The sequence below is a fragment of the Canis lupus genome, chromosome 13, assembly GCF_011100685.1.
Source record: "Canis lupus familiaris isolate Mischka breed German Shepherd chromosome 13, alternate assembly UU_Cfam_GSD_1.0, whole genome shotgun sequence".
NCBI classification, from domain to species: Eukaryota; Metazoa; Chordata; class Mammalia; order Carnivora; family Canidae; genus Canis; species Canis lupus.
The window spans coordinates 48,825,272-48,956,823 of record NC_049234.1 but is presented as its reverse complement, the minus strand read 5'-3'; the positions used below and the strand labels follow the sequence as shown (position 1 = coordinate 48,956,823).

General features: G+C 36.7%; 2 protein-coding genes, 1 long non-coding RNA gene and 1 pseudogene across 10 annotated transcripts in view; 1 reads left to right on the top strand and 3 right to left on the bottom strand.

Moving 5' to 3' along the window:
* The window catches only part of LOC111098623, a 14,196-nt gene extending 3,479 nt beyond the window's left edge, over window positions 1–10,717 (top strand). Inside the window, exons 2-3 of the long non-coding RNA XR_005369033.1 lie at window positions 6,600–6,668; window positions 8,132–10,717. This is a non-coding gene — a long non-coding RNA (uncharacterized LOC111098623). The remainder of the gene's footprint in view (window positions 1–6,599; window positions 6,669–8,131) is intronic.
* Window positions 10,718–19,500: 8,783 nt separating this feature from the next.
* EXOC1 (exocyst complex component 1) lies at window positions 19,501–84,425 on the bottom strand. 7 transcript variants are annotated; one of them, XM_038556148.1, is made up of 21 exons: window positions 84,266–84,425; window positions 78,967–79,100; window positions 69,281–69,411; window positions 66,399–66,558; window positions 63,079–63,099; window positions 61,438–61,625; window positions 59,349–59,576; window positions 59,013–59,145; window positions 58,253–58,362; window positions 57,433–57,486; window positions 51,059–51,208; window positions 44,876–44,981; window positions 40,103–40,147; window positions 38,671–38,834; window positions 37,776–37,883; window positions 36,271–36,347; window positions 35,524–35,752; window positions 28,304–28,487; window positions 25,459–25,658; window positions 22,173–22,367; window positions 19,501–20,565 (listed from the first exon to the last, which is right to left on the bottom strand). In XM_038556148.1, the coding sequence occupies exons 2-21, from the start codon at window positions 79,088–79,090 to the stop codon at window positions 20,413–20,415; spliced, it is 2,760 nt and encodes a 919-aa protein (XP_038412076.1). In that variant the 5' UTR covers window positions 79,091–79,100; window positions 84,266–84,425; the 3' UTR covers window positions 19,501–20,412. The 7 variants fall into 7 exon arrangements, with proteins under 7 accessions (XP_038412076.1, XP_038412078.1, XP_038412079.1 ...); XM_038556150.1 differs by lacking the exon at window positions 40,103–40,147; XM_038556151.1 differs by lacking the exon at window positions 57,433–57,486.
* LOC102156746 lies at window positions 52,573–55,712 on the bottom strand (annotated as a pseudogene).
* A 19,807-nt stretch (window positions 84,426–104,232) lies between the features above and the next one.
* Window positions 104,233–121,376, bottom strand: EXOC1L (exocyst complex component 1 like). 2 transcript variants are annotated; one of them, XM_038556146.1, is made up of 3 exons: window positions 120,925–121,376; window positions 111,052–111,182; window positions 104,233–105,205 (listed from the first exon to the last, which is right to left on the bottom strand). In XM_038556146.1, exons 1-3 carry the CDS (start codon window positions 121,043–121,045, stop codon window positions 104,939–104,941), a joined length of 519 nt encoding a protein of 172 aa, XP_038412074.1. In that variant the 5' UTR covers window positions 121,046–121,376; the 3' UTR covers window positions 104,233–104,938. The 2 variants fall into 2 exon arrangements, with proteins under 2 accessions (XP_038412074.1, XP_038412075.1); XM_038556147.1 differs by lacking the exon at window positions 120,925–121,376 and adding an exon at window positions 120,677–120,888.
* Between the last annotated feature and the right edge of the window lie 10,176 nt (window positions 121,377–131,552).

Here is a 131,552-nt window from a genome sequence, read left to right as displayed (position 1 = left end):
TCTTTAATCCAGGTTCTTGGTGAAACTTGCTCAGGAGTCCTAACTCTGCAGAAACATGAAAGTACCTACTTGCTGACTTGGCTGCATTTGCATCTTTTCCCTAGGCTCACACTGGCTCTCTCATCCTCTCTCAGAACTTACACAAGTTCTAGAGATTCAGCCTGTGTCTTGGTCGACATGTATTTGGCTATAAGTACCAGAATGCCTGACTAATAATTGGTTAAGTAATCAAAGCATTTCGTGGTCTCACTTGACAAGATACCTGACAGTAGCAGGTTCTAGTTTGGTGTGCAGTTCAGCGATGCCATCAAGGATCTGATCACTTCTCATCCAACCACATTCTCTCTTCTCAGTGGATGGCTTTTAGCCTCAGGCCTTTTGCCTCATTGTGGAATGGCTGCCACAACTAAGAAAGAGGTCTGCAAGCAAAACACCCAAATACAAGAAGTGAGAGGAGAGGAGTAGGATTGCATGATGTGGAAAAAAAAAAAAAAAAAAAGAGATTTTTGCCTCAAAGGCCTCTTTCTCATCAGGGAGAAAAATGTCGCCCAGAGTCCGCTAATAGAGTTCCCCTGGTTGGCCAGAACCGGGTTCCATGTCCATCTCAAGAGTAAAGAAGGCCTGAATCAGTTATGATTCATTCCCAAACCAAATTAGTGTTTTATTAGTGGTGTAACGGATTGTTAAAAGTGATCCAGGAATTTTTGGAGAGCTTATGTCTTCATCTCAAATCAAGAGAGATTTCATCCTGCCAGTGAAAGCTTTTCTGACCACAAGGGAGATGTGATCCTGGCATTAGTAGCTGCTTCTAGAAGCTTTGCCTACAGTGTCTTCCTTTAGCCTTTCCAAACAATTTTTGTCAGCCTCCTATAACCTGGTTGTAAGGCCCCTTCTGTTTAAATAACCTAAAGGGATGTCTGTGGTCTAGTAACTAAACCTTAACAGGAAAGGGGCCTGTCTAGAAATGTCTACAGGAAGGAAAGTTGCAGATAGTCCCAGTAGCAGGGCAGAGGAGGAGTTTGTTAAAGTTTTGTTTACATCTGGGAACTAGATATTTTAATTACCAACCATGGAATTATTCTACTTCAGAGACACCAAAAAAGTCATGGGTTATACTGGAGTTATTTCTAGGGGCGAGAGGAAGAGCTGCATGTGAGGAAATAAAATTTATGCTTTGAGCCATTCTGAGCCAACCATATGTACCATCTAAACTTCGAACATATACTTTGGCTTCTTTTTCCTTTCTCAGGGTTAGGGAAAACCATCTGAAGAGGAAGATTCTGATACACAGACCCTGCCTCACCTCGTTCTTCCTAACTCCTTGAAATTGGATGTTAACAAACAGAAGTTTCAGACATATCCTCTACAGAGACTTAAAGGCCTCTGAAAGATGGTGCAGATGTATAAAAATGTTCAAGAAGAGTTGGAGAAATCGATGGATGCCAAATACGTAGTGGGATATTATAAGAAGCTGGTGGTATTTCAAGAAATACCCTTAATTTTCCAGTTGATGCAATGTGAAGTCAAAATCAGTCATGCTCCCCACGCTAGCACTCAGTGCATGAGGTTTCACTAGAAAGACCAAATCAGGGGCTGGATGCTCTATGAGTCTGATCCAATACAGCAATTAGTTTTGCTGTGTAGAGCTCCCATTGCACCCTATGCTTTTTTTCATAGCATTTAATATTCTGTATTGTAATTCATTTTTAAATTTATTTAGCAGGATTGTGAACTTAACTCACACCTCATCTCCAAAATACAGAGAAGTTGTAGTCCCTTTGTTAATGAATCCAGCCTTCTTCCTCCATCCTCACCTGCTGATGAGGAATAAAAACAATGAGCATTTATATCCTTCCTGATTTAAATTTAATCTGATCCAATAATTTAAACACTCCCTTTAAAAGGTGATATTAGTCTGTTTTAGAGAATAAGTTTAGTTTGTTAGATTTCTCACCCTTTAAGTTCCAAGATGCTAACTGCATCTATGCATATGGGGAGATGTAGAGTTGCCTGACCTTGTGGCTGAGGGGAAGACTGTGGTCCTTGGGAACCTCTTCTACTCTTGTCCACTTGGTTGCTCTTTGCATTGTATAGGTGACTCTAAAGTTAAATCTCATGACTTTTCTCTGCCTGGCTGTACTGGCCCTACTTGGGTTGACATGAGGCAACCTGCAATGAGGTCTTGTCTCAGAGTCTCAGACAGGGAAAGAGGGAGAAGGATCTCTTTTTGCCCTTGATGCCTGCCCCAGTTCCATACTACATACTCGGGACAGGTGTCTGACTGCTGTGTTTCTGTCTTACTCTCTTCATCCCAGAATTCTGGGGCTGAAGAGGAATGGCTTCATCCTCACTTCCTTGGTAACACACTCTCCTTCTACCACAGGGTAGTTAGAGCTCCTCAACTGGGTGTCTTCTCAAGGAAAGAAATGTAATCTGAACCAAGTCATTCAGACCTGGTTTCTAATGGATGTGGAATGAAGCTTAATAAAAGATTTTAGGCAATCCCTCCCGATTCAATAACCTATCTTTTGAGGCTATTGTTCAGCTGCACAATCTTATTTGAAGGTCAAAAGCTGAATATTAATTTGATCTTTCTCTTCGTATTATGTAAATTGTTTAAAAGAGTGCCTAGCACCCAGTAAGCAATCAGTGTTCTCATTCTATAACAAATCTCTTAAAATCCTTCTGAGATTGGTTGGTATCTTGTGTAAACCAGGAAAAATATGTGCTAGGAAAAGCAAAAGAGAAAAATCATGCTGATAATTTCTATGATATTTACCTTATTAACTAACATATACATTTTACCATATTTAAAATTATCAACCAGTATATGCTTATAGAGGAATTCAAACAATATAGTTGTGAAAAGTTCCCAACAAACTTCTAATATTTTCCTTGACCTGGCCCTTGTTTTACTCTTTTCCCTAAAGATCATGACTGTAAGCTGTCTGGTTGAATCTTTTTTACATTTTCCGTATTACACTATGGGCATTTTGAGCTTGTCTCTATAACACCAGACATCACCAGTAAATGCTTGATGAATGAATAAATAATTGAATAATGAATTATCAATAATATAGATTACATAAAATATCTTTAAGAAAAAATTTACTGTTACATAAATTTGTAAAGATGCTTAGTCATTTTTTTGAGCTTTCTTGATAGGATTACATCTAATTAAAATAGAACATAGCTTAATTTACTTACAGTGTTCTTTTAAATGCATCCTCATGCTTATTTTACTGAATAATGAAGATTGGATGATGACAAGACATTTTATCAAGGCTTTTGTGCTTTTATGTGAATATTTGATACCATAGCAATAATGTCCAAAGCTTTCATGCTTATTTTATTTTTGATGTGTCCTAGAGTATAGCCAATACAGCCTCTGCTATCTAATGTGTTAAGGTAAAATGGAATGTGCTGGTGATTAATCTATTGGAGTCATTGGTGTTTTAAAAGGCAGTGATATGATTCTTAAATTAAAAAAGAAATAATTTTGGCAGTCTGATTAAAATAGGGAAGAGACATAGCAATCTGATGAACAGATTATTTGTGCATGAATAAGAAACAAGACACAGTTTATGCTTTATTTCCAGAAATGATAATGGGGTTCTTCCCCAGGTCATTTTGGAGGATTCCAAACCAATTTCTTGGAAGACCAGTTGAGGATAGAAGCCCTTCTTCCCTGCTGTGTCCCACATGGGTAGATGGCAGACATCTATGTCCTTGCATTGTCATGGAAGCACATGTGAAGATAGATGGACCTGGGATGGAATTGTTTCATCATTTCTTAGCAGCATGGCCTTAGGAAAACTGTTTGACCTCACTAAGTGAGCTTGTTATAAGAATTAAACTAACACATTCCAACCGTAGTGTTTCACACAGTGTGCTCAAAGTTAACTACAAACTACTGGCCATCTAGAAAATAGGGCTCTCTTTCTAACCAAGATGTGTTTGGGTTGCCACTGCAAGGAGCAAACTTCCACTTTCTGCATCCACATCTATAGTTATATGAACCCGTACCTGTCTCCTCCCCATCTCAGAGTAGGAAGGCTATGTGGTAGCAGCGGTGGAAGCCGTGGATTGCTGCTGTAGTGATGTGATCTTGAAGCTGAAAGTCATTGGTGGCCCTCTGACTTCTGGCCCCCTGAACCTTCCATTGTTTATAAGCACATAATTTCATGAATTAAATTCCTTTCTTTTTGAAATACCTGGAATGTATTTTTATTTCCTGCACTGAATTCTGATGGGTATACAAACTCAAGATCACTTTAATAAAGTCCCAGCTTTGAACCAGCTGGGTTCCTATCTGGGACATTATTCTTCCTTTCTTCATAATCAAGCTTCTGCAAAGAGTAGTCCTTCTATATTGTAAACCTGTCCTTTATCTCCTATTTGTACTCAATTCTACCACAATCAGGCTTCCTCTCTGCTACTAAAGTACTGAAATGCTTTGACCAAGGTCAGCAATGACCTACCAAATGCCAAATTGAGTAGATTTTTTTTCAGTCCTTGTCTTATTAACCATCATTAGACACTACCCTATTGGACACAGTTGATCATAACTTTCTTTCTGAAAATTGTTCCTCTCTTGATTCTTGTGACACACATCTCTTGACCTTCCCTCACCACTTTGGTCAGCTTCTATTGTGAGCTCCTTTTCTTTCCTAATCCCATTAAATGTTGGTGTTTCCTAGGGTTCTGGCCTCAGGACTCTTCCCTTTTTGCTCACTACACTGGGGTTCTGTGAATTCAGCTATTATTCCCATGGTAATGACTCAAATCTCCACCTCTCCTCTGTGTATAATCCCTGCATGTTCTGGGCACTGTAGACAACCCCCTCTCCCTCTGCCTCCAGACACACTGAATTTTGAAAACACCTTGCCTGAGGCTTTCATTCTCCCATGACTTTATTATATGGCTTCCCCTCATCATTGTTATATTTTTCTTCTATTTAATTTTCCTGAAATATAAACACATTTGCTTGTTAGACAATGGTTTCTTAGATACAACACCAAAAACACAAGTAACAAAAGAAAAAAAAAGATGAATTAAATTGTATTAAAAGAAGATATTTTGTGTTATGAACAACATCACCAATGAAGTGAAAAAACAACCTGAAGAATGGGAGAAAAATTTTGCATATAATATATCTGATATGGGACTTACATTCAAGATTTGTAAAGAACCGTTATGACTTAAAAAGATAAACTAAACTAAAAATAGGCAAAAGTTTGGGATAGATATTTCTCTAAGAAGATATACAAATGGCCAGTAAGTACCTCAAAAAGATGCTCAACATCATTATTTATCAGGAATGGACAAACATCCATATGGACATATAATGAAATACAACCTCATATTCACCAGGATGGGTATAATCCAAAAGACAGATAATAAATGTTGACAGGGACATGAAAAAATTGGAACCTCATACATTGCTGGTGGGAATGTAAAACAGTTTAGTTGCTTTGGAAAACAGTTTGATAGTTCCTCAAAAGGTTACACATAGAGTATGAATCAAAATTACACTAGTGGGTATAAAAACACTAATTCAAAGGGATACATGCACTGCTATGTTTATAGCAGCATTATCTATGGAAGCAGCCCAAGTATCTACTGATAGAAGAATGGATAAAGAAAATGTGTTATATAAGTACAATGGGATATTTTTCAGCCATAAAAAAGAAAAAATCTTGCCATTTGCAATGACATGGATAGAGCTACAGAGTATAATGCTAAGCGAAATAACTCAGTCAGAGAAAGACATAAACCATATGATTTCACTTATATGTGGAATTTAAGAAACAATTCAAACAAGCAAAGGGAAAATAATAAAAGAGAGGCAAATCAAGAAACAGACTCTAAGTTGTAGATGACAAACTGATGGTTACCAGAGGGGAGACAGGCAAAGACCCTCCTCTCAGTGGGGAATGTGGGTGGGAGATAGAAAATAAATGAATAAACAAGTAAGTGAATAGTTTAACTTCAGGTTTTACAGGTAACTAAGAAAATGAGATGGGGTAATGTGACAGGGAATAATGGGCAGAGGAGAGCTGGCCGGGAAGGCCTGTCTGAGGAGTGGCATATGAGCTGAAACCTGAATGTCAAGGAAGCAGGCTTATAAAGATCTGGGGTTGGAGTGTTTTAGGGAAAAGAAAAGTTTAGTTTAAGCGGCTCATGGAACAGTAAAAAAAGTGTGACTAGAGTACAGGAAATGAGAGAGAGAGAGAGGAAGGAGACGAGTTCAGAGGGGTAGCTGGGAATCCAGACTACACAGGGCCTTATAGACCATTCAAGGAGTTTGAATTTTACTGAGAGCACAGGAGCTGTTGAAAAGTGTAGCAGATTGAATTCTCCAAAGACAGCTGCCCCAGTATAAATCTCATTCACACATTCCTCTTATAAAGTGACTGCAACTCTCCCATTGCGAGGTGGGGTTTATGTCACCTCAACTTGAGTCTAGCATGGGGTTTACCACTTTTCTGACCAATAGAGTATGATAGGAGTGAAAGCATGTAGGTTGTAAAAAATAGTTTTACTCTGTCTCTTTGTCTCTCTCTCTCTCTCTCTGGACATTTTCCCTTGGAACCTAGCTACCATACTGTGATGAAATGCAAACTCGTTTTCACAGAGAGATCACCTGGAAGGGTTCCTGTGGACAGGTACTGAGGTTCCCAGCCAATAGCACCAGCCACCCAGTCAAATGAGAGGGCGAGTCCTCAAATGATTCCAGCTCCAACCTCTGAGTGCAGCAGCTAAACTTCCAAACATCATGGAGCAGAGACAAGTCATCTCTGCTGTGCTCTGTCTGAATTCCTCACAGAATTCACGAGCATAAAAAAGTGTTTTTTCCCCAACAGTCAGGTTGTTACATAGCTATCGCAACTGGGATAAAAGGTACAAGTGAGGAAATCTGTGTGATTTGTTCACGTTTTAAAATGTAATTTAGGTTTCTGTGAGTAGAATGAATTATACAGAGTAGAAGCAAAAAAACTTATGAAGAAAGACTCCCTAAATGTATCCCAGCTAGAATCAGTTACTTCGTCTCCACCTACTTCTAGCATGTCACCTATGCATGTATTTTATTCATTGGCCTACATCTCCCTCAAGGACCTGAAAGTTTAGTAGTTTTTCTCTTTAGGAAAGCTAAAGTAATTTTTGTTGGAAAATCCTGAAATATTTCCTAATGGAAAGAAATATTAAAATAGTTGCCTTCTTAGTCTTGTTTGGAGTATAGAAGGAACATAGGCTTTACAAAGCAGGGAGAACATCAAATTAATAAAAAATCAACTTCTTAATCTTCTAGATTGTTTGAATTAAGATATTTTACTTCCTGTGCCTCTCTATGGCTGATGGTGACAATAATGCTTATCTCACAGGTTACTAAAGGTTGATGAAACAACATTAGCAAGTTATTAGAGACTTTTAATAGTGGATAATGGCTTACCAGTCAAAGACCTTGTGAAACTCCCTCTAGCCTGAAATAATATGTGCATGTGTGGAGCGAAGTAGGGTGGGTAGTGGGAAAAAGGAACGGATCCTTTTTATGTGTTGTCATTTTCTTGGACCAATTATGTTGCTCTATTTCATCCATTCACTCAGGAGAGCTGAGTTTGATTTCTCAACCATTGCCAAGAAATACATGATTGATTCATTTCTTCTTAAAATCGAGTGCTTATCAGCATTGTGCTAAACATTTTACAAATGTTATTTGATTTAATCCTTACAATGAACTTGTGAGAGGAGTACTACTATTTCCATTTTACAAATAAAGCATACTGAGGCAAGAAGAGGCTAACTCACTCGAACACGATCATATAACCAAACAGAGCCAGGATTTGAGCCCAATTCTCTCAGGCTTCAGGATCTGAGCCCTTAGTTCAATGCTATACTATCATTGATCTTCATGGATGTTGTCCAACGGGTAGGTGGCAGTAACTCAATGACATCTGTCCCATTTCCTTTACAAAATCTTCCTTGCCTGGACTTTATCAGACTATAGATGTATCTAGCTCCTCTGAATTATTACAACACTTACTGTCTGTATCATTCACTTGGCATCTGTCACTTATTGTCTTATACAGTGTTTTTGATTTTGTGTATATATGTGTTTTATCTGCTTCAGCTGGGGATCTTTGATTGCAAGCTATAGAAACTAACAGGAGTGCTCCCTACCATGTCCTGCCCTCAATACGGGAAGAATATTGGCTGATTCGCAGAATCAAAGGAAAACAGAACCACCTTAACCTTGGGAGAAAGAAAAACCAGAACTCTGGGGATTTTTAGAAATGTTTATATATGGCCTCTTTGATATGACAATTGGAACATTTAACTCCAAGGGCCTTCCTTCTACCCAGGTGTCATTCTCAAGATTCAGATTCCTGGCAGAGACAGAATCTGGTTGAACCAAGTACAGTCATCTGCGTAATCCTTCTAGAGCACAGCGACTGTGATGGATAGTGACCAAGATCCAGATGATTCTACCGTAATATGGAATGAGCAATAGTTGAATTTGTTTCTAAAGTATCTTGTTAAATTGTTTACCCCCTGATGAAGAGTAATAGGATTTTTCAAGCAGAGGGATCTGGAGAAGAAGCAGAGAAATGACCATTCTTATTAGGATGGAGAGGCACATCATTTCAGTCTTCATTAGTAACTGAGTATTGATTATACTCTCATTAACTGTCCCCCCCCTTCTATTTACAGACCTGTTCACTGTGATGAATTTTATGGTTTGGTCAATCTTACATCAGACTATACCTACCTCCTGAATAAACAAATATGGAAATGAATTATTATGAACACAAGTTGGAAGTAGTACATTCATAGCTATAGTTAATTCAAAGTAAATTTGGTTTATAAAATTCCAAGTTATAATAAGTAAATTTTAATACATACCACTTAAAGATTTTTTCAAATTAAATTTCATGACCTACAAACTTTCTTATGAAATCACATAATGTTTTGGATTAAATGTTGTATTATTCCACTTAGAAATCCTTTTAGAAAGTTCTCTTTCTCTAAGTGCTATAATATCGACTGGTCAGTGTTGAGCTCAAAGTAGTTGCAGAGAATCAATATTGGCTTAGTTACAACTTGGCAAAGCCTGGGAGGTAACCGAATTAGAGCTATTGGACTAGAAAAACCATTCAAAGATAAAAGCCTTTAAAAAAATTATGGCAAATGCAAGACATGTTAAATTCTAACAAAATAATGTAAAATTTCTTCCACAAGAACTCTCAAGCCTTTTTGCACATATTGTTATTAAAAATCATCTGCAAAAGACAAAAGGATCATGATTGTGCTCAAGACCCCCAAATGTTAAATCACTTGCCTAGAGTCACACAGTAATTAGTGTGAAAGTTTGGGCAAGAATTTTTTCATCCTATGTTTGAGCTCTTATGCAATGAATGTTGAATAGAAAACTCTAATGATTAATAGTAACATACAGATGACCATTAAAGAAATTAAACCCAATCCCCCCAAATTGCAGATAATTGCACCTATACTTTCTACTCTTCTCTATATGTTATTTTTACATTTTTGCTATTCATGCACACATATCATTCTGTGATCTACATTTTTCTTTGATTCCTCAGTATAATCTTCCTATCTTTCTCCTCATTTTGGACACAAGAAACCAACCTAATACCTCTCACTTCAGAATGCTCATGTGGACATTTGCATATTAATCCAGTAAGACTTAGTTCATCCTCCCTTCCCAGACAAAGGCACATCTTCTGTTCTCTACTTAGCCCTAAAGTACTAAGTGGGCACATGACTTGAAAATTAATGTGCCAGTTCATCTAGTGCAAAAAGAATAACTTAATACTCCTCTTGGTTAGTAAAATCAAGGTTACAGAAACATTCATGAAATGAAATACTGGTCTTCTAATTGGCAATAGAATGTCTGCTACCACATTTCATCTTCTCATTTTAATTGCAAATGAATAGAGCCAGACTACTGATGTTTGAATATGTTTTTCTTTGCATATAGTGCTTCCAGAAAACAAACAAATCACTATTCTGTTATAAATCGCATACTCAGAGAGGTATGTGAAAATTCTAAAGTATAAATTGTGAATAGCAGGATGTTGAATTAGGATTACTGTACCTGGGAAAGTTCTGAGGTAGTATTTAATGATCAAATGCATTACTGAATATCATTTGGAATGGGTATGCTTTTCTTTTTTTAACTTAATGAAAAAGAGGAAACTTCTGGTACAGAGCATGCATGTAACAGCAATGGCTATCATTGATTGAGTGTAGTGCCAGGCACTGCGCTAAGTGCTTTCCGCATATTATTTTATTTAATTCTCATGAAGAAATGATAGAGTAGGCACCATTATTTTTATAGAAGAGGGAACAAACCTTAGAGAGATATGAAACTAGTAACAGGTAAATAGGGCTGGGACTTAAACTTTATGGGGCTGTCTGATTGCAAAGCTCATGCCCTTAACTGTTATGCATCTTATTTTGACAAATGAATGCATTTTATGAATGAAAGAATGAATAACGGTTATATTATAAGTAGGAATAGAAAGGTAATTAAATGCAAGTCACAGAATAACTGTGGCGTAACCAAGGAAGACATTGAATCATTTCACGTAACAAGAAAGTTGGGGAGATTTGGAGTTAAGCAGACTCTTGCTTTTTTTTTTCTTAGGATTTTATTTTATTTTTTAAAAAAGATTTTATTTATTTATTCATGAGAGACACACAGAAAGCCAGAGACACAGGCAGAGGGAGAAGCAGGCTCCATGCAGAAAGCCCAATGTGGGACTCGATCCCGGGTCTCCGGGATCATGCCCTGGGCTGAAGGTAAGTGCTAAACCACTGAGCCACCAGGCTGCCCTAGGGTTTTATTTATTTACTTATTTGCAAGAGAGAGAGACAGAGACAGAGAGACAGAGACAGAGAAAGAGAGTGAGGAGCAGTAGGGGCAGAGGGAGAGCAACAAATAGACTCCATGCCAAGCACAGAGCCCTATGCGGAGCTCGATCCCATGACCCTGAGATCATGACTTGAGCCCAAACCAACAGAGGCTCAACTGACTAAGCTACTGAGGCACCCCCAGATTCTTGCTTTTTGTGCTCTGTCATCTGAGTGTGTCAGCCATGCCTCTTCATGACTGTAGCTCTAATGATCTCATATCATGTCTTAGTATGTAAGACAGAAGAAGATGTAAAAGGAAAAATCCTGTATATCTTATACATTGCTTATCAAGGTAAAAATCTTTTAAAGGACTTCTTAGCAGATTTTCTCTTCTACTTCAGTGACCAGAACTGGGCATAACCTCTAAACCAAACATAGGCAAAGGAGAACAGGATTGTCATGGCTACCTTGGACCAGTGCAATGCTGGCTGCCCATTATAATCATCCAGGGGATTTGTAAAAAACCTAGGCCCCACCTTTGGAAATTCTTACTTATTTGTCTGGCATGGGGTATCAGTTTTAAACATTTCCCCAGTGATTTTAATAAAAAGCAAGTTGGGATCCAATGGTTTATGCCAATCTTGATTTTTTGCCTTTGTTTGGTATGTTCCTACCCTGTAAAAAGTAGAGCTCTGTTAGCAAGGACAAGTAGGAAGACCCCACAGCCCACAGTGGCTATCTGAGAAATTTACAGAAGTAGGTCTAGAAAACTCTCCTCCTGAAGAGAGCTTATGTGAATTCTATAGAAGGTATCGTTCATTTAGGTTGTTAAAAAATAAACCACAGGCCCCCAGATGGTGTCACAAACCAGCAAACCAAGACAGTATCTAAATTCAGTTTTAACACCCTTTATCCCCTTGTACCAGGGATATAAACTAACCAGCCAGGAATTTTCTGGTCAGCACTAAAAAGGAATCCATCATGTGGACCCTCTTTGGCCCCCAAAGGGAGATGAGGTAATCCACCTACTAAAACTCTTTTGTCCTCAAATGAAGGTAACTTCACATGAAATAATCCTTTTTTTTTCCCCATTTGTGACCTCCTTGACTTGCCTTTAAAAACCTTTCCCTTTCTGTAGCCCTTTAGAGCTCCCCCCACCACTTCTTAGATAGGATGCTGTATGATTCATGAATGATTTAATAAAGCTAATTAGATCTCTAAATTTACTTGATTTGATTTTGTTTAACAGGTCCTCCATGAATTAAATTCAACTTATCAAGCATTTGTTAAATTTATACTACTATATTTGCAAGACCCTATGTATTTAAAGTAAAAGCTGAGTAAAGCACAATTTTTCTATGTCTTGTGAGTCAATTTCCTTATAATTCCTTCACTCAGTATCTCAAATGGGTATTAATCTTCAACATCTAGTTAGTGAGCACTTAGGGCAAGGCGGTGTATTCGGCATTGAGTTCACTCACTGAACAAAGCAGGCAGTCTCTGCCCTAGTGGGACTGACATTTGAGAGTATGGTTGTGCTCTTTATATTGAAGAGAATAGTAAAGAAATATGAGTGACAGTTTCCTCCCTCCATGAATTAACAATTCAGGCTTTACCTATTCACTTTTTACTTTTTTTTTTTTTTTTTTTTACTTTTTACTTTTTAAGCTCTGTGTTTCTTAAGTACTTATATGTGGTAGATGGATACTTGTAAACAAAACGGTCTTGATCCTCGTCATAAAACTTGACTAAGCAGGGGAAACAAGATAGAAGAAGTAAAAAGACAGATAGATTTTAAATTACAGTAAATGCCATGAAGAAAAGAATAGGTTCTTCTCAGAGAATTACAGGGCAGTAATTTAAATTAAAGAAGATCAGGAAAGAAAAAAAAAAAAAGAAGATCAGGAAAGACTTTAAATAGAGGCAAGTATAAAATTCCAATTAGGGCACATCACTTCACTTTCTTAATTTCTTCTCCACTACTCTTTCCTCTAGCCAACTGGGCAACTATTTAACTTCTAGAAAGACCCACCATCTTGCATAGACAAGTTAAATTAATTGAGATGCTGATCTCAGAGAAGCTACTTTCTTAAGGTTGTTGGACAAGCAATTTGCTCATAGATGTATGGTTGCTTTGTCTTGCTTGCTGTATTTGTCATTGCCTTGAAGTAACTGCTTTCCCCATCTTTCTCATATTTTCTTTTTAAAAAGATTTTCGTTTATTTATTCATGAGAGACACAAGAGAGAGGCAGACACATAGGCAGAGAGAGAAGCAGGCTCCATGCAGGGAGCCTGACGTGGGACTTGATCCTGGGACTCTAGGACCATGCCTTGGGCCGAAGGCAGGCGCTCAACCACTGAGCCACCCAAGCATCCCTTTTTCATATTTTCTTCTCCTTCTTTCCATCTACCTCACTGCCATTTGACTGCTCCCCTGTCCTCTTAAAAGCGTGAATTAGTCCTAAATTGCACTCAGTACTATACTCGCTTAGGCATTTCGGTATTATAGCACAGTGTCACCAAATTTAGCAACCTGAGAACTCTTAAAACCATGGCCTTAGGGCAGCCTGGGTGGCTTAGCGGTTTGGCGCCACCTTTGGTCCAGGGCGGGATCCTGGAGACCCAGGATTGAGTCCCATGTCGGGCTCCCTGCATGGAGCCTGCTTCTCCCTCTGCCTGTGTCTCTGCCTCTCTCTCTCTCTCTCTCTGTGTCTATCATAAATAAATAAAAAAAAATTTAAAAAATAAAAATAAATAAATAAAACCATGGCCTTAATGTTAGCTTTCTCCCAAGGAAGAAAAGCACAAATAATCTTGGTTTGTTCAGCGGATATCCACGGTATAACTCTACATTGTAAAGCTTAGTAGTTCAAACTGTGGCCTACAGAGCGGCAGCATTGATGTTACTTGGGATCCTGTTAGAATAGCAGAATCTTATTTTGAGGGGAGTGGGTATTAGATGTAAGTAATGAACCACTAAATTCTACTCCTGAATTGAAAACAAAACCAATATTACACCACATGGTTACTAGAATTTAAATAAAAATTTGAAAGAAAAAAAGCAGAATCTCGGACCACACAAAACCTGTTGAGTCATATGTATATTAAAGTTTGAAAAGCAAAGATGCAGAGGATCCCAAAGCAGATGAACTCCAGGATTCATAATCTTACTTCCTGGACACCACTCTATTACATATTCAACCCGGTATTGATATTTTTACTTTCTCAGTTCTTTTTAACCTATAGTCATTCTTTAAATGATCATTTTCAGTATTTTATTTAGGAGTTCAGTGTTCCTTTCTGTCTCTCTCTTCTAACAAAGAGTAGTATAGATCTTTAAAGTCCAGAAAACTATGGCTGGTGGGAGTCATCCATGGCTTTTGCCTGCCAGTTGGAGATATTAGACAGTGTTTGGTCCTTAGATGTGATGTATTTTTGTATCTGTATCATTCCTGTTCATAGTAGAGAAAAAGAAAGTCCAGAACTTTGAGAGGGAGTTGGGTGTCATATGGAGTATCAATTCTGTTAATACTTGCCTTGGACCTTGATCAAGTCACTGGGTTTCCTTTGGCTCCAAATCGTTACCTTTAAATGTTCATGTTTTATTGTATATCAATAAAGATGGACAACATACAAATCTGATTTAAAGTTTTTAAGTTAAATGTTTGAACTGACAAAAGATTTATAAGGTATATATGTAAGGGATAAAGAATCATGATACAATAAAATCCACGTACCACTGCCCAGTTTAAGAACATTATGATATGCCTTTAGAATCCTAAGCGTACCTGCCAGATACCAATTCTTCCCTTCCTGTCCCTCAGTCATCTCTCCAGAATTTTGCCATTTTTCCCCTGCTTTTCTTCAATTTTACCGTATTTCTGACTAAGCAATATAGTGTTTAATTTTGAAGGCTTTTGAATTTTATATTAATAGAATTATATTGTATGCATTCTTCCATGACTCACTTTTTTCATCTGACATTATTTTCCTGGTGCTTATGTATACAGTTGTGTGGAGCTAAGATTCACTCATTTGCACTGCCACATTGGCATTTCATTGAATGAATATACTTTAATTCTACTGTTGATGGACATTTGGGTTGTTTGTAGTTTTTCTGCTACTACGAACAGTGTTGTTAAGGTGTCTGTTAAGACTGTACTAATGCCCAAGTAAGTGAGTTTCTTGATCGCAGTGATTCTCAATACTCACCGAGTACCAGAATCACTGGGTTGCTTTTAAATGATACAGGTGCCTAGGTTTCACACTGAATTGAAATGTAATATCTGGAGCTGGGGCCCAGACATCGGTATTTTACAAGCATACCATAGTAGTTAGGGGTGAGATCTATTGCTGTGGAGCACCAGTTTGAGAATGAAGTGCTGAGTCATAAGTTACACGCATCTTTAACTTTACTAGATAGTGTCAAATTGTTGAAGTGATTGTACTTTCCCATGGGAATAAAACCAAACTGAAACAATTGTGACTTTGACTGGGATTGGACTGAATTTTTCACTCCCGAGTATTTTAGGACTTACCTATCTTTCCAATATTTTTAGCTTAATTCCATTTTGTTCTGAGGGCAGACACTATATCATTTCTATTTTTTTAAAAAAATTATCAAGGCATACTTTAGGGTGCAGAATGTGGTCTATCTTGGTGAATGTTCCATATGACCTTGAGAAAAATGTGCATTCTGTTGTTGCCGAAGTGGTCTAAAGACGTCCATTATATCCAATTGATTGATGATGTTGAGTTCAGTTATGACTTTGTTTTTCTGCCGTTGGATCTGTCCATTTCTAATAGGGGTGGGTTTAAGTCTCCAACTTTAATAGTGGAGTCATCTATTTCTCCTTGCAGTTCTCTCACTTTTTGCCTCATGGATTTTAATGCTTTGTTGTTATATGTATACATGTCAAGGATTTTTAGGTCTTGTTGGAGAATTGACTTGTCATTATAAAATGCCCTTTATCCCTGATAACTTTCCTTACTCTGCAGTTTGCTGTCTGAAATTAATATATTTACTTCTGCTTTGATTAATGTTAGCATGATGTGTCTCTCATCTATTTACTTTTCAAATATTTTTTTAAAGTGTTTTTAAATTTATTCTTTAGAGAGAGAGCGAGCGAGCATGAATGGGAGGAGAGTCAGAGGGAGAGGGAGAAGCAGGCTCCCCACCAAGCAGGGAGCTTGACTCTGGGCTTGACCCCAGGACCCTGGGACCATGACCCAAACCTAAGATAGACACCTAACTGACTGAACCAACCAGGAACCTCTAATGATTTTAGGTAGTCTCTACACCCAACATGGGGCTTGAACTCACAACCCCAAGACCAAGAGTCACATGTTCCACCAACTGAGCCAGCCAGGTGCTTCTTTTGTCCACTTACTTTTAATCTATATATGTCTTTATATTTAAATTGGATTTCCTGTAGACAACACATATAGGCATACCTTGGGGACATTGCAGGTTTTGTTTCAGATCACTGTAATAAAACAAATATCACAATAAAGTGAGTCAAATGAATTTTTGGCTTCCCAGTGTATATAAAAGTGATGTTTATACTCTACTGTAGTTTTAAGTGTGCAATAACATTATGTCTAGAAAAATAATGTATATACCTTCAAGAATACTTTACTGCTAAAAGATGCTAACCATCATCTGAGCTTTCAGTGAGTTATAATCACTGATCATAGTTCACCATAACAAACACAATGAAAAAGATTGAAATATTCCTAAAGTTATTGTGACACAGAGACATGCCTTCATTCATTTCACTTATACATTAAGCATATATATATATATGTATACACACACACAAATAATTGAATACATTGTTGCTATTATTTTGAACAAACTGTTACATCAGTTAAGAACAAGAAAAAATAAGTTTTTATTTTACCTTCATGTATTCCTCCTCTGGTGTTCTTCCTTTCTTTATGTAGATTTTTGAATTTCTCACCTATACCATGTTCCTTCTAAAAAGTTTTTTTTTTTTTAAAGATTTATTATTTGAGAAAGAGTGAGTACATGAGTTGGAGGGCAAGGAGAGGGATAGAATCTCAAGCAGACTCCGCACAGAGTGCAGAGTCTGATGTGGGCCTCAATCTCACAACCCTTAGATCATGACCTGAGCTGAAATCAAGAGCTGGATGCTTACCCAACTAAGCCACCCAGGTACCTCAAGTTCTTTTAATATTTGCTGCAAGACAAGTATACTGGCAACAAATTCCAATTTTTGCTCATCGGAGAGAGTCTATCTTGCCTTCACTTTTGAAGGATAATTTCACAGGGTATAGAATTCTAGGTTGGTGGGTTTTTTTCTCTCAATACTTTAAATATTTCACTCCACTCTCTTCTTGCTTGTCTGGTTTCTGAGAAATTGAATGTCATTTTTATCCTTATTCCTCTAGAAGTGAAGTCTTTTTTTTTACTCTGGCTTATTTCAGGGTTTTAAAAAAATCTTTCATTTTCTGAGGCTTGAAAATGATTATGTGTAGGTATGGCTTTTGGGGCATTCATCCCGCTTGTTTTCTGGAATAGCTTCCTGGACCTGTGGTTTGGTGTCAGACTAACTCAAGGAATTTCTCAATTGTTTTTTTTTTAATATTTTTTTATTTATTATTTATTTATTTAAGTCACAGACAGAGAGAGAGAGGCAGAGACACAGGCAGAGGGAGAAGCAGGCTCCATGTCGGGAGCCTGATGCGGGACTCGATCCTGGGACTCCAGGATCGCGCCCTGGGCCAGAGGCAGGCGCTAAACCGTTGAGCAACCCAGGGATCCCCTCCTGTGGGTTTTTAAAAAGAATTTCCATCTTTGCTTATGTTGCCCATCTGTTCTTGCCTGCACTCTACTTTATCCATGAGAGCATTTATCATATTAATTATAGTTATTTTAAACTGCTGCTCTGATCATTTGAAAAATTCTGTCATATCTGAGTTTTGTTCTGATGTTTGCTATGTCTCTTTAAATTGTTTTTTTTTGGGGGGGGGGAGCACCTGAGTGACTCAGTGGTTGAGCGTCTGCCTTTGGCTCAGGGTGTGATCCCAGAGTCCTGGGATCGAGTCCCTCATCAGGCTCCCTGCAGGGAGACTGCTTCTCTCTCTGCCTATATCTGCTTTTCTCTGTGTCTTTTTGTGAATAAATAAAATCTTTTAAAATAATTTATTTTTGCCTTTAATATGTCTTATGATTTTTTTCCTTGCTAGCCAGATGTGCTAGGTAAAAGGAACTGCTGTAAATAGGCTTTTAGTAATGTGGTGGTGGGATTATTTCTCACTTACCTACACTCAGCCTCAAGCAATTTGTCAATTATGGTTTAGTTTTCCCTATCTGGACACTGGTTTCTGTGTATGTTTCAGCTTGTGGGTTTCTGCTCTAGTAAGTTGTGATTCTCTGTATTCTCCAGTTGCATCTCTCTAATTGTGGCAGTGGTTTGCCCTGTGGCCTCACTTCTTTTATAGATCTAAGTTGATTTTTTCAGTTTGTTCAACTTTTTGTTAGAATGGAGAGGGGACTTCCAAGTTTCTTATGCAACAGGACTGGAAATTGGAAATCTGTACTGAATCTCTAAATTTAAGAATTACTGCCATGTCTACTGTGTTAGCATAAAATAATCCTCCACTTATTTAGACTTTAATATCTTTCAATAGTTTGTAACTTTCTTCCTAAAGGTCTTATACATATTGTATTATTATTTTTTAAAAGATTTTATTCACATGACAGACACAGAGAGAAGGCAGAGACACAGGCAGATGGAGAAGCGGGCTCCATGCAGGGAGCCCGATGTGGGACTCGATCCCAGGACCCAGGGATCACGCCCTGAGCCGAAGGCAGGTGCTCAACCACTGAGCCACCCAGGCATCCCTACATCTTGTATTATTAGCTCAGGCTACCATAATAAAATACCATAGATTGAGTGAGTTAACAGAAATTTATTTTCTCAGTTTTGGAGGCAGAAAAATCCAAGATCAGGGCGTCAGCATGGTTGAATTCTAGTGAGTTCTCTCTCTGGCCTGTAAATGGCTGCCTTTTTGCTGTGTTCTCACATGGCAAAGAGCATGGTGTTTTCTTAAAAGGGCACCAGTTTTGTTGGATCAGGGTTCTATCCTTATAATCTCATTAAACCTTAATCACTCCCTTATAGGCCTTATTTCTAATACAGTTGCACTATTGTGGGGAAAGACTAGGGGCTCCACATATGAATTTTCATAAGGCACAATTCAGTCCATAGTACAATGCTTTCTTAGATTTAGATCTAAATACTAAATATTTTTGATATTTTTATTATACTTTTTTAAAAGATTTTATTTCCTTATGAGAGAGAGAGAGAGAGAGAGAGGCAGAGACACAGGCAGAAGGAGAAACAGGCTCCATGCAGGAAGCCTGACGTGGGACTTGATCCCGGGACTGACTCCAGGATCACACCCTGGACCGAATGTGGCGCTAAACCGCTGAGCCACCTGGGATGTCCCTCTTATTATACTTTTAAGTGTTTTGTGGTAAATGAACATGTAATTTTTGTATGTTGATCTTGTAAAAATTTGCTTTTATACAAAAAACCAGCGTATAACAGATCTGAGAATGATACCAAATTTTAACTTTTCTGAAAAAATTATTTTTTTGGAAAATTTCTTTATTTCAGATTTTTTGCCACACAGAATCACATAATTCTCAAAATCTAAGTTTACAAATGATCATCGCAAGATCCCTTATCCATATACACACTAATTAGACAGAGGGAAAAATATTCTGTACAATATTTTAGTAGTTACATGATTTGTAAGCAATAGTGAATTAATGGCAACAGAAGAACTCCTACTGCCTTACACATAGGATAACCATTCTCAAATACAAGAAACTAGGCAATAAAGAAAACTTTCTGTTCAGTTATAGAAATATGTTTAAAGGCATTTTATGATGAGAGAAATGTTTCAAGTTAGTACACAACCTATTGGGCAACTAAAACTGCTAAATAAGTTGGTACTTTTGCTCTTGAATATTTGTAGTATGGTATTACCCATTTATCTGACATTTAATAATGCATAAAGTTTCAAGTCTGGGTTCTCAAAACAGTTACTTGAAAATTTCGAATAATGTCTGGTGTACTCAGAGTGCTTTTTCATTTATCTTTTCTTCTTTCAGAAGTTTTTTTAATTTTTAAAAATTTAAATGATACATTTATTGGAGCTGTGCCTTTTCTACCACAAAGAATTAAATAAACTTGTCAAAAGTATGGTTCTGTCACTTTCAGGGACACTTAATTTGCTGTTCTTCCTTTCACATGCCCCTGTTAGCACATATATCCAAGTGACCACCTGCAATAGGTTGGTCTCATGTTATTAGTTACACAAATAAGGAAAGTTGTATATAACCATTCCTCCTGCCTAATCTGTTGAGTTAAAGCAACAGGGGCTCCCTAGCATCTAAATCTTTGCTTTTCTTTTCATATATATGTATATGAAAAGAAGATATAAATATACATATACATAAAATAGTAGACACTTCTTTCATTTATCTCTTCTTTTTAGTGGGACTGTGCAATGCTAGAACAATAATCTAGAATGTCCTGAATAGTGAATTCCATTGTAACACCAGAACCAGGGTAACAGCGAGCTATCAAACCTTCAAAGTGCTTGTATTGGCGTATAAATTCATCTTGCATAGAGTGCCACACCACCTATTACAAAAATGAAAACAAAGTCATTAAATTACCAATGGAAATATATAATCAAGTATGTAGAAATAATGTCAGGACATATTCTAAGAATTTAGCAGAGTGTCATGGGTAAGAACATGCATCTTTGCTCCTTCTACATACAAGATATGTGATCTTGAATATGTTACATCACTGCTCTGGGTCTCAAGTTCCTCCTCTGTAAACCAGGGTAGTAACAATAATGCCTTCCTCATAAGTTTCTTGTGAGGATTAGATGAGTGCATGTATGTAAGGTGCTTAGAACATTTGACATAGTAAGCACTCATTACATTTAGCTATTATTTTATCTATTACAATATCTAATACAGATGTGTATATGCACAACTATGCATGGAACTAAGACTAGCAATTAAATGAAATGCAACAGTTAATCCTTAAATTTCATTTCAGATGAAAGTTTAAAAATTTATCTCAAATTGATGATACAAAACATAGCTTGAAGCCATGAAGGAAATTAAGATGAAATAGATGGATTATATACGATCTAAGGATTTATGGTTTAGCAGTAGAAACTACTATGTAAATAACTATCAGGACAGAATCTGATATTACATTGAGATATTAGCTAATAGTAACAGGTGACATTTATTGATACTTACTTTTTATCAGCACAGTACAAAGTGCTTTATATATGCATTATCCTATTTAAGTCTCATGACTACCTGGTGAGGGTGGGTGCTATGACCATCATCACTACCCGATAGATGAGGGAATGTATTCTTCTAGGATTTTTCCTTGTAAACGCTAAATCCCATAAATCCTAAATTCCTGTCACCTTAAGTCTACTTACTAAATAATATACTTTTTGCCTTACATCTTTAGCCTTTGGTATTTCTTCTACCCGCCACTCCTATTATCTGTAACTATCTGAGACTTTAGGCGAACACAAATGCAATAGCCCTCATAAAGGCTTTGATGATGTTGAAGCCAGAATTATTCTCACTCATCTCTGGGCCTTTCAGTATGGCTCAATTTGGGATTTAAATCTGACTCTACCATCCATTAACTATGGGTTCTTGGTCATGTTACTCCACTTCTCCAAGCTTTGATTTTCTCATCTATAAAATGGCAATGACAATAATAGTAGTATCCACTATATGAAAGAGGTATCATTTCCACTTTTCAAATACGAAAACTGAGGCTCAGAGAGGTTAAATGACTTGCCCAAAGTCATACAGCTTAACCTGAAGCCAAATTATGAACCTGTTTCTAACTCTGGTTCCCATGCTTAAATCATTCCACTGTACTATACTCTATTCCGTTCAGTTACTCTCATCTGTAAAAAACAAACAAAAAGCCTAAAAAAACCCCTGCCTTACTCCCAAACAAAAGAAAAACTAATGCCTCAAAACAATAAAGCAGAAATATAAAATAAGCAGGAATAGCCATATATACTTATAAATATTATTCCTTTGTTCCTCACAACTCATTAATCTGGTCTGTACTTTATGGAAATTTCCTCCTGCACTATAATTAGAAAATCTGTAGTCTTTCTAGAGTACTCTTTTGGAGAAAAGCAATATACATAAAGATGTACAATCTAGGGTGGTGAACAGAACTAAGCATACCTGAAGTAAGTTTTCCTCTTCACATAAGTGTTTATCAACCTTCTTGTAGAGGTTATCTAGACCTTTTTTCACTTCCTTTCCAGGATACTCTTTAATGACTTTACGAAGTTCTTGTTTGTTAAACGCAAGTTGATAGCTTACTTCCTCCTCTCTTATACCCTGTGCTACTCGAGCTTCAACGCCTTCAAAGAAGTGCTTCAAGGAAATGAAAAAAGAAAATGTGGTATACATATACAATGGAATATTATTCAGCCATAAAAAAGTAATCCTGCCATTTGCAACAATGTGGATGAAGCTAGAGAGTATTGTGCTAAAGGAAGTAAGTCAGAGAAACTTCCATATGTAGAACTTAAGAAACAAAACAAATGAACATGGCAGGGGGGAAAGAGAAGCAAACCATGAGAGACTCTTAACTACAGAGAACACACTGAGGGTGGCTGGAGGGGAGCTAGGTGGGGGATTGGGTAAATGGGTGATATGTATTAAGGAGGGTACTTGCTGTGATGTGCACTGTTGTACGTAAGTAATGAATTATTAAATTCTACACCTGAAACCAATATTACACTCTATGTCAACTGGAATTTAAATAAAAACTTGAAACTACAGAGAAGAAAAGAAACTAAAATAAATAGATAAAAATAAAACTTAATAAAAAGAAATACTGGTTAAGCCTTGCTTTTATTATCATTTAAATAAATTTTAAAAACCCTACTTAAAAGTAGTATTTATTCACAGTGTAAAACTCAGAAAATATATAAAAGTATAAAGGATAAAATAACAATCAGCTATTATTCCACTCAGAGATAATCAGTGTTAACATTTTAGATTTCCTTCTATGTCTTTTTTTTTTTAAACACTCTATTTTTTTAAAGTAGTCTCTACATACAAGTAGGGCTTGAACTCACAACCCCAAGATCAAGAATTGAATGCTCTACCAACTGAAGTAGCCAGGTGTCCCTCCTTCTAGTCTTTTGATGTGAATACATAAATGAAATTATAATATTATATGTTGTATTTTCCATGTAATATTTATGTTTTTTCCAAAGTATAAATTTTAATGGCTGCATAATATTTCATCTAATGGCTGAACTATAATTTTTTTGAACTACAATTTATACATCCATTTCTTCATTATTGAATATTTAACATTTTTCACTTTTTTTCAGAGTTGGCAAAATCTACTCAGATTAAATTTATTGTAAACACAATTGTCAAAAATATCTTTCATACATAACTATTTACCCACGTTACTGATTACTTTTTAGCATGAATTTCTATAATTCCTCAGTTGAGAAGTATAATTTCAAGTATTCTGAAAGTTCTTCATATACATAAATTGCTTCTCAGGAAAGTTCAATCAATTTATATTTCTGTCAACAGTTCACGAGACTACTGTTTACCATATTATCATCAGCATTATCACAATTTAAAGAAATCACTGCAGCTTGATGAGTGAAAAAGATTTATTTGTTGTTTTATTTCACAATTCTTTGGCTATAAATGTAGTTAACCAGCTTTCATATATTTCATAGTATAGGAGTATACTCATATACTCATAGCATATTCAGAACCTTTATCCATTTATTGGGGTCTTAGTAGTTTTCATATAGATTTTAACAAGGTATTCTATATTTTATATTTCTGACTACTAGATTGTTACAAATATTCATCTCAGGTTGTCTTTAAAATGTATTTGTTTTTTAAATATGCAGTTTCATTGATTGGCATGCCTTTATTTGACCACTATACAGTATAATCTAATACTGAAGAGCTTACACTCTCTCATTACTTTTCTCTAAAATTTTCTTGACAATTACTGTTTGTTCTTCATTAAATTATCATCATTATGTTTTTGCTAATAATTGTTTTGACAAGTCTATTCCTGGTACTTTAAAATTTTGTTTCTACATACACTTTTAATTAGTTATTATGACATACAGGAAATAAATTGGTTCTTTATATATTTATTTTGAATCCTGCTACTTTATCATAGGTCAGTAATTTCAACCTATCATATACAGGTAATTTTAATCTTGACTCTCCTTTCATTTTTTTAGAGAGAGAGGAGACAGAGAATAGGCCTGTGTGTGTGAGCAGGGAGGGGAGGGGCAGAGGGAAAGAGAGAGAGAATCTTTTTTTTTTTTTTTTTTGAGAGAGCGAATCTTAAGTAGGCTCTACTCGCAGCATGGAGCCTGATATAGGGGCTTGATCTCATGACCTTGAGATGATCTGAGCTAAAGTCAAGAGTCAGATGCCTACCTAACTGAGCCATCCAGGTGTCCCATTGATTCTCCTTTATATATCTTTTATTTATGTTTCAGGTCTTACTGCATTGACTAGAGCTTCCATAACAATGTTAAATATTAAAAGGATCCAGCAATGTTTCTGCTTTAAATTTGGTTTTACAGGGAATGCCTCTGATGCTGCAGTTAAATATCATGCAGGATTTAGATTCCTTTTACCCTAAAGGAATATCTAAATTCTTAAGCTTTAGAAGGAATTGGTTCTGTATTTGATTAAATATCTTTTGTGTTTGTTGCTGACAACAGATATATATATATATATGCATTTTAAAGATTTCATTCATTCATTCATTTATAGAGCATGCAAGGGGGGGAGGGGCAGAGGGAGAGAAAACTCAAGCAGACTTCTGCTGAGTGCAGAGCCTGATGTGGAGCTTGGTCTCACAATCCCTGAGCTTGGTTTCAACCTGAGCTGAAACCAAGAGTCAGAGGCTGAACTGACTGGGCCAGTAAGGTGCCCCCAAAACATCCATAATTTCAACAATCAAATATGCTCTGAGGAATGACTCAGTTCAAGAAAGGAAGGGAAAGAAAAAGGCAATGAAAAAAACAATTTTTGGTTTTCCTTTTCTCTTAAGTTTTTGAAATCTTCATCTGAGCTAAGGTTAAAGATCAGCCATTGGTGAGGTATGAAATACGAGCATCTGGTATAACGCCTAATCTAGGTTCATCCCCCAGCTTTCCTACTTGCCCATTATTATAACTTCAAGCAAGTTTATTTACTTTCAGTTTCTTCATACGTAAAATGGGTTGATACTACATTATCATATGTCATTGTTTACAAGTATTAAAAGAAGTAACGTATAAAGCATCTAGCAGCATCTTAGTACACTGGAACCTTTGATACCTGGGTCCCTTCTTCCTTATTCTTCACATCAATACATGACCAAATTTAGGATGAATGTCTAATTGTGTTTTTATATGTAAATATATGTATAGAGGTTCAAAATCAGGAATATAATACTAAATGAAAATATACTTACATTTAGTTTTTCAAGAGGTTGTCCTAAAGAGTAAATGACGTAAGACTGAAGGTGATCTGTGTATTTTTGTTTGGCTTCTTTTTTTTCAGCTTCCAGACATGAGATTTTCAAACGAGAAAGTGTTGCAAAAATATGGTGAAAATTTTCCATCATAACTACATCCCTGGGGGTCTTCTGGCTTTCATTTGCTACTTTCTCCACTGAAATCAAAAAAGAAAAAAAATAATATCCTGACATGAATATTAGCTATAAAAATATTTACATGATTTTTTCATTTCTAAGTTTAAGAAGGAACATATTTGTGGACCTAATAAAACATATGGAAGGGTCTTCATATGTACCTAGCCCTAATAAAAAAATCACTCTGAAATAGTCATACATATATATATATGGAAGTGTTATATATAATCAAGGTGGCTTTACAAATCAGTGGAGAAATGATGAATTACTCAAAATGTGTAAGGACAACTAGCTGGACTTTTTGAATACACTAATAAATCTGGATTCCTATTTCTCATTTTCAGCCAAAGAAATTCTAAATTGCTCAATTACATATGAAAAAAGCAAATAAATATAATCATAAGTATTAAGGCAAATAAAGCTAATTAAAAAAATGATTTTGTGATAGCATGACATTTTTACAAATGGTCCAAAACTTAGAAATCATAAAAGGAAAGCTGGATAAATCTGACATGAAAATTTAAAGCTGCTGCATGATAAAAAAAAAAAAACCAACAAAATAAATTTTAGTCTATTAGGCTGACAAAGAATAAAAACTGATAATACTTACTGATATTCAGCATTAATGAGATGTGATGAAAACTTTCACCAACTGCTAGAATACTAAACTGGTATAACCTCTCTGTGAGGCAGTTTGGCAAATGCCTTGAGATATATGCAAACCTTCTGACCTGGTAATTCCATTTCTAGTAATTTACACCAAGGAAATTACTCGACAAGAATCCAAAAATATATGCAAAAAACTGGAAACAAACTAAATGCCTATTAATAGATTTGATAAATGATATATGAAATACTATGTAATCATTAAAAATGATTATAGCTACAATATAAATTGACAAGGAAAGGCATTAGAATTATAGAGTAGCAGATTCCAAAACAGAGTGCTAGGTATGATAAAAACTTTTGTATTCAAGAACACACACACATACACACAATAAGCACATATACACGAAGAAGTACTGAAAAGTTTAGAATGGCAAAATTAAATGTTATCTCTGCCTGGTGAAATTACAAATTATCTTTATTTTCTTCTTCATTTTTAAAATCTGTTTTTTGATTTCGGGGGGTATATAATGAGCATATATTACTTTACAGTCAGATGAAGCAAATCTACTTTGAAATAAATTTTTCTTTCTTTTTTTTTTAAGTAGGCTTCATACCCAGCATGGAGCCCAGTGCAGGGTTTGAACTCATGCCCCTAAAATACAGACCTGAGCTGAGATTAAGAGTGATGCTTAACCAACTGAGCCACCCACATGCAAGCTACTTTGAATTTTAAAAGAAATATCAACCATACAGTCAATCATGTAATTTATCTATTTTTCCTCTAGATATGCTTCCATTGAAAATGTTATATGTAATTGGTAAGAGGATTCCAATTTCTGTCAATTATTTTAGCTTTTAAAATTTATGAATATATGCAATCAGATCATTTATTTCAAACTAAGTGGCACATCATACTCTTTCTGTAACTTACTTGTGGGATCTGACACAGAAGACAGTATTTTAGCATTAACCTATCTTATGTGTGAAAATCTCATGTCTAGAACCTTTCATATCTCAGATATGAAAACTGAGGCCTAAAGAAGCAAACTGATTTGCTTAAGGTTACATACACATCACTGTCTATCATCACCAGAAGACTCTTGATAAAATGCAAATGTAAAATCTCATTCTTTTAAGTTTGTTTATTTTTATTCATTCATTCATTCATTCATTCATTTATTTATTTTATTTATTTATGATAGGCACACAGTGAGAGAGAGAGAGAGGCAGAGACATAGGCAGAGGGAGAAGCAGGCTCCATGCACCGGGAGCCCGTCGTGAGATTCGATCCCGGGTCTCCAGGATCGCGCCCTGGGCCAAAGGCAGGCGCTAAACCGCTGCGCCACCCGGGGACTACCTTCTTTTAAGTTAAAAAATTTTTTATTCGGGGATCCCTGGGTGGCTCAGCAGTTTTGCGCCTGCCTTTCACCCAGGGCACGATCCTGGAATCCTGGGATCGAGTCCCGTGTCGGGCTCCTGGCATGGAGCCTGCTTCTCCCTCCGCCTGTGTCTCTGCCTCTCTCTCTCTCTCTTTCTGTCATAAATAAATAAATAAATAAATCTTTAAAAAAATTTTTATTTGATAAACTCAAACCAATATATATTCCTTAATAGGAAAGTTGAACTTTTTTCATGTGTTTTCTTTCTTTTCTATTATTTTATTCATTGTCATTATTTGATTATATAGGACTTCCTTATATCTTAACCAATTATCTGAGATAAATTAAATGTGTAATAAGTATTTCATTTTGTCAAAAACATTGAAAAAATTTTTTTAAAAAGGTCAATTTTTGTGATTAAAAAAGGAATTCCAATTTTGCATAGTGATAATCCCAAATGAACCTTAAGACAGAAGTGGTTCCTGATTAATATGAATAGGTTTTATGTACTGCTTATTTTTCAGGTTCAAGAAATATCTACTTTCAGAAAACTTAAAAAAGATGACAATATGGAAAATAAACATATCTATAAAATAATACACATATCCTCCAACTAATGAGTTACCATAAATACTGAAAACAATGAAAAAATTCTTTAGAACATAACAAAAGCTTACCATTAACAAATACTCCTCTGATAAGTTTAGTATATGCTTTATCTAGATCTCCACGACGTTCAGCATTTTTAAAAATCGATTCTGCGAGTCCAGCAAATTCTTCAAATTCAGCAACAAATGGAAGAATTCCTACTTTACTCTTCTTTGAGATTTTTACTTCTTCCATTTGCCTTATTTGGTTACTCTACAGTTAGGCAGAAAGCAAGGGAGAGAAATAGCCAAGCAACTTATAAATAATATAATCATAAGCAAACATATACATCATAGAGGCAGGACATAATTTAGTACCTCAAACTTTTTTTTGGATGTTTACTAATTACAGATTAATACAATAGGGATAACTAAGAAACACTATTTTTATAGATTAAAAAGTACATATATATATATTTTTTTGTTGTTAGGGAAGGAGAGACAGAGAGAGAAAGAGAAAGAGGGTGAGGGGCAGAGAGAGAGAGAGAGAGAGAGAATCTTAAGCATGTAGCCCAATGTGGGGCTCAAACTCACAACCCTGAGATCATGACTTGAGCTGAAATCAAAAGAGTCAAAAGCTTTAACCAACTTGCGAGTGCTTCAAAAGTACATATATTTTAAGAAAATAAAGTCGAGGAAAAAAGCTAAATTATTTAAAACAAGCTACAATCAAGTTTTTGTTCAAAGTGAAAACAAGCTATAGTTCTATCATTCATGAAAGAGAAGTATAAGGCGATTGTTCATTTTAAGGCAGAGTAGATACCAGAGCATGCACAGGATTTCTCTAGGTTATTTCTAATTGGTGGCCATGTGGCCAAGTTTGGAATCATAGTCATTTCCAATTTTCATTAGCCTAAAAATCTGTGCTTGGAAAGACCAGATTTCTGGTCTTGGAAAGACCAGATTTCTTTAATTTCTGGATATAAAAACAGAGAGGGGGAAAAGGCATTTCTACAATGGGTATACACTATATAGTTTGCCATGTATCTATTAGTTACATTTTCTACTTACTCTACTTATTTCAGCACAGTGCTTGTGGATGATGGTGACAAAATACAAAAGGGATGTCTCATATAGACAAAACCTAGATATTTGGGTCCAAAAAAGATTCATGAATTCAATTATGGTTCTGTGTACTTCTCAGAGGGACCTAGGTTAGAATTACACTGCCAAATGCTACTAAACATTTTTACTTCTATCTAGAATTTCATAAATGATTTTGAGGATGTAACTTGAAAATCATGACATGTGGCTTAAAAAAAGTAGTTATTTGTAGGCTACAGGCATTAGTATAGCAAATCCCATGGAGTACTATCAACCATTTGATACTATCTTAACTATTACAGCACACCCGTTATTGCAATTCACTTTATTACAGTTCACAGATACTGCATTAAAAGAATTAAAAAAAAATTCTTATAAATTGAAGGTCTGTGGCCATCCTGCACTGGCAAGTCCATGTGACACTGTGGTAACTGTTTGGCAATATATCAAACTTTTCCATTATTATTTGTTATGGTGATCTGTGACCAGTGATTTGTTTAGGGTGCCACAAACTGTGCCCATATAAGATGGCAAACTTAATCAATAAATGTGTGTATTCAGACAGCTCCATCAATCAGCCATTCCCCCAGCTCTCTCCCTCTGCTTAGGTCCAGAAACAGTTTTATTCCCTGAAATACTGTATTGGCATGAGGCCAATTAATAGCCCTACAATGGCCTCTAAGTGCTCAAGCGAAAGGAAGGGTCTCATGCCTCTTACTTTAAATCAATAGCTAAAAAATGATTAAGCTTAGTGAGGAAGGCATGTGAAAAGCTGGCAGGCCAAAAGCTAGGCCTCTTGTGCCAAACAGTCAAGTTGTGAATGCACAAGAAACTTTTTAAAGGAAATTAAAAGTGCTACTCCAGTGAACACACAAATGATAAGAAAGCAAAACAGTCTTCTTGCTCATATGGAGAAAGTTTTGAGGTCAGGATAGAAGACCAAACCAGCCCATACTATTCCCTCAAGCCAAAAAGCCCAATCCAGAGCAAGGCCCTCTTTTGCATGAAGGCTGAGAGAAGGGAAGAAAGGTGCAGAGGAAAAGTCTGACACTAGCAAAGGTTGGTTCATGGGATTTAAGAAGCCATCTCCATAACATAAAGTGCAAGGTGAAGGAGCAAGTGCTGATGGTGAAGCTGCAGCTAGCTACTCAGAAGATCTAGCTAAGATCTTCTTCAAGATGACTACACTAAGCAACAGATTTTCAATATAGACAAAACAGCCATATTTTGGGGGAAGATGCCATCTAGGATTTTCAAAGCTAGAGATGTCAATGCCTGGCTTCAAAGCTTCAGGGGACGCACTGACTCATTTGTTATGGGCTAATGTAGCTGGTGACTTTAAGTTGAAGCCAATGCTCATTAACTATTCCCCAAATCCTAGGGCCCTTAAGAATTATGCTAAATTTACTCTGCTTGTGCTCTATAAATAGAACGACAAAATCTGGATGGCAGCTCAGCTGTTGATAACATGATTTATTGACTGTTTCAAGCCCACTGTTGAGACCTACTATTCAGAAAAAAAGATTTCTTTAAAAATATTACTGCTCATTGACAATGTACCTGGCTACCCAAGAGCTCTGATGGGGATGGACAATGAGATTTAATGTTGTTTACATGTTTGCTAACACAACATCCATTCTGCAGCCCATGGATCAAGGAGTCTTTTCAACTTTCAAGTTTTATTATTTAAGAAAAATATTTTGTAAGGCTAAGCTGCCATAAGTAGTGATTCCTCTGATGGATCTGGGCAAAATAAAGTAAAAACCTTCTGGAAAGCATTTCACCATTCTAGATGCCATTAAGAACATTTGTGTTTCATGAGAAGAGGTCAAAGTATCAACACGAACAGGTTTCTAAGCCTCATGGAGGACTTCAGTAGAGGTAGTAACTGCAGATGTAGTGGAATTAGAATTAGGAGGGGAGCCTGAACATGGGACTGGAATTGCTGTAACCTCATGATATAACTTTAATAGATGAGGAGTTGCTTCTTGTGGATGAGTCAGGAAAGTAGTTTCTTTTTTTTTTTTTAATATTTATTTATTTATTTATTTATTTATTTATTTATTTATGAGAGGCAGAGACGTAGGCAGAGGGAAAAGTAGGCTCCCTGCGGGGAGCATGATGCAAGACTCAATTCCAGGACTCCAGGATCATGACCTGAGCCAAAGGCAGATGCTCAACCACTGAGCCACCCATATGCTCAAAAAAGTGGTTTCTTGAGAGGGAACCTATTCTTGGTGAAGAGGCTGTGAAGACTGTTGAAATGACAATAAGAGATTTAGAATATTACATAAATTTAGTTGACAAAGCAGTGGCAGGGTGTGAGAGGATTATCCCCAATTCTGAGAGAAGTTCTGCTGTGGGCAAAATGTTATCAAATATCTTTGCATGCTACAGAGAAACTGTTTCTGAAAAGAAGAGTTGATTTATGGGGCAAACTTCATTATTGTCTTATTTTAAGAAATTGCCACAGCCAACCCAACCTTCAGCAACCACCTCCCCGATCAGCCAGCAGCCATTAACATGGAGTGAAGACCTTCCATCGGCAAAAAGATTATGACCCACTGAAAGCTCAAATGATGCTTAGCATTTCTTGGCAATAAAGTATTTCTAAATTCAGTTATGTACATTGTTTTTTAGACATAATGCTACTGAACACCAATAGACTACAGTATAATATAAACATAACTTTTATATGTACTGAGAGACCAAAAAATTCATCTGAATTAACTTCATTTCAATAACTCCTTGCTTTATTGTGATCCTTGCTTTATTGCAGTAGTGTGGACCAAGTGAACCTGAAGAATACTATGAGGTGTTCCACTGCATCAGTATTGTAATTGTGAGAAGTAAAAATGGATGCAGTAATAGAGGGTAGTGTAAGACTGTAGGTGCTGGAAACAGACTGGGTATGAATACTAATTCCATCACTCTTTACTGTTGACCTGGGAAAAATAACACAACCCCTCAGAATCTATCTTATGTAGGGGAGAGGAAGTTGTGAAGATCAGATGAGGTTAATATGTGCAAGGTGCTTAGAACAGTGCCTGGTATACAGTAAGCACTAATTTATGAATGCTGGTCTATGGCCATTATTAAGCTACATGAGGATTTTTCTTCAGTGCGCCATTTAAATGCACAGGATATAATTATAGCCCGAATATACTTAAACTTTAACAGGAAATATCCTAAATGAAAAAAAAAATAATCCTAAATGATGCTTGGTTGTAATTGGTACAAGAAAAAGACAATGCATTTATTTAAGAAATGAGCCATGAGTGTGCTTGGGTGGCTCAAGTCAGTTAGCCATTGGCTTCTCGGTTTTGGCTCAGGTCATGATCTCGGGGTCATAAGACTGAGTCCTGTGTTGGGCTCTGTGCTAGGCTTAGAGCCTACTTAACATTCTCTCCCTCTCTCTCTCTCCCTCTGCCCCTTCCTCTCAACTCACACACGTGTGTGTATGCTCTTTCTCTCAAAAGAAAAGCCATCAATGAACTAAATCTTATAAAAGCAAAATTTCTCTCAAGCTCAATGTATGCATTATTTGCAGCAGATTACTCGACATAGAGGTTATTCAGTGATTAAGACTACAAGTTGGATGCAAGGCACACATCACTATATTACTTATCCATCCCTTGTCCATGGCAATTTAACCAAATCATATCATTCTCAAAGGTTTAAGAGCACAAATCCATATCACTATAGTGTGAAGAATTTTGGAAAGTAAATTAAATGCAGATCATAATGTAGGGCCCAACTTGGTAGTACTTGATTTCTTACTTAATTTTTTTTTTTTAAGATTTATTTATTTCTGGAGGGTATTATGCTGAGTGAAGTAAGTCAGTCGGAGAAGGACAAACATTATATGTTCTCATTCATTTGGAGAATATAAATAATAGTGAAAGGGAATATAAGGGATGGGAGAAGAAATGTGTGGGCAATATCAGAAAGGGAGACAGAACGTAAAGACTGCTAACTCTAGGAAACGAACTAGGGGTGGTAGAAGGGGAGGAGGGCGGGGGGTGGGAGTGAATGAGTGACGGGCACTGGGGGTTATTCTGTATGTTAGTAAATTGAACACCAATAAAAAATAAATTAAAAAAAAAGATTTATTTATTTGACAGAGAAAGAGCACAAGCAGGGGGAACAGTAGGGAGAGGGAGAGGGAGAAGCAGGCTCCCTGCTGAGCAAGGAGCCCCATGTGCGGCTCCATCCCAGGACTCTGGGATCAGGACAGGATCTGAAGGCAGACTCAACGGACTGAGCCACCCAGGCACCCCTGTCACTTTCTAACTAGCTCTAGCACAATTTAGGCTAGCCTCCTTAGTCTTGTTGTGTTCTTTGAAGAACAGCAGATACTTTGAGCTTGGCCACTAGGTGAAAGAACCAAACTCAGGTGCTATCTGTTCCATTTGCTACAGCCATCTGACATTCATGCTTTTGGGTCAATACAAACAAGCCCATTCACTACCTTTTCAAGGCATGCCTTAGATCCTAGTCTTGTCCCAAATACCAAAATGTACTGAGTACACACTATTCACCAGAAGCTGTGAGAAGACAGGAGTTAAAATAGGACACAGAGAGATGTCCCTTTAGTGGCAAAAGAAAAATCCTTTAGATTTTATGAGAAAATACTGAGTTTATACCTTTGTCTAAGTTAATTTTACTTTGTTTTCCCACTGTTCTGTCTTGAATAACATGAACATTCTTTAATAAACTATTATTACTTGCCACCACGGCGGCAGCAGCACCACCATTATGAGCTATCACTAAGGCCTTACTTCTATGCAAGGCAGTGTGTGCTAATAAGCACTTTATTTGAACCCACATCTACCTCTACCTGATACTACATCCTATACTTTTAACAATTATGTTGTGTTGGATTAACAGGTATTATATAAAGTTATATTTTACTAATAAAAGCAACAAAGCCTTCATAGGCTGGAAATGTACAGTGTCTCATGATTTAGTGTTTCTACTGGGTCACATGGGACTCATTATCTTAGCCTTTGGCCACTCTTCATTCTCCCTTTGGTTCTCAGCTTGCAGTCAGATCCTCTAGGTTTAGTATCACCACAGGAGAAGGTGGGAGAGGGAAGAGGATAAGGGTCAAATTTCATAGTATTTCAAATACCAAGAGAAATCATGTGGTAAGGAGAGGACTAAGAAGGTGACATTTAGGTTTCTATAGATAACGTAGGTTGCCTTCATACTTTAAAAACTCAATAAATATTTTCCAAAAGTATAAAAATGATGTGGATTTTACCTGCCCTTAATATTTTTATCTCCTATTATTTTATGAATATTCAAGAGCTGGATATAACTTAGAAGTTACATAGTAGAAATATTCAGATGATAGACATCCACTTTTACACACTAACTAGAAGCTTTGATTTTAGAACCTGGCCCAGCCCAAATCATATCTACAAGCTTACCAAAACCTAGTGAACAAAAATAAAGTTGTTAATGATTTTTCTTTCCTATTAGAAGGAAGAACATAATGATTGCTGGAAGTTATTATAAGAAAAATGTACTCTCTATTTTTTTTAAAGAATTAAAAAAAAAAGATTTATTTATTTATTTGGGATGGTGAAGGAGGGCACTGAGCCCAGAGCTCAATGTAGGGCTCCATCTCAGGACCCTGAGATCACAAACTGAGTGGAAACCAAGAGTCAGATGCTTAACCAACTGCACCACTCAGGTGCCCCAAAGAACAATGGATGCTTAAAATAAAGCAATATAATTATTAATTAAAGCTATTAAGTGAGTAAACTAAAACAACTAATTAAGTCAATAATTTAAACAATTAAAATAATCTAATTATTAATTTTCCTATTAGAACATATTTAAAAAAGAACAACAATAAATCCAAATGATAGTTTCAATTGTTTTATGTGATTTATGATCACTAATCAGTTAACTGAGATTTCAGTCACCTAGTAGACCTCTCAAGCAGCTGCTACCTCAGTGCCACTTACTCCAGAACTTGCCAAGATTCATACACAGTGTAGAAGGGGAAATGGCTAGCACCGTAGCACCCAACTAACTCTGTTCACATAAATTGCAGCCAATACTCTACTTCAGGACTTTGAGGGATGGGAATAGTAGATCCTCCAATGAAAAACTGGAAATCTCTTGATTTAAATACATTTACCTATTTCTTGCAACGATTAGAATTCTAAGTGATTTTAAAAAAACAAACTTACAATGCATTTGTCAAAGTTCCTTTTGACAGTCACCAAAACATTTCCTAATGTCGTACTCAGAAAAGAAGCAGGGTCTACATTTTGTGCAGTCCACACATGATGACTCATCTTGACAAGCATGTAAAGGGAGTTAAAGCTATCAATTTTATCTCCTAATGCAATTAGGTTGTTCAGTTCTGGCTCAATACAGCGAAATATTTTAATCATCATTTGACGGATCATATCTTTCCTGTTCAGAAAACACACAAAGTATAGGAATTTATTACAGGTTTCTATAACTTTAATCTTTATTTTTAACTTTAATCCACAGTATATACACAAAATAACTAAAATTTTATATCTTAATTAAAAATGTCCATTCATGATGAACAATTTCATCATACAGCAGTTTCCAACATAAAAATATTTTTTGAAGTTTTATTACTCAAAATATAACTTTGTATCATGTGTAAAGCTGGATCCTGAAATGTGCTTTGTAATTTCTGAGAAATATCCTGCAATTCAAATGCTACTTCTTACCAGCAAACATTAAAATTGATTGCATTTTTGTGTGTGTGTGTGTGATCACTACAGCAAAAAAGAGCTAAAGGGTCAGACAACAGGACGAATTTCAACTCAGACCTTTAAGGCACTGGGCAGACATGTCAGTGTTCTGAGTGTTGTGAAATACCAGAATCATCTGGCTCCTCAGTGAACAGTACTCCTTCTTCCCTTCAAAATAAACAACGGATAGTAACAAATACATACTCAGATGAAACAGGCAGTGGCACACCAGCATTATGCTGCCGGGAAAATGGTCCTCCATCGAGGTCCTCTGCTTCAGTCTGCAAAAATTATTCAGGTACTTTACATAATAAAAGACCAACAATTTGACTAGTTTATATAGCAAAAGCCTGCTCAGTCTTAAAATTCCTAGGAGAGAATAGATTATGAAAAATAATGATTTTTAAAGGTAGTATTACTGATAAAACTATATAATTTAGTATGTTGTTTAAGAATGTTTATAAAATGTTTTGTTCTTAGATTTTATCTGAGAATTATTGTGGGCTGAGAAGATAGGCTTGTGTGTCCCATGAAGGGAAAGTGTGGACAGAGAAATTACAGAAGGCTCTGAGGGGCTGTGGGAATGGGGGGAAGGTAGCTCAAAAAAACCCAGAAACAACTTTTAAGAGAGAATTTTAAAAATTAAAGAAATCTCATTAATCATTCAAATAAAACTCTGGCATTAAAAAAAATGCTATTAAAAACCCTTAGAGGGGCACCTGGGTGGCTCAATTGGTTAAGCCTCTACCTTTGCCTGAGGTCATGATCCCGGGATCCTGGGATGGAGCCCCACAAGGCAAGGGGCCCTCTGCTCAGTGGGGAGTCTGTTTCTCCCTCTCCCTCTGCCTGTGCTCCCCCTGCTTGTGCTCTCTGTTAAATAATAAATAAATAAAGTCTTAAAAAAAATTCTTAGGCTAACAAGCCAACTTACTACCATCATCATCTATAACAGCAAATTCATTTTATGATTGCTTTTTTTATGTTGACTCTGTTTTTTTAAGATGACCTGATATTTTTTTCAAGTAAGCTTTACACTCAACATGGGGCTCAAACTCATAGCCCCGAGATCAAGAGACATAATGCTCTATCAACTGAGCCAGCCAGGCATCCCAAGATGACTTTAATTTAAAAAATCACTTTATTTGCATTGTGCTTTTAAGTTTTTCAAAATATTGCAGCAGTCTCTCATTTCTTACATATGTGCCACCTGAGAGGCATGCTGAATAGGGATTATTATATTCATTGTACAGATAAGGAAAACTAGGGATTAAATAATTGGTTTAAAGTCTCATAGCTAGTTAGTAACAAAGACATAGGAAAGATTCAGATTTGGGGCTTGTTTCTTTCTTTTTCTTTCTTTTTTTTTTTTTTTTTGCTAGACCATGGTATATACACTGAAATATCTTTTTTCTTTTTGGCAATTATATTTTTTCTTTATGCTAAAATTGCTTTTTGAATAATATTTATTACAAAGTAAATTCAGACATTTTCCCCTCACTAATTTAGAGGAGTATTAAATCTGATGCTCAAACTCTAACTATCACTGTTTTTTTATTATCTTCTGGTATGATAAAAACTACTGAAAAAAATCCTTACACTGTGAATTTTTTCTTTTTTCTCTTCTGATATTGAAATTGTGACAATAAATTAATTAGGCTAATTATACTGCAGATCATAAATATTAGCCAATAAATAAATGTGAGCCATACCATAGTTCCAGGCATACTTTGATGTTGCTGTAGTTTGAAAAATTTACTTATGAAGTCCTGTTCTGCCAGACACAAGGGCTCTAGTTCACTTAGTACCTGTTCAAAGATCTGAAGAAAACAAAAATGAACTGCATCAAATGCTTAAAAAACTGCCACATTTAATTCACTTTTCTGTAGGGACCATAGATACTTTATCTATAATCTCAATAGAATCCCAAAAGCAACTACTCCAAGATTGATAGGATGATGCAGAAGTATCAAGGCTTAACAGGGCCAGGCATACCTAAAATAAAACTCACAATAATGATTCACTTGAAATCTGCAAAGAGGAACACAGAGATAAACTTTTTAAACTTAATGCATTGCAGAGAACAGTTTAACTTCATAAAAACTGTTATTTCCTCTTTACTTTGTAGTTGGCTCAAAGAACTTAGAGATGGGGATCCCTGGGTGGCGCAGCGGTTTGGCGCCTGCCTTTGGCCCAGGGCGCGATCCTGGAGACCCGGGATCGAATCCCACATCGGGCATCCCGGTGCATGGAGCCTGCTTATCCCTCTGCCTATGTCTCTGCCTCTCTCTCTCTCTCTCTCTATCATAAATAAATGAAAATTGAAAAAAAAATTAAAAAAAAAAAGAACTTAGAGATGCAAGCACTTAATCATTTTTTCATGTAATGATTTATAATAAATTCTAATAAAGCTGTTATATCAATGAATTGATAACACACAATTCAGTTGCCATCTGACTAGTATTTTTTTCAGATTCAGAATTCTAAAGTAAGATATGGTTAATTCATAGAGTCAACAAAGCCCAAATCCTCAAACATACTTAAAGCAATAACTGCTATTAGAAAACAAATGTTAATATTTAAGACATATTTGTTCCTTTATTTTACCTTATCAAATTTGGTCCTGTCGGCAACATCGAGATCAGAGGCAGACATGTTTCCCATATCCAACAAAGAAGATGACTGAGATCTGCGATTCCCTGAACTCTGAACGCTGAGTTTATTTAGACTAGAAGTAGATCCAGTTAATTTCCCAGAACTTCCATGAAGACCTAAGAAATAATAGAACTTTGAAAGTTGTGACCTTATGGACAAAAGACCCATAGCGTAAATGAGGGCTGTCTTCTACTGTCTTCGTCTTCAGTGCTCATATCAGTCATTGCACAAGTCTACTGCATGGGGTGGGGGTGGGGGAGCTGTAGAGTGTCCTGCTCTCTCATCAGCATTTGTGCCCTATTCTTCAGCATACTGTAAAGAATAGTGAAAACTACACAGATCTACAGAATAGGACTAAAGGGGTCTCATAATCTATACCTGGCCCAGTACCATCAAAGTCACCTGATATTTCCAGACTAAAGTAGATGGAAGATTTCCTTCCTACTCAAAAGACATAAATACAGATGAAGGCCAATGACTCCTTAGTGTACTAGCTAATGTGACTTTTTAAATTTTTTAATGACTTTTTTTAATTTCTGAAGAAAACAGCCATATTCCAATATTACTTGCCTCCACATTAAGTGAAAATATTGGGTTGAACCATATAAAACTGCTAGTACTCGATCATTCTTGCCCTACAAAAAGTCAATTACTATGATTCAACTTAACACATTCCAGAACCCCGAAACTCCGCTTTGTTACTGCTCTGTTCAGTAAATGAACTGATTAACTACAGTTCTTTAAAAACTAAACAAAATGAAGAGAAAAACACCCTTAAAACTTGTTATATTCAAAATACAACTAAAATATGATAAATACATCATGAATTATATATTATGAGACATCTTTGAGGAAAAATGGAAGAATGTGGCTGAATATTCTACATACATCAAGGAATTAAAGGCTTCCATTTTTACAAGAGAATGTATTTATTTTTATTCAGAATTAAATATAAACAATTCTTTTAATCTTCTAAGATATTTCTCAGTTAATCTATATTATTTGTTGATGGTCAGAAGACACATGAAGATCTAATAAGGTCAATTAAAGATAAACTTTGATTTCATTATACAAATCTGACCATAGCTATAAGAATTCTTACAGTTTCTTTTTTTTTTCAAAGAATTTTTTATAGTATCTAAACACAGCCTGAAAACAGAAGTTTAACGGTTAATTAAGCCTTTTCATAAATTTCTGACTACCTACCATATATTTCTAATTACATTTCTTCATATAGCCATACCACTACCATCATGTTGGTTTTCTTTCATTGAACCTGTCAATCAATATTTTTGGTGTAACTTTTTTCAAGAGAAAAAACTAATTTCTAGACATTAAACAAACATGCATTGAGAATACCTACTAATACACTAAGCATACTCACTCTCTGTTTCCTGTTTGACAGCACTTTCTTTTCGAGGCAGTGTAGCTGTGATGGATTAGGTTGCAAGCATCAAAGACAAAGACAAGTTAATAAACTGCAATTTGCACAAACCATGCACAAGAGGAAGTTAAAGCTCTAGTTTAAAAGACACATGCAAAGAACCATGAGCATCAAGTAACAAGAGGTGCAACATATGTTTAGTTGGTCTGCTACTGTTTGACAAATTCTGAGAGAAAAAACTTTACTAGTCTACTAAAAAATTCAGGTAAAAATATTTATATCTGTCAGCCCTTTTCCCAATATTTTTAAATGATTTTTTTAAGTTTATGAAGCTAGTGTACCTAAAATTTAAAAGACTACATTTTTAAGTCTTGTTTTCTGGAAAAAAAAAATCAAACAGTTCAAGTAAAAGTGTTTTTAAAATTTTTAAAAAGTCATTTTATTTTATTTTATTTCAGTCATAATAGGTGTACTCTTTAATTCCCATCCCCTATTTCACCCACCTCCTCACCTCTCCACTGGGAACCATCAATTTGTTTTCTATAGTTAAGAGTCTGTTTCTTGATTTGTCTCTCTTTTTTTTTCCTTTGCTCATTTATTTCCTAAATTTCACATATGAGTGAGATTATATGGTCAAGTAAAAGCTTAATAAAGTGAAAATTTATTAGAACGAAGTTGTAGACTTAGACATTAAGTACATCAACAATCTCATGTCCTGAGAACTCCTGAGAGGAGTCTCCATTGTACTGAACAATATTATATTACATCTGATAAAAAATGAGTGGGACTTTATAATCATTTCAAAATATCAAGCAGAACTACTTAGTAACTGGCTTTATGAACATTTACAATGCAAAGTATATAACAAAATACTAATTATCAGGAGATGGGTAGGTAGATGGAAGGGTAAGGCCAAAGGAACAGGCCTAATACAGGAATCTGAGCAATTTTAGGGTCATTTGGTATTTTTTTATTCTAAAACTTCTCTCTATAATATTTATTAGAGCTATTGTAGAGATCATCTTATGAAACATTCTAAACTCAAATTAGAAGTTAATGTGAAAGCCAAAGAAATTATAGAATGAAAGAGAAAATTAAAGAATATAACTATAACCTGGAAATATTTTAAAAATAGAGAACGTGTCAAGTGTCAGAATCCCTGCCAAACTTCAAGGAATAGCCCAGGTAAAAGCTGCTAACTTGTCATACCACGGATATGTATATCTTTGCAGCCCTAGCTATATTAAGCTCAAGAGAGCCTGAAACGCCAAGGCTAGACATTAAAGTGGTAAGAAGGGATTGCACTAGAGCTACTAGCTGGTCAATTTGAATAGTACCTCCTGGTGGCCTTAAGGTGTCACTAGACTAAGTTCACCAGTTTCAGAGCCTGACACTTTATACACTTTTTTTTGGTATCTAATAAAGAATACAGTTACTAAAGTCGTGCCAATTAATTATAATTTGGGGCTCAGAAAAGCTATATTATTTATCAGCAACAATATTCAGCTTATCTTTTTTTCTTTTTTAAGTAGGTTCATGCTGGCTGTGGAGCCTAGTGCCTGAACTCACGACCTTGAGATCAAGACCTGAGCTGAGGGATCCCTGGGTGGCGCAGCGGTTTAGCGCCTGCCTTTGGCCCAGGGCGCGATCCTGGAGACCCGGGATCGAATCCCACGTTGGGCTCCTGGTGCATGGAACCTGCTTCTCCCTCTGCCTATGTCTCTGCCTCTCTCTCTCTCTGTGTGACTATCATAAAAAAAAAAAAAAAAAAAAAAAAGACCTGAGCTGAGATCAAGAGCAGGATTCCCAACCTATTGAGCCACCCAGGTGCCTCTTCAGGTAACCTTTTAAATATCTTTTTTTTTTTTTTTTAACCTTTTAAATATCTTTAAATAATCTCCACTAGACTGTAAACTTTATGAGGATAGGGTCTTTGCTTATTGCTGCATTCTCAATACTTAGCAGTGCTTATTATATAATAGGTAATTAATATTTATTAAATGAATCTTCTAGCCAGCACTGAATTCAGTCTTGTACTCAAGATTCCTTTTGGAATCAACAAGATTCTTAGTTTAGTGGAGAAATACAAAATGAAAAATAATTTTGATGTACCACTTTTAAGGTTTTGGAAAATTAAATACAAGGGAGGCAGTAATTACATAAATGCATATGTTAAGGGACTGAAATAATGTGTGTGTTGTCCTAGCTATAGAAAGAAAAAAATTGGTGATTTAAAAAATAATTTCTAAATTTCCTTTGCCTGCCATTTCATTAAGTACATTTGGAGAATACAAGGAGAAAAAACCCCCACCAAAATATCAAACATGGTGGGGGGGGGGGGCTTGCGTCTGAATTTATGAAAGCAAAACTGTAATTAAAAAAGGCAATTATGTACATAAAGACCTTATCACAAAGAAAAGATATTTGCTGGTATTTTAACAGTATTCTGAATTACTTGAAGTAAAGTGATAGTCAAGAGTGGATCAAAGAGTATTCCCCTAAATCTCTATGACTATGCTGACTATACATTTCTTTTTATTTTTTTATTTTTTTTAAAGATTTATTTACTTATTTATTCATGATAGACATAGAGAGAGAAAGAGGCAGAGACACAGGAGGAGGGAGAAACAGGCTCCGTGCTGGGAGCCCAACGCGGGACTCGATCCCGGGACCCCAGGATCACGCCCTGGGCCAAAGGCAGGCGCTAAACCGCTGAGCCACCCAGGGATCCCCCTACATTTCCTTTTATAATGTACTTTTAATCTGACTTTCTATTCTTATTAGCATCTGTGTCCCAGGAAATTTTTTTTTTTTTTTTTTTTTTGGTGTCCCAGGATTTTTAGAGCAAATAAAAACCAAAAAAATTTAAATTTTATTTACAATTATTTCATTTTGGTTGACAAATTATCTTTCCAAAATTTCAGGTTTCTATTTTAATTATAATGTCTATTAAAAATTAATTTAAACACAATTTGAATAACTGAAAAGAGATTTAAAAATTTTTTCATTCTACCGTATTTAGAATTTGAGTCATCTGTATTTAACTTGTCCTCTGAATTGTTTATTATTTAGCTTTTCTTCTCTTGTAGCTGATGATATCAAAATAACTGAAATTATGATTTTCTAGTGCCACCACGCATCACAAATTACTCTCTTGTTATTATTTGATACATAAGAAGAAATGTGATTTTAATGCTATTTTAAAACTATAAAAGTGCCTTCTAAACTTCTAATTTAAAAATATTTTAAATGAGATAATTTAAAAACTTCTCAAGGGGAAGAAAAAGAAAATTTAATTTTCAGGTTAATGCAATGATACCATTAAGATACTATTATACTTGTTTTAAATTACATTCTTGTTATGTCATTTATTTCAACTGAACCTCAGGCTTGATAAACTATTATGATACTGGGATTAATAACCTCCTAAGGAAATAATTTTTTGAAAGATGTCCTTTTTACCTCCAGTTTTCATATACTCTAGAAGAGTTCTCTCAAAATAAAATGGTTCACTAACAAGTGATGACAAATATACTAAATGAAAACATTAAACATGTAACTCAATTAATATGCTGCTTACTAAAAAAAAGCATAACATATCCACAGTGAAACATTAACAAGGATATAAACACAGTGCTGTTTAAGAACAATTAACCTTTAGGATGAGTTAGCATTTCTGTTTCCAAAAGCCTATGGTCCCAAGATTATTATCAGTATCTTTACCTAAGTGTTAACATATTTGTACACAGATTCAAAACATTTCAACAATCTGGACTAGTATAATCAATATATTAGAGTTGAATTAAAAAACAACAACAATGAATTACTAAATAATTACCCACTAAAGACAGTCTTCTCTGTCCTAAAGGGAAAGAATGGAAAGATGTGCTATCAATTTCAGTCTTGTTTCCTGATTACCAGAAGTTGCTCAGGGCATAGGCTCCTTTCAACAAGCAAATGCTAAACTCATTATTCTAAAGGGGAACTATGCAGACACACTCAGTACACATTGTAGCCATTTAAGGCCAGGTTTTGACTTGAATAGGCACAGAACTCATCCAAAAGGAACTCCAGAGATGGGTACATGCAAGAGCAGAATGTGGCCTCGGCAAATCCCCTTCCTGGCAACTTGATACTTTCACTGGTTATCTTTTCAAATCATGTTTCTGTCCACTTAACACATTTAAAAGCAACAAAAAAATAACATGCTTGAAAAATACCTTTTTGGAAAAATAAGGTATAATCACAGAAATTTGGGTGACATTTTATAACCCCTTAATGAGGGGAGGAAACACAAACTTTCTTTTTGATTCAAAATAGCCAGTGAGAAGTAAGAAGCCAGGAATCACTTTCATTTCCCTGTAAAGAGCAATGACTTAAGAGATCAATGACTTGCCACCAACTGTTTAAAAAGGCCTTTTAGGAAGTTGGAAACTGAACTCTCAAAGTGTCTCTTAGCCTAATACTTTGTCTACCAGATTGTACTTCGTTTTCTTGTCAACTGCTTTTCCTATGAATAGATCCTTCCATTTATGGGATGAATATACAATTGCCATCAGATTCATATACTACAGAATTTTAGTAAAAGCCGTATCTACAGATATATTTGTTCTGCGAAATAACTATAAATCCATCCAATGCATTAGACTTACTTTTTCATCAATTCTACTGTATCTTCTTCCACCTTGCTCTAAAAAGTCTCAGAATTATTAGTCATAAATAAAACCACTTTTAATGGACTAGAAAACAATGAGCTGAGGTGTCTAAGCTTACCAAACTTCTTGCTTTCTTTAGTTGTGCCAGTCATCTTGATCTTTGCAACTTCAAAGAAATCTTTAATTTCTCTCTCATATAGTCGTGATAAATAATCCATGTAATTCTTAAAATAAAAGTAACAGGTACTTCTTACTAATAAAACAAATGTAACAATTCTGTCCCCCCAAATCCTTCGTGCTTGCTTTAAATTTTGTGGTCTAAACTTCTGATGTGTTTCATAGAATATAAAAAGTCAGCTGTTTTCTGTCTTAAAAAAAAATTGAACAGGCATCAAAAAAAAAAAACAAACAGCAATTTACAAAACTATGAAGCCAAACATAATCACACTTATATTTTCATTTTTATGTATTATCTTTCACGTATTTTCGAGTTGCAATCATAATGTACAGGATATCTGGGTCAGAGTAATCAGGTTTCTCCCATTTCACACTTTAATGACTATACAGTGTTATGCTTTGTTGATGTACTGCAATTCAGTAAACCAATCCCCCAGCTCAGGCCACTTAAGTGGTTTCAATGTTTTGCTATGATAGACAATGTTATGATAAGCTTTTCATCTTTTTTTTTTTTTTTTTTTTTTTTAAGATTTTATTTATTTGAGAAAGAGAGAGGAGGAGGAGAGGGAGAAGCAGACTTTCCTGCTGAGCAGGGAGCTGGTCTGGAGCAGATTCCAGCACCCTGGGATCACGACCTGAGCCAAAGGCAGACAATTAACAAGCCACCCAGGTGCCCCAAAGCTGTTCATCTTTAATGAATTGTTTCTTGAGAATAATTTCCTAAGGGTGAAAATACTGGGCCAAAGAACATGGCAATCTTTTTAATTATTCCTCCCTACTGCCATGTTGCTTTTATTTTTTTATTTTATTTTATTTTATTTTATTTTATTTTATTTTATTTTTTTATTTATTTATGATAGTCAGAGAGAGAGAGAGAGAGAGAGAGAGAGAGAGAGAGGCAAAGACACAGGCAGAGGGAGAAGCAGGCTCCATGCACCGGAGGCCCAATGTGGGATTCGATCCCGGGTCTCCAGGATCACGCCCTGGGCCAAAGGCAGGCGCCAAACAGCTGCGCCACCCAGGGATCCCCGCCATGTTGCTTTTAAAAACAATCATACTAACAGACAGTGTCAATGGCAGCAAAGGAGTACATTCAGTTTTAGTGTCCCCTATCAACTTAGTGTACTAAGGTATATCAAAATAGGTTATTTCCAATAAACTGTCAATAAGCTTAGGGTATTTTAGGTATACCAAAATATATTATTTTCAATAAGAATCTAATTATAACTAATATATTTTATAGCTTTTACAATTATTTTTTAAAAAACAAATTTGATTTATTCTACCTCAAATGGAAACATCTATAATTTAGCATACAAACTCATCCTATCTGCTTATTATCACATAAAAATATTTTATGCTCTCAGGAAGGATTTTTCTTTTTTTTTTTTTTTTTTTTTAATTTTTATTTATTTATGATAGTCACAGAGAGAGAGAGAGAGAGAGAGAGGGGCAGAGACACAGGCAAAGGGAGAAGCAGGCTCTATGCACCGGGAGCCCGATGTGGGATTCGATCCTGGGTTTCCAGGATCGTGCCCTGGGCCAAAGGCAGGCGCCAAACCGCTGCACCACCCAGGGATCCCAGGAAGGATTTTTCAAAAGTGGGAGAGACCATATATTTTTCCAAGTCCTAAGAGTTAAATGCCATACACAGTTTGACTAAATTTACATAAATCCACAGCAGAAAAACTATACTTGGCTATTCTTTTGAATTTATTATGGACTCTAAGCCTCAGCTTCCTTTATTATTTCAAATTAATACATTCCATTTTAGAGCAGGTTTATGTCACTTTAAATATCAGGTGAACCTTTCAAAAGATATATATTATGTGAATAATTTGTATACTGACTCATAGTTTACTACTGATTTTCTTAGTTTATAGGTATATCCTTATAAAATAGTATTTGGATGAAACATATAAATCCTTGGTTTTTCAATTTGTAGGCCATATATATATATTTCCCACATTGTCTCTGTAAGAAAATATAGTCAAATGGGCAATTCTTTCCCATGAACATTGTATAAGTTTAAAAGCAAATATAAATGAAAATATACCTTAAAATTAATTCCTATTTCATTGGGTTGTCTCATTTTTTCAAGTTTAAATTCTCATAAAAATATTAATCACTGCAAATCAGTAAATAGCTGACAAACAGGAAATCAGCTTCACACAATTTGTGAAATCTTCATCAGTGGTTTCTACTCAAATCATTCAACATTTAACTATCCATGAGTTTAAATATTGTTGTCTCAGGCAGTCTTTTTTACTTTACATGTATGGTCTTACAGAGATCTCTGTATTTTATTTTTACTTTACACAAACAGCACAAACAGGTAAATTCCATACAAAATAGAACTGAGGTTGACAGAACATGTCTGAATAATCTTTAAGACTGTCAACCTCAGGAGATTATTAGGAGAGGAAAGCGCATTTCCTTCCCAAGCATGGATGGACCATGTCTATTATTGACTGCCCTACATGGATAACCAGAGCCACAGACAGGGGTTGTAGTCCTGGGCAGGAAGGAATTTTGGCAGCTGAGTTATTTTCCAAAAACTCTAATTATGTATACTAAAAATCAGGACTTTGCTTAGATTCAGCCCTAAGCAGAGCTGGGGCAGTGCCCAGTGATTCTTATCCCTTAAAGAACAGGAAACAGGCTTTTCTTTTCTTTCCTGCCAGAGAGCTGTGTACACCCAACCAAGTGCAAACAGTGTCTGCATTTAATTATTATTTCTTACTAAAGAAGCTCTGCTTAGTCTGTTTCATTCTTTCTTTCCTTCTTTCATTCCTCTCTTCCTTCTTCCTTTTTAATAAAATTCCTGTTTTTGAAAACTTCAGCAACCAAATTAGATTATGAGGTAAAACTGTCAAAAGTTCAAACCACAGGATCCAGTAACATTGCTGGGAAAAAAGTCAATTTCATTTAAAAAGGCTCATTAATATTGTCAATCAAAACTATACTGTGAGCAGAGAATGATTCCATAAATCATTGCTAGGTTGGCCATCATCTTGTTTCTTCACTTAAATTACATTCATGAATACTGCATTATATATAAAGATAGAGCAATAATACTCACTGAGAACACAATTAGGCAAAAAGCTTATTGATTACTTTACTTATTTGAATATTCACTAGGGGACAAAGCACTTGTTGGCACAAAACTCTTAAGGAGATATAATAATGTTTAATTATTCAAAATATTAATCCTCCTAAAACTTCAAAAGGCAAAGAACTCCAGTACTGTAAATATTTTTCCTTAAGATATCTCCAAATCAGAATTCTGTTGAATGAAAACAAAACAAAACAAAATATAACACAACAGTAGAGTTGCAGAATACTTAAAAGACTAATTCTGAGGAACAAAAGTAATCTTACCTAAAATAGCTGGCCAGATAAGATGTATATAAACACCTAGGGATACTTATAGTCTTTTTGAAAAGCATTTTTAAAATTATACTTTAAAAACATTATTTATTTTACCAAGGTCTAGGTCCCCTTTCTTATGATCTCAGTTTGGAAGTTAAGGGAGCCAGATCTCACTTTAAGTGAACAAAGGCACTTTTGAAGAAAAAACATATACTGATAAGTAAGAATGTCCTTTTGCCAAACATGTTCATAGTGATACACTGATAGGAATGTACAATCTGCTTTTTTATTACCATCATAGTTCTCATAAATTTCTACCTAATCCTCTGCCTTCTGATGAAGCATGAGCCTAACACAAGAGGAAGTTATAATAATTATTTCAGTAAGTATGAAGATAAAGTGGGTTCATGTATAAACATTAGCTTCCTGAGAGAATAATCTTCATTATAAAACACTCTGAAAGAGAGCATCACTTTTGGAATAAAACTAGGAAAAATTTTTGCTAGCAAAAAATAAGATGATTTTGCTAAATTATGATAGGAAATTTTTGATCATAAGTACATGGGTTGAAGGGAAGAGCTTTTATATTAACAATCTCAATATTCTTGTTCCCATTCCAAGAAATATAACACATCACTCTTTCCAATTCCAGAACATCTTTTAAAGTTATATTTTCTGCATAATTAAATTATTACCAATTATTAAAATAACATGCATTATTTAATTTTTAACTCCAAATTCATAAAAACTTAAAAGATTTTACATGTTTTTCAAGGGTATTTCAGATTTTTAAGTAACTGCTCTTATGTCCAATATATAAATATAGCTATTTATATATTTGAATTAGGTAGCAATTCTTTAGCTCTCTAAGTGACATGATCAATTCCAATACTAAAGGTCACAAGAGAAATGCCAGAAAAGTATTGTATCCATGGCTCCCTGCCACAATGGCCATTTATTAGAGCTAAATCAGATCACGTCATTGAACTGCTCAAAGCCCACCAAAACCCCCTCTCCCATCTCCTTCACAGTAAAAGTCACATCCTTACCATGGTATATGGTCCCTTCCCCACTTTTCCTCTCCTACCTTCCTTCTAAGGTCCTGTCCCTGGTCCTCTGTGCTCCAACCACTCTGCCTTCCTTGCTGCTGCTCTCCAGTACAACAGGCATGCTCTTGTTGCATGCTCTCTTGCCAGAGATCACCTGTATTATGCCTGGAAAGCTTTCCCCAAGAAACTCCCACTGCTCATCCTTTTTTTTTTTTTTTAAGATTTTATTTTTAAGTAATCTCTATACCCAACATGAGGCTCAAAATCACAACTCCAAGATCAGGAGTCAAATGTTCTACCAACCGAGCCAGCCAGACACCCCTTACTCTTGCTCATTTTAAAAATCTATGCTCAGATGTTTTCTACTCATGATGTCTTATTTGAAACTATAGCCTTCCCCCAGTCCCAGCATTCCCTGCTTTATTTTCTCCAAAGCACTCAGCAGAACATTCTGACATACTATACAACTGGCTTTTTGGTCGGTCTTTCTCCACCAAAACAATGCACAAGGCAAGCATTTTGCCCGTTCCTTCAGTGCTGTATCTCTAGCACTTAGAACATAACAGGTTCACTTCATACATGAATGAATGACTTAAAACATAACAGGTGCTCAATTCATATATAAATGAATGACTCATCTTCTCCAATTGCTGATGTTTCCTGGCACTGCTCTTCTAGTCTCCAAGCCTACAAAGTTTGGCATTATCCTGTCTCTTCTATCCTTGGAGTCTCTCTTTTGGTTTCTTTTCTTTTTTAAATTTTTTTTTCTCTCTTTTGGTTTCTATTCTCTGTTCCAACCACTATCTTCCTGGTTCAGAGTTCATTTCATCCGAATTATTATACTAGGTTCTTAATTAATTTGCCTCAATTAGTCTGTTTCCATGTATGAGGAGCAATGCTGTTACGTCTCATGGCTCATCTTTTCAACAAAATTCTTCTCTGCTTCCAGAATATGAAATTTCTGCTTCATAGGCTTGCATCCTCATTGTCCTGACAAAAGGGCGTATTTTCCCACTGTTGTCTGCATGCCTTGTTCCTCATCCCTGGAATGCTCTTTCTCCTTTTTCTGGTTTATCTAATCCCATTCATTATTCAAAACTTAGTTCAAGTCCAATTTCTGCCATGAAGTTTCCCCCCATGGCTTTAGGATGGAGATTTCTCTTTTTTAAACTGACATGCATTTAAACTAATTTTCAGTTTAGCACTTAATTTTTTGCTGATTATTTTAAGTATAACTGTTCTTCCCAGTTATTATGTAAGGCTCTTTAGAAGTTGGGCTTGTTTGTTAGGCCCTGTGTGCCTGGAATAGTGAAATGCTTAATAAAGAGGCACTCTGCACTGGCTTAATTAAACAGATTATCAAATCTTAGAGGGCAAACACCTCACTTATACATCTTCATAGTCTCTAGTTTCTATTGCATATTAAGAAACTCAGGAAATAATTATTGCATTTAATTAAATTGAATGAAGCTTAAGGCCTATCACTGTATTAAACTGAAGTTCAAAATTTAGTTCTTCTTTACTGAAGCAAATAAAATAAATGTTGTGCCTGGTTAATGAGCACTCAGAAATTCAATTAATTTCTGCTTTGCTAAGAAGGTACTACAGTACTTCAAATGTCACTTGGAGAACTAAATACACGACCTCTCGATTCTAGAAGCTTATGTGCCATATTCAGTGAGTAACTGATATCAAACTCATACCTTTGTTAGTCCCTCGTATTTTCCATAATCTGTACTCTTTAGCCACTCCATCAACTTGGCATATCGAAGCAAGTCTCTATGAAATGGATGATGATTGGGTAAAGCCAGTTCAACAGAGTGCTGAGCAAGAGTTGAACTCTGATCATGACCCTACAGTGAGTAAATAAGTAAATAAACACATTGACAGTAAAAGAAACATGCTATAATTGAAAACTCTTAACAATGACCAAATACAGTCAAAGAAAAGCAAAAGAAGATAGAAAGATAAAAACTGAGTACTTACTTGTCTTCTTTATCATCCTGTATAAATCTACTGAACCCCATCACCATAAAATAATCAGAAACATGCAAGAATGGCACTCTGATAAATCAACTACTCATTTCATCTTCTAAAGGCATTGACAATGAATTTTTTAATCAAACTTGTTTCTCCCACACCATATTATTTTACAACTTACTAAGTAAATAAACCTCATGATACAACTGTACTGAGAAACACAGCAAATATAGAAGTCATTCAAAATGTATTGTCTATATCTATGGTATTTCCATTAGTTTACAATATTTAAAATAATAAAGACATATAGGATACAGAATTTTAGAACTGAGAAGCACTGCAGATGATGATATCCGGGGCTTTCCTGGATAATCTTTAATAATAATGTAATTTTAGTTTTTCTAGTCAATTGTTAAATAACTACATATGATTTTATTTTAAAATGCTGACAAAACTTTTATGTAAATAAATAAATTATGAGTCAGTCTCAGATGATGCATCGTGAGTTTTGTTTTGAAAAATATAAGTCTGGAAGACCATCTGATCCAATGACCTTATTTTCTAGAAGAAACTGAAACTTAAATGGTTAAGTGATTTATTCAGGTCACTCCGGATGTCAGAACTGGAACCTCAGTCGAGTCTCCCTTCTATTTTCTTTTAAAAACATATCTAATAAAATCATTTAGCTAGACTGAAAAATTGCAAATGCCTACTAATTATTGGTTTCTAAACAAACAAACAAACAAACACAATAAAAATCTTCCCAGCTCTCTTTGGAAACAATTTAGCTCTCTTTCTCTACTACTTGGTCAATATTTGTCATGGAAATCAAAGCCAGTGTCTAAGAGATGAAGATTGAAAGACTAAAGGAGTAGATTCCCTTTGAAAACATAAGTTCCCAAGAATAAGGAAGGAAAAAACAAGATAGATTTATTCAATGTCATTCTGACTCAATCTAATTTGCCCAGTCAGAAGTTATTTTTTAGCATTCTATTAAAATGATACAGTGATTGAGTTTTGGGGCTGGTTAACTCATTTTCTAGGAAAGTTACCGAAATCTGATTATATATGTGTTATATTAGCTGACATAAATTAGTTTACAAATATCCTGAATTTAAATTCTTTTATCTATGTTTACTTTTTAAAGATTTTATTTATTTAAAAAGAGAGAGAGAGAGAGTGCATGGGGTGATGGGCAGAGGGAGAGGGAGAGAGATAATCTCAAGCACAAATGCTGAGCACAGAGCCCGATGTGGCACTCTATCTCATGATCCTGAGATGTCTACCTGAGCTGAAATCATGAGTCAGACCTTAACAGATTGAGCCACTCAGGTGCCCCTGAATTTAAATTCTTTTAATTTAAGAGTTTCTTTCCTCTAATTTATATGTTTTACTACATACACAAAATAAGATAGTGGTCATGAATTTTTTAAACAATTTCTTTTTTTTAAACTAAAGCAGTTGACAATTTTATTTTCACATTTCACAATACAAATGAAAATTGCCCCCCCCCTTTTTTTGGTCCCACTACTCCCCTGCAAAAACTATTCTTTGATAGGAAGGGGAAGCAAGTCTTCCTTGTCATGCTGTTAGATAACACCCAGAGTCACAGCACCATGATCTCCTGGTGAAGTAGAACAAGTAATATAAAATGAATATAAAGAGGTTCCTGTCTCTCCTTATCTGTGTGGTCGAGTCATTCCTGGCCGAGTGGGCACCATCATGGGACGGGCAGGAGGTCTCATCATTGGGGCCCAGGCATCACTGGCATGTGGCCTCCCACAGGTGGCATCATCCCAGGAGGAGGAGGGCCCATCATTGGCATCATGGGAGGGCCCCCCATATGGGGGGCTGGCATCATACCAGGGCGAGGAGGGCCCGGGAGCCTAGGGGGAGGTGGGATCACTGCCCCTGCAGGAGGAGGAACAGAGGATGGAGTAGGAGGGATCTTTCCTTGTTGAAATGCAGTGGTTGTTTTGTCCATTAGGCTCTGAGCCTGCTCTTCCATTTATTTCTGATAGTAGGCTTTTACATTCTCTTTGTGTTTCCTACCACTGCAGTGTGTCTTTCTCACAGATGGAGAGTCATGGATGAGGTATGTGTCGCAGTAGTCACAATAAAACTTAGGCATGGTGCTCTAACAATTTCTTTTAACCACGGAGTATGCAGAAAAAATTCCTGATCTATGGACATGAAGAATTCTCTAGGAATTACAAAGCAAGAAAGATAGGAGTCTAAGACATGTGAAGTACTAAAACCATCATAATTTGAGTTCCTTCTTCATTAAAGTTTTCAAATCAGCCTGTTGAATTTTCTTCTTCCTGTAAGATTACATCCCCAGTTTAAAATGGAGATAATAAAAAAATAAGGATCCATTATACAGAAATTCCATATAAAACCAATCAATAGAACTATCAATATATTTCTAAGATTAAGGATGATTTAAAATTAAGATTACTGATATCACTTGATTAAGATTATTGATATCTACTTAGGAAATTGGGCCAGAGATAGCAGAAAAGTATCAGAAAATTAGGCTAACCAATTCAAAATAAGAATCAGAAAGGGTGAGGTAACACAAGTTCACAGCTATTATACATGTTATATACAAGGTAATCCTTTTCTGCAATTCTAAAATACAAAAAGCTCTAAAAACTCCATTTAAATTTGGTGCCAAATCTATTTTAATGGTAAAACTTGACCTGAACTGACATGAGGCTATTTATAGTGTTTGGAATGACTATTCGTATTTTTTTGCTGTAGGAATATTGTGTGCTTAATCACAGGCCGTGTTCTAGACTCTCTTGGAGAGAAAGTACTATAGTATATGCACTATATTACTTTACTAAAGTCTGAAAAATTCTAAAAACATAATTGACCCCAAGAGTTCTGCATAGGGAACATGTATCTGTGTGAACATTCTTTTTTGGATGGCTGATTAAATATAAAACAATCAAAAAAAATATAAAACAATCACACCTCCCAAAAGAATCATTGTGGACTAAGAGATACAGTTTTGAAAAATGTAACTATTCACATATTTAAAATGCCTGGTCACATGTTTTTTTGTGAAGTAAAGACTAACAATAGATGTGAACAAAATTAACAATTTTTTAAAAAACAGTTATTACCACTAGACTATACCTCATCTCTCATGATAGTTGCCAAAGGCTGATTTTTAAAATTCTATTAATATAGTATTAGACATCTTTTATCATCCCAATCTTTCTCATTAATTTTTTTCAATGTTTCAAGACTCAAAATTATCATTTATGTTCTTCTGCAACTGTTTACTCATGCCATTACGTGTTAAGTTATATTATTTAATTGTCAGGAAAGTTCTTCAATTAAAAACCTTCCCCTCCCCCAAAAATGGAAGAAGTAATTACTGTTTGTCAAGGATTTTACAGGGATCCCTGGGGGGCGCAGCGGTTTGGCGCCTGCCTTTGGCCCAGGGCGCGATCCTGGAGACCCAGGATCGAATCCCACGTCGGGCTCTCGGTGCATGGAGCCTGCTTCTCCCTCTGCCTATGTCCCTGCCTCTCTCTCTCTCTGTGACTGTCATAAATAAATTAAAATGTTCAAAAAAAAATTAAAAAAAAAAAGTAAAGGATTTTACAGTTTATAAAGCTCTTTCATATATGTTATTATTCAAAACTTTCTTTTGCAAATAGCATTTTAAGATCACTATCACCTGAAAAACTGCCTTCTTCTATGAAGAACATCATTACCTTCAAATCATTACTATTAAGATATTAAATGTGATTAGTGCTAACAGAAAATTTAGAGAAATTGGTTCTAAAATAACTATAAAAATAGGAAAATTAAGCATTTAAACTGTTTAATTCAATCACTAATATAGGCTACTGTCACTTCTAGACCTCTCATGTGCACACCTTATTCGTTATATATTAAAAAAAATAAGACATTGTTTAAAGTTTCTTATTGTATCTAAACTATAGGAAACAACTGAGGGTTGCTGGAGGGAAGGTGGGTGGGGGACGGAGTAACTGGGTGATGGGCATAAAGGAGGGCCCTTGATGGAATGAACACTGGGGTTATATGCAACTGATGAATCACTAAATTCAGCTTCTGAAACTAATAATACATGTTAATTAAATGGAATTTAAATTAAAAAAATAAAATTTCTTATTATAAGTAATAAGTAACAACAATCTACTGAATGTTGTTATGCTTGACATGCTCTCTCTTTCTATAGGTATAGATTCTAATGTTCACAATAACCTTGCAAAGCACTTTTCTCCTTATTTCAAAAATAGAAAAACTCAGGTGCCTGGGTGGCTCTGTCTGTTAAGCATCCAACTCTTTGGTTTCAGCTGGGATCATGATCTTGCAGTTGTGCAATCAAGTCCCAAGGCAGGCTCTGTGCTCAGCATGGAATCTGCTTCAGATTCTCTCTCCCTCTCACTTCCTGGGCACTTTCTCTTTTTCTCTCATCAATCAATCAATCAATCAATCAATCAATCAATCTTTAAAAAATAGCAAAACTATGATTAACATAATTTAAAAATAATATGGCAGGTTTTGTCCAAATTAATCTAAGAGAGACACATTTTCTATAAACTAAATGCATCATAAATTTTCATTAGTGTATATGTTACTAGAATTTGTGGCACAAAGAGGTTAATTAACATGTTAAAGGTCACCCATCTAGGAGGTAGGAGAGTCAGGGTTTTGATTCCAGGAAGTTTGGCTCCACCATAGTCCCTTGTACTCTTAACCACTTTAACCAATTTTCCAACAGAAATGCACTCATTTCAAATGTTGGGTAAATTCTCAAGATTCTGTATTATGACATGTTTATTTTTATTGTCTTAAAAAAGAAAGTCTGAGCAAAGTTCCAACAAACATCACAAAAATTGATCGTAAATAATCAATTATTTCTCAGCTTTTAAATACAGATCATTAACCTATGTTTAGGAAATTGTAAAACATTCTTAAAGAAACAATTTTTGTGAAATGAACTGAATACTGGTGGTATATTTTATAGGCTTTATTTTATGATGTTTCTATAAATATATGTTGAAAGAAAAATTCCCAAACTTAAGCATATAGCAAAACCCCTACAATTTCAGTTTTTTCCAATTGTACTTTTAGTTCAGTGCATAATCAGATCTCAGCATATTGCAAGAGACAATGACAGAATTATGAGGTCTCTGCAGAACCCAAGGGGGACAATCTCTTTTCTGTACTTGAGACACTCTCTCCCACTTTCTTCAGCACATCCTAGGTTGTTGCAACATTCTGGATTTTAACATGCATCATTCACATTTAACAATACGTATTAGATTTTCAGAACTGGAAGCATTCATAGTAAACAAAGCCATTAGTTTCCAAGGCAAGGAAGCAAAATCATAAATTAACTGCATGTTACAACAAACAATGAAGGGTGCAGAAAGGACTACTGTTTACCTACAGTAACATTCCAACATTTCAATGCCATCTACAAATGTGGATAACTATCAACAATGTCATTTTTTAAAACTACAGAATTGGGCAGACATAGCTATCACTGAAGTACTAATGTAAGAAAAATGTGATTAGTATTACCTATGTGACTTCTAGTTTTACTTTTTTCTTGATATTTTTCAGGTCAAGTGAAACGTAAAGAGAGTCTTCCCCAGTGTCTCCCTCACACCCTCAGCTAAGATGGTCTTCCTTTATGTTCGCGCATGTGACCACTATGATAATATTTACCCTTCCTAAGTATATCTACCTCCCTCTCCTAGACTGTGAGGCACTGGAGGACAGGATCAGCTCCTCACCTAGCCTAAGAAAATGGGTGGTATGCATCCCAATCACGTGGTAAAATGTTTCTAAATAAATGAAGGAGTGAGTGAAAGAACGACAGGAAGAGAGAGGCAAGCAGAGGACATGAAATGCCTTTTTGGCCAAAATAACCTTTTTGCTATGGGACATTAAAAAACTGCTATAAATATGGTTAACAGGCAGCTTAAGTCAGTAAAGTTATAATCTATAAAGATTCTGCTGCTGTTAAGTTTAGCAAACTTTATAGACCAAAAAAAAAAAAAAAAAAAAAAATCAGAGAAGCTTGAGCCAAATTTGATGTACTCACAGGCACCGAAAGAAAGTAGGACCTGTTATAGAGTTGAAGGAGGGCCTGAGTAAACTAATTGGAAATAAAATATAGTAAATACAATTGTTTTAGAATACTGCAAAGCGAAAACAAAATAAGAATTCAATGTTTCAGACAGCATTTCTTGATGAACGAAATTTCGCAGTTTTTTTTGTTCAATAACCTTAATAAGAGATGAAAAGCATAAGAAACCTAATCCTTATGCCAGATTAAAATACCTTCTATTCAAGTCCTGCTAAAGTACTCTTAATATTATTAATATTATTGCCACAACCTAAGCTATCAACCTCCTTTTCCATATAAAAATGTAGACAAAGGGTTTATATAAAATTAAATCAAATAGAACTTAACAACTGAGTGATACTTATTTTTCTCATATGAAAATACATACAGCCAATGAAACATTTAAAATATTGAATCAAGTTCTGGTTCTCATCTCGAAATATTGAAAAATAAAATAGGCCAAGTAGCAAATATGTAACAAGTTTGGATGTACTTTTATAAATAAAGAACATATAAATGGTATATTTAATAAGTAAGCATAATTATTTGATTTATTTGATTTCTAGAATCAGACAGTTTTAGCTGCAAGGAACTAGACTGCCTAACTAAGGAAGCAGTTGAGGGCCAACACACATCTATGAGTAAATACTTAAAAATCTCAAAACTGGATAAATGTGTGAAGGAATATACTGTGGTCCCAATTAAACACATTACAATTTTTGTGGAAATTTAAGTTTAAAGTAATATATAAAAAAGCTACAGAAACATGCCACTTTTATTAATGAAATAAAATTACCTGCTGAACAAAAACATTGTTGAGGTGACTGGCCAGTCTCCGGGCAAACTGCTCACGCAAATCACTGAAACGCTGCTGCTGCTGTTTGACTGCCAGCAGCATGTCATGGCCTGAAACCAGAACGTTTCTTGACTGATTTAATAGGTAAAAGGATTTCTCTGATCTTCAATGAATACATTTATAATAGTATCCATATTTCATTCAGTTTTGAAGAACCCAAAGTTTTATTGATTTATTCATTTGCTTTATAAAAAAGGTAAGCAAGAGAAGAAAATGGTAGAACACAATGGTTCTCAAAGTGTGGTCCTGCCTCAGCATTATCTGGAAACTGTTGGAAATGTGGATACTAGAGCTTTGGCCCAGACCTACTGAATCTGGAGGTGAGGCTCAGCAATATGTGTTTTAACAAACCCTCTCCATGATTCTGAGCAAACTCAAGTTTTTGGAATGACTGACCTAACAGAACCTCAGCTCTCTGGTCTAATCAAAACACTGACTTTGTGCAAGGTCTGTGCATAGTACTAAAGAAAAATCATGGTGTTAACTAGAGTCACTGATGATCAGTCATAGGAACTGAAATGAAAAAGTTCTTAGTGCCAAAAGAAGCATGTTCGGAAAGAAGTGAAACTAGTTTGAGGACCTAATACTACAGTCACCTTAAACCACTTGCCCCACGTTATTTCTTGTTAAAAGCTTTATAGCAAATTACAGGCTTAGTCTCAGATCCTTGGTCAGATTTTATCATTTCTAATGAACATACCTGGACGAAGAGCTACATTCATGCACTGCAGAAGGGCATCAGCGGCATTGGTACAGGCTTCAATGCCTCTAGAAGAAGCAAGATCTCCTTCCTGAAGGGCCTTTATATGACCTTTGGCCAGGTCCATGTGGTTCTAGAATATATATAAATATACCATTTGCACATGTGATTTCAGGAAATTTACAAGTAACATGCTACTCAAGCCTATCATAAGGTCTTTGGAATTATTTTAAATCTTACTCTCATAAGGAAATTGATAAATGTTTACAATAGGGTTTTATATATTATTAGATTTTTTTGGTTTTTGTTGGAGGTGGCAATTTACAAAATACTCACCACGAGAAACTCTATTTCAGAGAGGAGTTTTACATTATTAGTGTTACTAAGATGAATTAGGTGGTTGCTTTCAGAGATCTGATCCATTTGTTCCTTTACACTTTGGAGCATTTCCTCATAACTGCTCAGTTTCAACTCAATCTGATCTACCTCCTTTAGAGCCTCATCCAGCAACTTCATCAGAATGTTCACTTGCTTTTCAGAGGCCATGATTGATTGGATGTTGGCCTACAAAGTGAAAAACAAGAGTAACTCTTCATATTATTTAAATGTATAAAAGAAGCATAAGATGAAATATTGCTAAATCCCTTTGACAGGTGAGTAACAAAGATTGATATGCATCTACATATTTATTTTAGTGTATCACTCTATCTTTATGTTCCCTTTTTACACAGTGTTTCAAGAAGATACACTTGCCTCTCTATCAAGGTTAGGGACCATTTCTTAGTATTTTATATTTCCCCAGATTGTACAAGTAGGGTTCTGCCCCACATTGTATCACTGGTGTTGACATATTACCATTTCTGACACCTCCAATTCTACCAGCTATAAAAATTTTCTATACTTACGTTTTTGTAAAAGGCTTAAAAAAAAGCATAATCACCTGTGTAATACCTTAGTCAAGAGGGTAGCAGTGATATACCAGTCTTTGAAGGATACACTGAACTAATTCATAACTGTAGTACAATTGGTACTTACAGGATGTGGAAGAGCCATGACCACATGAGCACAGACTATATATCCATAAGATAGCTCCTTCTTTTGTCTTCTTTCTTTTCTTTTTCATTTGCAATTACTGTATGTTTTTTTCCAGGCAAAACAGGAACAAACCACCATCCCCTTATCATTGTTTTCTAAGTGATTCTGACTATTGATTCTAAATTTCCTGAAATATGGAAGCTGTCAAATCCAAAATAAAACTGGGAAGCAACATGATAACTTGTAACAAATATCCAATATTAATTACAAAAGAAAATATAAACCACTAAGCCACACTAAGAAGGCAGGTAACTAAAAAAAAAAAAGAAGGCAGGTAACTGGGTATGAGGAAAAAACTTGGACCAGGAATGAAAAGAATTTCATTGGACAGTTGATACTGTAATTTCACACATATTTTATATGCTATTCAGAATAACTCAACTGTAAGTACAGCCCAATGGTAAGAGTCAGCAGGGCTCAGGGTCATTAAATAGATCTCTTCAGTAGAAGACGTGGGGTTCAACCCTGTCAGGACAATTTCCACCTTAACATCTTGAAGTTTCTTTTAGACTTAGCTTCCAGTGAGTTTTATAAACTTATAAACTTGGACTATTTGTATAATCTCTGGGCCTGAGTTCAACTTCATAAATTCTGTACCTTTCATGTATAAAATACCAAATTCTTTAAGTCTTTAAAAATACTTCTCATTCTCTGAAGGTTTTTCTTAAATGTTTACTTTGTCTAAACAAAACAAAAATAGCACATGTTCTTGTTATAGATTTTTCTCACATTAGTGGTGTTATTTTTAGCTGTGTCTATTAGCTTTTTACTTTCTAAAGATGTGCATTTAGTTTATAGACTCAGAAACTTGTGTACAAATGAAAAAGAGCCATCCCAAAACATTTTAGCAGAGGAGCCAAACATCCTTTTCCCCTGGCTCCTTGTTTTCACTTATTTTGCTCCTTCTGGGTAAATAATTCACTTACTTCAAACTAATTTTCCTATTTCTAATTTGTACCTATTTTTTTTTCAAACCACAAAAATGATGTGAACTTTTGCACTGAACTGTCCTGTGATATTTCAGGGGCTGAGGGGAAGCAATCCCCAAACTGGTTTCTGGTTGGCTACTTTTCACTTCCATCACTTCGTGTCAAGAACCTCCCCAAGTCCCCCACTGCAGCAAACTGCCTTCACTGACCCGATTAGAAGGAATGGTTCTGTCTTTTGAACAAGAGCAGTGAAAGATACGGCATCTGGTAATGTGCTTACAGAAAGAGATGGCAAGAATCACATTATAAAGGCTTAGGTGCTGAGGCAATAAAACTTGAATATCACCAGTCTTTTCAATCTACTATGTATGATTCATTCACAGGTTATAAAAAGGTCTTACCCCATCTAGCACCTGCAGCTCTCTGGACAGCCTTTCTGCAAAGGCCTCAGCATTAGAAATTGCACATTCACAGCCTTCCATCATTATTTCAATGTCCTGCTCTTCTCTTGCATTTAACTCTTGGTATACATCTACTACTTCTTCATCACCTCCTGTCACACTCTGATTTTCTCCACTTGGAACAGACTCTTAAAGAGGGTAAAAATTAAAAAGAAAGGAGTAAAAAAGTAGGAAGGACAATAACACGGGACTTATAACTGACTAGTTATAAGTACAGGTCACATTTAGTGGCTGAAAAATAGGAAAGAATGATTCAGAATATAAAAAAACCCTTATTTTTGTGAAAAACTTTATATGTTATTATATTTACTGTAACATTTAGTATAACAAATACAAAGCATGCAGTCTAATTCACTTACTTATAAGTGTTAAAACAGACTTTGGACAATTTCCCAAAACATAATTAAGCTACAAAAACAAATACAAAAGCAGAAACAAAACAAGGACTATGAATTTAGGACACATAAAAAATAATTTGCTTTCTTTTTTTTCCCCAGGTAACATTTTTCTTCTGTTCTTTTTTGTCCTACTTTTTTTTTTAATAACTTTTAGTTGAAATGAAAAATGTATTCATAATTTATTTTGGGTATTAAAAATTTTATATGAGTTTTCCATTTCTTTGTTTCAAAAAATTTCACATGTATTGATAACATTTCTAAAGATCAGGTATAAAAGTTTTCTTAACAAGTCCATAGCAACAAGAACAACAAAACATGGCTGTTTGAAATTACAAAAAGTTAAATGGTCTTCATGCTTTTTAACAAAAGATCAAGAAGTCAAATGTAAAGTGTCTGCTGGACAAACGCTTCAGTTCAAGTTTTTAAGAAAATACAATTGGCTTGTCGGATTTTACATAAAGCTTGAGGTTAGGAGAGGTAAAAGGGAAAAAATAATTTTACCCCCTAACTGAAACTCTATATATAAAGTTATTGATTTTCATAAATTTAATGGGACATGATTTAAATAATAACCTCTGGACACTTTAAATATTCATTATTTTGTATGAAGGTGAAATATTTACATTCAGCATGACTTGACATATTTAATTTGTTCTAGGAATAAAACAAATTGTCAAAGCAATAAATGGTTTATTCTTAAGAATGATAATTAGGCAGATTTAGATAATGTCCCGGGAAGAAAAAGAGGGGAATAAAACTTTTGGTATAGGCAATTACAGATTACAATATATAGATAGTTCTTTACACAGACATCATCTAGCTCTCTGTCTTTTGATCGAGTCCATTTTAGCTCACTGTGGCAATGTCAAATTGTCATATCTGCCAGTTCATTAGCCACTAGGGGGCAGGGACTGACCAAATCATCCTGTACAGCTCCTTACACAAGCAGATATTTAAAATAAATAAATATGATCATAACTTCTTCAGAAGTATTTTCTCTTCCATGAAACAGTCCTCTGGAAGTCAATAATTAATCTTACCATTAATTTTATTACTATATGGATTCTGTGGTAATAAACTTGTCCCTATGCACAATTTCATAAAATATGCAACCAACAGTACATAACAATGGCAAGTAATAAAAAATATATGGAATAGAATAAGAAGAAAAGGTGTTACGCACCTTCTGTAACTTTAGGCAGTTCTGGAGAGTAAAAAGGTATGAAAAAAGCAGAGGAAAGTAAGCAAAGAATATTAGCTGGGTAGAAAAGTATACAGATTTAAAATTTTTAAATACTACCCATATTTCATTTGAACTTCTGGTACATCAAAGTTTAAAAGATAACGTCCAAATCAACTACAAAGTGGAAAGATCCACCGAAACTAAATTTCCAGAGTTAATTCTCTTATTCTTTTTCTGACAATGACTAAAAATACATGTATCTTACTATTTTTACTTTCTTTTAAGAAACAGTACTGACTAGTCCTTGGAGAAAACTGGGAAATAGATCACTTCCTGAGAATTATTTTTAGGTCAGCTGTGACTCATGCATTTAGTCTAGTTATTTTCACTCAAGGCCCCAAAACTTTACCCAGACACTATCTCACAATAGATTAGTCATAAAACACTGTTAGAAAGGACGAGATTAAAACAACTTTAAAAAACACACATGAGGTATCTGTTCCAGCTGGCTTTTAAGGATTCAAGTAAGAGATTTCTTTTTTAAAACCTGGCTATAAGAATGAAAAAGAAAAAGCCAAACAAAAACTTGACTTCACTTCAAATGCTAACAAAATCCTCCTTTAAAAACCTTAAAAACCAAAAAAAAAAAAAAAAAAAAAAAAAACAAAACCTTAAAAACCTTCTGCTGAGAAACCCCACTTACTAGCACACTCAATTGACCCCAATGAAAACTACTAGAGTTGCCACTGTTAGCATTCACAGTGAAGTATCTTACTTATCTTAAAAGTAGATGTTGATTAAAAAAAAAAAGTAGATGATGATAATTTCTTATTCATTTTTTAACATCACCTAAAGCTTAGACATATTTATTATCTTTTTAAGGTCAATCAACAGCTATGATATCAAAATCCATTAAAACATTAAAATAAGTTTGCAGACATTAATAAAACTATTCTCTGAACTCCACTAAACCAAAGCAACAGTTATTGATATATAGAAAATGATTTTCAAAGTGAGATCCTTAAGGATCTTCACAGTATTCCTAAAATTGATCTGAATTAGGGATTACTTTTGTAAACATGAAAATATCTACTTTGCTTTAGGCCTTAAAAAATTAAATGCTTTTTTTAACTAGACACTTATTTCTAAAAATTCTTCTCACTGATTACCAATAATATTTCTTAAGGAGGGAAATCAAGTAGGCTATGTAGTTTTTCTACTCTGTTGACTCAATGAAATGTATTGGTTTAAAACACATGGTAGGCAACAAGTAACCTCTGGATATATGCATATTTAAAAACAGAATAGCTGTCATTTCCTCATCAAAATGTTCAACACTGAAATGGTAAAATAAAATAAAAGCCATTCAAAACAAATTAAACCACTATTCAAGGCATGAAAAACTACTATCAATTTCTTAAAGGTCATTCCTTCAACATACTCAATTGCCAAGAGGTCTAAAATGTTAGTGACATGGCAACCCCAAGAGCTCCTACACAAGGGCTTCACTCAGGGGAGGGGCACAGGGCCTGACATATGTGACTTGCCTCTGCCAGTTTCAAACATCAAATCTGAAACCAATAACGGTTTACTAACTACTAAGTGTTGGGAAGGAATACTATAATTGAGGGAAATACTCACAGGCAAACAGAAAAGGATTAAGTAAAATAGAATAGAAAAAGGACAGAGTCAGGTAGCTAAGTAAATGAATAGCTTGAAGCATCTGAAATGGCCATTCTTATAGGTCAAAATGGTTGAATATTGGCTATTTCAGACGTTACAACCGAACAAAATGAAGCTCCTATTTTAAAATGCTAATAATATGGAACGCCTGGGTGGCTCAACAGTTGAGTGTCTACCTTCAGCTCAGGGCATGGTCCCAGAGCCTAGAGATCGAGTCCCACATCTGGCTCCCCTCGAAGAGCCGGCCTCTCCCTCTGCCTATGTTTCTGCTTCTCTCTGTCTCTCTCATGAATAAATAAATAAGATCTTAAAAAAAAAAAAAGCCAATATAACTTAGGACAAATCTAAGTTTTCTTTCTAATATATATTATTTGGAATAAATCTGTTTTTTTTAAATTAATAAAGAGGAACAACAACTCTCTTCATCTGCATACTAGCTCTTATTTCAACTGCTTTCTTTGGGACCAAGAATACAACACAAAGTGTATCCACAAGGCATACAGACCATTTTTCTTACAATATTTATGTCTTCATAAAAGAAATTTTAAAAGAATAAAATCCCATTGTATATTTTTAATGAATAACAGTAGTTTTCATCTTGTAACACAAAATAATCCATAGTAACATCCCTGAAGGTACACTGATCACAAATATCTTATTTAACTTCACATCTAAAGATTTTATTCTGATAATCTAATAAGAGCTAATATTTATTAAGTACTTACTATACACCTGGCATTGTTCTTGTTACATTCATATTTAATTTAATTGTCCTCACAACAACCCTATGGAGTGGATACTACTAATTATCTCTATTTCTGAGATAAAGAAAACTGAAACATAGAATCACTCAAGGTCATATAGCTGGTAAGTGACAAAGCCAGGATTTGAACTTAAACAGTCTGACCTGATGTTCTTAACCACTATACTTACACTCTGTACAAAAATACAACCACAAGGATATTCATGTCAAAATTATTTAAAATAGGTAAAGATTGGAAATTTTAAAATAAATGATTAGTTAAACAAATTAAGGTATATTCATATAATGGAATACTATGGTACTGGGCAGTCCTGGTGGCGCAGTGGTTTAGCGCCACCTGCAGCCCAGGGGGTGTGATCCTGGAGACCTGGGATCAAGACCCACGTCGGGCTCCCTGCATGGAGCCTGCTTCTCCCTCTGCCTGTGTCTCTGCCTCTTATTCTCTCTGTGTGTCTCTCATGAATAAATAAATAAAATCTTAAAAAAAAAAAGAAATACTATGGTACCACTAAAAATGTTAGGGTAAGTATTTAATAACATGAAAAATGTTCATTATAAGAAAAAGTATGTTAGAAAACAGAATGTGAATTTATTTTTTACGGGATTTAAATATGCATAGAAAAAATACTAGAGAACTATCTAACAAAACATTAACAGCAATCATCCCTGAGGATTAAGTTTATAAGTAATTTTTATTTATTTAATATATCAATTTCCATAACGAACGAGTATCAGTCCTACATTAAGAAAAATTACTTTTCAACTCCTTTGCAATATAAGGTGAATCAGTGTTCTAATCATTTTGAGTAATGTCAAATTATATATTCACTTTAGATATACTTGATTTTACATTAGCATTTTTATTTAACTTTACCTTCCAGGAGCTGTGAACTAACATTGACAAAATCAATTTTCTTCCGGAGATATCGCTGATTCAATTTCCAAATGCATGAAATAAATGCATTCTTTTCAGCAGTGCTGCTGGCAACCCATTTATATATTTTTTCAAAATGTAAATCAAATTCAGGATTTTCCTGAAATAAAAATATACAAAAGATACTGTTTTTGATCTTATCCCTTTTTCATTATTATGAAGTCTATATTTCAATAAAATGAAAAGAAGTTGAAGCTGTTCTTAAAAAAAAAAAAACCCACTAAAAATCAGCTAAATGACTTACAGAGAATGGTTCGAGAATTCAATATACAGGAAAAACTTTATCTCCCAAAAGAAGCTGGATTAAAAAAAAAAAACCACAATGTTTCAGTAATTTCCTTCCTATGTCCCTTAAGTATATGAGTAGAAGTATAGGATATCTAGGTAAAAGCTTTGTGTCCCAGCTTCCTGGTCTCTAAGATGACAATGGTCTCCAGTTTTGATGTGGACCTAATTTTTCTTTTTAAATTGCCTATGGGGTTTTAAAGTTATACATCTTCTTTGATAATGCACTAACTCCTTAGTAAGCTTCTTATTATAACATATGAGAAAAAAATACAATCTACATCCTAGTGTAGTTTCCAAGAACAAATGAAGTGAAAGCAGGGACTGATTCTGTTTTCAATTCTGAAATCAGAGAATGATTAAAGGTGCCTCAAAAATAAAAAATGCTGGTTAGCCTCAAATTAAAAAATGTTTGTCTTTTGAATGACAAAGAAGCTCAACCTGTGGGAGAAGTGCAGTATGCTTCTCTTAAGTCACACTGCAGCAGTGATTTCATATCAGGATGATATTTCCTACGTGAATGTAGGATCACTTGACTGCTATCTAAAAAATGAAAACCTATGGATGTATGCTTTTCTTCACATCCAAGGAATTAAAAATAGATTCAAACGTTCTTAATGTTCTATGAAAGGCTAATGATATATCCAATTAATTCAAAATATCATTTAGGGGGGACAAAATGTAAATGAATGCCTTAAGGGTAAGGGAAATTATATCAGACATTCACTGTAAAGAGCTGGGATAATTTAGGGATCAGGACTTGACCTGGTAAAATAATCATATTATGGTAGCATGGAACTACTAATTAGCTCATAAGCAGAACAGAAACATCAAAAGATTAAAAATCTGCATTTACAATAAAGAGGTAATTGCATTATTACATATAAAAAAACCTAAAAGTATTGGCAACTAATCTAAAACTTGATGGGAAATTATCTCTTCCTTGGGAATATTTCCCATAATGCCGTAAAAGAAGCTGAGTGCTCCAGTGGCAACACTCACACAAATCAATGTGTGACACTAAATGGCTAATGTTAGGCTATGTATAAAAATTTTATGTTTTATATCCATATATAGTGTACACACGCCAAGGTGCCTATATAATATGAAAAAAAATCCATTAAGAAAGCTAGCAATGAGGCGTCAGCTGTGAGAAAGCATTTAAATAAGCATCAGCAATGTTAGTGAATTATGCAAGTCAATGGGGTTATAAAGTGCAAAACTATTGAAGGGAAAGGCTCTTTAATAAAGATGCATTTCTAAAAAGCCCTTACAGTATTTTTTCTTAAACAGAAACCTACCAAAAAAGTCTCTACTCTTGATCTTTTCCCCTGGTAACAGAATTTATTAAATAATTTATTAAAGTGTTTTGGGTGCTCCTTAGGGATAAATCAACGGCCCAGAATGCCCAGAGAAAGGCATTCTCTACATTTGTTAAAATCTGAATTCTGAATTGCATATTCTAGATGTGCAAAGCTGTTTTTGCTTCATTTGAAAATATTTTACTCAACTGCCTGTCATTTTGTCCAGCTTTCAGATCCCCAGAGGTCTGTACCAGGGTCAGGGTAAAGTCAGACTTCTACTTTATTGGATGCTCTACAGAGGTAGCTTTTACTTCTTTGTGCCTTTTAAATAAACGTGTGAGACTTGAAGGGTTAAATCAAAGGGTCCTTGCAGTTAGGTAATGCAAACCTTGCTATCAGCCCTATCACCAATGGGTGTGATGCAAAACATGCCTGTGGAGGAAGGAGAGGGGCAGCGTTAGAGAGGCTAAGGGGAAGGAGCAGCTAATTTCACCAGAGGATCTCTACTTCATTTCTTTGAAAAAAGGGTATTGCTGTGAAAAGCCTTGACTTGTCAGAAATAAACGTGGTCCTTTAACATGATTACTACATTATTCAACCTCCTTCAAGTTGGAGTGTGGCTTCAGTGAAAACTGTAATATTTACATTCTTATATCTTATTCTTTAAGTTCCTTAAAATAAGGTGTGTAACTCACCATCACTTCCTTTACTTGAGCCACAAATATGAAACCATGGCCTCAACAGGCCAGCCTGGTTGCCTTAGCTGATGATTCTACATTCATTTGTGAAGACAAACTAAGGAAGACTCACTTTGGTTAGAGTATTGCACATGATTTTGAACCAGGTTTTACCAAAACAATGAAGGTTTAAAAAAAAAACTACTCATAATACTTTAAAATATGTATAAGGATTTTATACAAAATATACCCAACCTAAATACAGAAATATAGAGTTATTTTGCTCTAATGTACATAACTTGTGCACAAACATAACTATGGCTCAAAAAAAACCCCCAAAACAATGAAACAAACACACATACAGATTTATTTTAGTAGCTTGAGATTTAAGAGTGGGAGAATAGAAGGTTTAATAATACACTTTAGACTAATTCTTGGTTAGTTGGTAAAGCAGAGAATTATATAGTAAAAAGTTTAGATCTTAAAAGACATAATATCATGTTATAAAATGAAAGACACTTTCTGAAGACAGGTCAAAGAACTAAGAAAAACATACTTTAATAGCATCTTTGGCATCTACCACAGCAAGGTCTCGAAGGAGCCAAGCAATCTGCCTTTTGTAGAAATCTCCTTTATCAGATTTCTTGACTTTGACCATCTTCACCTGCACAGGGCGTTCAGTTGTCACTGTTGAGTAAAACACACTTTCATTAGGAATATTACTCACTTATTCTTCATCCATTCATCCACTCATGGCAAGTGTCCTTGTCAGGTGCCTGTACATGATTTAGAACAGGAGTAGTATTTCCTAATATGTGTTATGATTGAGGAATGCACAGAGCATCAAAGGGAACATAAATCGGACAACTGGGTCAGAGGCAGGTTCCTTGGGAAGTAAAACTTCAGACCAGTTCTGAAAGAATTGTATGAGGTCGATGAAAACAACTCTAAAGACTGGGGGAGGGGGGGGCAAGATGGCGGAAGAGTAGGGTCTCCAAATCACCTGTCTCCACCAAATTACCTAGAAAACCTTCAAATTATCCTGAAAATCTATGAATTCGGCCTGAGAATTAAAGAGAGAACACCTGGAATGCTACAGTGTGAAGAGTTCGCGCTTCTATCAAGGTAGGAAGACGGGAAAAAAGAAATAAAGAAACAAAAGGTATCCAAGGGGGAGGAGCCCCACGAGGAGCCGGGCTGAGGCCTGGGCGAGTGTCCCCAGGACAGGAGAGCAAACAGGAGCTGCACCAACATTCCCGGGCGGAAAGGGGCTCGCAGGGAGTTGGAGCAAGACCCCAGGAGGGCGAGGATGCCCTCGGGCTCCCTGGGACAGTAACAGAGCAACTGCACACCCAGGAGAGTGCCCCGAGCTCCCTAAGGGCTGCAGCACGCTCGGCGGGACCCGGAGCAGCTCGGGGGGGCTCAGGCAGCGGCTCCACGGAGGGGGCTGCGGGGTGGGAGCAGCTCGGGGGGGGGCTCGGGGGCGGCTCCGCGGAGGGGGCTGCGGGGCGGGAGCAGCTCGGAGGCGCTCGGGCGGAGGAAGAGGCTCCATGCTGATGGGGCTGCGCAGTTCCAGGAGCAGCTGGGGCAGGGGCGGGGGGGGGCGGGGGGCTCCGGCAGCAGCTCCGCGGAGGGGGCTGCGCGGCCGGGAGCGAATCCAACAGCGCAGGCCCCGGAGCACAGGGCGCCGGGACACAGTCCAGGATCCAGCCTCCCCCGGGACAGGCAGAGGCAGGGAGGGCCCAGGACAGAAAGGACCCTCCTGCCCCGAGCTGAGCAGATCAGCGGCCCCGCCCCGGAGTCTCCAGGCCCTGCAGACGGAGAGCTCCGGAGGGGGCTGAATCCAGGTTTCCAGAGCTGACCCCGCCACTGGGGCTATTCCTCCAGGGGCCTCACGGGTAAACACCCCCCACTGAGCCCTGCACCAGGCAGGGGGCAGAGCAGCTACCCCAATTGCTAACACCTGAAAATCAGCACAACAGGCCCCTCCCCCAGAAGACCAGCTAGAGGGACAAGTTCCAGAGGAAGCCAAAGGACTTAAAGTACACAGAATCAGAAGATACTCCCCCGTGGTTCTTTTTTTCTCTTTTTTCTTTTTTTTTTGTTGTTGTTGTTTTGTTTTGTTTTGCTTTTTGATTTCCTTCCCCCACCGCTTTTTTTCCTTTCTTTCTTTTTCTTTCTCTTTTTCTTTTTTTTTTTTCCTTTTTTTCCTCTTTCTCTTTTCTTTCCTTCTTTCTCTCCTCTCTTTTTCTCTTTTTCCCAATACAACTTGCTTTTGGCCACTCTGCACTGAGCAAAATGACTAGAAGGAAAACCTCACCTCAAAAGAAAGAATCAGAAACAGTCCTCTCTCCCACAGAGTTACAAAATCTGGATTATAATTCAATGTCAGAAAGCCAATTCAGAAGCACTATTATACAGCTTCTGGTGGCTCTAGAAAAAAGCATAAAGGATTCAAGAGACTTCATGACTGCAGAATTTAGAGCTAATCAGGCATAAATTAAAAATCAATTGAATGAGATGCAATCCAAACTAGAAGTCCTAACGACGAGGGTTAACGAGGTGGAAGAACGAGTGAGTGACATAGAAGACAAGTTGATGGCAAAGAGGGAAACTGAGGAAAAAAGAGACAAACAATTAAAAGACCATGAAGATAGATTAAGGGAAATAAAGGACAGCCTGAGGAAGAAAAACCTACGTTTAACTGGGGTTCCCGAGGGTGCCGAAAGGGACAGAGGGCCAGAATATGTATTTGAACAAATTCTAGCTGAAAACTTTCCTAATCTGGGAAGGGAAACAGGCATTCAGATCCAGGAAATAGAGAGATTCCCCCCCAAAATCAATAAAAACCGTTCAACACCTCGACATTTAATAGTGAAGCTTGCAAAATCCAAAGATAAGGAGAAGACCTTAAAGCAGCAAGAGACAAGAAATCCCTGACTTTTATGGGGAGGAGTATTAGGGTAACAGCAGACCTCTCCACAGAGACCTGGCAGGCCAGAAAGGGCTGGCAGGATATATTCAGGGTCCTAAATGAGAAGAACATGCAACCAAGAATACTTTATCCAGCAAGGCTCTCATTCAAAATGGAAGGAGAGATAAAGAGCTTCCAAGACAGGCAGCAACTGAAAGAATGTGTGACCTCCAAACCAGCTCTGCAAGAAATTTTAAGGGGGACTCTTAAAATTCCCCTTTAAGAAGAAGTTCAGTGGAACAATCCACAAAAACAAGGACTGAATAGATATCATGATGACACTAAACTCATATGTCTCAATAGTAACTCTGAACGTGAACGGGCTTAATGACCCCATCAAAAGGCGCAGGGTTTCAGACTGGATAAAAAAGCATGACCCATCTATTTGCTGTCTACAAGAGACTCATTTTAGACAGAAGGACACCTACAGCCTGAAAATAAAAGGTTGGAGAACCATTTACCATTCAAATGGTCCTCAAAAGAAAGCAGGGGTAGCCATCCTTATATCAGATAAACTAAAATTTACCCCGATCTGTAGTGAGAGATGAAGAGGGACACTATATCATACTTAAAGGATCTATCCAATAAGAGGACTTAACAATCCTCAATATATATGCCCCAAATGTGGTAGCTGCCAAATATATAAATCAATTATTAACCAAAGTGAAGAAATACTTAGATAATAATACACTTATACTTGGTGACTTCAATCTAGCTCTTTCTATACTCGATAGGTCTTCTAAGCACAACATCTCCAAAGAAACGAGAGCTTTAAATGATACACTGGACCAGATGGATTTCACAGATATCTACAGAACTTTACATCCAAACTCAACTGAATACACATTCTTCTCAAGCGCACATGGAACTTTCTCCAGAATAGACCACATATTGGGTCACAAATCGGGTCTGAACCGATACCAAAAGATTGGGATTGTCCCCTGCATATTCTCAGACCATAATGCCTTGAAATTAGAACTAAATCACAACAAGAAGTTTGGAAATCAAAACCACAATGAGATACCACCTCACACCAGTGAGAATGGGGAAAATTAATAAGGCAGGAAACAACAAATGTTGGAGAGGATGCGGAGAAAAGGGAACCCTCATACACTGTTGGTGGGAATGTGAACTGGTGCAGCCACTCTGGAAAACTGTGTGGAGGTTCCTCAAAGAGTTAAAAATAGACCTGCCCTATGACCCAGCAATTGCACTGCTGGGGATTTACCCCAAAGATACAGATGCAGTGAAACGCCGGGACACCTGCACCCCGATGTTTATAGCAGCAATGGGCACGATAGCCAAACTGTGGAAGGAGCCTCGGTGTCCATCGAAAGATGAATGGATAAAGAATATGTGGTTTATGTATACAATGGAATATTACTCAGCTATTAGAAATGACAAATACCCACCATTTGCTTCAACGTGGATGGAACTGGAGGGTATTATGCTGAGTGAAGTAAGTCAGTCGGAGAAGGACAAACATTGTATGTTCTCATTCATGTGGGGAATATAAATAATAGTGAAAGGGAATATAAGGGAAGGGAGAAGAAATGTGTGGGAAATATCAGAAAGGGAGACAGAACGTAAAGACTGCTAACTCTGGGAAACGAACTAGGGGTGGTAGAAGGGGAGGAGGGCCGGGGGTGGGAGTGATTGGGTGACGGGCACCGGGGGTTATTCTGTATGTTGGTAAATTGAACACCAATTAAAAAAAAAAAAAAAAAAAAAAGAATGACTGACTAATGTGAAGCCAAGTGGCTTGAAAGAGCCTAGCACCGTCTCACAGAACAGCGATTAGTAGTACAATATGAATTGTACATGTAAGAAAGTGGATGGAATGAAGTTACCAAAAACGATGAAAGTTCAGATCACAAAGGGCCTGTATGCTCTTGTTGGGGGTGCTCTTAGAGGATTTTAATTAGGGAAATGACATGTTCTAGTTTGTTTCTAAAAATTACTCTGGCAGCAGAATAGTGGATGGATTGGAGTGAATGCCAGTACATTTAAAATTTTAGATGAAGTGGTTGAATCTCTAAAAAAAAATAGAAAAAAAAACGTAAAACTTACCAAAACTGACTTAATAGAAAATATGGAAAAATTCTATAACCTATTAAAGAAATTGCATTAGTAAGTGAAAAATCTCTTCCCAAAAACCTAGTCCAATGCAGTTTTACTGGTATGTTTTGCCAAGCTTTCCAAGGAAACGTTCCAAACATACATAACTATTCCACTCTACAGAAAACAAGGGAACATTCCCAACTTACTTTACTTTATGATTTTGGTTGTAGAGCCAAAGATAGTGTACAAAAGAAAATGGCAGGACCATGTCACTAATGAACACGGGGGAAACTCTTATAACTACAAATATATAAATAACTACAAACAAACACTGCATTGGCAAACTTAATCCAAGGGCATATACAAAAGATAGTATTCTGAGATGTATATTTTTTTCCACCTTTTCAGATCTCTGAAATGAGAATATGTCTTAACAACTGATGCAATACCACAGTATTTTTTTGAGTGGTACATAAAATAATAATATATACTATAATTGATGGCATATGGTACATCATGATTGAGTTAGGTTATTCCAAGAACTCAATTTACAGGGGTGCCTGGGTGGCTCAGCGGTGGTGTGTTTGCCTTTGGCTCAGGTCGGGATCCTGGGGTCCTGGGATCGAGTCCTGCATCAGGCTCCCAGTGGGGAGCCTACTTCTCCCTCTGCCTATGTCTCTGCCTCTCTTTCTGTGTCTCTCATGAATAAATAAAATCTTAAAAAAAAAGAACACAATTTATCATTCTAAAAACCAAGTGCAATCACCACCAACAAATTAAGAAAACTATATGATAATCTCAATGATTTGAAAAAGTATTTGATAAAATTGAACACTCATTCAATGATAAAAAAACAAAAAGAAACAAAGTAAAAAGTCAGGAATAGAAGGGAACTCCCTTTAGCATTGTAGAGGATAGCTACAAAAAAACCACTGCCATTAAAAAGTGAAGCCATTCGCTTTGAGATCAACACTATATTGACAGTCCTAGCCAGCAGACTAAAGCAACAAAAACAAATAAAAAATATAAAGACTATAAAGGAAGGAAGAAAATATCACTATTTACAAAGAGTCTATGGACAAATTATTAGAATTAATAAGTTTAGCAAGATTGATATAGAAATGCATATAAAAAACCAACTGTATTTCTAGATTCTAAGAAATGATTTTTAAAACATATTTATGTTAAAAAAACTAAAAGCTTCTGCTCTGCAAAAGACATCAAGAGAATTAGAACACAAGCCAGACTGCAAGAAAATATTTGCCAAAGACACATCTAATGAAGGAATGTTACCTAAAATGTACAAAGGACTTTTTTTTAAAAAATGATTTTATTTATTTATTCATGAGAGAAACACAGAGACGCAGAGACATAAGCAGGCTCCTTGCAGGGAACCTGATGCGGGACTTGATTCCTGGACCCAGGATGATGCCCTGAGCCAAAGGCAGATGCCCAACTGCTGAGCCACCCAGGCGTCCCATACTCTTTTTTTTTTTTTTAAGATTTATTTATTTGAGAGAGATAGAGAGAGAGAGACGGAGCATGCATGTAGTGGGGAAGGAGCAGAGAAAGAGAGTCTTAAGCAGACTCCATGATGAACTCAGGGCTCCATCTCACAACTTTAAGATCACAACCTGAGCTAAAACTAAGAGTTAGATGCTTAACTGACTGTGCCATCCAGGTACCCCTATACAAAAGGACTCTTAAAACTCAACAATAAGAAAAAAAAAACCTAATTAAAAAATAGCCAAAGATTTTAACAGACATTTCCCAAAGAAAATATATAGATAACAAATAAGATGATTATACACCTATTAGTATGGCCAATTTCCAGAACCTGACAACAACAAATGCTGACAAAAATGTGGAGCAACAGAAACTCTGAGGCATTGCTGGTGGCATTGCAAAATGATACAGCCACTTTGGTAGAAAGTTTGGCAATTTCTTACAAAACTAAACATACTCTTACCATATGATCCAGCAATCACACTCCTTGGTAGTCAGCCAAAGGAGTTGAAAACTTAGCTCCATGCAAAAATCCACATGAGTGCTTATAGTAGTTTTATGCATAATTGTTAAATTGACAATCGAGATATCCTCCACAGCAGGTGAGTAGATAAAATGAGATACATCTAGGCATGGAATATTATTATTTCATGGCTATCAAGTTATGAAAGGGCATAGAGGAACGTAAATGCAGACTACTAACTGAAAGAAGCCAATCTGAACAGGCTACAGACATACTGTATGATTCCAACTATATGACATTCTGGAAAAGGCAGAATCATGCAAGTAAAATGAACAGTGGTTGAAAAGAGTAGAGGTTGGAGACAGATTAATAGGCAGAACACACAGGATTTTTAGGGCAGTGAAAATATCCTGTATGATATTACAATGATAGATATATTTCATTATACATTTGTCCAAAATCATACAATGCACAATACTAAGGGTGAACATTAAGGTAAACTAGGGACTTTGGATGATTACTATGTGTCAATATAGGTTCATTCTTGGCCACAAACTGTTGTCATTGTTGCTAGCAATATTGATAAAGGAGGAGGGTACACATACATGGGGGCAGGGGATATATAGGACATCTGTGTACTTCCCACTTTGTTGTAAACCTAAACTGCTATAAAAAAAATTAAAGTCTTTAAAATGTATTAATACTAATAAGTTATTATTTATTATAGTATCAAAAAATCTAGGAATAAATACAACATATGTGTAAAACCTTTGAAACTATGTAACTTATTGAAAGTCTTTAAAATTGTAAAACTTATTGAAAGGCATTAAAGAAGACCTAGATAAATGGAGAACTGCACTATGTCCATGGACAAGAAGACCCAATATCATGAAAATGCAAGTTCTCTTTGAACTGAATGACAATTCAAAACAATCCTAATTAAAATCCCAACAGAATCTGGAACTTGCCAAGTGGATTCTAAAATTTAGGTAGAAGAATAAAGAACCAAAACAAGACAAAATAAAAGCCAGATACAGGAGAACCCAGAAATAGGCATACATACTTCATCACAAGGACACAGGTAAAAACTAAAGTTTTTAAACTAAAGCAAAAACTAAAATGTGAATGGCAAAAATATAAAATCTTTAGAACATGGTATAGGAGAATACTTTTATTACTCCAGGGAAGTGTGTGTGCGTGCGTGCGTGCGTGTGTGTGTGTATGTATATATATATATATATATATTTCTTTTTTTTTTTTTTTTTAAGTAGGCTCCGTGCTGGGGCTTGAACTCACAACCCTGTGATGAAAACCTGAGCTGAGATCAGGAGTTGCATGCTCAACCAAGAGGCACCTCTCTATGGAAGTATATCTGTCTTAAATAATATTAAAAAACTGGAAGCCATATAGGATCAGATTGACAAATGTGATTTCATTAAAATTAGAAATTTCATAAAAAGCTCATACACAAGCCACAAACTGGGAGGCATATAAACAATACAGGATTGGTAAATATATAGAACTTGTACAAATCTGTAAAAAAGCAACCAATACAACAGAGAAATAAGCAAAAGGCTTTAAGGCAAATTACTAAGACAAGGTAACTAAATGGCCAATAAACTCATGAAAAGGTGCTCAATTTCATCATTTATATGAAAATTTAAAACCACAAGGAGATATTATTTTACATATTACTTCCACCAGGTTGGAATCAATTATGTCTGTCAAAACTAAGTGTCAAAACCAAGTTTTTACTAGGATGTAGAAAAAGAACTCAAAACACACACTGCTTGTGGGATTGAAAACCAGTATGATGGGATGCCTGGGTGCCTCAGCGGTTAAGTGCTTTCAGCCCAGGGCATGATCCTGGAGACCCGGGACTGAGTCCCATCTCAGGCTCCCTGTATGGAGCCTGCTTCTCCCTCTGCCTGTGTCTCTGCCTCTCTGTTTGTGTGTGTTTCTCATGAATAAATAAATAAAATCTTTAAAAAAAAAAAAAGAGGGGACCCCTGGGTGGCGCAGCGGTTTGGCGCCTGCCTTTGGCCCAGGGCGCGATCCTGGAGACCCGGGATCGAATCCCACGTCGGGCTCCCGGTGCATGGAGCCTGCTTCTCCCTCTGCCTGTGTCTCTGCCTCTCTCTCTCTCTCTGTGACTATCATAAATAAATAAAATATTAAAAAAAAAAAAAAAAAAAAAAAAAAAAAAAAAAAAAAAAAAAGAAAAGAAAACCAACCTGACTACTTTTGAAAATAATTTGGTATTAGTGTTGAACATTTATGCCTATATCCCAGCAATTTCACATTAGGTATCTACCCTAGAAAATTCTTGCCTAGGGGCCCCTGGGTGGCTCAGTCAGTTAAGTACCTGCCTTTGATTCAGGTCATGATCCCAGGGTCCTGGGATTGGGATCGAGCCTCACATTGAGCTCCCTGCTCAGCGAGGAGCCTGTTTCTCCCTCTGCCCCCCGCCCATACACGTGTGCGCTCTCTCTGAAATAAACAAATTTTTAAAAATTGAAAAAAAAAAGAAAATTATTGCCTATATACATGAGACAAAGACAAACATGTTCATAGAAGTACTGTCTGAACAGTAAAACCTGAAAACAAACCTAATGTTCATCATTAGTAGACTGTGTAATTAAACTGATAACTCTCATAGAGTAGAACACTCCATAGGAGCGAAAATGAAAGAATTATGGTTACATGAAAAAAACAGAAATAAAACTCATGAACATGAACATAATACTGAGTGGAAAAAGTCACAAAAAGATATATGCACTGTGATTCAATTCCTGTAAATTTCAAAGACATGCGAAACCAAACAATATGTTATTTGAGATTAAATATATATATATAGTGAAATGATAAAGAAAAGCAAGGAAAGACTAAACCAAAATTCAGGACACTAGCTACTTCTTAATGAGTGGGGGAAGGGAATGGGCTTAGGAAAGGGTGCACAGGACACTTCACGAACAGTAATAGTAATATTCTTCTTACATTAGGTGGTAAGCACACGAGTGTTTGCTGTATGGTTAATCTTTACACCTTATATACTCGGTATAGATTCTTTAGTATCTACTCGATATTTAATTAAAGGCAATTTAAAAAATGAATTTGTTGGCCCAACAGTCTTTCCAATTACAGAGACAATGAGAATACTAAAAATGAGAGGAAATGTCCCCTGGTGAATAAAACAATAAAAGAATGCCAAACGAGCTTTTTCTAACTAAATACCCACCTGTAGCACACAAAAAACAGTTCTTTTTCTTTTTTCCTGCTTTGCAGACATTGACAATACTCAGCAGGCGTTCATCATTTGGTGTAAAAATATCTCTTTGTAACGCATGCTTGATTGCTGTCATTCTTAATCAGCTAAAAAAAAATTGAGAGTATAGATATTAAGGTCATTCTCAATACCATTCTATCTCATATTGTTCCACTTATGATTTAAAAAATGATCTTATTTGTGGCTAATAAGCATAGGAAGAATGATTTCATACATCAACAAACCAACATCATAAAAATAAAAAGCTGTATGTTTGGAAAAGAAATTATAGAGAACCAGCATTATCAAACTCTAAAAATTTTGGAAGTGCCTACCAAATATTAAGGTACAAAAATGTTTTAAGAAAAAAAGCCCCGTGCACAATATTTAAATATAAATTTCCTCTATAAGGAGTTCTTTACAACTCAACAATTAAAAAAACCCAATTAAAAGCTGAGCAAAGGATCTGAATAGACTTTTCTCCAAAGAAAATATACAAATGGCCAATAAGTACATGAAAAGATGCTCAACATCATTAACCACTAGGGAAATGCAAACCAAAAACAAATGTGATAATTACAACTTTATATAACTTATTTATATATATATATGGAATTTATATATATTTAGCCATTCACTGGAATGGCTAAAATTAAAAAGACAAGTGTTGGTAAAGATGTGGAGAAAAAGAAACTCCCTTTTTTTTTAAAAAAAAAAAGATTCTATTTACTTATTCATGAGAGACACACAAACACACAGAGAGAGAGAGAGAGAGAGAGAAGAGGAAGAGACACAGGCAGAGGGAGAAGCAGGCTCCATGTAGAGAGCCGGAGGCGATCCTGGGTGTCCAGGATCACGCCCTGGGCTGAAGGTGGCTCTAAACCGCTGAGCCATCCAGGCTGCCCAAAGAAACTCTTTCATACATTGCTGGTGATTGTAAAAAGCTGCAGCCACTTTGGAAAAACAGTTTGGCAGTTCCTCAAGAAGTTAAATATGAAATTACCATATGACCCACCAATTTTATTACTTTGTATATACTCAAGAGAACTGAAAATATATGTCCACACAAAAACTTGTACATGAAAGTTCATAGCAGCATTATCCCCAATAGCCAAAAGATAGATACAACTCAAATATCCACCAACTCATGAAATGATATAACAAAATGAAGTATATCTACAGAGGAATATTATTTGTCCATAAAAAGGAATGAAGTACTGATATATGCTACAACACTGAAATTTGAAAACACTACGTTAAGTGAAAGAAGTCAGTTAAAAGACCACATATTCTATGATTTTGTTTACATGAAATGTCCAGAATAGACAAATCCATAAAGACAAAATGATTTGTGGTTGCTAGGGGTTAGGGGCAAGAAGGAATGGGGAATGGCTATTAATGGGTATGGAGTTTCTTTTGAGGTGCTGAAAATGCCCTTGAATTAGATAGTAGGGCAGCCCTGGTGGCTCAGCAGGTTAGCACCGCCTTCACTTCAGCCCAGGGCCTGATCCTGGAGACCCTGGATTGAGTCCCACATCGGGCTCCCTGCATGGAGCCTGTGTCTCTGCCTCTCTCTCTCTCTCTCTCTCTCTCTCTCTCTGTGTCTCTCATTAATAAATAAATAAAATCTTTAAAAAAAAAAGAATTACATAGTGATGGTTGTAAAACTTTGTGAATATACTAAAAATTGAATTATACACTTGAGAAGGTGAGTTTTATAGTATACGAATTATATCTCAATAAAGCTATTATAAAGAAAGAGGTTTCTCACTAAATTCAATGTCTTTCTTCAAATGTCAACTTAAATATTTTTAAAAATCTCTTTTCAACTTTATTTTTAAATGTATGTATATATAATGTATATATATATACACACACTCACATTACTATTTTCCAATGTGAATTTGCTTAGGAAATTAACTTCTAATACCGTTTCTAGGGAAAATGAAGAAATTATGAATTTTAAAAGACATAGAATGAATTTTTATAACACAATGACAATTTTGGAAACTAGGTATCTTCTATGTCTTACTCAATCTGTGAAACTTCAATTTCTGCCCCAGTTTGAAAAATTGCTTTTCTCACAAGAAATCACATCTTCCCACATCCATTCCTTTTTCACCTAATCTTGGCCTTTTAGTGTTCTGACCTCCCCCTCCTTCCTGTTCTCATCCTCTCTCTGGCCTCTCCAGCTTAATTTCTTTTCCAACCTAGCCTGGAGGCAGTTTTCACCCATACTATCTTCTTCAATTATCTTATCTGTTTGTAGATTAGTTCACCATGCTTTATCAATCTCCGTGAACTGTATTTTTCTCCACTACTTATGGGCTACCGTACACCACTTAAGAAGGCCATATACTTATGTTCATTGCATTCTTTACAAATATCTAAATCTGATCAAAGCTAGACTTTCACTATTGCTCAGTAACCCTTTAACATTTCCTTTGATGACTCCTCTTCCTATTCTCCATCAGTGTATTGCAGATCTTTATCTTCTTCAATCCCCAACTCTAGTGTCAGCAAATGATGTTGTCATCTACCCTGCAGAAGATTAGGAAGCCATGAAGTACGATTTTTCCCCAACTGCTTTTTTCTCCATCTCATTACATCTTCACCCATTCCAACATCCATTCTACCTATTGTAATATTTTGTGTCTATGTTACTAATCACTTAATATGTTCTAGGGCTTAGACACTGTATTAAAAGCTCTACTCTATCCTATGTCCAAGCTACTCTGGATGATGGCCACTTTACTTTTCTATCTCTGGGCTTTGTTCATGCAATTTCCTTTTCCTGGAATTCTTTTCCCCCTAGGAAATTCCAACTCAATCTTCAAGATCCTGCTAAAATGTCACCTCTTCTGGGAAGTAGTCACACACACAAAAAGAATAATTCTTTTATATTTCTCAAACATTTCCCCTCTACTCTGCTAACAGAGTAGCAAACCATATTTTCTAGTTAGTTGTATTCTCTCCCCCATTAAAAGCAGCACTTTGTAGGAAAGTACCGTATCTTATTCATCTTTGTATTCCTAGAAATTGGCAAAGACATAGCAGGCATTACAAAATTAAGCAAAATGATAGCAACAAATAACATGACAACTAAAGTTTCCCTGATTCCCCCTTTCCAACTCTCACACCTGTTAAGCAAATGTCCAGGTTCAAAATCCATCATATTTGATTCTCCTCCTCCATGTCAACATGAAATCTTAATGCCACATTCTACTAATTTCCTCTCATCTACGTGTAATTTACCCTTCCTTTCTGTTCCCACTGCTAACACACTAATCCAGGTTCACATCAACTATATCCATTTAACACTTCAGTATCTGGTTATCTCTTTGCAAGTTGCCACAATCCCCAAATCCTTGATAAACAAATAATATTTAAACATAGCTTTCGGGGATCCCTGGGTGGCGCAGCGGTTTAGCGCCTGCCTTTGGCCCAGGGAGCGATCCTGGAGACCTGGGATCGAATCCCACATCGGGCTCCCGGTGCATGGAGCCTGCTTCTCCCTCTGCCTATGTCTCTGCCTCTCTCTCTCTCTCTGTGACTATCATAAATAAATAAAAATTAAAAAAAATAAACATAGCTTTCATCACAATATGTCCCTGCTCCGTATTTCCCCAAGGTTCCCAAATACAGATCTTCCAGTCCAAGCCCTCTCCTTGGTGCAGTCTTTACATCTTTGCTTAGTGCTTTTCCATGCAGGGAGTATCATCTACCCAAACCCTAATTACACTTCATAGTTTATGTGGAATTGATTCAATAATGATCTTAATCCAAACTGATCTCTCCTCCTGATTGCTAGAGCAATTTTTGTATTTACTAAACAATCAAGCACTTGCTGTTCAATTGGTTCATGAGATCATAAGCTTGTAGACCTCAAGAACTCAGAGAGAGAGAGAGAGAGAGAGAGAGAGAGAGAAGAGGTTCTCCAGCATTGTTCTGTGTTATTTCTTAGAAGGTACTCAGCAGGGATCCCTGGGTGGCACAGTGGTTTAGCGCCTGCCTTTGGCCCAGGGTGTGATCCTGGAGACCCGGGATCCAGTCCTACGTTGGGCTCCCTGCATGGAGCCTGCCTCTCTCTACATATATATCTATCATGAATAAATAAATAAAATCTTAAAAAAAAAGAAGGTACTCAGCAAATACCCCTTGAGATAACCTGAACTGAATAGTAAAAACTGGTCAAATGAATAATAGTGGTCAGCGTTGACCACACGGTGCCTCTTGGGTCAAAAGCAACAATGAGTGTTGGGTTAAGTATAAAGCAAAAGAGGACTGGTTATACCTCATAAAGGAGTTAGGCATAATGGAAAGCTTGATGCCACCCTTGTTCATTCAGCAAGTACTGATGCCTACTAAGCATCACCCACTGTTCTACATTAGAGGTGAATATGACAGACATGCTCAGGAAGACAAGATCGTGCTTCCGTCGCATTTACGTTCTAAGGGTCCAGCCTTTAGAGCACCTTTGTGTAAGTCAGTGAATAAGTCATCAGCTCCTCTAAAACTATCTTCCAGGTTTAAGAATCCAGGTCTGACCACGTTCCAGAAATAGTCAGCCACTGGTTCTTGTTTCCTTAAACTCAGTGGTACCGGGGATTCCCTGGCTGGCTCAGCGGTTTAGCACCTGCCTTCGGCCCAGGGCGTGACCCGGGAGACCCGGATCGCTGCGTCGGGCTCCCTGCATGGAGCCTGCCTCTCCCTCTCTCATTCTCATGAATAAATAAAATCTTTAAAAAAAAAAAAAACCCTCAGTGGGACCATTACACTGCGCGACAAAGAGCTTGTCAATGGGAGTGTCCGCGTGGGTCGGGCCCCGTGTGCTATGGAGGCAACTCGGCAAGCGGAGCATTGTCACGCAGACGAGGAAGCCGTGACACGGACAGGGGAGTGCGCTTCCGAGATCTACAAGAAAATGTGGATTTGGACTATGAAGAAGGCATCGTCACGCCCTCCTCTCCTGGCCCACGCCAGAGAGCAAAAAAAGATCAGGGCCGTTTTGCACAAATGAAATCTTGGTTCTTATGGGTGAAACCGGGAAGGGATGTGTGAGGTCTGCTCTCCCAGCCGCCCGGACAGCAAGGAGGTGGTGGATGCTCCTAACGGGCTGTGCGCCTGACCCAGACCGCGGAGAGAGGGGTACCCCACCCGGCCGCGGAGCCAGCAGAGGGGCCGAGGCGCCGCCTCAGACCTCGGCGCCCGCCTGGGTGCTAGTGGGTCGGCCGCCGCCGGGACTACGGGGCAGCCACGGCCCAAGGCTTACCGCAAGGCCGGACCGAGCCCGGCTGTGCCGAGGCAGGTCCTCCAAGACAGACACCGGGCAGGGCCGGGGCGGCCACCGCTACAAGGATGAGCCCGTCAACTGAGCCGTTCCGCCACCACTTCCCGTTTCCGGGCACGTGACAACTCCACGCCGGAAGTCGACCCCGTAGAGGAGGGAGGAGGGGCGCTGGTGGGCGGGGCGGGGCGGGGCGGGCAAGGTCTCGCGGGGGCGGGGCGGGGCGGGGGGCGTGTCAAGGGGGCGGGGGCGGGGCCGCTCTTGCTCGGAGACGGACTTGGCACCTGGGAATACTGGTGTCGGCGCGAGGTTACTTTTTTTTTAGAAGAGTTATTTATCCCGATATTTTCTGCAATTTCATTTAAGAAGCGGTCCGATTAAGTGTTTTCTCTTTCTGTGTATGTAAAGCTCTGTTAACTCTAGATCCTTGCTACTTACAGCGTGGGGAGTTTAAAGGACTTAAATCAGAATTTCCGAGGGGTGGGGACCCAGACTATTCTCAAAATCTTCCGAGAAGATCCTAACATGCAGCTAAGATTGAGAACTGTTGATGTACGCACCTTGATGGTCAAAGTGTGGTCCTCAGACCAGCTGGTAGGGCGTCAGCTGTCTGAGGCCTTTTTAGATCCTGCAGCCTCTCCGCAGACCTATTGAATATTCGCATCTATTGAATCTGAATCTGCATCTTAACAAAATGACGTCTACGCACATGTAAGTTTGAGAAGCACCAATGGTGCCAAGGTTGCTGGTTGCAAGACAGGTAATTCGTATTCCATATTCTTGGCACTGGTTTTATGCCAGGCACTTTGATCCAGGTGCAGAGGTGATTCAGACCTAAATCCTACCCTGAAACAGTTCACAGTTTGGTAGGTACAAATATACATAAAATAAGATAACAAAATAAGTGACCAACGAGAGGTACAGGTTAGATAAGTGTGCTGGGAATTCGAAGGCATGATTTCTTTGCTCCTGCTCAACACAATCTTTTGTAGGTGTTCTGCAGGGTCCATTCATGTATGCATTCTTTTTTTTTTTTTTTTTTTTTTTGGACAAAGTGCAACTTCTATACCAGGCATTGTGTCAGGTGCTGGAGATACAAATGCAAGGATCCCATTCAGAAGAGGGCACACTCTCCTTGGGGGAACAGACTTAAATACATGGATAAATTACAGTTTGGTGAGGTAATTCCAACAACAAAGGTAGATAAGAGACTACAAAAGAGGAAGTAACTCACTCTGTCAGGGATGGAGTCACTGAAAAAGAGAAAAATAAGTTGTGTAAAGTATCCTCTAGTGTCTGAGTATATAATTTTTTTTTTTTTTAATTTATGATAGTCACACAGAGAGAGAGAGAGAGAGGCAGAGACATAGGCAGAGGGAGAAGCAGGCTCCATGCCGGGAGCCTGACGTGGGATTCGATCCTGGGTCTCCAGGATCGCGCCCTGGTCCAAAGGCAGGCGCTAAACCGCTGCGCCACCCAGGGATCCCTGAGTATATAATTTGGTAGGAAAAATATCAGGGTTAGTTTTTTTTTTTTTTTTAGATTTTTTATTTACTTATTCATGAGAGGCACAGAAAGAGGCACAGACACAGGCAGAGGCAGAGGGAGAAGCAGGTTCCATGCAAGGAGCCAGACGTGGGACTCGATCCCGGGTCTCCAGGATCAGGCCCTGGGCTGAAGGCAGCACTAAACTGCTGAGCTACTCAGGCTGCCCCAAAATCAGAGTTAGTAAAGACCTATTTGCTACTGAGTTTAATATGCTCTAGTGAATGCTACCTCAAATGCTTTTCAATTTCATTAAATGATCTTCCTTTTAAGAGCAGGATCTATATCTAGTATTATCTTTAAAAAGACTCATTTGGCCTTTCGTGCCCAGTACTAGAACTCTTACTGTGGACACTATTTATGTGACAATTGCACGTGCTATTTTGTCCTGTTGTTGTTGTTTTGTAAATTAACAACTGTATGTTTGTGGCCCTCTTCAAAGCTAGGATTCAGTGAATTGAGTTTTAGAAGTCTGGACTTCTTTCCTGAACTCCAGATTTGTGTATACACCATCTCCCCAACATTTGCATTTGCATGTCTTATCAGGCATCTCAACTTTTGGTCCAAAAATTATTCTCTCCCCTTTCCCCTCTTGGATTTCCTCCAGTCGAAACTAAAACAAAGGCTCATGTACAGTGGTTTATTTGGGGCTTTGACCCTAAGGAGCAAGAGTAAGAGAGGGAAAGTGAAACAATGAAGAAAGAGAAGCAATATAATGGTGTGTTACTGAGTTGGTCATCACCACATTTGAATATTTTCTTGATCTCTTAAGACTTTCTGAGAAGTTTTATGAGATGAGTCTCAAAACTGCCCACTGAAGGCGAGAATGGAGCCCAAAGTGATCAAGTAATAGAATTTCAAGGTCACTGAATTCCATGCTGTGTATTCTGCTGGAAATATCCTTCCACCCAAGGCCTGGAGAACTAAGTATTATTATCTAGCAAAACCTAAATTTGAGAGTAAGGAAACATAAATCTATAAGTGACTCATTGATAAGATGGGCCAATCCTTTTCCAATGCCTGGGTTTCTAGAGCCATGTCTTTAACTGTTTAGGGATACTCTTTATTGGTTGGTTTTGAGCATTTACCACATCTTGTAGGAGAACACCTCAATCCCAAGCAGGCATATTAACTGGGTTTGTAGCAAGCCATTCCACTACTTTTATGAACCTGGCTGCCTCTGAATGATGTGTGATATTTTAATATTAGTGGATTCCATGGTGATGTGTATATTGTCACTTTGAGGTTTCTTTGGTTTGGGGCTCTGAAGTGGATTCCTTGGTTGAGATAATGTTGATCAAGAATGTTATATTCTGGTGATCATGGATGTTGGCAGAGTCACCGTAGGCAAGACAGAAAAACCTAGACAGCTGTAAAGATTTTTATTTCAGGCCACTTTTCTCTATATATAAAGCAAACAGGAAGAACACTCTTCTAAACTCCGCCAGCTGGAAAGATTCCCCTTCACCTTTGTTCTTTAGAGCCATTCCTGAGTGGAACTGTAGTGCAACAACAGTCCAATTTTGCCTACCTACCAACATAATATTTCATCTATCTGTGAACCAGATTTAAGTTTTTGATTCTTTGTTAGGTGGTCATAGGGACCTCCCAGAAGGTCATAGGAGTGAGTTGATAAACAGATGTCAGTGCTGTAGAAGTGCCAGGGGTCGAATTTACCCAGTCATGTAGTTTGCTTGTGTCTCCTGGATCTGCTCAGGCTCGATCCCATACCATTTCCATCCTTCATACATTCCTGCTATCTCCATGTGCTTATGACGTGGTAGATCTGATTCTATGCAGCTCATGAAAAATAGCTCTAGTTTTGGGGCACCTGGGTGGCTCAATGGTTGAGTGTCTGCCTTTGACTCAGGTTGTGATCTCGGAGTCCTGGGACTGAGTCCTGCATCAGGCTCCCCACAGAGAGCCTGCTTCTCTTTCTGCCTATGTCTCTGCCTCTCAGTGTGTCTCATGAATAAATAAATAAAATCTTTGAAAAAAAAAAAACCTTTAGTTTTTCCAGTGACTGGTTCTCTGGCCTTGCAGAACATGAAGGACCTGTACTGCAACTCTTTTATCAGGGACTTTCCAGAAATTTCAAAGTGTTTTTTTTTTAATCTATCAGAGATCCCTCTAGCACCATTAGATCTGCTCAAACAAATGACCTGAGCGTTAATTGACTTGCATCATAGCCCTTGTGGCAGTATATCCAAGTGATGGGCACTTTAGTTTTACAACAAGTTCATTCTAACATCCTTACTTCTGAGAAACATTCTAGTGGTGGTTCTTCAGTCTCATGATCAATTCATTCTAACATTGCTATTTCTCTGTCTTCTGATTCCTTTCTCAATATTCATTCAAAATTGTCCAAACATCTCATTTAGCACAGGCCATCATCATATCCAAGCTTTATGAAGACATCAAGGTTGTGTGTTAGAACTGACTCCATGTGTCTTTGCCAAAACATTAAATCCAGAATCACAGATGAATGGCCCTATGATATAAATTCTCCCCTATTCAGCCTTACAACCTTTGGTTTAACACTCTAAATATTCACTCTCACAGATACTTCCCTGGTTCAAATCAGTATGTTGTAGCAGTCCTGCAATTCTTTAAGAGTTAGTCTACACCAGTTCTATATCTAGGGGACATTTAGTAATGTCTGGAGACATTTTTGGTTATTAGACATTATTAGAAGGGTTCTGCTAGAATCTAGTCGGTAGATGCCAGGGATACTATAAATAGTCTACAATACACAGGACAATCCTCCATAGCAAAGAATTATCTAGCCCAAATGTCACAAGGGCTGAGATTGAGAAATCCTAGTCTACTTATCCTTAGAGCAGGGATTGCAATCCTCTATATATTTATTGTAACTGAGGTTTGACCATTGTTACTGGCTTGAGGTAATGAGAGCAATAGGGGTGGATATTGAGGGAAATAAGATTAGGAAGCACTTGCCTCAGATATGTTTGCAGAATTTCTGGACAAGGAGAGACTGTTTTCCTTTATCAGGAGGAAAGAGACTATTGGCATAGAAGATGAAAAAAATCTGAAGATTTAGGAGTATAAGGCATGTCCATACAAATGTCCCCATTCTCGATCTCAGGGTTCCATTATTTTCCTATTAGGGCCTGGCTTTGAGACAGGTAATGTTTCAAGGCTGTGCATTCAGACTTCTTTGTAGCTCTACCACACTTATGATTATGTGTTGGAGCTGATTTTTAGTACAGTCTGCTCTGTGGCTACACTGCCCTAGAGGATTTATGGCTTTCACAGTGTACCATGATTAACTGAATACAGCCTGTCAATTTCTTTTGTTAAGATCCCAAAATCAGTTAACAGTATCAGGCCATCTTATAATTATTATTGCTTTCACAATGCTGAAGTACCATGTGTACCACGTAATCCAGTGCTTCATTTTCTGTCTGCCCCTTATTCCAATCTATTCGAGTTGGTTAGAGTTGAGAGTCTTGGTAATTGTAATGTCACTGTATGCCAGAGGTTATCACTACTTGCAATTTACCATCACCCACTTACCACCAGCAGAGGTCCTTATCGTCTTGTGATCAGTGTTATAGGATCAGTCTCTAAAATCCCATATTGAAGGTTTCCTTTCTAGAGCCAGGTTTAGTGCTCAGGGTTGCCCTGAAAGCAGAGCCCAAAAGGAGGGCTTACATGCTTGTAGTTTATTTGAGAATATGAGTTCAGGGAACAGAATGAGGGCACAGAGGAAATAAAATAGAGAAGGAATAAAAAACAGTACAACTGTACATTATTGAGGTGACCTATGCCATGGGCAACTTTGAACAATCTTATGGTTACCTTCTGCAAAGCCTAATGGAATATCTTTCAGAATTCTTCATTGGAATGAAGGAGAAAGAGGAAAGCATGTATCCATCACTTCCTGTCTCCCATTGGTCAAGACTGAGCTACATGCTTCCAGTCACCTGTGGCAGTGGAGGGCTGGTTTCTGCAGGTATGTCATGCTATAGGCAGGGAGTGAGAGAGAAAAGGTGCGGCTATATTGCTGTTGAGAGAAGCTGGTGATGCCTGCACAGAATTGGTCACTGCCTAACATTTAGAAGAGGAAGAGAAGTTGGAAGTATTTAAAATGATGTGTAAAAAGTTTCTAAACACAGCTTCTCCCTTGGTTTTGTCTATTTGGGTTAATGGTATCTCTTTCTTCTCTTTCTCTTATATTCCATATCCAATCTTTCAAGAATTCTTATTGGCTCTACCTTCAGAGTACATCCAGAATCTGACCACTTTTCACCATCTCCATGTCTGCTCTTTCCTTGATTATTGCCAGTATCATGTCTCTCCTGAATTACTGCTGCCCAAATAGTCTTTTACAGCCTCCTCTGCTCTGTTTCTACCCTTATCTCCTGATAGTCCATTCTTAACACAGCCTCCAGAGTGATTCTTTTTAAAACACGACTCAAATTATGTTACCCTCTGCCCAGATTCATCCAGTAGCTCCAGAGTAAAAAGCAAAGTTCATACAATGACCTACAAGGCTCCTTTCTCCACCCACCAAGATTTCATCTTCCACTACCCTGCTTGATCACTTTAGTCTAGTTGCTCAGACCTCCTTGTTGTTCCATGAAAAGTCCAAGTAAACTGGACCTTTGGGTATGCCTTTTCCTATGCTTGGGATAATTTTCCATTAAATATCTGCATGGCTTACTGCTGCATCCTTTTCAAGTCTTTGCTCAAGTGTTACCTCAGTGAGGGTTTCCATGATAACCCTATTTGAAATAATGTTATAGGATGTGCCTGGCTGGCTCAGTCAGTAGAGCATGTGACTCTTAATCTTGGGGTTGTGAATTCAAGCCCCACATTGGGTGTAGAGATTACTTTAAAAAGATAAGTAAAATAAATAAAATAATAAAATAAAATAGTGTACCAACCTAGCATTCTTTATCTTCCATTTTTGCTTCATTTTTCTTTCCATGGTTCTTATTACACCCTGGAATACTGACATTACGTCCTGACAGATATGTTATTGGGTTATTTGCTCTTTCTCTTTCTCTGGAATGGAGCTTTATGAGGGGAAGTACTTTTTATCTGTTTGGTTGTGAACCAAATATATCCCCAGTTCCTGAAACTCATACCAATGCACTTATTATGTTCTATATACTATTCTAAGCACACTACATGTCATAACTAATTTAGTCTTCACAACGATCCTGTGAAGTAAGAATCTTTATTATCCTCACTTTAAAGACTAGAAAATGAAGGGACAGATTAATTATTTAGCCAGAGGACAGAGAGTAAGCACATAGTAGTATTTTGATGAATACTTCTTTATGTCACTAAAGTCCTCTGCAACATAAAATGGTGGAAATATGTCATCACTGGGTCATGCAGAACTGGGTTCAAGTCTGGTCTTACCTGGTTCAATAACCACAGGGTAAGTCACTTAATTAACTCTTTCGAGCCTTAGTTTCCTCATCTGTAAATTCACCATAATAATCCCCATATTTTTTTAAAAGATTTTATTTATTTATTCATGTGAGACAGAGAGAAAGACAGAGAGGTAGAGACACAGGCAGAGGGAGAAGCAGGCTTCATGCAGGGAGCCTGACGTGGGACTCGATCCCAGGTCTCCAGGATCAGGCCCTGAGCTGAAGGCTGTGCTAAACGGCTGAGCCACTCGGGGCTGCCCAATAATCCCCATCTTTTGGGAGTCTCATGCAATTTGCTGAGATATTTCTCTTTTTTTTAAATAATAAATTTATTTTTTATTGGTGTTCAATTTGCCAACATACAGAATAACACCCAGTGCTCATCCCGTCAAGTGCCCCCCTCAGTGCCCGTCACCCATTCACCCCCACCCCCCATCCTCCTCCCCTTCCACCACCCCTAGTTCGTTTTCCAGAGTTAGGAGTCTTTATGTTCTGTCTCCCTTTCTGATATTTCCCCACATTTCTTCTCCCTTCCCTTCTATTCCCTTTCACTATTATTTATATTCCCCAAATGAATGAGAACATATGTTTGTCCTTCTCCGATTGCTGAGATATTTCTTGTAAAGCACTTGGCATAGTGCTTGGCACATAGTAAGCATTCAATAACTGATAGCTGTTATGACATGCAGGGTGATTCAGAAGATTCAATTGGGTCAATTGATGTTCTCAAAAAATGTATGATAGTCATGCAGGCTCTAAGATCCTGCTTCCTTTTCATAGACAGAAGGCTATATATATTAACATACATCACATATGAGGCAATCTCATGGTTGGATAGCATGAAATAATTTTTCTGCTGCTAAAAAGGAAAGGGAAGGAGGGAGAAGTTTCTTCCAAATAGCCCAGAGGAATGAATATTGATGACAACACTGGCAGGATTACTGAAGTTAATTGCTTCCTCAGAGAAATCTCTCTTGATACCTTGCTCCAATAAAGCAGAGGTGTGAAGCTTGTGGATTCTTTTTTTTTTTTTTTTAAGATTTTGTTTATTTATTCATGAAAGAGAGAGAGAGAGGGAGAGAAGAGAGAGGCAGAGACATAGGCAGAGGGAGAAACAGGCTCCATGCAGGGAGCCTGATGTGGGACTTGATCCCAGGACTCCAGGATCACACCCTGGGCCAAAGGCAGGCGCTAAACCGCTGAGCCACCCAGGGATCCCCAAGCTTGTGGATTCTTAATGAACTCAGAGCACTTAGAGTAACCAGCACTCATTTCCCACCTTTTGGAGGCAGAAAGGGAATCTCTTTTCCTCTGCTTGAAAGTCCTGAGGGAGGAAGAACAGACGTGTCCAGCTGTCTCCAGGGCTCTGCTAGATGAAGCACCAATGGGTAGATAGCACAACTGATTTTGTGGATTTTGTTTAGTGAGAAACCATAGGGCTCACAGAAATGGACTTTCACATAACCCGCTAATACTGCAGTCCAACTGTCCTTTAATTTAAATCTGATTGATTTTATTGAGTACGAGGCCAAGAGGTCTTTATATGTTTGAAGTAATCATATGAATCTATACAATTTCATTTTTTCCTTATTCCTAACTTGGGGACTTTTATTATGTCAGTTACTTGGATTTTTATCTTTTCTTTTTCTTAGCACTGTTTTCTCATAATTCAATTATGCACATTTCTGTCTAAGGAAGGAAGAACAATTAATTTCTCAGAGATGTCAGATCATTAGTATGAATACAGAGAAAACCAAGGAAAAATTTTTGGAACAAAGAATCACAGTGCTCCACCTTCCACATTCATTCTTTCTTTATAAATGGCTTTAGAAGTGTCAAGATGACAGAATAATGTCTCCCTATTATGCACATAGTAATTGGTGTTTGTTTTAGGCTTTATTAGAAACAGATGTAAATATCAGATGATAATACTTTTCATTTCTTTGCAGCTTTATAGAAGGAAGTTGGGGAGCCACTAAATGAGAATGATAACTACCTGTGTCACTATTAATGAAGTAAATATCTAAAATGAATATTAGCTAGGTAGCAGATGCACATTTGAACAACATAGAAAGTAATACAGTAAGATGTACAGATACCAGGAAGGTGAAGGTTGGCTTGCAGAATCACGTGTTTCGAGTTTTTTTTTATGCAGCTGTTTTATTCAATGTACACATTATGGTTTTTAAAAAGATTTTATTTATTTATTTAGATTTTATTTATTTATTTATTTTTTTTTTTTTTAGGATTGAAGTATGTTTATTTATTTATTTTTTTCAATTTACTAACATACAGAATAACACCCAGTGCCCGTCACCCATTCACTCCCACCCCCCGCCCTCCTCCCCTTCTACCACCCCTAGTTCGTTTCCCAGAGAAGTCCTAGCCTCAGCAATCAGACAACAAAAAGACATTAAAGGCATTCAAATTGGCAAAGAAGAAGTCAAACTCTCCCTCTTCGCCGATGACATGATACTCTACATAGAAAACCCAAAAGTCTCCACCCCAAGATTGCTAGAACTCATACAGCAATTCGGTAGCGTGGCAGGATACAAAATCAATGCCCAGAAGTCAGTGGCATTTCTATACACTAACAATGAGACTGAAGAAAGAGAAATTAAGGAGTCAATCCCATTTACAATTGCACCCAAAAGCATAAGATACCTAGGAATAAACCTCACCAAAGATGTAAAGGATCTATACCCTCAAAACTATAGAACACTTCTGAAAGAAATTGAGGAAGACACAAAGAGATGGAAAAATATTCCATGCTCATGGATTGGCAGAATTAATATTGTGAAAATGTCAATGTTACCCAGGGCAATATACACGTTTAATGCAATCCCTATCAAAATACCATGGACTTTCTTCAGAGAGTTAGATTTTATTTATTTGAGAGAGAAAGCGCACTAGAGAGACAGAGCAAGCACAACCTGGGGGCAGGGGACAGGGAGAAGCAGGCTCCCTGCTGAGCAGGAAACCTGATGTGGAGCTCTATCCCAGGACCCCTAGGATCATGACCCAAGCTGAAGGCAGATGCTTAACCAACTGAGCCACCCAGGTGCCCCTCAATGTACATATTGTGGGGTGATATTACAATAGAAGTCATGGTACTAAGTTACCTGTACACATTCAGAGAGATTCTCTCAGAAGTACAGAGATCATCTCTCATCTAATTCTGAATCTCTTCTGAGAATTGGCCACCATGGACAAAAATATACATAATTTTGCTTGAAGTTGAATTTAATGATCCTAAGCATGACTTTGCTAATATACTTGGGTCAAGCACCGGACATAGGATTTTTCTCTTCTCTGCACTTGGGGAATTCAGGAGCAAGGCCACTGGCAAGACAAGACCTACACCCTAAAAGTGTAAGCAAATTAAGATAGCTATAAATGAATACATGGGCTTGACCATATTCATTTTTGCTAAAAATTAGATTTAATGTTGAATTCTCCAACTGCTTCAAACTTACATCCCTCCTTTATTACAAGACATTATTAAATTGTTTATTATTTATATGGATTAAATCCAATGGAAAGATCTATTTTCACATATACTAAGTAATGTATTTAAGCAACAGTCATGTATTTAAGCAACAGTCAATGTGTAACTTCTAGTAAGTAGCACTTTCACTGTACAGTGTAAGTAGCTAGAGGTAAACAGCTGCTTTTAAGGTAAGGTAAGACTGTTGTTACTAAAATTATTTACTGGCAGGGAGTGTAGATAATTAATTTTTACCATTAATGAAGTCCCTTGAAGATCAAGAACTTCCCAAGAGAGGCATGAAATGAGTCCCCAAGACTGTTTTTCCCTTAGAAATGTATATAAAATCTGGAGTAAGCTCATAACCTATTTTTTTTCAGTATCTTCAGTCTTTTGGGCAGAATATTTAAAATTGGTAGTAAGCAAAAAAAAGGATGGTCAAGCCGTGAAATAGGAAAGCACAACTATTACCAGAAATTCAGTAACAGTTGCCTACAGGAAGTTGTCCAGCCTGGAATGGTTATATAAGAACAATATACAAAAACTTGGTATTTGACTACCTACTAGTAAAAAGTTAGCTCAGCTGGAATACGTTTCCATCAGCATGGTTGAAATAAAAGATTCATTCCTGAAATCTGTGGATGCCTACAAAATTTATTTTATATTTTCTTGACAGTAAAACAAATGAATCTGTTAATCATTGGTGGAGAACTGCAAGTATTTTTACCTGATTTAATATTCTTATCAGTGATATATTAGGACAGTTTGTGGTTTTTATAGTATCTGGTATTCTTTTAAAGGCAGGAAAAATTTTGAAAGCACAGTGGATTACTCATTTTTTAAACATTTTCAGTGTTTTCTTTTTTCCCAATATTTAAAAATGTGATAAAAATATACATAATATAAAGATTACCATCTTAACTGTTTTAAGTGTACAGTTCAGTGGTATTAAGCACATTCATACTTAATATGCAACCAACACCACCATCTATCTCCGTAACTTTACATCTTGCAAAACTGAAACTCTATATCCATTAGACAATAACTCCTTAGCACTTTCTCCCCTAATCCCTGGCACCCTGTCTCCCAGTCCCTGACAATCATCATTATTCTTACTGATGTTTTCTTTTAATAAGATTTTTTAAAATAGAGAATTAGGTGATTAAAATATTACATAAGATTAAAATGTGTCTCTTTAAGCACCCTTACATGTAATTTTTGGAAAATAATTATGTTGATAAATAATTTCCTGGCTCAGACTTTCCCAAGAAGAGAAAAGTGGCCGCTTTCATATCATAAATAAGCTACTCTCAGAGGTTGTAGAAACAAGTGGCAAAATGTCTATCAGTTCTTTTTTATCAGGACTTGGCTCCAATTACTCAAGAACTCAAAGTTTCCAAGTTTCTCCCACAACCAACCTTCAAGGGTAAGGATCATAGACTTATTTGCTACTTGCTTAAGGATAAAAAAAAAATGTGTGTCATTTGCAAATGGGAAGTATGACAACAATCAATCAAATAAATACCTTTAACTTTTAGGTCTCCTTGTCAAAAAAATAAATCTGGTTTTCCAAATAAAATCTTACTTTTATATTTATAAAACATCTGTGAGGGCAGACACTTTATTATGTGCCATGAGGAACACAAAGATTAATAGCTTTTATCATGTCTTCAAGGACCTTGGAATGAAAACTGATGACCATTGGGCATATACACCCTGTGAGGCCATCACTTTCTCACCCATGCAATGCCTTGATATGAGCTTCATTAATAAAGCACACCTTTAAATCTTTTTAAAGAAAAAAATTAAAATTTAAGTAGTATATGGGGCACCTGGATGGCTCAGTTGGTTAAACATCCGACTCTTGATTTCAGCTCAAATCATGATCTCTCTGTGATGAGCGTGGAGCCTCCTTGAGATTCTCTCGCTGCCTCTCCCTCTGCTCACCCCACTCCCTGCTTTTGTGCATTCTCTCTCTGAAAAAAAAATTGAAAAGAATTTAGGTAGTATATTATTGTACAACCTGAATAACTTCCCCCAAGACAGATTTCCAGAGCCCAGGCAGGCAGAAGGCATACTGTGCTACCATCCATCCTTCCAATATCCAGCTAGATGAGGAAACAAAGCCAGAATGGCTCAGGCTTCTAAGGGAAGAAGGTGAGCAGGAAAAGCAGCATGAGCGGTTTGTTCGATTGGGGTATTGGTCTCTATAACCACTTTGCATTCCTCTTACACATTTACATTCTTGATATGATCTCATGGTGAGTGGAGTATATTTTCCTGCACTTTGACTTTGGACTTGGTCTGGTGACTTGCTTTGACTAGTGGTTTGCTAGTGGATATTATATGAGCAGAACTTTGGAATGTGCTCGCACTATTGGACCTGCCTTTTTTAAAAAAAATTCAAAGATTTCCTGTCTTTGACCGTAAGAAGAAAAAGTTTTGGGTAGTCACTGTCCCAAGGAAGAAGAGGGATGTGGAACAAACCTGAACTCAGTTTGAATCTTGGAGACCACCTTGGCCCGGTTCAGACAATCCTAGCCTCCATCAGCCTTATTTCTGTAAACCTAGAGATGTATGAACAAGAGCTGAATACTTGTTGTTTTAAGCCATTTCAATTTATAGTTGTTTGTTATAAAGCATTATTGTGAAAATAGCTATTGCCAACTGATGCTCAGAAGGTAGTCAAGAGTAGAGTGTGTGTTAGGTAATCTCCATGAGTACAAATGAGGGTTTATGGAGGAGGGAGCTCTCCCCCACTGTGCCAGAACTCAGCTGGGTGATCCAAAATTCCCCTTTAGATGTGGTGCTCTTGTGTACTGTGCAAACTGAATGCTTGTCTGGGTGACTCTGCTGGTCTTGGCAACCGGGTTCTGGGGGTTTCAAACTGCTTACAGTGGCTAAAGAGGAGTACAAGAAAACATATTTAAGAACAGAATATAGAGAAATAAGACCTTTTGGCCTGCAGAGTAATTAGACTAAAAAAGAGTTGGAAAAGAGAACACAGAAAAGGCAAAGGGGAGAAAGAAGAGATAAAATTATACTAATATGATGAGGTTTTCAATAAGTACTTAAGGAATCAGACTGCCTTTATAAGGATTACATGTCAAGAAAATAAATACATATATCTTGAAGGCCTCCTGTGTATATTCCAAAAGTGAGTAAGATACTATCTTTATTCTCTCTATAAAGACATCACTCCAAGTAGGAAGTGGTCACTTTTGTTAACCACAGTCTGAACTCTTTACCTGAGAAGCAAGCATGTGAGTTATATGGATCGGTTTTTATTAGTTGGAAAGGGCAACGTAAGACTTGGCATGGGATATATGAGATTTCCCCAGCATATCATCATTTGAACTGCCTGCTTTGATTAAAAGGTATACCCAGCTAGAGGGCATTTCCATTTTCTTTTTTTAATTTTAAAAATTTTATTTATTCACGAGAGACAGAGAGCGAGAGAGAGGCAGAGACACAGGCAGAGGGAGAAGCAGGCTCCATGCAGGAAAGCATGGGAGCATGGGACTCCAGGATCACGATCTGAGCCAAAGGCAGATGGTCAACCCCTAAGCCACCCAGGCATCCCTGGCATTTCCATTTTCAACTCAACTAGATAACTAAGTAACTTGATTTCAGGGAGTGAGACACCATTTTTCCACATTTGATGTTGTCTGTATATGATAGCCTTGTCATCTTTTAGCTACTTCATAGAAATCAACTCATATAGAGCTTAAAAAATTTATTTTGGAAAAAAATTAGACTTTCTAAGTAAATGCAAAATAGTACAAGGAGCTCCATACTTCTTGTCTGGCTTCCCCCGATGCTCACCTCTCACACAATCATAGCACAATTATGAAAACTAAGAAATTAACCTTAGTATAATATGACTAACTGAATTATAGATCTTATTCAGATTTTACCAGTTTTTCCACAAATATCCCTTCTCTGTTTTAAAAGATATTCTAAGATATCTATATCTTAGAATATCCTACAATGCATTGAGTTGTCATATCCCTTTAAGCCTTCTCCATCTGTTCGTCAGAGTTATCATGGGTTGAATTTGTGTCTCCCTTTGTACCCTGAATTCATTTGTTGAAGCCCTAAATCCCAGCACCTCGGAATGGGACTTTATTTGGAGGTAGAGTCTTTTTAGAGGTAATCAAGTTAAAATGGGATCATTAGATTAGGCCTTAATCCAATATGATGACTGTTGTTTGCATGAAAAGAGGAAAAGTGGGCCCAGATGTGTACAGAAGCAAGATGATAGGGAGACAAGAGAAGGTGGCCATCTACAACCCAAGGAGAGAAGGCTGGAACAGATCCTTCCCTCATAGCTCTCAGAAGGAGCCCACCCTTGCTAACACCTTGACATCCAAGTTCTAGCCTTCAGAACTATGGGATGATAGATTTCTGTTGCTTCCCTCAGTTTGTGGTACTTGGTTATGGCAGCCCTAGCAAACAAATAGACTCAGTCTTTCCTTATCTTTCGTGACCTTGACATTTTTGAAGAGTGTTTGGATTTGTCTAATGTTTTCTCATGATTAGAATAAGGCTACGGATTTTGGATAAGAATACTGCAGAGGTTATGTGCTTTTCTCTGTGCATCATGTCAGGGGGTACACAATATTGATACATCCCATTACTGCTGGTGATGTTCACCTTGATCCCCTGGTTAAGGGAGTGTCTATCAGGTATCTGCCACTGCAAAGTTACTACTTTTCCCCCTTTTTTAGTCAACAAATATTTTAAGGGAAACACTCTGAGGGTATGAAAACATCGTATTTCTTTTTAAACTTGAACTCACTAATTTTGGCTTCCATCTGTTGATCCTGCCTGTAGCAATTATTACTGTGGTTTTTTTTTTTTTTTTTTTTTTTTTACTGTGAGGTGTTTTAATGGTGATTTTTGATTTCTCTCATTTTTCTACATTTATTAGTTTTCCTCATTCCTTCTGCTTTTATTATGTGGAATTATACTGAAAGGAAGAGTCATCCCTTCTCCCCTCACTCATTCATTTTTATCAGTATGTGCTCATATTTACTTCATTTCTTTTTTTTTTCTCTGGTATTTATTCTTTGGGTTGTGTTCCAATACTTCCATTATTAGTTTTGCTCAAACTGTTCCAGCTCTGGCCATTGGGAGCTATTTCAAGTTGTCTCCTGAGTCTTTTCCCTCATCTGTGCTTTTTTTTTTTTTTTTTTTTTTTGAGTGCTTCCTTATCCTTTAGCACAACAAGATGTTCTGGTCTTATCTAGTATTTTCCCTGCCCAGCCCTTCTCAAGGAACTCTGGCTTCTTTTATAGGACAATGGTATTTCAAAAGGATCTTCAACTTTTGTTTCAGGATGATAGATGCAGGTATTTTTAAATGTTTCATTATGAAAAATTAAAAATGTACACAAAAGTAGACTGGTATAATTAACTCTCATGGATTCATCATTCATTCTTGATAATGACTGTGCCAAACCTATTTTTTATTCTGTTTTTTTCTCCTTGGAGTATTTGAAAATTAATCCATACTTAATGACATATTACCAACAAATATCCCAGAATCTATCTTATCTAATTTATGTTTTTAATAAAACATACCCACCACATCCTTATCACACTTAACAAAATTAATAACTCACTCCTTAATATCTAATACTCTACAAATTCATATCTCCCTGTTTCAAAACTGTCTTTTTATATTTGGCATATTCAAATCAGGGTTCAAACCAGGCCACATACAGTATTTGGATGCTTTGCAGTCTCTTTTAAGAAATAAGATAATAATAAACAGTGCTCCTCCCCACCCTCCATGCTTTAAAAAAAAAAATGATTTGTTAGAGAAACAGAATCACTGGTGCTGTAGAATTTCGCATTCTGTATTTGGGTGTCATTTAGCTTATTCCTTCATTCTCCACATTTCCTGAAACTCAGTGGTTAGACCTAAAAGATTGATTAGGTTCAGGTTCATTTTTTAGTAAGACTCCTTCATTGGTGGTGCTGGGTGCTTACTTCATCACCTCATGAGCACTTCAAGCTGGCTGACTTGCTTTTAGTGATACTAAGATTGCTTGGGTTCAAGTAGTGTCAGCCTGGTCCTTCCATTATAAAGTTCCCCATAAATTTTCCCCTAATGGTTTTAGCATTTGCTGACAATTGTTGCTTAAATCCATTATTTCATTGGAAATTGCCAAATGACAACTTTCTAGTTTTATCATTCCTACTGCATTTGTTATTTGGAATTCTTCTTTAAATCTTCTCTGGAATAGAGTTCCTACAGAATAGGCAAGATACATGCTTGAGTCTTTCTTTTATTTATCAATTTTTAGATGTTCCAGTGATGACAAATGAGATTTTTAGTATTATGAAATTCATGGACTTATGTATATTTGCTGTGTTTCATTCTATAAGACATTTTCTTTGTAATGCTTGGATTTCTCCATCTTAGGCATGAGAGCTACTTCAAATTGGCTCCTGTGTCTTTTGACGGATACCAATCAACTTTGATAGCTTCCTTTCTTCTTGGTATCTGGGGATGTCCCATGTTCATCTTGTACATTTTCTGCCGCAGGCCTAGAATCAGTAATTTCTCTAAGCAATCTACATTCTTTTCAATAAAGAATAGCATTTATAGATGACTCTTGAAAGCTCAGATGCTTGTTGCTCATGATGCATGCTTATTTTTTAAAAGGCGAGTTTATATTAATATTTTCAATTAAATTTACTCCTTCAAGGCGTTAATTTATTTGATTTTATTATTGTGTATTCTCTCTCTTAAACCTGAAATCTCAGTTTATAATGACATCAACATGATAACATATGCTTTATCTTACGATACATGATTTAATTGTGTCGAAATAACATTACCGATACTATTAACAACTAAACTTCAGAATAGGGTGTAAGTTCAGTGGATTTTTGACAAGAATAGCCATGTGACCACCACCATGATTAAGATATTTCTGAATATGCAAATGAACCGTGACCAAACTACATGCAGAGAAAGAACTCTGACCCACAACCTGCAGCAGTCAGCTTAGGAAGCCAACCTACTATGTGCAATAACCAATCCAGGAAGTCAAACTACTATGTGTAACAATCAGCCTAGAAAGTCAAATAGCTTGGACTATTTAGCACCCCGTCTAGAAAGTCAAATAGCCTGGTTCAAATGGCCTGGACTTGATTAATAATTGACAACTTCCCTAATTTTGGCCCCCACTTCTAACTTAGGACCTACTGGAGAAAGCCAAATGTATATCTTTAACCAATCACCTAGGATACCCGACTTCTAGTTAGCCCACCTACAGCTTCCCATGCCAACAGCCTCCAATCGGGGCATACCTGGCACCTTCACTATTTTCCATTTTGTACTGCAGCATGGTACTCTATTATGTGTTTGTGCTATAGATTATTCCATTCATATATTATATTATAATATATATTATAATATTCAAATGATGAATATTTGAGCTATTTGAAATGTTTTGCTCTTATAAACAATGTCACATGCCTGTGCATGTGTCATTCTATATTTTTGCTAAAATATCTTTGGATAGAATTCTAGGAAAAAAATAAATTGCTGAGTCAAAGAGTAAATATATATGTAGTTTTGCAAGATATTGTCAAATTCCTCTCCTACAGGATTTGTACCCTTTTGCATTTCCAATAGCAATGAATGAGAAGACCCATTTTTCCACTTCCAGTGAGATATTGTTAAAGTTTTGAATTTTTGCCTATCTAATAGATGAGAAACAGGGTTATATTGTAGATTTAATTTAAATTTCTCTTATGGGCAAGTTTAAATATCTTTTCATATGTTTAAATGTCATTTGCAATTCTTTTTAATGACATGTCTGTTCATATCATCTTAATTTTTTAGCAAATTGCATTGTTGGTCTTTTTAAAAAAGATTTATTTATATATTTTAGAGAGAGAGAGCAGCGGGGAGGAGCAGAGGAAAAGAGAGAGGGAGAGAAACTTAAGCAGACTCTACACTGAGCATGGAGTGGGATGTGGAGCTCGATCCCATGATCCTAAGATCATGACCTGAGCTGAAACCAAGAGTTGGATGCTTAACCAACTGAGCTACCCAGGTGCCCCTGTATTGTTGGTCTTTTTAACCCCTCAAGTTAAAGAGAACTCCATTTATGAAAAATATTAGTATGTTTGCGTGTTTTCCAGGTTTGTCATTTGTTGTTTGATTCTTTATAGTATTTTTTCATGCAAAGTCATCTTATATTTACGTAGTTAAATTAATCACTTTTTTCTTTATTATTTCTCAATTTAAGTGATAGGTAGCAGTTTTTCCCAATCTCAGTTTATAAAAAAATTCACTCATGTTTTCTTCTAGTAGACTTCTAGTAGATTAAATGTAGTCCTTTTTAACAGCTTTATTGAGATATAATTTACATACCATACAATTCATTCAAAGTGTACAATTCAGTGACTTTTAGCATATTACATTATTATTACTTCTCATGGTGGTAAAATATATATAACATTTTTTTGATCATACTGTAAACATACAATTCAGTGGTATTAATTATATGCACAATGCTGTGCAGCCATGACTACCATCTATTTCAATCTTTTTCTTCATCCCAAACAGAAACTCTGTAAACCATTCAGCAACAACTCCCCATTTTTGCCTTCTTCCAGTCCCTGGTAACCTCCTACCTACTTTCTGTTTCTTGATTTGCCTATTCTATATACTTTATGTAAGTAGAATCATGCAATATTTGTTCTTCTGTGTCTGATATTTCACTTAGCACATTTTCAACATTCATCTATGTTGTGGCATGTATCAGAACATCACTGATTTTTGCAACAGAAAAATATTCCACTGTAGGGATAGACCACATTTAGTGTCTCCATTCATGTTTATGGATATTGGGGTTGTTTCCATCTTTTGACTGTTGTGAATAATGCTACAATGAATGTTGGTGTGCAAACAACTATTCAAGCCCCTGTTTTCAACTCCCTTGAGTATATACTTAGGAGTGAAATTGCTGGGTCATTTGGTAATTCGGTGTTTAGCTTTTGGAGGAAATGTGAAATTATTTTCTATAGTGACTGTACCATTTTACATTCCCACCAACAACATATAAGGGCTCCAATCCTCTGCATCTTAGATAGTACTTGTCATTTTCTGTTTTTATTTTTGTTTTTAAAGCCATCCTAGTAGGTGTGAAGAGGTATCTCCTTATGGTTTTATCTTGTATTTCCTGTGACTAATGATGCTGAGTATCTTTTCTTGTGTTTATTCTATACCTTCTTTGGAGAAATGTCTATTTGAGTCATTTTTGAATTGGGTTGTCTTTTTGATACTGAGTTGTAGGAGTTATTTACATACTCTGGTTATTAAACTCTTATCAGGCACATGACTTGCAAATATTTTCTCCCACTCTGTAGGTTTGTTTTTTACTTTTTTAATAATGTCCTTTGATACAAAAGCAATTTTGATGAAGTCCAATCTGTTTTTTTCTTTTGTTGCCCATGCTTTTGTTATGATAAAAATCCATTGCCAAATCCAAGGTCCTGAAGATTTACCCCTGTATTTTCTTCTAGGAATTTTATGGTGTCAGGTCTCACATTTAAGTCTTTAATTCATTTTAAGTTGATTTTTGTGTATGGTGTAAGATAGGGGCTTCATTCCTCTACTTGGGCATATCCAGTTGTTCTAGTACCATTTGTTGAAGAGATTATTTTTTCCTCTTTGAATGAATTTGGCACCCTTGTCAAAAATAGATGTTTAGATTTATTTCTGAACTCTCAATTCTATCCCATTGGCCTATATGGCTATCCTTATGCCAATACCACACTGTTTTGATTACTGTAGCTTTATAGTAAGTTTTGAAGTTGGGAGATGTGAGTGCTTCAGCTTTGTACTTCTGTTTTAAGATTGTTTGGCTATTCTGGCACCCTTGGAATTCCATATCATTTTGAGGGCTGACTTTTCCATTTCTGCTAAAAAAAAGCTGTTGGGATTTTAACAGAGATTGCATTGAATCTGTAGATTGCTTTGGGTAGTACAGACATCTTGACAATATTACTTCTTCCTATCCATGAATGCAATATTTGCATTAAAACACATTTCACTGCAATTCACAAAGCATCACTTTATTGTCATATAAATAATAGTCATTGATGAAGGAAAAAACGAAATCATGACTATTGATATTTATCTAGGGAACCATTTTCATAGAACACTGATGAAGGAACATGGTATACATCTTCAGAGTGGCAGGGGACACAGGGACAAGCACACCAGATTGAAAGCATAAAAGCATATTCTCATAAGAACCAAACAATCTTTGTTGTTGGAGGACCAAATAGAATCATCATTAATGTAAGTAGAATCAAAATTCACAATCTGTAAGTCCTTCTTAAGATATGCATGATTCAGCTTATTTACAGTTCGAGCAAAGGCATATTTAGAAGCACAACTATATGCTTCCAAACTGTACACTTTCTTGAAGTGCAGATCAAAAAATGGATTGTCCTAGAAAAAAAAGAGAGACATGATTGTTTGTAGCCCGGAAAGTAGCTAAATTTCCTGGGGATTCTCTCATATTCTCTTACATATGCTTATTGATTGTAAAGTATCAGTATCAAACAGATTTCTAAAATCTACAAACGAACTTTCTAAAGCTATTTGATTTAAACATATTGCTTTTAAAGAAAACAATAATATGGAAGATTACTTTGGAAGCATCTGTAACTTTTCAATTATCCAAATAAAACATGCCTCAGAATGCACAGTTATCAAGTCCTCCCAGGGTAGTGAGTTTGAGAGGATACATGGGGATGGAAAAAGAAAATAAATCCCCTTACATACTTCTGGAGTGGAGAAAAGATGTCTCCATTTCTTTCCTAGGAAGTTGATCCCTTGTGCTATTCCAATGGTAGCAGGGGGAACAAACCATAAGAGACTCTTAATTATAGGAAACAAACTGAGAGTTGATGAAGGGGAGTGGGGTGTGGTGACAGGGTAACTGGGTGATGGATGTTAAGGAGGGCACAGGATGTAATGAGCACTGTTGAATCACTAACCTCTACCTCTGAAATCCATAATACATTATATGTTAATGAATTGAATATAAATAAATAAATAAATAAATAATAAATAATAATAATAAATAAAAGAAGGGGGAAACACAGGATGGCAAGATTAGCTTTTGCCATACTATATCACCAGCTTGCTGGTTAATAGCAAGTTGATAGCAAAGAATTACCTTTGAAGTTAATAGCTGGGATCATTAAATCATTTGACTGAAAGTGTCAAATTACTCAAGACTGCCTCTATTGATTGCTCTAGGTTGTTGCTGTATTTTTAGTGGAGATGTTTTAAGAACAAGTGGACATCAAACTTCATCTAGGTCCTATCTGCTAAAATAACAATAATTGCTGTTACTAAGAGCAGTAACAACAATGCCTTGAATTTATAAAATGCTTTTCAGTTTACAAAACGCTTCCACATTCATTAACTGCCTAACCCCTAACTCTTTTTGAGGCCAGAGGTTTTGAATTATTTATCTTTGTGTTCCTAGTGCTTATCTATGGCAAATACTAAGTTCTCAACAAATGTGTGTTGAACTGATCAGAAGTAATCCTATAAAAAGAGAAGTGGAGGTAAACATTGCCGTAAATGACAAGGAGGGGGAGAGAGGTGAAACGAGACTATTAATAATTTGTTACCATGTAGTGTGTAAACATTATACAGAAACAGCTTGCACATTTGCATTTTTCTTTTAAATGGGAAAATTCTTGCAAGAGGCAGGAAAAAGAACATGAGTTTTGAAGTTAGATAACCATTTTGACTCTCTGATGTTAACCATGGGCAAAGTACTTATCTAATCTGATCTTTACTTTTCCCCCCATTTTAGGTATGGTTGCTATGAAATGTATATGAGAATAATTATAAAAACTGCATAGTGTAGAGTTTAATAAATAATAGTCCCAAAGCTGCCCTCAAAGGTTGTGATACTGGTGTGAATACTACCTTGCTTCATATCATTAAATAAAAAAAAACAACACAATGCTTTCAAACAAGAATGTACAAAAGTTACATGATTTTAAATGCAGTGTTCCCATGAGCCACACCTTGCAAAATTTTTCCTGGCTGTCATAATTGCAGCATTAACGACACTTCTGCAGGAAATCTCAGTAAAAGGAAATCACACCCATTCCATCACCACAAAGTAATCATGCTCTTTATATCGTTTTCTCTAAAATATTTTATCCTTATCCTGTAGAAAATATCCATTATCCCTTTGGGATACTCAGAGGGGATTATTTTTCTACTTTAAGCCTAGTAATTGATGCCTGAGCAGACATGTACATAGAATACAAGGGCCTCTTTCCCTCTCTTTCTCTCCCTCTCCATTCTCTTGTTCTTTTTTCCATAGAATCCTAGACCTAGAAGAGGGTCTCATGGATCATCCAGTGACCTCTTGCTTAGCTGGGACAATAGTTTCCAGGGAGGTGGAGCCCAGGTCACACTTGTAGTTGGCAGAGCCAGGATAAGAACCAAGATCTCAATCAGCTCAGTCGAATGTTTTGCTATACTGTTCCGCCTCCTGGTACACCATATCACTCTCCAAATCCCCAGTCCTTATGATTTCTGCTTTATAGATTGACTTCAATTTCAATTCCATTGCATTTTAAAGTTGACAATTCTCTGGCTCAAAATTATTCTATTTAAAACCATGTCATTGCTATTGAGAAAAATATAATAAGTGCTGACTTCTGAGGTTTCAATTCCAAGAAAGAAGAGAAGTAGAAATTCTCAGAACAACTGGGATATTTTCATTTCATCCACAGAAAATAAATATTTAAAAGAACTGATTTTTGGATATTATAGGTTTTTTTTTTCCTGGCACTTTAGTATTTTAGGTCCTAAAATGATGAGAAAATTAGAAATACTCAACTTCTCTTTTGTTTCTAGTTCACAATCAAAGATGATGATCTTCAACGGGAAAGGGAAGAATCAACAAGGTTGAGATAGAATTAAGGTCAGGAAGGTGAGGAGAAAATAGAGCACAGAGAGCTGCTTCCAGGGAATCTAAGTGACAGGCTTGCTGAATACAACCCCAGGCACTGACCAAGCTTGTAGAAAATCATTATGCCATCAGTAATATTTGAAAACTTGAGAGAAAAATAAGAAAAGAAAAATGAGTGAAAATAGAGGGAGGGATGATTAATTCCTGAACATTGATTTCTTTTTAAAAAATATTTCTTTTATTTATTAAACAGCACAGTAAGATTTTTGTTTTTAGAGAGTGAGAGAGAGTACATGAGTAGGAGGTGGAGAGGGGCAGAGTGAGAGGGAGAGAGAATCTTAAGCAGGCTCCACACTCAGTGTGGATCTTGATGCAGGGCTCAATCTCACAATCCTGACATCATGACCTGAGCTGAAATCAAGAATCAGACGTTGGGATGCCTGGGTGGCTCAGTGGTTGAGCATCTGCCTTTGGCTCAGAGTATGGTCCTGGAGTCCCAGGATCAAGTCCCACGTCAGGCTCCCTGCATGGAGCCTGCTTCTCCCTCTGCCTGTGTCTCTGCCTCTCTCTTGCTCTTTGTCTCTCATGAATAAATAAATAAATAAAATCTTTAAAAAAATTAGATGCTTAACCAACTGAGACACCCAGATGCCCCTTGACATTGATTTCTGATAAAATTCAATGCAGTATAGAAATTTTGGCAAGTACATAAAGGTATAAAGATGAAATAATAACTTAGAATATGTAATCTTATCAAATAGAGATAATTATTGTCAAAATACTGCTTTCTTTCATATATACATATTCATGCATACATATACCTATGTATATTTTTTGTATTCAAATTTAAGGTTTAGATTTCAGTTTTCAATAATATGAAATATTCTAAATATGCAAAATGAGATAATAGTACAGAAAAGTTTTGTATTTGGCTGACTTTAAAAAAACTTACTAAATGATGAACAATTGTGTCCTGAGCCATTCTTATGGATACATGATTTTTAATGACAGTGTCACATTCTACCATATTGATGTGCAATAGTAACTATTTCCTAAATGTTCAACATTTAGGTTAAATGTATTATCAGAAAAATGCTCTGTGAATACTCAGGGGAAAAAAAGCAATGAAATCCAGCATGTTTTCACCAAGAAGTCATGCCAAACATGCAAAATTTTAAAAATAGGATTGATTCCTAGGTGATGATATCAAGACAATAGCAAATAGCATATATTGATTTCAGTAAAGATCATAAGGGCAAAATTCAGGTATTCAGACTAGATAATTAAGTAAGTATATAAGTAAGTATGGCAAAAGTAAGTGCTTATGTCTGTCTGTTTCACCGCTGTATCTTCAGAGACTAGTAGAATCTGGTATACCACAAATTCTGGATGAATGAATGAATGAACGAATGGATATATGAATTTGTAGAGATGTTAAACAAGCAGCTCAAAGAAGGCAAATTAATAGATTTCTGGGTAAAGTCTAGCTCCACCCCTGAATAGCTTTGTGACCTTGGGCAAGTCAATTAACTCTTTGAGTTTCGTTTTCCTCATCTGTAAATTGGAAGTAATAACTGAATCTAATTCTATAGGGTTTTGTAATGATTATGTGAAATTATATAAGAAAAGAGCTTCATGTGGTTCCTGGCATCTGATAAGAGTTTACTAAGTGTGAGATGGTAGCAGGGAGCGTTATTACAAGCGGTGGTAATAGTAACTCATCAATTACCTACAGGTTACCAGATGGCACTTAGCTCTGCCTGTCTCATCATTTTTATTATTGATGAATTAAGTCCTACATATTGTGCTCATTAAATCTGCATCATCATACTACAGTGAATATTTGACAATTTGATAGGTGGGAACAATAGGCCAAACTAAGAATATGGTATTCTCTAGGATTAAGAATAAATAAGCTTAAATTCTAATTTATCCAGCAAAACCACAAATACTTATTGAATGCTTAATATCTATAAGGCAGAAGGCTATGATAAAAGATGAAAAGTCATGGTCTCAGTTTTTTAGGTTTCCATCCGGAGGGGAGATAGAGTAAGCCAACTGCAGTTTGTAGAATTATGTCTGTAACACATTTATTCTTCAATGCAAGGGGGGTTTGGGGGAAGGGAAACAAGAGTAGGACTTTACCCAATGGGGAATCTGGGAATGGGGTGAGAGATGGAGGTGACTGGGCATTTTAAACCTTGACAGTCAGCAGTTAAGCACTGATGATATATACGGTTTAAGGAGGAATGACCAGAAATAATGGAGCCAGATCACCAAGGGCCCTAATTTAAATTTTATTCTCTGTAAGTAGAAGCTATGGCAGATCAGGTTAATTGGTAATTCATGCACAAAAGACTTGGAGTTTCAGGTAAGCGTTTAATAGAAATAAAGAATTCAGAACCAAGGAAATACAAGCCAGTCTCACTAATTGTAAAGTATTGTATTTAATTTTGGGAAAGCTGGAGCATTCCAGGGAAGAGAAAATAGTGTGGTGAGGGTGTTGTAGCAATGTCATGGGAAAGAAATCACAACAATGCTACTATTTCTTAGCATTTGTATTGTCCTATCATGTTATCTTATTTGATCTTCATAATGAAAGTTATTTAAAGAATAAAATGAGTACCTTTGACTTAGAAAACCTGAGGGAACATTATAATCATCTTCAAATATTGGAAAGGCTGCTATGTGAAAGGAGGACTGGATTTTTTCTAAGTTGCCCCAAATGGCAAAACCAGAACTGATGGGTGGATGTTAGAGTGAAGCAGATTTTTGGTTAAACATAGCAGGAAATTAAAAATAAAGTATGGCAATTCAGAAATTGAATGGATTTCCTCACATGATAAAAGTTTCCCATCAGTGGAAGAATTCAAGGGGAAACTGAGAAAACCACTCTTCAAGTGGTCAAAGTGAAAGATTGTCATGTAAACCTCCCACACCACCTTTCAAATCTAAGGTTGTAGGATTTCTGGAGGATCAAGTGGCTAACTGACAGTAGTTTGAAGACAATGAGGAAGGAATCTTCAAAATTTAATGGAGGAACTTGGGGAGAGGGTGGTGGTGGAAACATCACATAAAGTTTTAGGATTGACTGGCAGATTGTTCTTAATCTGTTAAGAATCTCTTGGGAAACATGCTTTTAAATTTAATAGACAAAAATTCAAACTTCAACTTAGAAAAATGGAACAAAAAACCCAGTGGATTATCCCAGCAGAATAACCCATACCACTAAAGAACAATATGTCATCTTAACAGTATATGCCAAGAATAATATGAAGTAGGACATTGAACATAAAGATTTCTAGCATATTGATCCCACATCTCCCTTACAAAACATAACACTTACGGTATCTGCTTCTTTTCCATCAATCATCTGCAGATCGTTCAAAGACCACTTTTTTGTTACTTCATATTTTTCATCTAAACCTATTCTGTAGTGTTTCACCATAATTATTTTTACTTCTTCATTTTTCGTCACTGTAGGACAGAAAAACACTTAGTTTACATGAACTCTTGGAATAAATTATTCATCAAGTTATTTTATTTTTTTGTACTTTTAGGGATTTATGTACCTTCTTTTCATATAATGAGTTTAAGCCTACATCCTATCTGTACCCCAATTATAAAGCCTGACATATCTAAACCTTCATGAGTATGCTCTCTAATTTGCTCCATATGTTAATTTAATTTTTACTACAACTGTGTTTACATGCTGCCGTCGAAATTTCTGTCAGATGGAACACTGAGCTATGTGCTTTCAGCTATGAGCTTTGTGGTGGAGAATGGGATTCGACTCATGGCAGGAAATAAGAGGCTTAGTGTTAGCATACAGTCAGTGCCAAAGTATTTACCAGAACAAATTGGAATTTTAATTTATGACAATATGGAAAGTGAGGTCAGGAAAGCAAACAGTTCTGCTCACACAGCAACACAGGGTTGAAGAGTGATCATACAAATACAGGTCTGTATGTCTTCTAAACATACTGTACTGAACTGTCTTCTAAAGTTGCTGTGAGAATTTTGACATACAAGTACTTGCATCATAGCTACGATTGACCTGTTTGATTTTGTTTGAGATTTTTTTTGTTTGAGACTTTTAATCTTCTTTAGCATGTCTCCAAATATTAGCATTCAAAGTGTGCCATCAAAACAAAAAGCTTTAGTACTATACTTTGAAAGGCAAGAGAAAACCATGGCTTATTTGATGTGAACAAAGTGAGGGAAATAATTTCCCAGCCTTAAAATCCTTAATCTCATACGAACACATCAGAAGAATCAATATTTGATGTTAGAGCTCCTGAAATGAAAATTATCAGTGAATAAATAAAGGGGGTATTTACTGAGAATCTGCTATTTACCTGATAGAACTATTACAGATGCCAGAGGTGATACAAGGATGAAACATGGTCCCTGCCCTCTAGAAACTATGATTTTGTTGAGGAGACAATGCTAACATGCATGAGTCACATAAAATATATAGTTATGACATACAATGCTATATAAGTATATTATAAAGTAGTGGCAATTGGAATTGAATATCTGGAAACTTCTTTCAAGATGGATGATGTCACTTAGAGAGTTGCAAGCCAGTTCTGTCCTCTAAGAGTGAGACTGGAATTTGAGGAACTCTCTTTTCATTCTGGAAAGTACCACTCTGGCATGTCCTCTTGGTTAAGAAGATATAAAGCAATACATTATGATATAATGCTAGATAAGCAATGTGCAACAAACTATATGCTCACCAGGAGTTCTGAGGAGGGAGAGGATTGGAATAGTTAAGGAAGGAATAGTGGGAGAAATAAAATTTGAGAGAGGATTTAAAATGAGTCCTGTTTGTGAAGGCAAGGATGATACTGAGAGTGTTTCCAGGTGAAGGACAGCATGAGGAAATTAATGACAGAGAAGCTGAGACTCATCAAGAGAATTAGAGAAAGTGGACTATATAGATTGGTGGGTGTTAGGATATGGTGGGCAATAGGACTGACTATGTCGAGAAGACTGTGAAAATGTTTTGAAAGCCTCTGGATTTGCAAAGGGACAGAAACCACTGAGGAGTTGTGATATTTGGATCCTTCCTCTAGTAGAAGGGATGGCTTGCTGGTCTGGACTGTGAGGGCTCCAGAATTGGGGCTGGTGAATGGAGTAATTATCCTCTGAGGGCGGAAGTGATACTGAAATTAAGGCCACCAGTTGATCTTAGAGTTGCTCAGTGAGTTTGATCCCATAGAGAAGGAATCTGATCAGGCTGACAAATCTAAGAGGTCATTCTGTCAAGTGTTCAGTGAAAGCTCATACAGTGATACATATTCAATAAATCCTCTTCCCTCCCTGAACAGGAGGCTAGTACAGTGGTGCCCTGTTAAAGGAGTGTTTTTTTTTTGGGGGGAGGGGAGGAGTAGGGATGCACAAGATACACTGAAGAAGGAGAAAAGAAAGGAGGACTGGAGATCCCTAGAAAAGGCAGTGAGGCTTACTGGGCTCTGGCTTTAGACATTTCAGATTCAAATCATGGACACCACTACTTAGAGTGTGGTCTGAGGAAATGACTTCACACCAGAGAGATTAAGCCTCCTTCTGCTCACGTTGGAAAGCACATCAGACTTCTACAAACTCAGAGGGTTTAAAGATTAAAGATAAGCTAGATAAATGAGGTAGGATAGTGCCTGGTTTGCAGTAAGTGGTTAAGTGTTTTATCTCATTTGTTTTAAGAGACTGTTGTAATCTAGGCATAGGATGTGAGCAATGGAATAGACATGGCAAATCTAAGTAAGATTTCAAATGAGGCATTGACAACACTTGATGGAAACCCATACAGGAAAGTATGGAGGGTAAACTGGTTGGGAACAATGATGATTGGTTGATTTATATCTTTACTTTTCATTTATTTTTTAAAAAAGGATTTTATTTATTTATTTGAGAGAGAGAGAGAGAGAGAGAGCATAAACAGAGGGAGGGGGATGGGAGAGGGACAGAGGGACAAGAAGACTCCTGCTCAATGCAAGGCTTGATCCCAGGACCCCCAGATCATGACCTGAGCCAAAGGCAGATGCTTAACCCACTGAGCCACCCAGGTGCCCCTATTTCTCTTTTTAAAAATATTTATTTATTTATTTATTTATTTATTTATTTATTTATTTATTTATTTATGGGAGAGAGAGAGAGCATGCATAAGTGGATGAAGGGAGAGGCAGAGGGAGAGGGAGAAGCAGACTCCTTGCTGAGCAGGGAGTCCAATGCGATGTGGGTGCTTGATCACAACCTGAGCTGAAGGCAGACACTTAACCAACTGATCCACCCAGGCACCCCATGAGTTTACTTTTTGACATACAGACAAGGTATCCATAAATGATCTCAGAAGAGAAGGAGGTGGAAGTTTATAATTTAGGAGTAGAGATACAGAATAAGGCTTTTTCTGTGTGAACAGTTTTCCAAGACAAGTTTATAGGGAAAAGAGCAGAGGAAAGAGGCAAGATGGAGCAGAAAAGAAAAAGGTGCCAGCAGAGAGGTCTGGGAGGAGACAAACCCAACAATGCAGTGCCATGGAAATCAAGAGGACAGAGAATTTTAAAACTTGGAAACCATCCTGTGAAGTCACTTTGTTGGAGAAAGCAGAGTTCAGACCTGGCACTGAATCTGACTTAGGGAATACCATTTATTTCTTTCCTGAGGGCAGTTTCTCTGGAATGGTGAGGGCAGAAGACAACTTGTAGATGACTCCTTCTGCACGAATACTGAGTGCATACTGTGTGCCAGTTCCAGGGTTAGGTAGGATTGAAACAAAAAATAGGAAAAGACTAAAGGCTATGATTTAGATCACATACTCCAAGAGTTTGCAAGAGGAGGGATTGTATATTCTGGGGGACAAAGGGAGTGACTGAAGGGCATGTCCTTGAGAGGACCCGGACAGGAGATCTTAACTCAATCTCAAAATACTGTCCCAGAGTCTGTGAGACTCCTAAAACTGTCTGCAAAAATTGGTGGGTTTCTGCCTATGTGCTTTTCTCCAGCTCTAAGAAAGGTTCATTTCCACTGGTCTAGATGTTAGCTTTGGGAAGAGGAAATGATTAGAAAGGAAGCTATTAGGAAGGAAGCATGGAATGTCGAAGTGGAGGCGGAGTTGATTCTGTTAGACTTATTCAGGACAAGATCTTGAGGGCAGTTCCCTCCATTAAGAGGCAGTTGTATCTGTTCAGACAAAGGCTCTACCTCAGAACCAAAGGACAATGTTCTTGTTCTGACTAGCTGTCTCACTTGCTACTTAGGGTGTGGGAGAGAATGGGTATGGGAAGAAATAACTGGATACTATGTGAAAATGTAATCTGAAGCAAATTCCTCTGCTTCATCTACATGTTATGATAGTTAGCCAATTGCCTATAGGCTGATTCATTTCATTAATTTGATAAATATTAGAGTTCCCCTTTTGTACAAAGCCCTGTGCGAGGCATGAAAAAAATGAATTCCCATAAGGCACCAATCTTGCTCTCACTGAGATTACAGGGGGTATGGACTCAGAAAAAATGCATAATCACAGTGCCATGAATGAGGCACAGACAGGGTAATATAGGAAAATGGAGCAGGGACATCTTCATCCAACTGGTGGGGTCAGAGAGAGCTTCTTGAAGGGGGGTAATCTGAGTTGTAAGGGGCAGTGAGAGCAGAATAAAGAAAGGACTAGAGGAACTTCTGGAACAGCATGTGTACAAAAGCATGAAATACTTGACCCTTTTGAGTCATGACAGGTATTTGGTATTGTTGGCATGAAATGTGAGGGTGGGTAGATTGTAGGAAGCAGGTTAGGCAATAGGTCTGGAAGGGTCTAGAATCCTAGGCTAAAGAATTCAAATATTATCCTGAAAGGTGTGTGTATGGAGGGGTAGCTTGGGAGGAGGGTTGTCCCTGAAGAAGTTTAAGGGATAACTGAGCTTTAAATTCTAGAAAATTTTCTTGAGGAGTTCTATAAAGGATTGAGAGAGATGTTAAGAAGGTAGGATCTACCAGTTATCGAGTTTTTTTACATTAATGATTACTGTCCTAACTAACACTGAACTAAGAAAATAAGCACACTTTAAAAGTTAACCTTTTGATACAATGATGTAGCAAGAAACAGTACAGACTCCGAATTTGGCAAAAGTAGCCTCCTTTGGAGTCAAGGAGACTCCAAGAATTTTCTTTAGCCAAGAGTCAAAGAAGTTTACTCATGCTGGAGTGGACCCAACCCCTGATTTTCACACTTGGGCTCTGCTGCCAGCTAAAATTCAATGGCCATATCCACACTAACGCAGCAGCAAAGTGGAAACTCATCACATTGTCTTAAAACAGAAATGTGTTTATATAGTCAAAGTGTTAGAGAGGTGATTTTAGTAACATCAGAGGGGCCATTATGTAATTATGATTTAGTGAGTAATATCTATAGACTCATGGAATTTCAGAATAACCTGCTCAAGTATTAATACTTTAGTTAGCGTTTTCAGAATTACAGTCTTAAGTTTATGCCAACCATTTATTTTCACTTTTAATTTCAAAAGAAACACTCATTAATAACTGCCTCTCTTACCATGGCAAAATAGTCACTGTAATTCATAAGGCTAGATGGAAAGAAGATTGGCTAATTCCACCAATATGATTTTGCAGAAAAGAGGAAAAACGATAGCTCACAAATAAACTACATAGAAATGCTTTAAATAAACAAATGACTGTTATTTTATAATCTTAGTATTACATAATTGTTTTCATCATTGAAACTAAATAATATGAAGAAACCACCATGAGATATCAAAGATAGGAAGCCTCAGTGAAAATGTTTCAATATATTGATGATGTCTTGGGGTCATTGAGAACACTATTATTGATTTCACTAACAAAGCAATTTTCAAGGGACACCTGGGTGGCTCAGTGGTTGAGCATCTGCCTTTGACTCAGGGCATGATTCCGAGAGCCTGGGATCGAGTCCTGCATCGGGCTCCCTGCAGGGAGCCTGCTTATCCTTCCGCCTGTGTCTCTGCCTCTGTCTCTGTGTCTCTCATGAATAAATAAATAAAATCTTTTAAAAATTCTCAAATATATTTTTTCTAGAAATATTTTTATAACATCAATTCTTGGGCTATACTGAGTACTATAGATTGAATGTTTATGTCTCCTCCAAAGTTTATTTTTGAAATCTTAACCCCCAAAGGTGATGGTATTAGCAGTTGGGGACATTGGGAGGTGATTTGGCATCAATACACTTATACAAAGACTCCAGAGAGATCCCTTGCCCTTTCCACCATATAAGGTTACAGAAAGATGGTGATCTCTGAGGAGGTGGTCCTAACCAGACACTGAATCTACTAGTGCTATGATCTTGGACTTCCCAGTTTCCAAAACTGTGAGAAATAAATGTTTGTTGTTTATAAGGCTTGTTAATTTATTCTTATTTGACACTCTCTCATTGTTACTATTCTTACCATAAATAGCTTGACAAAATTGTTAGATTCCCTGGTTCACAGAGAAGTTCTGTTCTGACATTAAAATGTAATATGGGGGCAGCCCGGGTGGCTCAGCGGTTTAGCGCTGCCTTCAGCCCAGGGTGTGATCCTGGAGACCCGGGATTGAATCCCACGTCGGGCTCCCTGCATGGAGCTTGCTTCTCCCTCTGCCTGTGTCTGTGCCTCTCTCTCTCTCCTCCCGTGTCTCTCATGAATAAATAAATAAAATTTTTAAAAATAAAATAAAATGTAATATGTATGGATAATTTATAATACCATTCTCATAATTCTAGAAAATGCTATTTATTTTAAAATTAATATTTATAAACAAAAATGTTTTCCTAAGTATATGAGAATATTTAAAATAATCTGTATCTGAATATGCATATAATTTTATTTATAAAATGTATAACAATATTTCAATTTTCATTATGTATTAAATATAATGCTTATATATGTTTAGTGTGTATTGTTTTTATTATAAATATATATAGTATATACTATTTATACAAATATATTTCAGCATGTTATCACAGTAAATTAATTTTTCCATATATTTAAAAATATAATCCTACCTCTTATTTTATTTTTTTTGAACATAATTTATCATATTTGTTTTTTTCCTAGTTAGGATTTAACAGGAGAGCACTATGTGCCTATGTGGGTGTTATTATTTCCATTTCAGAGATGATAACACTGAGGCCAGAGTGGTTTATTACCTTGCCCCAAATTTCACAGCTGGCAGGTGGACAAAGTAGAGCCAGGTTTTATACCATGTATGTCTGATCTCGAGCATTCTAGAATCCATTCTAGCATGTCCTGCTACTTCCCTATTAATTATGGTGAATGCTGGATGTACTATTTCAATCCTTTGGAATATCTTTAATTTATTTGCACCCATCATTGCACAAGTGACTTTTCCCTTTCTAGTGCCTGTGTATAAAAGGGCTCCTCCATCCTCTATAAGAAGATGACTTTAACTGATAGGGATAACGATGTTCGAGGCTAGGGGAAGCTAATCTCAAGGAGAAATGACCATGCAAACTCTGAGTTGGGAAGAGACTGAGGTGCCAGGAAATCCTCAATGTAAATCCTAGTAAATACATAAAGGGAGATTGGGTTTAGGACATCTGATTTTTGACATCAATCAGGTAAGGTATCAAGATACAGTAAATCACAGTCATTTGGTTGTAAGACAGATTCTCCTACAAAAGACAGATTCTAATCAGATAAATAGAAAATTTAACTTATCTAAACATACTTTTCTTTAGTTTGAAAAATGCCTGATGGAATTCAGCTGCTCTAGCCTTTGGTTCTTAAAATTTAGAACTGCTAGATTGTAGGATATAAAGAGAAAATTGTAACCATCAGTCTCTACTCTGTGAAGGTGGCCAACATTCAAAATCGGGAGTTACCTGCCTTAATAATTGTAATATGACCTGTTGGATTCATATCAATAGAAATCTACTGAGTAAAGCATGATCAAAGATTAAAGTCTATCAGTTATCACATTGACTTCATTTTCAATTACCATTCTGCCTCAATGTACTTGAAATGGTCATAAAGAGATGTTACATTTAGGATAAGTGCTCTCAAATTGATGGATGTGATATAGAGGAGAGTTATGAAAAATTAGTGAATAAGTATCAGTTATAATGTTAACTTTTATCTGAAATATCACAATCTTGCTTTCTCTTCACATCTGAGAGGACCTTGTTTTTTTCTTCCTTACTTCTTACAGAAGAGAATCATTGAATTTTACTAATTAAAATGATCACCTACTCTCCTTGGTCATTTTCCAGATGAGAAAATTGAACCCTAAAGAAGTTGCTTTCATACATGCTAACAATGTTAACCCCTTGACCTTCTGATCCGTGTTAAAATGATTCAGGTCATTTGTGAAAAAAGACAGCAGGTAACCCCCGTGCACAGTATCTTTCTTACAACTCAGGGATAACAGAAAAAAAAAGACATTATCCATTTCTAAAAGTTTAATTCTAGGGGACTTTTTTTTATAATGCCATATAGGACAAGTTTAGTTAATTATAGATTTGAAGAGAGGAATTAAGATATATTTGGTTAAAAAAAAAGATATATTTGGTAAGTTAGATTTATACATTGCTAGGATTTTATTTTTATAAGTTTAAAAAATTACTTGCATACTAATGTTACATGATGAGTAACTAACTTTATAAAGAGGATCATTATTAGTAACAAAATTATTAAATATTAATGTTGGAATAAGCATCTTCTCTAATATATTAAGTCAAAATACTTAAAGATATAGTGATTTCATGGTTAGGATGCAATATAGTTTCTAAAATTCTTTCATTTGACTTTTTTCCATAACTTGCTTTCTTTCTTTTTCCTGGCCAGTTAAGTTTTTTACCTTTTTTTAACTTGCTAGTACGCCAAGTTCTCATACTTTGTATTTATATAGCAACATATGCTAGGTAAAGCATTAGGTAAATATTAGTATGCTTATTATTGAGTAAATATTATTCTTTTTTTAAATTTATTTATGATAGTCACAGAGAGAGGGAGAGAAAGAGAGACAGGCAGAGGGAGAAGCAGGCTCCATGCACCGGGATCCCGATGTGGGATTCGATCCCGGGTCTCCAGGATCGCGCCCTGGGCCAAAGGCAGGCGCCAAACCGCTGCGCCACCCAGGGATCCCCTAAATATTATTCTTTTTAGGATTGATAGAATTTTTTAAAGTTCTTAGCCATTTTATTTAAAGCTGTTTTGCTTCCCTTACAATACTTGATCTTGACAATTTTAGAGTCCTTCTGAGGCAATTATCAGGAAGAGAATTATAATAAGTTGTTTTCTGAAAATGCTGAGGTGTGTGCCTTAAAAAAGAAAGTCCACAAAGAACACTTAGAGTTTCTGAGCTCCTTCCTCCTAAGCCCCTGAGAAGTAGTAAAAGGCATGGATTGGAAAAAGGGAAAGCTATATATTAAATTCAGTAATGGCATAAACATTTCTGTCTAAATTCAGCACAAACATTGCAGGTTAGGCAAATCATAATTAAATGCAAAAGCCTATTCTCACATATGGATAATTTTCGTGCATTTTAAGAACATGAGGGAGAATCTGTATTTAGTTAAATAGTTTAGAGAGCAGCCTCTTATCCTTAAAGTTCCCACTTCATGAACTAATTTCTATGATTAAAGTATTGTTTCTGCAAGCATACTTCCTAGAAGAGAAAGAATTTTTAGAAGATCATTTCTCTTTTCAAAATAAACCACTAGGAAGTCTAAGTAAGCCCTTAAAAGAAAATCTAAGGTCTTCTTTTCTTTCTTAGCATGAAAAGACAGAATCTTAGTTATCTAGGCTGGTTGGAAATAGAGCTGAATAACTCAATTCTCCAGTGTATTTAAAAACATACAGAAAGCTCTCTGTTGAATTTTTAAAAATGGGCTCTTACACATTAAGGTTGCATACCATGCAAGTGAATTAAATAAAGGCTTGGAGACAAAATAATCAAAGCAGGAAAATACATACCCAGTTTTCTTCTGAACAATCCACCAAAATATTCTTAATACAATATTATTTTTCTGTCTTCAATTTTAGCACTGAAAATAAAATGCAGTGGAATCCAAATTCCCAAACTTGGCATAATTAAGCTCTATCACCTGAAGATACACGTGTTGTTACCATTCAGGAAAATAAATACAAAAATGTCCTTCTACCACCCAAGGCTCTTGTGGAGTTATTTACATTTTGAAGTGATAACAGAAAGAACAGATTACCTGACACGCAGAGGTAATACCTGTCCTGGACCGAGAACTCTATTTCAATAAACTCGTAGAGATTCTGTGAGAGTGGCTTAAACAGTTTCTTCTCCAAGTCCTCCTTCACCAATGATGACATTTCCTCCAGTTCCACTTGGCCTGATGTCTTGGCTCCAGATCACCCTTTGCTCTCCTTTGGCTCCCTAGATTTCTTGTTTGGGTTTGCACCTCCCAGCCCTCACTCTCTTAACTTCTCATTCCCAGCCAGACCCAGGCTCTGGGAGGCGGTCTGCGTGGTCAGACCCCTCACTGCGGTGCGTGCCCAGTGGCAGCGGCAGCAGCAGCCCAAATCCAGCTGCAGCACTCGCCCCACCGGCAATCCTCAGCATCCAGGCTCAAGAAGGCTGCTCTCTGGAGCTCTCCTGTGGTTTGCTGATGGGGAACACATTTCTGAACACCAGCAGCTATACTTGTGGAGTCCCTTGCTTTTTCTAGTCTAGTAGCGTTTTCCCCTTTCACATCACTCTGCAGAGGAAGACCAACGGCTTCAGCTTGATTCCATTATATAAATCAGCTGTCTGGCTCTATTGATTGGGATCATCTTCCATTAAGAACTTCGCTATCATCGGCAGGAGACAAAGCACCAGGGCTTGCTCCTGACACTTCCAACAAGTCTCTTGCCCTCCTTCTTTCCCTTCCTGCAATTCATCAGACCTTTGCTACCATGACAGTCAGCACCAATTCCTGTGTCCAAATAATTTTTTAAATGGGCTCACTTTGATGTTGTTTATTCTCATACGCACAAATAAAAATTTATTAAGGTATCTACGGGGGCAAAGCTTTATATTTGTTTCTTGGGAGGGTGAATTTTCTATCCCCAAGGAGCTCATAATCTAATCGAGATGACTACACCAAATAATTAGCATGAATGTTTAATTAGCATAAATGGCACAAAAGAAAACATAGAAAAGATATTTGTACCTGAAAAGTATCAGAGGAGGTGCTATGGGAGAAGCTCTGGAACTTGAAGAATGAGGGAAAAGTATCAAAGTGGAGGGGAAGGAGCCTATTCCACAGACCAGACACTGAGCCAAAGCCCTGCATTAGAAAGCTCAGGGAGTGTTTGGGAGGACAGGAAATAGTTTTCCTGAGTAGTAGCATATGTGAAAGTAAAAGATAAGACTGGAAAGATAGATTGGGGCCAGATCAGGAAGGGCATTGAATGCCAGATTAATCCTTTGGATTTTATTCCGTAGGAGTAGAGAGCCAGTGAAGGTTTTGGGGACATTCATCCATTCAAAAAATATTTCTCAAGGGCTGATTTTGTGCCAGGCTCTGTTCTAGGAACTGGGAAGACACAATGAAAATAACAGGTCAATTCTCTGCTCCTGTAGATCTTAGAGGGAAAGAGGGAAAATAAAGAAATAAAGCAGCGGCCATTCAGGGTGCACTCAGCTGCAAGTTACAGAACACATGACATAAAGTTGTAAGTAGGGAAGACTTCAAATAATGTCTCAGAATAAAATGTCTGCAAGTAGGCAGTTTCAAGGTTAGCTCAGGGCTCATAGAGGGTCCCAAGTCGTTTTGATTCTTCTGATCCTCAGCTGTTGGCTTTTTGTCCTTAGGCTGCTGTTGTTCAGCTCCAAAAAAGGAAGAAAGGGAGTCAGGGATTGGTAGCTCTTCTTGATTTCTCTTTATGTCAGAAGCAAACTCTCAGAAACCAGCCAGAGACTTCCCTCTATATCTTGGTGCCCAAGACTGGGTCACATGGCCATCCCTAGGAAACAAGTACTTGTCATTTTTGGTTCCTACCATGGGAAACAGGATTTTCTAACAAGGAGGAAGAGGCTGGGAAAGGCAGGCAATTAATAGTGTTCTATGGCTTCCAAATTAGCTTCTCTAAAGAAAAATTAATGGCATGGCTGTGGCTAGACTGAACTATGGGGTCCTGGGTGGGACATTTATCTCACTGAACCTCAGTTTCTTCATCTGAAGAATGATATCTAGGGTCTTTTCCTACTTTAATATCTCCTGATCTGTTTGTGATTCTGGGGCTCTAGTAAAACAACTTGGTAGACTACCAGAGAACTAGTATTATGCTTTTGGATATAGAAATGGAGAAGAGGGTGGGGCGCCTGAGTGGCTCTTTTGGCTCAGCGTCTGACTCTTGATTTCAGCTTAGGTCATGAAGTCAGGATTCTGAGACTGAGTCCCTGTCAGCCTCTACGCTGGGTGTAGAGCATGCTTGAGATTCTTTCTGTCCTTCTCCTTCTTCCCTTCTCTAAAAAAAAATGGGGAAGAGGACTTGAATGTAAGATATATTTGGATGATAAAATCAATAAGCCATGGTACCTAATTGGATATCAAAGGTGGAAGGTGGAGGTAATGACATAACTACTTTCCACTTCCATCTAGGGAATGAGATAATGGACCTACAGGGAGATTTTTAGAAGACATTATATACAGTTTATTAATTATTTCCTAGGTGTTTTAGTCCTCTATGGAGAACAATAACAACAACAAAAAACTGGTATGAGTCAGAATGCTTATCAACAGCATTGTCATTGAAATTTAATAAGATGCTTGTTTATGGATTTAAAAAAATTTTTTTTTCTCTCCTGTTAGAGTGTAAGTTTTATGAGGGCAGGAACCATGTTTCTTCTGCTTACCATACAACCAGGATATGTGATATGCAGTGTCTAGCACATTATCAACATTTTTGCATTCATTTATTCACTCAATTTATTTGTAAATATTTACGAAAAGAACAAAAAAGTAAATCAAATAGTCTTATAATAACTTTCTTTCATTTTTGCATAGCTGATTTTGCAGTTATATTTCCTCATAGCTGGAGTGGACAGTTATTAGTCTTTACCAACGACGTATTCAGTATCAATATCCATTTGCTCTTGTTGCCATGAATGCATGCACTTTAGCTGTGAAAGTCTCAACTGCACTTCCGCAGGAATACTACAACTTTCTCTGAAAGTTCTTAAGAGAAGAGTGGCTATATATTCCAGGATGGCCTTAAGTAATGTTGAAATGAGATGTTCAGAAGCTGACATAGTTCCAAATTGAAATATTTGCTATCAACAAGTGTGTTCAGGAATGATTTGCCAATTGGTTAGAATATTCTTATTGTATTGATTTGTTTGACAGTCTTAAGGGAAAAGTCATATTATAGTGCTAATAAATATTTTTTAAGGTCCTGAATCTTTCTGTAAGACCAATCTATCAAAACATTATCTACGTTATAAAGAATCAAAGGATTCAGGCTTAAAAGAATTACAAATGGCAATTCATCAAAAATGGAAACAAGCAGAATCTCCAGAGACCCTAATTTCTTTGTCAGTTGATAGGAATATAGTACAAAACTTTTGGAAACTAACATCAACAGAAGAGGTGATGGAAAAATAATGAAATAGACCCCCATAGTGTTCACTAAGATATTTAAGAGAATTATAATGGGTGTCTGGCTGGCTCAGTTGGTAGAGCATGTGACTCGAACTCAAGGTCATGAATTCAAGCCCCATGTTGGGCATAGAGATTACTTAAGATTTTTTAAAAAGATATTTTATAGAGCTATAAAAACATTTTTTCCTCATGGCCAAAGATTATTCTAGTCTGTAAATTTGTTTTCTGAAATGCAATGGAATTGTCAATGGGGAATATGATAAGGAAACCATTGGGAATTAATGGCATTTTTCTGGAAACCCTTATTTTTAAAACTCCAACATCCCCTAAATGTATTTCCTATGGAGAAGGAAATAAAAAAAAAAAACCACATTTATTTATTTATTTATTTGGGAGAGAGATAGAGAGACAGAGAGAGAGTGAGGAGGAGGGGTAGAGGGAGAGGTAGAGAATCCCAAGCAGACTCCACGTGGATCATGAAACTTGACTTTGGGCTTGATTTCATAACCCCAATATCATGACCTAACCTGAAATCAAGAGTTTGACACTCAACCTATTGAGGCAGGTGTCCCTGGAGGAGGAATTTTTAATACCTTACTGATGCATTATGAGGTCCCGCCAGTCCACCTCCTGGGTAAAGTAATGAAACTTATGTGTGTGTAGATATAGCTTAGCTGGTGTACAGGGAGGCAAATTACTCAGAAGAAAAGGCCTCCTTGGGAGTCCTATAAAACTCACAGATTAATTCACTTTTGTGTTAACTCCAGAACTGAAACCTGGATTCTACACAACCCCCAGCTGGAAGAGGTGACTATCATTTCTAAGTCTGTAAACAGTCCAGATCTTTTTTATTCTTAGATTTTTTTTTTTTTAGAGACCAAGGGACTACTTCTTTTTCAATTTTCAGTTTTGGAATTTTACTTTAACCATTTCTCAACCTAGTCTTTAAAAATTTTACATTTTCTTGTCACCATAGAATTACTTACTTGTGTAAGGTATCTAGGAGTAGGTGTCCTACTTGTCCATCACTAACAGGATAATGATGTGTAGGGCAGCCCCGGTGGCTCAGTGGTTTAGCCTGGCCTTCAGCCCAGGGAGTGGTCCTGGAGACTCGATCCTATCAAGTCCCACGTCAGGCTCCCTGAATGGAGCCTGCTTCTCCCTCTGCCTATGTCTCTGCCTCTCTCTCTATGTCTCAAATAAATAAAATCTTTTGAAAAAAAGGATAATAATGTGTACAAGAGATAATATTTTTTCCCTTTTGCACATTCATAAATTATAGGAGTGTAGGTTTGCCCTGAGCTCAGGGATAACGTAATTGTTCCTTGAAATTACAGAGTTGGCCTACTTGGGAATTTGTTGACCAAAGTTCTGCTCTTCTTAAGGCTGCTGTGTAGGTGTATGATGAAATAGTAGTAAACATGGTGAATACAGGTTAGACCCCCAACTCTGTGTCTTCTTTCCAGATCTACATCCCAAAGCCCCTTTGCAAAAGGCTGTGGTTGTGTATGTCCTCACATCACTAAATCCTGGAATGGCCTCCAGGAGAGAAGAGAAAATACTGTTTATCAGCACTAATCAATGCCAGGCTCTGAGTGTTGGTGTTTGCAATACACATTGTTTATTTAGTCTCCAACAAAGCTAAGGGTAGATAAATGTATGATTGTTCCCATTTTTCTTATGAGGAAACAATATTCTGTGGAAACATGGTAGCCCTCCTTAATGCTTGACAAGGAGGGTAATACATCTGTGTCCCACATTTACTGCTTCCACCTTTGGTAAGAATGTCTTTAGTAATAAAATGTTACTAAAACAATCTTTTTCGTTATGAAAGTTTTGAACATGATGTCTTTTTATGTTAGTTTACACAGAGATTGAAAATGGTCAGTTCTGTGTTTTATTTCTTAAACTTTTATTTGTAGGAATCAGGACAATGTTGGTATCAAAATATTTCATCTTTTTTAAACATAAAAAATTATATTTCTGTATCATATTTTACTTAATCCAGGAAATATTTGTTCTTTAATCAAAGTAGTTCTTGGTATTTCTAGTCTAGTATGTTCATGTGTATGTGTGAGTGTGCAATGCTCTAGAATGTATGCCCTTCCCCCTAAATTCTTATGTTGAAATCCTAACTCCCAATGTGATAGGATTAGGAGGAACAGCCTTTAAGAGTTGATTAAGTCATGAGAATGGAATCTTCATGGATGGGATTATCATAAAAGAGACCCTAGAGAACTTCCTTGTTGCTTCCATGAGGAGGACACAGGAAAAAGAAACAGGAAGCAGGCTCTCACCAGACACCAAATCTGCTAGTGTCTTGGTGTTGGACTTCCCAAGCCTCCAGAAATGTGAGGAATAAATGTTTTGTGTTTGAGCCACCCAATATATGGTATTTTGTTATAGTGGCCTGAATGGACTAGGTCAGTGTGTATGCATGTGTGTGTGTGTGTGTGTGTGTGTGTGTGTATGCACACTTTGATGATCTAGGGAAAATGTATTTAGGATAGATGATTTAGTATCGATTCCAAATAGATGTACTTTGGTGTTTTCTCTTGTTTTCTTCCAGTTATGGATGCTCCACCTAGTCCCATAGCTCTGTTATAAGAGTTATTAGAGAATACAGCCCTATCCCTGAGAGGAAAAGAATGCAATGTCTTCTTTTGTGCCTGCCCTTCCCCGACATTCTAACATTCACTGATGAGGACTTGCTGAGATACTTGATATCTCGGACTTCAGTTTATCACTAATATTGCAGAATATGTCACAATAGGAAGGCTTCAGTGGTTCACAGTCAGTGCCAGAGTCCTCATTAAGAAAAGGTTTCTCTGACTCAGCCAGAGATGGAGTACATTTCTTGCTCAGAATGTTCTAGTGTCATTTTAAAACATTGGACTTATAGAAGCAGTCTCCTTTTAAAAGTGAAAAAGAAAAAAAAAAAGAAACTCTAAAAGCACTCTTATAAAAATATTCTTTTGACAAGATATATACACTAATTTAATTTCATGGAAGATTTCACCTTTGCACATAATTTTACAAACCTTTAAAGAAAGGGTATAAGGAAAAGTTTTCTATTTTCTTCTGTATGGTGCAGAATAACACCAAGAACAAGTTTTTGTTTGGCTTTATTTGATTCCATGGAATATATGATTTATATTCATAAAGAGGATATCTCAATGTCATAAGGTATTGAAAATAATATTATTTCTATAGAATGGGTGCTAATATATATATATGTATATATGTAGCAGTTAGATTTTTTCAAGCAAGTTTTTTTGTATTTTGGAGAGAATGGGTTTTCAAATTAGTTAATAGAGAGAAACTCACATTACTTCATGTCCAACTATGTGCCTACTGTGTGCCAGGTGCTGTTCTAAGACCTTTATAGATGTTAGCTTATTTTAATCTTTCCAATAGTCCTATGAGGTGGCTATTATTGTTATTCCAGTTTTACATATGAGAAAACTTTCACACAAGTTACCAGTTACTTGCCCAATCTTACTTTGTAATGGAGCTGGATTTGAATGCAGGCAGTCTTACTCTATAATTTGTGTTCTGAACCACTTGGCCATACTGCCTTATTGCAACTTGACCATGAGTAGATTTTAAAACTTTGCTAGTTGTAGATATATTTCTTAGGACATATTAATCTGTAAATAAAGGTACTCTTTTCTTGTTTTAATTTGTTTTTCAACTGCTTTTACATTTTTAGACTTTTCAATTCAACTTGTGTCCACAAAGATACCAGTAGTTCAGGACTAGTAAGGATGAGCTCCTCTCACAGCAGATGCATAATTAATATGTCTTAAATGAATTAAAATGCAGTTGTCAGTCCTAGGGAAAAGCCATGGTTTTCCTTTTCCTCTAAAAATGGAACTGGACCTACACAGGTCAACATAAAACATACAAAGGATATCTACTTTTTCTTTTTTTTTTTAAGATTTTTTTGTTTGTTTATTCATGAGAGACACAGGAAGAGAGAGAGGCAGAGACACAGGCAGAGGGAGAAGCAGGTTCCATGCAGGGAACCCGATGTGGGACTTGATCCTGGAACTCTGGGATCATGCCCTGGGCCAAAGGCAGGTACTCAACCGCTGGGCCACCCAGGTGTCCCTCTACTTTTCCTCTTTGCCTAGCACTCTCCTTTCTTCTGGTAGAAGAATCCATCTTTTCCCCTGCCACGTGCTTGACCACTGCAGAGGCGTGAGCATATGAGTCTGGCCTAGTCTTAGCTAATGAGAATACTCCTTCCCCTGGTCACAGTGAGTGGTTCAGGGCTGTGCATATGATCCAAGCAGAATAGTGCCTAACCAATTGTCTCTCAGCATCAAATCCACACCTTGCTCTGTAATCTTGAAGCTGGGCCCTGTGAACATCTCTTTCACCTGCCAGCTAGTAGAATGTTAAACTTTGTCAGTAGAGGGCAATGAAGTGACCCTGTAAAGCAACAGCAGCAGAAAGAAGTCCCTTCCACGTTCTGGTGATCCATTATTACTGTTATTTAGGGTGGAAGCCTAGTGGTTACACAGGGGAATTCTAGCTATACCCTGGGCCCATACTCTCTGGCAACAATAGATTTCTTCCAGAGACCAGTTGGAGCCTGTCCATACCCTCCCATGATGGCAAGCTGCTTCTGTAGACTGGCCCTGGCTAGGCTGGCCCTGGCCAGCACCCTGTGGAAAGTTTCTTTTATTACCAGTAAGCTTCTGGTTCCTGTATTAGCTAAGCCTTTTTCAAAGGCCTGAAACTCATTCTTGCCAAGGAGGGGACTCCTTTAGTCCTTAGTTATTTATTGTTCACCTGTCCTCAGTCTAAAGTTAGTAACTGCTGTTTTGTACCTACCCCTGTTCAAGGAACCAGTGTAGTTTCTGTCTCCAGACTGGATTCAATAGTTTCCTCTGAAATTTATGTAGAGTTTCTAGAAAGAAAAAAAAAAAAAAAAAAAAGATGTTCTCCCCTCTCCCCACTGGATCAAGAGCTATAAGTATAAGGCAAGCTGGAGCTGTTTGAGGCCATTGTCCCCAGGCACAGAAAGGCTATTTTCAGTTTAAAAAAAAAAAGATGAGGTCATACATAGAGATAAATAGATATGAGAGACAAATGAACATGGAGAGCAGCCATGACTGAAGAGTGTTTTTCAGTTATATTACCAATAAACTCTCTTTTTCTTTCTTTAAGCAAATTCAAGTTGGGTTTCTATCTCTTGAAATTGAAAGAATGCTAACCAGAATACAAAGTAGCTTTGCCATAAAAGAAATATTATTCACTTTTCATTTTTGGTTTGAATAGTATCTTTAATTTTTAAAAGGATCATTTATTTATTTAACTTTGATTCACAGTCTCCTGAGGGCAATCTCTGAAGGCTGTCTGCTATCAGCCCTCCTTTGCTGGAAGGGGATTGGGACTAGGCATTGCAGTATCCATTACAGGGGTGCCCAGCTTAGTCCGAGGAATCTAAAGAGGTCCTCCAGAACAAGGTGGCCACTGAGTTGATGCTCAATGAAGTGTTACAGTTTTCCAACTTCAATAAAGTTCAGGAGTCAAAGAAGGGAAATACATATATTTTTTAAGATTTTATTATTCATTTATTCATGAAAGACACACAGAGAGAGGCAGAGACATAGGCAGAGTGAGAAGCAGGCTCCCTGTGGGGAGCCTGATGCGGGACTCCATTCCTAGGACCCTGGATCACGACATGAGCCAAAGGTAGATGCTCAACCACTGAGCCCCGCAAGGGCCTCAAAGAAGGGATATCTTAACCTGATTGTTCAACAAACATTTATGGAGTCTTTCTGTATCATATAGAAAGTATTGTGGTGGATGCCAGTGATAAAAAAACCTAAATAAACTCCCCTACTTTTTAGGAGATTTTATGAACCATGAGTTTTACTTCTCTGTATTCTGATGCTTTGATATCTGGAGGCTTTTTTTTTTTTTTTTTTTTTTTGAGGCTTGTTGACCCTGGAGGGGTCATACCTCCATCACTTTCCTTATCAGGCTCTCTTACACAGGGCTGCCTGCCATAATCAACCCACGGCCAAGTACCAGGCATCTGGGAACAGCTCCTAAGTCCCAGAGCCCACTGAAATTAATCAAACTACCTAATCCCAAACTTGCTTACCCTGCCTCACCCATTTCTTCCTGTGAAAACCACAATATAGATTCTTGTCCATGCTTTCCTCCCTTCCTCTGCCTCGTGACAGACCCTGGAGCTTCCCTGTGTGTCCCCCCTATGGTGTGGCATGGGTGTCCCCTCCTCTTGGGATCTGTGAATATAACAAACCATGTTTTCAATGGCAATTATTTACTGATCTGTCAACCTCACTGAGCTTCCCATGTTGTATTTCTAAACTATATTTTCAAACAGAGACAAATATCAAGGAACTTTTAAAATTATTTATATTCCCAGCCAAACCTAAAGTACCTTGAAAACAAAGGCCACACCCACCTTGTTCACTGTTGTATCCTCAGCCATAAATCTCAGTTACTATTATAATTGTCCTATGTGGATTTCCAAGCATGGTTCATCTAATATCACTTATATTCATTCCTTCTCTCTGATTTCCACCACCTCCACTCCACCTCAGGCTTTAATGACAGCTAATTGGGCTCACTCTTTTAGTCATTCCCTTCATTTTTCTTCTTTCAGGTTTTTGTTCATGGTCGGTTCAAATGGCACCAGATCCACCAAGCCCCTCCTGATTTGTTTCAACTTTTCATTGCCTGCTCTACCTCTTGTTCTAGTTATCTGTGCCTTTGTTTTTATCTCTCTATCATATTATAAGCCCTGTGAAAGAAAGAACTGTATTTTAGACATCTTTATATTCTTAGTTTCCAGTACAGTGCTTGATAGGAGGGATTTCACAACTGTTTGTTAAATGATAGAAAAATACTGGTTTATCAGCTTCTTGAGGGCAGGGAACATGTTTCACTTCTCTTCATATATCATGGAATGTCTAGCATAAGACCTTACTGATAGATGATCCATAAATATTTGGTGAATTGAGTACGTTTATAAAGTAGGTGGAGTAATTAGTGTTAATAATCCCATTTGACAGTATATGTGGGCAAATCAAACTTCAATAAAAAAAATTAAAAAATAATGCCATTTGACAGATAAAGAAACCAAGACTTAGAGCAGTTCATGCTTTTCCCAAGGTTATTGAGTCAGTATGCAGTATGTAGTAGTATACCTGGATTAGAACCCAGGTACTTGGCCACCTGCTCCAGAG

What these genes read in the sequence shown, in the direction of transcription:
- EXOC1 (XM_038556148.1), bottom strand. Translation starts at nt 79,090, where the DNA reads ATGACAGCAATCAAGCATGCGTTACAAAGAGATATTTTTACACCAAAT. An exon ending in CTGTTTTTTGTGTGCTACAG is followed by an intron (nt 69,412 to 78,966) that starts GTGGGTATTTAG and finishes TTTACTCAACAG; the next exon opens with TGACAACTGAACGCCCTGTG. An exon ending in AGCTGCAGGTGCTAGATGGG is followed by an intron (nt 59,577 to 61,437) that starts GTAAGACCTTTT and finishes TTCACTTTGTAG; the next exon opens with GCCAACATCCAATCAATCAT.
- EXOC1L (XM_038556146.1), bottom strand. Translation starts at nt 121,045, where the DNA reads ATGTCATCATTGGTGAAGGAGGACTTGGAGAAGAAACTGTTTAAGCCA. An exon ending in GTATTACCTCTGCGTGTCAG is followed by an intron (nt 111,183 to 120,924) that starts GTAATCTGTTCT and finishes TCTGTCCTACAG; the next exon opens with TGACGAAAAATGAAGAAGTA. An exon ending in ATGGAAAAGAAGCAGATACC is followed by an intron (nt 105,206 to 111,051) that starts GTAAGTGTTATG and finishes TTTTTTTTCTAG; the next exon opens with GACAATCCATTTTTTGATCT.